Consider the following 121,896-nt stretch of genomic DNA (forward strand, 5'->3'; position numbering starts at 1 on the left):
CTTGTCCCTTTCCAAACAATCCCTCTTAAACTGGGAAATTTAACAAAAACAGGCTTGTTCAGTTGCAAGTCTGTAAGCCAACTAAAACTGAAACTGAAGGACAGCAGTAAGAGAAGAATTGGGGTCTGGAAGGCAAAGGCCTAATTAGCTGTGGTGTGTCAGAAGATCTGATAACAAATACAAAGCAGAACAGTTTTTAGATTATCTGCATCCACAGGGAAGACTCCTGTTGCTTCTTAACCAAGCAGGAGGGTAATAAACCTCTTGCTGTGCTGGTTCATTAGGACTGGAATGCATCGTGACTTTGGTAAAAAAAAAAGCAGCTCTGACACTTTTAACTGATGAGGGTTTTTTTAATGAGACTAGCTGGCCTGACTTGCAAATGTTTGATAGTCGTGTGTAGGGTTGAGTCAAGGTTGCTTCATAATTGTAATGATATTGCAGAGCAAATGCAGGCAAAGTTATGTGAAACCAGTTGAATGTGGTTTAAGTTACTGTGGAGTCATGGTTACAGACTATGTCTAATGAATATGGAAATTGGCTCATTCAGAGATAAAAGGGTGTTAAAAAACGGGTCCTTGGAGATCCTTCTCAGGCTTGTGTTTTGACACTTCTTTTTCACCTTGTGCCTGCTGCGTCAGGCTTCTCCAAACGTGGAGCTTGTTTGAATTCCAAGTTCTTAGTACTGGTTTTAATTTTAGTAATAGAGTTCATTCGGATTTTGTCTGTTTTCTGCTGTGTTAAAACACAACTATGTGAAACCAGCAGTTTTTTAGTGGATGAATGTAATGAAAACTATCAACGTTTACAACATCTAACGTTTACATCCAACAGACCAGAAACTTCAGTAAACATTCAGGATCCTGCTCATCATTATCTTGACAGTGAGTCTTCTGAGGTAAAACAGGCCAAGAGAAAACCCCAAAGAAGCTGGTGTCCACAAACTGTAGGCTTTAAATGACAGTAACAAATTTACTTATTTAAGGCCCCTTGGAGTTTTTCCTTGTTTTGTCCAATTCAGGAGTTCAGTTTCTCAATTTGTACAGTCAAGTCTTCCTAAATAAATAAAAAGCAGAGGGAGGAATTACTCCATCTATACCCTGGCATTGCACTGAAGCTCAGGATCACTGGGTGCAGTAACTTGTTTTGATGAACCAGGAAGAATTTCTAGAAAGGCTGAAATTTCCCACCTCTGTGTTCTGCAGTGGATACCACCAGCCCTGGAGCCACCCCATCAACATTTGCACCATCTCCTGTGCCGCCAGCAGGAAAAGCTGATGATGACCTTTATTTTTGCTCAGATTCCACGGTCAGAGCTTACAGGAGATGCAATGTGAATTCTGTGTTCAGTTTTGGGCCCCTCACTACAAGAAAGATATTGAGGTGCTGGAGAACAGAAAAAATTAGGAAAAATTCATTCACGGAAAGGGTTGTCAGACATTGGAACAGGCTGTCTGGGGAAGTGGTTGAATCACCATCTCTGGAGGTGTTTAAAAGACCCATAGATGAGGTGCTTAGGGACATGGTTTAGTCAAAGTGTTAGCTTAATGGTTAGATTCGATGATTTTAAGGGTCTCTTCCAACCACAATGATGCTATGATTCTGTGAATGCTGTCCCATCTTGACTCACTTGCTCCAGGAGAAGAGGCAGAGAGTATCTTTGGCAGGAGAGGAGGGCGTCCCTATGGTGGGACAGAGGACAGGTGCCAAACAACCCATCAACACAGCACCCTGAGAGTGTGTCACTGCCACACTACCTGCCCTTAGGTGTCCTGAACGACTTCTAACAAAATTATCACTTGTGGAAAATTACCTTTATGCTGAAGTGTGTTCAGGCCGGAAGAGCTGAGGTGCCCTGTCTGAAAGGCAGCAAGAACGTTGTTTCAGGGGGTGGATCAGAGGAACTCACACCGGTCAGGCAGTGCCCCTGGAGCAGCCCTGTATCCCCCTCTGTGCATCCTGCCGTTCCCGTGGGGAGAGGAGCCCTCACTCTCCAAACCTTGATGCAGCAGAAGTGCACATTTGAAGTGTTTATTTGGGGAACAAAAGCTTCCTTATACCTTGACAGCGGGGCTGCCTTCAAAGCCCCCGTTCAAACAGAGCTGTGTTTATTGAATTCCTCTGCGCTGAGTATACACATGCCTGAGATTTTAATTCTTTCGTAACTGTGAGACACTTCGTCACATTTCTATCTGAGGCATCAGGATGGGAATTCTTAGATATTTGTGTGAAATTTTGGTCTGTTTAGATTAAGACTGGGCAAAAATCAGGTATGTGGGACTTAAGAGGTTCCTCAGGCAGAGAGGCTTGGGAGAAGGGAAATCTCCTCTCCCCAGTGGCTTTTTTTGTGACAAAGTGTGTCATGAAATCTCAGACACAGAATAAAAAGCCCACATATTGCTTTTGATAACTACTCACCCTCAGGCTTTCCGAACAGATGGGAGCACTAAACACCAAAATTCTTCAGCTTACAAACTGGCAAAGGGCCCGGCAGTGCTGCTAACAGAAGGAGTTGTACGAGCTCTTCATTATTTACAAATTGAAATTCTTCTGGAAAGAATTACTGTAATATGTAGGACATGATCCCAGGGTTTTGGCAAAATGTATGAGTAACATGAGCTATTGATCCTAGGAATTAAATTAGATCTTGGAATGTTAAAGTGTGATGTTGTCTAATATACGGGGAACTTTACCTCTAATGGAAAGTTGTTTACACCTGTTGTGAGTGCTTTAGTTAATACATGAAAGTTGGTTTTTCCACAAGGGAATAGGCTGGCCATTCCTCTCAAACGGTGCCTGTGGAAATCAGGTGAGCAATTCTGTGCTAGAAGTGTGGTTATAATACCACTGCCACAGGACCAAAGTGCTTCATCTACTTTAGCTCCTATTTTTTGTCAAATGTAAGCTTTTGGTCCCAAATTGTGGAAACTGCTTGCAAACAATTCCAAACTTAGAAAGCTGTTTATTAAAAGAATATTTTAAGAGGTGGTTTCTTCTAGGTGCTATCAGGACAGTTTAATTTTAAGGATTCAACTATACCATATCAAGTTAGACGTGCAAAACTATTACTGCCTTTGTAGCACATAATCAAGCAGAGGTTTGAAGTACTGGAAGTAAAACAGTAGGAACAGAGGGCTCAGCTATGCAGAGTTGTTTCTGTAATTTCTGAACACGAAGGAGCTCTGGGTTCTGAGGCCAGTGGGAGCTGGGAGCCGCTGGCTCAGGCAGCCGTGAGGCAGTGAGGAGATCTGTTGGGAAGGGAGCAGGAAGCGTCATGCAGACGTTTCCTGCTTCCCAAGGAGTTTCTGCCAACACGTTTCATCTCTAATTCAGGAAGGGGGGATGCCATCTGGTGCATTGGCTTTGAAGGGAATACACCCGCTCTCTATATTGCAGGTGGCAGCTCCCATGGGGGAGGGCATGAATTCAGTGAGCAGTAGTTCCCTGCTTGCCAGATAATGTCCCACCCCATGGGGTACCCATCAGTCAGAGGTGGATGCGTATCTCTCTGAAATACCTTCCTTATTAAACTTTCACTGGCACTCCTATTGTTTCCTTTAAATGCTTTGGTGTTGACATGTTGTTTTGTTGAAAAATTCCTGTCCGGCTCTGCTCAGTCTCCCATCCTTCAATAAGCTGTCAGCGCTCCTTGATTTGCCAGGCTTATGGCAGTCACATAACAAGGAAACTTGCAATATGAATCAGTGACATATAAGTGTCTCCCAGAGATTACAAGTGATGGAAATCCCAGTTATTGGTTATTATTGGACCAGTGGGAACTTAGGGCTGGGAAAGAGATCATCTTACCAGTCTCACTGTAGTAAACAGAGCCCCTTCTTTGTTCCCCTGAAGCCACTAATTGCAATGGCAGTTACATTCAGGCCCCAGTTTTGAGACCATCCACATGGAGTAAGGGAGACCGTCTGAAGCTTTTGGATTATACTGCAGGCTTGAACTTTTGCTGGTTTTGAGTCATAACAAGATCTCCAGAAGGCTGTCAGACAATGCGTTTCAGGAATATCCAAACCAGCCAAGAAGCCGTCGCACTGATTTTTTGCAAGAATTGTGCAAGCTTCAGCTGAAGGCTGCTGTTGCTGTGCCCTGCTTAGAAACCTAATAGCGGGAAGGAGGCTCAGGCACTGTATCTTTGAATCGCAGCAAAGGCAGAGTATTTGTTCCATGGATTTGCAATTTTACTCATTCAGATCTTTCAAAAAATGCACAGTCGAGTTTGACCAATGGTCTAGCTAGAAAACTCTGAAGGACAAAAACAGTTGTCTTTATTTAACACAAGGTTCTATGGTCTACCTACAGCTATCTGCTGGCAGGTCCTGCAGCAGTTGAGTTGTGTTACTCCTTTCTCCCCCATTCTTCTGCTGTATTCTTCATTAGCATAATTCTTTAAGTAAATATTGTTCTTTCCCAACATTGTGAATGCAATTGTCAGTCACCTGCCAAGTGGCCTAGCAACTTGAGCCCACATCGCAAGACCTGCAAAAACTAAAGGCACTTGCCCTGCCTGCCCTCATACCTACTGTAAGCAGGCAGGTGAGAAATGATGCAGACATCTTCATTAAGGAAAAGGGGACACGGTTATCAGTCTGGGAAAACACACCACCATTACATTTGGAAACAGGGTCGAGTGCCTGCTCTTTTTTTCCAGCAATTGCTAGTGCCCTCCCAGCTCCTACCCTAGCTGCCAGAGAAATGGTACCTTGCACCAGGGGCAAGACAATGTGGAGCCCTGGAGCTGTCACAACAGCTTCAAAAAGCACTGCTTGACCCAACATCTGAGCTCTTGGGGGCCATCTGTTCTCTCAGGACACAAGTTCACAGACAGAAATAGTTACTGCACATAGTGTTAGTGAACCTGTGAGTAGCTCATGCAAATAAAACCCCGTTGCAGCACCTGTCTAGGCAAAAAAAAAAGAGTTTTAAGATGATGATTAGACTTGCCAGAGCAACGTGAATTTGTTTAGAAGTGGACCTGGGTGTTTTGGAAGGTGTTTTCCTCCTGGTGGGGTGTGGATACCAAACTGCTTCATGTTTTCTGAAAAGATACAACAGCCATGGACTGCTGAAATCCAATAGCAAAGAGAATCCAGGAGCTGAGTTGCCACGGAATAGGGCAGCACTATGTATATGCCTACATACACGTGCGCATTCACGCACACATCAGACAGGAGACTGACAGAGCTTTCTCTGAACGATTTCAGTAGCGTGTTTTGATTTCTACAGTCTGACACATTCCAACCATTTAATGAGAATCCGGGGATTTTTATTGAGCTCACATTTAGGGAACTGAGCAGACTGTTTTCTGGTGGGAACATCAGTCCTGTACCTTGCACGGAAATGGTATAAAGTTACTTTTAATGTCTTTTATTTACTTTTTTTTTTTTTTTTTTTTTTACATCCAGGATCTTGCAGAATACAGGGAAGTGAAACAAGGTGATATATAACTAGCAGAAAAATATGAGACTCTTTTCAAAGGCTTGACATTGAAACGCGTGCCTGAAACTCAGGGTTCCATGAGCTAATATCAGACAAGTGAAAGCAACTGGCTATGAATAGAGGCAAATTTCTGTTTAAGATATGAAATCCACTCTGCAATCAACAGCAGCTCTGTGTAGTTATTTGGGAGATTCTCACCATACTGCACTATCACAAATTGATTTCATGCAGAGGATCAGTGAAATTATATCTGATTTGGCCAGATGCCACCAGCATTCGAGAAGTTATGACTTCCAGGAAAAAGTTGTGATGTCCAGGATGAGGACGTGGGCTCTATCACCTGCAAAACCATGAACTGTAAATCAGTGGCTCCCAATAGTTTTGTAAGAAAGCCTCGCTAGAGAAAACTGGTAACATTATATACCTGTGCCCCTCTTCCCCCATATCCTGCCCCTTTTACTCCTGCTGCTTGTCCCCGATGCTACTGCTACCACCACTCCCTTCTTCTTCTCTGATCACCAAACTACATCCCACTACATCCTTCTCTCCCTGCCTTTTGTCTTTGCCTCTCAGAGGAGACCCAGGTGAGTGCTCTGTCAGTGGTTTTCAGCTGGCATCTGCCCAATTGTTGTTGGAGAGATGACTTGACAGCATCACATTTTCTCCCTCTAACTGAAGATGCTGAAAAATGCTGATGGGCTTTGCAGTAAGTGGTTGCATATGCTGAGATGTATGCTTTTCCCATGTCAGAAAATATGCATTTTCCTAACCACTGAGGACTGCAAGTAAGTGTTTTCAGGTCTGAATATATCATTAGACTGCTGTGATTGTATTGCATTTACATCTAGCAGTTCCCAACAGAACAGAGATTGCTAAAATAGTAAGGATAATGTGAGAAACCAGGTTTTTTAATAATCTGCCGTTGATTAAAAAATACCTAAAGCAGCACTTTTGTAATGATGATGGAGGAGACATTTGAAGTTTGAAATAGGATTAATTGATCATCTTGTTTCACTAACACTTTTAATGAGTTTGTATAAGAGCAGAGACGCATAGATTATTTCAGCAGCTTCATCTCAAATCATGTAATAAGAATCAGGTTTTTGACTGTCTGCAACCATATGACATTTATGAAATACCTCTTAAATTTCTCTTTTATGTCCTTTGATTATTAATTCTGCTCACCTTTCACTTGTGCACTTTAATAAAAAGCCATTCTTCTGTGAAGGAACATCCTGACTGCAGCTGAACTGAAGCCCATTGGCAACTGTGAGAAAAGTGTTATTGTATGAACCTTTGGACAACAGGAAGCCCCACGAAAACTAATGTCACAGGCTGAGTTAGAACAAGGCGTGCTGGTAAAATTACGAACTCATATTTGCTGGAGAAAATGGTTTTGTCAACTGAATTGGTAGCGGCACCCAGTGGCTAAAATATAGACTGCAAATTTTACAGGCCCAAAGATGTCCCAACTCGAATGTACTCGTGTCCACAAGGCAAAAAGCTTTTGCTAAGCTCAGGGAGATCCTAGCAGAGGGAAACTGTTTCCAGCCTCTCTCATGAGTAGTGAAAGAGTAAGGCATGAGGTATCTAATTACCCTTGGAATATGCCCTTTTTCACCGAAACAGCTAAATATACCTATTTTCCTAACATTATATTTGTGTGCAACTGCTGCAGTTGCCATGGGAGAGTTATATAACAATTTGTGGGAAGGGAAGGGAAGGGATGTGATCCACGTAATTGCAAATAGGAAGCAAAATATCTGCAGTGAGCCCCTGGATATATATAGTCTATGCTATAAAACATACTACTCCTGCCCTTTAACATTGTATATATTTCTATTTATACATGTACATACATGTTATATATAATTATGTGTGCATGTGCTCACATGCACATGGAGCATTTTGTGGGAAAACAAGTAGGGGGACACAGAGTATCAGCACTAATAGTCCACTATTTGCTGGTCCATGTCATTCACTATTTAAAAGCTGATATCAACCTGTGCAGTATCAACACTTAACATCAACTTCCCTATGAGGACAGGCTGAGAAAGTTGGGGTTATTCAGCCTGGAGAAGAGAAGGCTCTGGGGAGACCTTATCGCAGCTTTTCAGTGCTTAAAAGGGGCCTGTAAGAAAGATGGGGACAGACCTTTTTCCTGTTGTGACAGGACAAGGGGTAGTGGTTTGAAATTAAAGGAGGGGAGATTCAGGCTGGACATGAGGAAGAAATTTTTTACAATGGGGGTGGTGAAACACTGGCACAGGTTGCCCAGAGAGGCGGTAGATGCCACATCCTTGGAGACATTCCAGGCCAGGATGGACAGGGCTCTGAGCAACCTGATCTAGTTGAAGACGTTCCTTCTCATTGCAGGGGGTTTAGACTAGATGAGCTTTGAACGTCCTTTCCAACCTAAACTATTCTATGATTCCATGATTCATGAATCAGTGTTTGTAGAGCAAACACCAGGGCTGAAACACTGGCCTCCTGAATGCACCTGTACCCCACAGGCATGAGGGCAACTGATGCTCCAACTCCCCTGCAGCCTTCTTCCCCCTGGTCCAGGTAACAGGGGCAGCAGAGCTGCAACGGCACAGGTTGGGACATGTGCTAACTGGAGATGTGTTAAGCATCCCTAAGTGTGTGTAGGAAGGCTATGCTGCCGAATTTTCCCTGCTGCTGGCAAAACTCTCAGGATTTCCAAGGGTTTTTCACTGCACAGCCTTGGGCCTTTGGACTGATCCTGGGACTCTTCCAGGACACTCAGGGCTGAGCCCTGGGGTGGACCTCAGGGTGTTTGTCTTTAGTGGGGCACCTACTCTGACAGTAGCAGCCAGAAACATCTTGCTATAATGAGAAATGTACTTCTAAATACTCAGTGAAAGCTCTTAGTGCACCACACAGAAGTAAAGCAACATTTTCAAGGCAGTGTAAGATCACTACTAGTATGAAAACCACCAACGCTCTTTTCACGTGATATAAGGAATGCAGGCAGTGTGAGGTGCAGGTAGTTGCAAATATATGGCCACCCATGGTAGTTAAGAGGAATAACTTGATATCTGGAAAGCTGGGAAGGAGCAGCAAAAAAGTATCACGCACTGTTTAAAAATGGGTGAAGATGGCTGATGCAGAGAGACAGTGAGAGTGAGCACTCAGGGAGAGCTTACTACAGCCCAGACCTCGCCTGCCAGCTTGTGGTTGTAAGTACAGATCACCACTGCCCTTGCAAAGCCATCTGTGAAGCTTAAGGGGAAGTTGCCAAGTACACTCACCATAAAGAGCTTTAAAAACACATACCAGGAGGTGTCATGTTGCTCTGTCCCTTGTGCACCAAGATAAATGCCTGGAGGGACAGCTTCCAAACTGCTTTCTGTTCTAGTTGTTCTTCCCAGTTGTAAGTCTTCCTCCTACCACACCAGACTTTAAGCACAGGAGAGCAACTCACCTGAGGCTCAACTAGTTACAGATGTGATCTTCACCTTGAGAGAATATCCTGTCATACAGACACTTCTAAGTGGGACGTGTTGGAGTTAGGAAGAAGCAACCAGCTCAAAACATCCCCATCTCTAACTCCCACCTCTCTTCCAGGGTTTCCTCTACCCACAACAGAAGCAAATTTATCTCAGCCACCCACCTTCCAGGCTGGACCATGAGCTTGATGTAGAGAATCACAGAATCATTTAGGTTGGAAGACACCCTCGAGATCATTGAGTCCAATCATAACCTAACCCTAGCATTAAGCCAAGTCGCTAAGAACTTCATCTATACATATTTTAAACACCTCCAGGAATGGTGACTCAACCACTTTCCTGGGCAGCCTGTTCCAATGCCTGATAAGCCTTCCTGTGAGGAATATTTTCCCTAATATCCAATCTAAACCTCCCTTGGTGCAACTTGAGGGCATTTCTTCTCATCCTATCACTTGCTACTTGGGAGGAGAGACCAACACCCTCCATGCTACAACCTCCTTTCAGGTAGTTGTAGACAGCGATAAGGTCTCCCCTCAGCCTCCTTTTCTCCAGGCTAAACAATCCCAGTTCTCTCAGCCACTACTCATAAGACTTGTGCTCCAGACCCTTCACCACCTTCATTGCCCTTCTCTTGTACTGAGACTTTCTCCATTTTCACTCTCCAGCTGCTCAGCAGGCAGCTCAGACAGCAGAATGGGACAGAAAACCTTTAGTTAGTTTCCTAACTTCAGTTATAGTTTTCTAAATAGCCAGAGAAGACGTGATTCAGCCTAACCGTTCAGGCTCTGTCTGTATGGTTAATGAAGCACAGGAATAGCTCGTCTTAGGAGGCCAAGAACTCTCCACCACTGATGGCTCTCACAAATAAGAGAGAAAAAACTCTACTGAGAATTATTTACTTGTACCTTCTCTTCCATTATGAAAGACAGGGTGGACTAGAGGACTTCTTATGGTACTATTCAGCCCTATTTTCTATGGTTTATAGTTGTGGCTGAAATGTTTAGTCTTGAGATCTTTGACTGATGTGAAGGGACTTTCTACACAGATTGCAATCTTAACAAAAAAAAGGACAAAATCCCCCTCCGGTACTCCAAGAACAGTGATACTTCTTTGTAGCAAATATAAAGTTTTATTCTGTCTTAAGTCCATTAAATGCACAAAAATACTTTGCTGATTAGTTGCGGTCAATTTAAAAAGCACTGACTAATACATTACATAGAATTTGTGTTGCATTTAAAATTGTACTTAAAAGAGGATCCACATCCCTTTTTTCATGCTTCAGTAATTGCTGTCTTTCACATCTGAGATAATTCTTCTATCTTTGATAAATATGTATTAGTGAGATATTTTCTCATCAGTTTTCCCAGGCAATTCTTTGAAAATGTTCTGCCTACAAAATCTTGACCTTATTTTGCCTTACTCACACTTAGTGGCCTCTGCAGCTGTCACACTATGAAGGACCCTCCCTTTTCTCACAGTGGTAATGGGGACATCAGCATCCCCAGGTGGACTTGTGAGAGCTTCTTCCTAATTCCTGTAAAATGTAGGATGTTCCAATAGGATGAGACAGTGAGAATCCCTTTTCCCACTCCCCTCCCAACCACAAAACAGTTTGAAGGAGGAGAAGGAATGATAAACACAGGGGAATGATAGAGAACAAGAGACAGAAACAAATGCCATCCTGTCATCATACAGAATGTGACTGGCCTGAGTTTGGAATGAAGATATGAAACATGAATGTATAACACATCTTCCCCATCTCATCTCTGTACACACACATGCATCTCTCTCTTTCAGTTATTCATTATCCATGTCTGCCCAGGCTCAGTTATTGTCATCAAGATAGAGTCAGGAACATTAATTGCTAATTTGGTGGGACACTGTGGAACCACCCAGGAAAGACCAACTCTGCCTGTCATTCCTGACCAAGGTCTGCATTCTTGACTACTGTCCAGCAATCAGCCCTTTGAGACTTCACTTTCCTGACCTTTCCTTATGTCAAATCTGAACCCTAGTCACAGTTTTTTCCTGTCATGCAATCAACCGCAGATAAGGGGAACAAACGGTTTCCTTTCCTGTTGCATAGTTGAAAATCATCATAACCCTTCTCAGCTTAACCTCTTCTCTTTTCGTCTGGAGAAAAGCACATTCAGAACAATTCTAATTCATCCAATCTTGTCTATAAAGGTTCATTCTGGTTTTTGTTGCTTTGCACTGGTTCTCCTCCTCCTTGAAGGCTGATGCCCTAAACCTGAGACAACACATCAGCTGCAGCCTTGCCACTGCTGAGTAGAGCAGAAAGATTGCTTCATACTCTTGCAGGCAATATTTCTGCTTATACAGAAGTTTCATCTCCAAGTGATTTTGCACAAAAGCGTGATGCTGCTGACTCATATTCCAGCTCGTGGTAGGACACCCCATGGATCCTTTTCTGTAAAACTGTGGGTTACCCTGTTTGTCCCAATCTTGTCCCTGTGACACAGGTTGTTTCAGTTACATGTGGAACGTTTTACTTTCAAGGAACTTGCCTCATCTTTCTAGCCGTGGGGTTTACAGCCAAACAAATTATGTGGGCTTTTCTTTTCCTTTATTGAATTTCATTCTATTTTCCCCCTAGGCTACTTCTCCAATTTGTAAAGATCATTATGAATTATAATCCTGTCCTCCAAAATGTTTGAAGCTCCTCCCAGACTGGTGGCTGCCAACACTCATTGAAAACAATGACCCCAGGAGACTTTTGAACACAGCTGTTAAATGTTGACTTTTTGCTGAGCTGCATCACCTATGGGTCAGTTTTGGAAAGTATTTTCCTTAGCCTGGATTAAGAGACTCTAAGTACCTTGAAATTGGAAAGAATTTATTTACTGCTACTCTTCCAAAGGAAGAGACATCTGGGCCGGCAAATTACGTTAATCCAGACCAGTCCTGCAAAGATTCTATTTCTTGCGGCTCTTCTGTATGTAGAAAGCAAGCTTCTTGTTTTGCTCTTCGAGTCACTGTCTGGCCTCCACATATTTCTCTAATCTAATTCTTGAACTGTCTTTTTGAATCCAGGTCTAACCACATATGTGTCTATTCATTTTTATGTTTTTTAAGACAATGATTCAACATGTTGAATGTTCACAGAAATTCTTAACAAAGTGCACGTACAGAAAACTAGTTTTCACCAGAGTAAATTTTAGATAGGATAAGCTCTTGGCTTCTAGGTCATTATCACACACTTCATACTACCACAGTGTGGCATTTCTTTCAATGTGTATTTTTGTCATAGTGTCATGTTACCTGGAGTATTATGTGGATGGAAGGTCTCACAGAAGATTATTTGGTGAATTAATGAATATAGAGATGATCTAAAATGATAAATATATAGAGAATATGGAGATACAGAAAATACCATAATCTTTCAGGCATTGCTTTTGCAGAGAAACAAATTGTGGCTTTTTTTTACCTTTTAATTCAGACTGAATATTCTCCTCTGTTTCAGATCCTCCTTTGGGATAGGCTGCTATTGCTTCATTGACCACAACAGACTTGTGACATTTTATACCAGCTGAGGATCAGCCTCTGTTATACTTCAGCAAAAATATTAAAACCAATATACTGTTCACAAAAGACAGCAACTGTATTCGGTATCCTTTCATGTAGATTAAGTCATGCATGGTTTTAAAGCATGGTATGCTTCAGTAATTTAAGCTAAATTTCAGTTTCAGACTGTACGGTAAACATTCATTTTCATATAACCGGTGTCATTATAATACCTAGAGGGTTATTTGAATAGGAGATCTTCTAATAGATTATGTGGTGAGTTACTGAAGTTACATGATATGGGGAACATAAAGGAACCTGGATGCATTTGTGCATGATGAGAAAAGCCATAGGTATTCATAACAAGGAAGGTGAATAGACTCTCGATTGCAAAAAGTGGCAACCATGAGAAGACTGGAGACAGGCTTTCCAAATGCTATTCCACACTGATGTACTGGGGATACAACCATCAGCTATCAAGCCCTTCTGGATAAATTTTATTGATGAGTCATCAGAGACAATGACAATTCAATCAGCTCCTTCTCAGAATGAACAGAGTGAAGGGAAATATTAGGGAAAAAAAAAGAAACTATTTCAAGAAAATTCATATAAAATTAAGCGGTTTGTCCCTGTTTCCTTCAGAGACAGCACTGTTCAACGGCATTCAGGAAAAGGCAAGCTTGTGCATTTAGTACATGGCACTAATTAAAAGCACGATTGTTGTAATTACAGTATTTAATTCCGCTGCTCTCTGGTGGCAAAGGTAGTGTATATCTTGGGTCTTTCTATTAGCTCAGAGTGGGAACACTGAGGAGATAATTTGGCAAAAACTATCTTTGTAGCCTCTGGACACAAACCTGAAAGTTCTCTCGGTTAATTTAATTAGCTTAATTAATTTAGCTAACTTAATTAATCAGACTTTCATTAAAACCAATGAAAAAACAAAGTACCGCTTTTGTGTTGATAACGTGTTTTTTCTAAAATGTTCATTAAAAGATTGTTGATACCCAGACAACTTTGAAAAATATTCTCTAAAGAAACTGGAGATTTTTTTATGTGCCAAGCTTGTCTTTCACTCTGCTTTCTTCTTGATTCCTCTTAGATAACTGTAGAAGGAAAAAAAAATGTATCAGTTTGCAGATCGCAGCCTGCAGGCACTGAATATCCTGCAGCACTGGGCTGGCTCGTCTGCCTCTAACGTCCTGTTTCCATACAGAAGTCTCTTCAGCACAAACAAAAAGAGGGAAGTGAGACGAAAAACACGAAAAACAATTGCCAGAATGATGAATAAGGAGTTAAACTTGGGTCAGTGTTAACCTTTCCTTGAAGACTTATTCGTAGAAACCCACCATGGAGTCAGGGAGGAAAGGTCAAGCACCAGCAGTGAGAGATCGAGACTGATCTGAACACCAGAATAGTTTTCAGGTTACCTTCCAAGTGGAATTAACATCTTTCATTGCCTTCCTACGTGCAGCTAATTGCAAAGTTATTTTTTCCTGATAAGTCATTCATTTTGCAGCATAATTGCATAGATCTTTAACTTTGGGAAACAAAAGTTATTTTTCTTTCCCTTACCAACAGTATTGCAAAAGATGAAGGTCAGTATCCAAGGAGAAGCAGATACATAAATAGGTGCTCAGTTACATTATCTCTTAAACAAACATGCATTTGGAAAAATGCATTTTGTTTTCTTTTCCAAAGTCAGCTTCAATTCCATGCATCTCTCTGTTTTAACCTATTTAGCACCAGTGTGTTTTTTACATCTTTACTTACAAAACAACAATCCAAGGTGCTCTTCTGCAGACATGATGGACTTTTCTATAACACAGGTAAGTATTTTCATTTTTTGAACTGGGTATGTGGAGACATGTACTCTGGATAATGACTGGATGCTGCAGTTGGTGCTCCAGATGGGATCTCTCCCACAGTTAGGTTGTAGGATGGTGAGACTGTAGAATGGTTGGACTGTAGGATGGTAGGACTGTAGAATGGCAGGACTGTAGGATGGTGGGACTGTAGGATGGTAGGCCTTCCACGCTGAAGGAGGAAAGGCACTTAGAGGGAACTGGAATTTCTGGAGCTTGAGAGATTAGGGAGGATCCTTTTCCCAAACTGCCCTGGCAAAGCAGTTTTGGTATGCTGTCCTCTGTTAGTCCCCACAATGGAAAGTAAAGGACACAACACCGAAGTTACAGTGGTGAAGGGTGGACTTGGACTGTTATTTGAGTTTAGATGCAGCTGATGTGAGTGGGCAAAAGTGGTACCTCATATTGTGACTGTCAGGATTAGTGGAAGAGTACTTGAATGCTTCGGAAACTATATATAATTATTCCTTTGTATATAATAGCCTTTGGCATCTTTTTCTTAAAGTTAAAAAATACTCCCATCTATCTGGTGCAGTGGCATATATCTGTAACCTGATTCAATTCCTGAGTGGTATCTCTGGCTTTGTCCAGGTTAAAAACCACAACCAAAAGCCAGAGTTATAAATAAAAATGAGTGTGTTTATAAACATCTGCAGTGGGATTGCACAAAACTAGCAGCATTTTGGGAAACTAGAGAAAAGGATGGTGGAAATAAATAGTACCTGATCCATTCAGAACCTACTCTAACCTCAGAGCATTTCAAAACATGACAATACCATGACAGCTCTTGCACCAGGTCTGTAATTAAAGTTGAGAATACTATTCTTTAAGGCAGTCATTCATTTTGCTTGTCCCTGAGGAAGATTACAGCACCTTATTTCCCAATTTTGAGCACTTGTTTGTTGGTTTTGTTAGTCTGTTTCGGTTGGTTGGTTTTGTTTGTTTGGTGGTTGTTGTTGTTTTTTCCATTCTGTTTGAGTATTGTAAGTTTAGTTTGAAGGTTCTTATTAATGGAACAACACAGGCTTTTCAAATTCTACTAAATGAAAATGTATTGAATTCAGGTGCATAAAGCTCTATTTTAAAAAAGCTCTTGCTAGACTTATATATTAAAAATAGCTTCTAAATCCATCAAATTTGTTATGTTTGTTAGAAACAAATAGGGTGAGGAAAAAACTGAATAAGGGAAGAGTGCCAGAGATGAGAAAACATTGAGGATTTAGGTAGATGGTCACTCTGCAAATGTCTGAGGTAATGGAAGATGGTACTGTGGTGTTTTTGTGTTGAGATGCTCTTAATGACAGTTGATGAGTCTTTAATAAAAAGGTGAATTAAGAAACACTTGAGGCATCTCTGAGAGGGACTTACGCATCTCACTCAGCCTCAGTTCACATCAACAAGACATGAACAGAGACATACCCAGGCTCTTGGGGGGTCAGCCACTATTTCCTTTACCACTTCTTGGCTCATAACCTCCGCTTGAACTTATCATTTCTCAGATCTACCAGCAGAAAAACCTGCATGAGCTCTCCTACAGCTGTCTCATTCAAATCAGATGAGCTGGTTTAAGCAACTTTAATAGCAAACATGCTGACCCAATAGATTTCATTTGAAATGGTTTAGTAAGCCCTTGGATGAGTATCTCCTCTGCAGCTGTAAAGATGTAAAAGTGAGCCCTGCCAGGGGAAAAATGAGGAGGAGTTTAGGACAGGTTCTTGATTGTTTTCCTTTTCTATTGGCACAGATAGTTGCAGCAGGTTAAATTTGTCCTTATTTTACTCATGGCATATTTGTCTACTACTGCAGAACAGACTTGATACAGACATTTCTGGTTTGTATTTTGGCTCATACTGGAAGGGCCACATCACACAGTATTTGCTCTTTTCTCATTTGATCAAAATCGGTCTTACTTTGCCAACTGAAGACACAGCCAGGTCAAAAGCCTGGGTCACTTTTAAAAGCATCGAGTAACACCAGGCATCACTCTTCCCAGCCATTTTGACATCAGAATGAAGCACTGGAAGGAGCCTTCTGGGTCATAAATATCTGCAGGTTTCTGTGTCATATATCCCCATCACAAAGTCATGAAGTTCTGCTCTAAAAGCATTGCTACTCCCTGTACTCACTGTTCCTCATAAAAATACTTTCTAGAGCTACAGTATGACAGTTGGGACCCATCCCTAAATTTCTAACCCTGCTTAGTTGGAGGCTGCCTTTGGTTGTAGCATACTGGTCCCATGAAGGGAAGAATTAACCAGAATCCAGAGCACTCTGCTTGGTCAGAGATGTCCAGGCGTTGTGTATAGCTCCAGCATTTCATCCTGCTGGGCAAATGCCTCAGGCTCCAGTGGGACTCCAGCAAATCAATGTTTTCCCAGAAGCCCATGGACATGTCACAGGTGGCTACAGCTGACACCACCACACACAGATCCCCAGGGAATTTTAGCAGCATAGGCCTCACTGACTGTTATCAGCCTTCTCTCTGGATTTATCTACACTCTGCTCTCTCTTATCTAAAAAGACATAGTTCCCTTCCCCTCACCTGCCTTACCTCTTTTCTCATCCTCCATGGCTCAACCTCTTTCCCTCAGTAACCTTCAGCACTAGCCTCCCAGTCTCTCCGCACTCCCTCTTGTCACACTCTCAAAGCTTTTCTTGTGCTCAAGCCCTGGCACCTTTTATCCCAACAGGGTTTTTTTTTGTCTGCACAGACAGCACCAGACAACTGAAACAATGTGTAGACCTGATGAGGATGGAGGGACCTACCATGCTTTTGACACACCTTTGTGCCTTCCTTATTCTGCGTTGCCCTGGATGTTGGCAAGATACACTGATACACTAAACCCATTTCCAGGTGACTAGGGGCAAAGCTCTCTGTCCAGAAGTCCTTGTGTGCTGGATGCTCTTTGTGCACATCCAAACAGCAGATGCAAACACGTCAGCAAATACAAGTTTTAGGTATATTATCATGCTTTGGCCAGTACCATCCAGCTGCATCATTCTGCTTCAGCATGGTACAGGCCAGACAGTACCACCCATGAACCCTACCTGTTGTGCAGGGAAAAAAAAAAAAAAAGACAGATATTGTTCAGCTCTTATTCCTTGTAGTTAATTCATGGAGATATTATTTTGCTGGATGCCATGGTACAACATTTTATAATAAATAAAACAAAAAGAAAATACATCATAGGTAAAACACAGCTGTTTATATGTATCATCTCTGGAAGTTAAGCTGAGGATTAAAAAAATATTAATTTAATTTAGGATGTTACATGTACTGCATATGTGCCTCCCTGTAATCCTGTAATTTTATTTGCCATGCATATAATGTCTTTGCTGGTGTGCATTCCTGGATCTTCCTTGAAAGGTAAGTCATTTTACCTCTCTCATCAAGAGAGGAGACAAAGATGGGGTCCAGAGAGGGATTTGTCTTTTCCAGTGTTATATAGGAAGGTTCTGACACAGATCACCTGGAGCCCAGGTTCCCTGCTTGTGTTTCCAATATAAAGCCAATCTTTTCAGTGTCACTTTAATTTAGATTACGAACATTTTTCAATGTAGAGAAAATCAAACTATATTTTTCCTATGTGTATACTCCTTAGTTTATTTTCTGTAACATCGCTACTGTATGTCAAAACTATTGCCTTTGAAAAAAAATGAAACATAATGTGACTGAAAAACATGTTGTTTAGATACATAACAGTGTTTTCCCAATTTCTTATCCAGAATTTTATAGCATTTAAAATGGAGATGGGATTAAAACCTTTTTTTTTTCCCTTTGTTTCTTTCTTCCTCTTCTTTCCCTCTCCCTCCCACAATACAGAATTAGTATCTCAGAATATTTTAATATAGGCAAGAATGTGACTAGTACATTCACTAATTCAGGTCAATGTCCTCTACCTTCAATTGTATTATTTGCAGACCTTTCACAGTTAATTGCTCATTTTTTGCAATAGCGACTGGAATTTCCTCTCGAGGGTCACAAAGGCGCCTGTTCTTGAATCTGCCATTTCCTCTTTGTGAAGACCACCAAAAAAAGTGCAGAAGGGTCAGTAACTTTTAGATTAAATGATGCATAGAAACAAAACTGAAAAGCAGAACTAAAACCCAAATCTGCCTACTCAGTTTCAATATTCAAATGCACTTACTCTGCCAGGAAGGGAATCCTTCTCAGCAAAGCCTTTTGAAAATGTGCCCAGCATTTCCTTTTTATTTTGTCAACATTTAGTTACAGTGCAAAACTGACTTAACTATACAATGAGAAAAGCAGTTATTTCAAGTATTATATTGAGGATAAAATGCATGTTAACATTAATGCTACCTATTACTACTTTGTAAACGCAAAGTTATTTACTTGAGAAAAAAACATTTCAGAACCAAGCTAAGGGAACCACATGCATTAAATAAATCAAATCAAAGGAAAATACCAAAGTTAAGCTAAATAAATTCAACATAAAAAATAAATTTCATTTACTGAGGAATACTTTGTCAGATTCTCTGTGAAGTTATAAATTCAGAGAAATTTAGCATGTAGATGAGAAAGAAGGAGGAGGGAAGCAGGCAGATGAACTGTAGTGGGAAAGCAATCATAAGTTAATTGGGAATCTGCTCGGCCTAACATTGATGAAGATCTAAATGAGAGCTCTTTAAATTGTACATGGAGAGCCAAGTCCTGGTGTGATTCATGTTCTAACTTCAGATCTCGTACACTCCGTTGAAATATATAAAGCTTGCTCAGGATAGCAGAGGAAGCTCGGTTTGGTTCCCTGACTTTTTTAGATATTTTGGTCGGAGTGCTAGAGTAAGGCAGCAATACTTTGTAAAGTCTTATGTTAACAGGCAGACTCCCTTTTTTGCCCTTCCTTCAGTGCCTGAGAAATAAAATATAGTGCAACAATAGGGTGAAAACATCAACTATGGAACAGACAGACAAGAAAATACAGCAAGATGATTTGCCATTGTCTGCTTGTTTTTTATAAAAGTATCATCAAATAGTTTGGGTTGGAAGGGACCTTTGAAGATCATCTAGTTTCAACATGAACTGATGTTCCTGTTGGAATCAGTTCAGTCATTAACTGATTGCACTGTTTTCTGGTCTGCTGTATTAACAACAAATATTATACTCTACAGCATTACAAAATAAACCTGTAGCTTTGCTTTCTATTTCCATAACATCAGTAGAAGATCAACTCTTCCAGTATCCTGATGGGTATCTCTGGAAGAATGGGTTGAAGATGGAAGCTCCTGTTTACTTCAGGGGCTTTGAAAGGAATCAAGAGTGCTTTGCCGCTTCAAGAACTGGGCCACTCATGAGCAAAACTTCATGCACTAATTCTCAGTGCAAAGCTGCTTCAGTGGCTCTTGGAAGTGTATACAAAATTAAACGTTGTAAGATGAGGCTCTGATCTGAGCTACTGCTTCCCTGGGAAGAGGGAGGAAAGAACAGAAACAGAAAAGTGATGCAGGCAGAGTAGAGTCTGCAGAATTGACCTCCAGTGTCTGTCCCTGGGTCAGGTGGTGTGCAGTCTCCCATCCCATCCCATCCCATCCCACCCCATCCCATTGGGGTAGTACTCGCTACCTCACACAATAAGACTGTTTTCTTGTGACAGCAGCTGTAGGAAGTCCAGACTTTCTAGGTCCTAGAATAAGCAAAATCTGAAACAGAACACTGCTGGCTTGGCAGTCAGAGGAGTCCGCAGCCTCAGGAGCCGTCACTGTTGTCTAAGACTAGAATAAGCCTGGCCTCACCTATTTAACAAAGTCAGTTGTTTGGTGAAGTACATGTGGCTTATTTTAACCATAAACCTGAGAAATGGGCCATTTGGTCAGTCCTGAATGACAACAAATGCATAGCTTGGTGATTTTGCAAAGGGAGGGATGTCTGCAGGACACCTACTGCTGGATGTACTCTGTGGCCAGCACAAAAAACGTCTTGCTGACAGGAGATTGGTGTGCTTTCCCAGCTAGCCTCATAGGTTGTGAGCAAGTCACAGATCCCTGAGAGCTTTGCATTTGCGCTGAAAAGCAGCTAGAAGGCAAGGTAGCGTGTAATGTACTCTAGCATGACACATTCAGCCTCATTTGCAAAGCATTTTTGTCCACAATCTATTTTGGTGATATTGGCATAAGGATTTACTTTGCTTACATGTTGACTAGAAGCTCAGTCCTGCATGGGGAGCTTCTGGCAGTGTTTGTTAGTGGGCAGAGCACCTCTTCGCATCTGGCGAGAAGAAAAATTGCGCAATGATTCTGTCCCACATCCTCTGCTACATTTTGCAGATTTTGAACACATTTTGGAGTCACTGCACAAGAGATAAACAGAGGAGTTGTGGACGGCTCCAAATTTTACGGTAATTTTTGTCCTAGATGTTGATTGCTGCAAGATGGTCAAATATTTTTGCTGACCAGAGCAACATCAATTCTTGCACAATAACTGCTGCTGGGTAGAGTAATGGGGAAAGATAATAAAAAATTGTAATTACATTGTACTTCCTACTTGAAAATGTTGCGCTTGACTCATTTATACAGAGGCTACTCTTGTTCTAGCTTTTACAGTTTCACTTATTCCTGCTGTAAAGGTACTCTGAGATAAAAGCAGCTGGCCTCCCAGTTTGGATAATTATGTCTTCTCAGTAAGACTGGCAATGGGCCCTGTGCCCATCCTCACCCGGAACTGCCAGAGACACCCAAGAGAGAACACTAAAATGTATCTTTGCTACCTTTTTTAAACCCGTTTTTCATCTACAGTTCAGCAAAATTATAATTTACCGTTAGCTGAGCATGCAGCCTATGTTTCTCATTTTGTTGAGCCTGTACCAGCCGTGATCCACTGGGAAATTAAGAGAACTGATTGTGCCAATCAACACAACCCGTGCTGCCCCAGAGAAGGTGTTGGAAGAGTGTCCATCTCACAGCAGCACAGCTGGCGAGCTCAGGGCTTTTTGTCCACCCTGCCGAACTCGGGAGAAAGCCTGAAGCCTTTGTTCTGCCTCAGGCAAGACCGTGAAGATTTCTAACTAATCTGACACCTCAGTCTTCCCGCTCAACGGTGACAGCGACAGGACTGGGCTACCGGGGTGCTGTTTAGCAGGACGACCGTGCGGCGTGTTTCCAACCTGGCAACGTGCAGAGCCGGTGCCCAGCAGAGTCGGCCCCTGCGCCCACCGCCAGCATCCAACCTCCTGCCCCCGCTCACCGCCTGCACCCCCAGCATCCAACCTCCTGTCCCCGCTCACCGCCTGCACCCCCAGCCGCGCTGCCTCCCTCCCCAGCCCGCTGCCCGCACGGTGCCCGCCGCGGAGCTTGGGGCGAGCAGAGAGCGAAGCGGAGCGCGGTGTGCGGGAGCCGCCCTGCCCCGGAGGGGTCCCCGTGAGGGACCGGGGGCTGGCCGCCACCGGGGGAGGCGCGGAGGGTGCCGCTAGCCCCGGCGGGCGGCCAGGCGGGTCTCGCCCCTCTCCGCGTCCCGCCCCCAGCCGCGACCTCCCGCAGCCCAGCGGCCGAGGTGGGCTCCCGCGGCGCCGCCGCTCCCCCCGTCCACGGCGAGGCGGGCCGGCGGGGCCGGGGGGCGGAGGGGGCGCGGCGGCGCACGGCGGCGAGGTGGCTCGGCAGCCCTCCCGGAGGAGCCCGGCCCACCTCTCCCGTACAGGCACCCCCTCCTCCCCGCCCCGAAAGAGGAACTCCCCGCCCGCGCACAGCCCGGCCGCGGCGGAGGGAGAAGCGGCGGCGGCAGCGGCAGCGCCCGGCCCCTCCGCGCAGCATGGCGCAGCAGCGCCCGCCGCCCGCCGCCGCCTGAGGCGCCCCGCGGCGCCGAGCCGAGCCCGCGCCCATGGCGGCACCGCCGCCCGCCCTCAGCTGGGCGCTGCCCCTGCTGGCGGCGCTGGCGGGCGCCGGCGGCCCCCAGAGCTTCGAGCTGCCGGGAGCCCACATCGACAACATCGAGGTGAGCGGCGGCGGCGTGCTGGTGGCGGGCGGCAGCTGCCTCTACGAGCTGCGGCCCGAGCTGCGACCCCGCCGCCGCGTGGTGCCGGCGGCCGCGGGGCAGGGCTGCGGGGAGCCCCCCGGCATGCGGAGCAACCTGCTGCTGCCCTACGAGGAGGCCGGCGGGAAGGGCGTCCTGCTGGCCGGCTGGACCCAGAAGGACGGCACCTGCCAGGTGTGGGAGCAGCCGGCCTACCGGCAGCGCCTGAATCGCAGCGAGGTGGTCAGCTGCCTGCCCGACGGTTCCACCGCCGGTGTTGTCTTCCAGCTGGCCGGCGCCTGGTACCTGGCTGTGGCGGCCACCTACTCGGCTGGCGCCTATGGGATCCATCAGGGCTGCGAGCCCTCCCAGTCCGACGAGGCCACTGTCATCACGGTGCGCAGCATTGGCAACCTGGAGTCCAAAGAGGAGCTGGGCATCATCAAGCGCAAGGAGGAACCTTTGCACTTTGTTGACGCGCTCCAGTGGGGAGACCACCTCTTCTTTCCCTACTACAGGTTGAAGGTCAGGTTGGGCAACGATACGGAGCCACCGAGCATGGCTGTCCTGCGCCAGCTGCATCCCTCAGAGGGTGGCCTTACTTTGCAAGGGCACGTGTATTTGGACTGCGGGTGCAGGAGCCTCATCGTTTCTTCCAGCCTTGTTCGCCAGGGCGATCAGGGCTGGTGGGTGGGTGTTTTCAACCACAGCCACAGTGCCAGGGCCTGGAATGCCACCGCTGTCTGCATCTTTGGGATGGAGGAGATGAAGGAGCAAGCCTGTGCGTCCACACACTTCATCATGAATGGGAAGAGCTGTGTAAGTCTGGGCATCATTTTGCTAAGTTTTCTTTCTGCACACCGTTGTTGACACTGTTGTTGGTGTGGCTGGTGTTGCTGTGCATGACCCACGGGGTGTCCCTGACCTGGAGGCGTGTGAAGTTCGTGTAGAATTTCAGGGCCATGCCAGGCTTTGCGCATCAGCCCTGGCTCCATCAACCCTAATGATTGCCCCAGCACTTTGTTTCTGAAAATCTGATCCCTTACCAGATTCTGGAGTATCCTTACCATCTTCATCTCAGGAAAGATATGTTTGTGGGAACACCTGAGGGCATCTTGGATCAGACCTGAGTCTCAGGCTCCTCACTCAATGCATCCTTTTCTGTCAAGGTTTAGTCGTACTTCATTGTGTTTTCCATACAGCCTAGATAAAGCATCTCCTACCATATTCTGTGCATTCACATCTCATGTCATTGCAGCTACAAAAAAAAGCCCATCAGATTGACTCCTATGCACTGGGCTGTGTGTGTAGTTAGCCCCTTTGCTCACTAGTTATTTATGGTTGCTTGCTCAGTGGTAGGTGTTTCCCAAACCTCCCAGGATTGGCCTCGATCAGGAGGGCTCCCAGCCACCCCCCCAAACCCTTGTGCACAGCAGACAGCAATAGGCAGTGTGTCTGTTGTTGCGGTGGTTACATTTTCACAGGCAATGGTATCCCATGGAGATCCCCTGGTCACCTACTTCTCTAACACTCTCTCTTCAGATCCTTCCTCCTTTTGAGTGTGAGCTGTACACATGGAGGGCAGGGTGGGCAAAGCCACTGACTTTGCTGTGGCCATGGTAGATAGTAAAGAAAGGAACTAAATTGAAATGAAATTCAAGAAGCTAAAGATGTAATTCGGGAGAAGAAGATGCTTCTGCAAGGCCTATCCATGCCTTTAAGTCACAAAAGGAACAATTTTGCTACAGCTTCGAAAAGACTTCTAAGTGACTTAAAGGCGTTGGATACTGAGAAGTATCAGGGACAACTGCTGGGGATCAAGCAAACCATCATAAAGCAAGCCCCGGCCTTTTGTAGCTCCCTCACCATTCATGGACTTTTCAGCTTAACCCCTCAGTCCTCGCTGTGTTATGATGGGAGTTGGTTGGAAATTCCTTGAAAGAAGTGCAGTAGATTTACTGTCGCTTCTTGACTTCCGATATCTAGCCCATAGCAGAGTGCAGTGCTGAGATCCTTCCGAATACAACTACCAGGGGGCACATGTGATTCAGCCTGCTCCTCTCCCTACTGACTATTGCCAGTGTTAGAGCACGAAGTTATGAATGAGAACCCCATATGTGGGTGACAAAACTGTGCTGAAGTAAATACTGAAACTCTCGCAACAGAGCTGGAGCCAATCCTTTGATTTCCAGTGCCAGTTTATAGCTTATTGCGTGATTTCTGTGCTCTCAGAAGGCAAAATTGCTGAATGAATTTGAAGCCTCATCCTCATCTCCGAATACATATTTGTGAGTTGGATTCCTTGTTCCTAATTATTCATGAAGTTTCTTTGCAAGGTGCTTTCTGAGCTTGCAAAGCAGAAAAAACCCCACAGCTCCCTGGACAGCGGATCATTTATAAACACTTTCCAAAGCCCCACACTAGAAATTCCAGAAAAGTCTCATGGATTTCATAGGGTAACATAATGCAGGTAAGGTGAGACAGGTATTTCTGTCTGACCATTGTTCTTCTCAGTTTCCTATCCCCATTACCTCCCAGTGCCTGGATATGAAAAATCAATGATTCACTTATTTAAGGATTGGTCTGATTCAGATCTGACTCTGTGACTGCAAATTTACTTTCGTATCCTGAAAGGCATTTGCCTTTGGGAAATGTAGATTATATTTGGGTACAATGCTGAAGAATTCCAACTTTAAAAATTATTAAAAGGATTGTTTGCTTAACATTATGTCCCTAACCATGGTGATGTTATTAATCATGATATTTTGGCACAACAATATGTACAGTTTTCCACTGACAGGAAAGTGGCATTTTAATATTTTGTGAGATAGCAGGACATCTGGGTGTTGTGTAATAATATGACCTGTAACATCACATGGCTGATTATGCTCAATTTTTAAGCTAATTATATGTGCTTATGATGTATAAACATAGAAATAAATACATGTAGTTCAGCTTTAATGTGTTTTTTTATACTACAGAAGGTTAGACTAGGCTATTGCAGAGTAAGTTCGGAGATGACAGGCCCATATGCTGCTGCTTCTGGGTTGTGTTAGTCCAGATCCTTCTCCTGTCTCTCACCAAATCATGGGAGTCCCTGCAAACATGGAACATGCTGCTTTTGCGCTCGGAAGTGCACAGGCTTCAGAACTGGCAGGAAGATGATGCACAGCGCGTCCATCAGAATGCAGCTTGTAGGAGAAGTGTGTGCAGTAGCTGGCGATGGCTCTGGCCAAAATGTAGCACCTTGGCAGAACAGAGCTATCATGGGTAACTTGTAGTACAATGTGTAGGAATGACAGCAAGCAACAGAACTTAAGGTGAGCTTTGAAGATGAATCTTTTAAAGACAGTGTTGGTACCGAGCCAGTGAATGTGTCACAGTGTTATGGTTGCCTGGAGTGCAGGGCCTGTATAGTATCTGTGGTGATTTGTGGTGGGTGGACCATGCAGAATGTCAGTCTGACATTTGTGTTGCAGATACTGTGTGTTGTAGCGTGCGGTGGGTCTTAAGGCTTCTTTGCTGGGTACACTTGAATTCTGGAGCTCAGGTGTGATGAGGTACATGGATCATGGACATGGACTGTCAGTTTGTGTAGGAGTTGAAAGTATTTTTTTTCACTGCACAAATACAATTTGTAGTTTGAGTATATATTAGGGAGCAGCGGCAGTTTGTTTTCCTTCTGATCTTGTAATTCTTCAGATTTCAGTAATTATTCTGGTTGCCTTTAGGCAAGACATCCACTTACCTGTCTGCACTCACACAGCTGCTTGTATTTGCAGTACGTTGGCACCGTGCTTCCCAATAGTTCACTGCGCAAGGGACCTGGCCTGAGGTATTTGTGGTCCTGAATTCCCTGCTGTGCTCCTCCTGCATGTTCTACTCTAAACTCATTCCTGTAAGGTACTGAGCTTTCTGGCCCTAACCCAGCAAAGCACTTAAGGGCATATTTAACATTAGGTATATAAGTAGTTCCATCATCTTCATGCCCATGCTTTTAAAATTAAGCATGAACTGGAGCACTTCAGTGCATTGTAACCAAATTGCTCTGCATCCTGTGGAAACTCATTGTAGGTGTGTAATCTCTTTAGCCTCGCATTGCTACTTAGGCCAAAGTAGACATTTGCATTAGTTTTTAATTTTGGCTTTGAGTCTGATGTTGAAAATTAGTAATTTTTAAGATCTTTGCTTACCAACTTTAAAGTATGTGACTGCTACAAATTCTGGGGAATTGCTCCTTATGAGAACTAGCTAATTCTGGGTTTGTTTTGTGCAGTAGTGTGCACAAAGCATTTTATCCTAGTTGGATCTGTTTATTTTGGACAGAGATGATACTGGATTCCCAGAGACCTGACTGAGCACTAGCAAACATTTTTGGTGCATCACAATTTTGAAATCGAACCTCCTTAGCCAGTGCATAGGAGGAATGCTGGAATTTGTCACAAATTTGCTCCCAGAGCCAGTGAACTTGAAGAAAGGCTTTTTTTCTGTTGTTCCATGGTGGAATGGGAGCTTCTATAATCTCAGATCTCTCACAGAGATCCCAGGATCTTGTGGATCACAGCCAAGCAGATGAGTAGGAGAAGTGCTCAAATTAGAGAACATGAACAGGAGAGAGTTGTAGGATGTTACCAAACCACAACGACATATCTGGAAATTAGTTTTGCCATTAAAAAAATGTGCATAGGAAGGAAAGGATTCTGCAGTTTTTCAGATATATAGGTATATACCTGTAAGACAAAGAAAAGTTGCTGTAGTTTATATTAAAGTGTTTATTTTATGATGTGCAAAGGCTAAGTAGCTGTGATAGTTACTAAATTATAAACTGTTTCAGTTGGATTTTCATCTGCTCTTTAATGCAAGTAAAGATATATAACAGTCTGTTCTTTGAATTTTTGCTTTTTTCAGTGGGTGATAAATATGTGGGTTGGTATATGCCCCTTGATTTGTCAAGCATAATTTGGAATGCTAGGACAAATCTTAGCTGGTATAGCTCTACTGAAATGAGATTTTGAAGTCAACAGAGTCACATCAGTTTCATCATGGCTATTAATTTGCAGGAATGACATTTGAATTTGTGTGGTAACTCATTCCAAAATGATTCATGGCCTTTTATTTAAGGAAAGAATTACAGACTTCTAAATATCATTTGATATCAAAATTGATCCCGTAATTAATGTTCTAGTAGTAAAGTCATCTCCGGTGTGCTACCAGACTGCTAGTATTTAATCTGATGTTTGATAGATTTCTAGAGTGGATATTTCTGGAGTGAACATTTCTGTCCGGTTACTCAGAGTTTTCAGTTCATCCCTGTTTGGTGTGGGAGGTGAGCCATGGGCGACTTGTAAACTCTCACACTGCCTGGAAGAAGAAGAGTTAGTTTTAGTCATCTGGCTTCACTAGGTTTTCTTAGTGGAAATTTTTGAGAGCCTGTGGGCTTTTGAACAGTGGATTCACTCTCTTGGGATCACAAAGTCATTCATATTGGAAGGAACCTCAGAAGAGCTCACCAGTCCAGTCCCCCTGCTCACAGCAAGGTCAGCTCTGAGATCAGACAAGGTTACTCTGGACTTTGTCCTGTCAGATCTTGAAACCAGCAGGGATGGAGACTCCAAAACCTCTCTGGACAACTTGACCTAATTGTCCTCATAGGTATGTTCTTTAATCTCTTGTCTACTAGAAACTCACCCTGTTTCAGCTGTATCGTTATCTCTTGTCCTGCATATGCCTCAGTCAAGAGCCTGGCTTCCTTTCTCTGGTCCTTCTGAAATGGTCAGGCATGATATACCCCTGGTGAATCCATGCTGGCTTTTCCCAGTCACTTGCTGCTTCTTCTTCTTGTGCCCAGAAATGGTTTCCAATAGGATTTGCTCCATGATTTTCCCAGAGAAAATGTGAGACTGATCAAAGTGTAGTTCCTCGGGTCGTCTTTGTCTTTTTTTGAAGATGGGTGCAGTATTTGCCTTTATTCTGTTTGGAGACTTCACATGATCTCCAAAACTTTTGAAATGTGTGAGAATGGCCTTGCAGTGTCATCAGACAGTGTCTCAGCATCTTCCTGCAGATCCCATCTGCCCCACCCATGGACTTCTACAAGCTGAGATTTCTTAAGAGATCCCTGGCTTAATCCTTTTCCAGTACTGATTGTTTCTCTCCTCCTTGAGCTCTGTAGGTACAAAGGACTGCATGACCTTGCCAGTCAAGTCCAGAGCCTTGTCTGCATCCACTGGCAGTAAATGACCTGACCTGTTCAGCAGCTGCTGCACATTTTCATTGTTTATTCCTTTATTGCTCATGTGGTGGTAGAAGTTTTTCTTGTTGCCCGTAATATCCCTTGCCAGTTTCAAAACCAGGTGAGCTTGGGCTTTCCTAACACCAAACCCTACCTGTCCAGGGAGTTATTCCTTAGTCACTTGTTCCTGCTTCCACCTCCTTTATACATTTTTTCTGCATTGTAGTTCTATCATGACTTCCCTGCTTAGCTAGAGGCCATCTCCTGATAAGTCTGCTTGTTTTCCTGAGTTTTGTGTTTGAAGGAGGTTGTCCTGAAAGACCTGGTGGCTTTCCTGACCTCCATTTCCTTTCAAAGCTGCCTCTCAGGGGATCCCACTAACCAGTTCCCTGAGCAAGCTGAAGCCTGTTCTCCAGCTCTGTACACTGCTGGTTTTTTTCCTCACCGCCCTCAGGATTCTAAACCCAAGTTATTTCATAGTTACTACAGTGAAGGCTGCCATTGATTATCACATCTCCAGTCAGTTCTTCCTTGTTTGTGAGTAGCAAATCTGGAAGACCATCACCCTTCACTGACTTCATAGGATTGACAAAATCTGGGGTTCTATCTCCTTCACTTCACTCCCAGAGGTCTGTAGTCCTGATCTGCACTAGGGAGTGCCTGTGGTGTCTACAGGGATATGCAACAATGGGTAACAGTCCAATGTATGGAAAATCATTGGCAGTGTCTCTGCAATGTGGTGGATTTGAGCCCCTAAAAAAGAAAACCAAAACCAAACAAAGAACTTCTCTTGCTTTCTGCTGATCTTCTGTTCAAGCACAGTTGGTTTCAAAACCTTCCTTAATGGAGCCTGTTCTTCCTCACTGGTTATTAGGACACTTTATCAATTCTGCGAACTCAGATCTGAAAGGCCGAGGAGAAGGAGCATTTCTGCTGCTGTACAGTCACAAATTTCTAGCCTCCCACTATTTCAGGAGTCTCAGCCAACCCCTTGCTCAAGCAAAGCCTCTGGCTGTGGCTCTTGCCTTGTGTCATGAGGCTCAGGATCTTGCCTCTGCAAGGTCTCTGTGAAGACCCCTCTCATTTCCTGCTCATCCTCCCTGATTTTTTGCAGTCTGCTCACCTGGGATGGTTTGTCCCTCCAGCATTACTGTGCAGTACACAAATTAAAAGACCTCATGGAAATAAAATTTTGGAACAGTTCATCTCCTCATTCCTTATCCTTAAAAATGTTTTGCTGCATGCACCTGTATTTAAGTTTGTTACCCTCTGATATAATCAAAATTGATGCAGGAGGTTGAAAGGTGATGAAGTTAAGAAACAATGAGGTCTCAGAAGTTTTTTTTCTAGGAAAAACATCTATGTATTGTTCCAGTGTTGACTATTGCTATATGCTGCTTGCAAGTTTTGTGTCCTTATGTATAGCTGCATCTGTTCATTCACTCTGAATGCTCAGACATTTTACATTTTGGCCAGCTGCAATATGTTGAGTGCTGTGTGAGCTAAAAATGCTGTCCATCTCTCTGAGACGTGTGATATAAAATAATCAGGAGTAAATCAAGACAGAAAGTAGAAGTGTGAATATGGTTGCTGCAGCTGAAATCATACAGAGATAAATCTGAAACTGAGATGCAACACAGAAAATGAGTATAAATACCTTTCACACCAATAACCAAACAGCATAGGGGGGTGAACTTAAAAGCAAAATGCCAATTAATTCAGGAGATCTTTAGGCTTACCTGTGCAAGTGAAGATTTTGGGGGACTGTGGAATAGAACAGAGGGTCAGACTGAATAGTTAAAAAAAGAATGGTCTTCTAGAGCAATATTGTCTTTTCTTTTGCTTCTCTTATTTTTGTATGAGCCTGAAAATGTTACAAGCTAGACATATAGATGATTGTGGAGACGGGTGACTCTTCAAGTATAAAGGAAGTTTAAACTATAAATACTATAAAGGGTGGATTTAGCTGTGAAAGAAAAAGCTTGGGAAGGCCCTACAGTGCTGTAACCCCATTAGTCACAGTGGAAGAGGTAAAAGGGCTTGTTAAAAAAATAAATGCACATGGAAAAGGGCTGACAGAAGGGTGAAAGCAGCAGCTGCACCCTGGAGGGAATGGGCAAGCTGGAGAAATAGGTTGCAAAAGAGAGAAGGCAATTTTTGTTGCGACTGCCCACCATCTAAATTTCCCCTCTTCATATCTGTATTAGCTCAATGTCACATCGACCCTCCCTCTAGCAAGCAGAGAGAGGGGAGGAGGCTTATACATGTGTCAGTACTGGTTCTTCAGTCACATGAGGAGGATGCACTGATAAGACACTAGTTACTTTACTAGTATGTGGGTCAAAATAAAATCTGGCAGCAAAGCTTTACAGAGACTGGATGAGTCCTCCCTTCTTCTGTGATCTTGTTGTACAGAGTCTGCAAGGAACCTAAGGGTGGTTTGTTTTCCTTGCACTACTATAAAGTGCACTGCAGAAAAAAGCAAAACAAATCAAAGTCTTAATTCTGGTGGAAATGAAATCTTCGCCTCCTCAGTCCTTAACCTGAGTGAAGGCTCATTGTGTGCACCAGTGCTGTTAGCTTCTGATCAAATGAAAAAATGAGTTAACTTTTTCTACCTTGAAGTGTTTGCAATCCTCTATATCTAAAACAGAGCTCCATGGTACTGGAGTCTCATGCCTAAATGGGTTTTACTGAAGTTCTGTGTCAATACACGACAGTTCCTGTGTCTTCTTCCTGCTGCAAGAAAAAAAACCCAAACTTTAAATAAGAAATTTAATCAAGTCTTCTTTTACTCCAAGTGGCTGTTGTTGCAAGCTAATTAAAATAATTCAGGTGACTGAAAAAGATTTTAATTGACTTAGGATTGCCGTTCTCATAAAAAAAAAAAAAAAAATCTTTATGGAAAGACGTTTTGGGGTTAAGCCAGCATCCTAGCATGCAAGAGTTGAATTCAGCTGTTACTGTGTTATGGTTTCGCTTCATAACTTTGAGAAATGCCTTCACCTTTCTGCAAAATGTCAGTTTTAATGGTCCATTCTCACACTTTGACTTGTGCATTAAAGCAAAATAGTTCCTTGCACTCACAGGGTTCCAGTGGGTTTAGGAATCCGTCCTTGAAGCTGAGATGCAGAGCTTCTTAAGCTGAGCTGCAGGGTTTGTTCCCAAGGATGTGGTCCTACCTGAGCTCTTCCCCCACCTCCCTGTGCCTGCTGCTCCTTTGTGCCAACACTGACATCTGTGCAGCCACATGTTCATGTGATGAGGAGAATGACTCAAATTAAAATTTAGGTAGGTAGGTGGATTTACAGACCATTTTCTAGGCACATGATTTCCTTAACCAAGCTCACTTGAAAGCATTATACTAATAGAAGGGAAGGGGAGGTAGAACTTGGCTGCGGTTGGACCTATTTGGAGAGCAGGTGAGATCACACCTTTGGCAGCATCTGCCATGGAGGTTTGACTTAAAGCAATGACAGGACTGCAAAACGGAGGTGCTGCTTGCTAGGGAGAGATCTGGGCTTGTGGGGAGTGTAGGGCAGCGGCCATCTCTCACCTTGTGAATGACCTGGTTCTCTCATATCAGGGCTTCCTTTCTGCACCTGATCATCTACAGTCGGAGTTATTTGGTTTTGTTTTTACTTCCACAAGATACAGGGATTTCCTGCATGATGTTTTCTTTTGTGAGCTGCTGACACGTGTTTGTCGCTTAACTTCCTCCAGCTTGCATGGAGAATTGTAGGTGACATCTTGATTATAAAGTTCACACAGGTACATTTATGTTCTCCCTGACATGAACTTTATGCTGCTTTATCGCGTTTTTATCTCGTTTAGTATGCAAGTCTCAACTTCCTTTAGTGTAAAGCAGGAAACCAGAAAGGGGAGGATGAAGCTCCGCATTTTCTGACATATAAACACACAAAAAAAGTCTGTGTGTCTGAAGTGCCTCCTTTCTCCAGAATATTTGCATGCTTCTAAAAGGGGTGGCTGAATGTATCTGTAGCCCTTGTGGTAGGTGCAGCCAGGTGATGGCAAATCATGGCTTCGTTAGGAAGACTTGGAAATTCACAATAAGCCCAAGGCATTATGTTCCAAAAATGAGAGATTCTTCTGCAAAGTAACATGCTGCTGTTAGGCCAAGTCCATGTCCTACGGAGGTCGGTGATTTAACTGCAGTAGATGAAATCTCTATCACAGACGTGACCAGTTGCCACGTATAAAAAAGCAGCAGTCACATGTTTCATGTGCGATTTCCAATGATGTAGTTCTCTGAAATTATGTCAGAATTAAAATGTTACCCAAAGTGTTGTCTAAAGCTGGGATCTCTGTGAAATTCCTCTCTTTCTTAACTTTTTGCTGTAGAGGTGAATGATTTTGTAATAGCTTTCTCTTATATCTGATTTTCAGGAGGCACGATCAATCAAGAAGTTACCTACCTTGATTCACTCTGGATTAGTGGCTGTTTATGGCACAGTTGTTATGAATCAGATAGTTCTCTTTTTGGGAACAGACGATGGACAATTACTGAAGGTAAGCTGAGTGCGGCAGTTCTTCCCTTCTCCATCTGCTGCTGCTGCTGTGTTTAAGTGGGTAAATGTTTCCTTGTTTACACACTGTATTATAAACAGATAAAATACCCTGAATCTCTGCTTGTTGTTTGTTTGTTTGTGAAGTAACTGCCATATTGTTACTTGGAGAGCAAGATAACTTTCAAAAGCAATTATATATCCTACTTAAAATTCATGGAAACATTTCGTTAAACTGCTGATGCCCACAGTGTCAGTTTATGGACTGTGTAGCTCTCAGTTGCTCTGTCTTTTGTTTCCTTCCTTGCTTTGATTTTTCCAGTAGAAATATTAAATATTGTTAGGTTTTGGGAACAAGGAAAGGGAACATATTTCCTTGTTTGTTAGCCTATCTGTGTGATGTGAATAGCTGTCCGTTAGAGAGAAAAGTCAAGATTCATTTTGCCTTAGCTTCTGAATAGGTGACCTATGTTAGTTTAAATCAATCACCTAGAAGTAGAAGTCGTCTTATCTCATTATCAAACTTTTCAACCGTACAGTCAAATGTCTTTTATGCTTTAATTTTTTTCTGGGCTTTGCAAGAATGTGCATTTCCTGTCTACACTGCAAAGGATGACTCTCATTTTTTGTTTTTATTAAGGAGGCAGTTGGAGAGGAATATATTAGAGAGCTTGAAGAGCATTTGCCCATTTGACCTCACCCTGCTTTTGATAATGAAATATGAAATCAAAGTTTTCCCGTGTCTCCTTAGCACAGTGGAGATTGTGAACATATCTCCCTTGTTTAATCATATTTATGGAAAACCTTATATCAATGTTGGCATGCTTATTAACTTGCAAAATAAAGTTGCTGTTACTTCGAGTTCTCTTGAATTCTGTGAGAAGGGTGGTGGAAAACTGTAGAGTTGGGCAAGGTTAGAAAAAAAATACCACCTCCGATGTATACTCACAGAAGCCACATGTCCTGAAGACATTAATCAGTAACTTGTGTAGGTTCCTTTTTACATTATGCATGTCTGTCTGTTTTCTGAAGGCTAATACTTTCTTTTCCATTCATAGGAGTACTTAACACATTATGACTTTGGGATACAGGCATCTCTTCCACATTCACTTTCTGTGTCAATCAGGAGCATAGTTGGTGGGAGGGACATTTCATACACTAAACCAGAGCCAGATTCAGTGCAAAATGTCTCTGGCATGGATTCTGTTGAAATTCTCTTCTGGTGGCCTTTTACTCCTTCTTCCTGCAGTTTAAGAGCCACTTCAATAGGTGAATTGAATCAGGGCACAGTAAACCATCTCAGAAGCTCTGATGTAGCTGAAATTAGGCTTTTGTTTAAAATACTAACTGATAAATAGAAGGACTTGTGACTAATTTATTTTCATGTGTTTTAGGCTATTCTTAATGAGGATATGGAATCTAATTGCCCAGAGGTTTTATACGAAATTAAGGAAGAAACCCCCATTTTCCCCAAACTTCGACTTGATCCAGTAGATAATAACTACATCTATCTGTCCTCTGCCAATAAGGTAAGCACAATATTATATAAAATAATACATTCAAATAAACTACCGCTTTAAGGATTTCTGGTACTTTATAAGTTACGCATCAGTTTGGGTCAGAGTTAGACCTTAAATATCCAAATTGCAGTTGCTAGCTTTACATCTAGTATCTGGTTATGTTATCTAAGTTTGGGCTGCACTTCTGCAGAGCTTGGAAGAGCCTCCAGTGTCATGGTGCTGCCCATTGTTGATACACCCTTAAACCCATGCTTATTTGATGTCATTCTGTCGAGAGAGTCTTTGTTTCTCTTTTTCCTGGAGGCATCATGCAGAATCAATCTTGGAGGTAGCAATCAAAGCATGTAAACTCTTTGGACATGGAGTTTCTCTGAATTAGCAACCGAGTATTGACATGTCAGGGTTTGCTAGTCAGTTATGTAGTTTCTCATATGGAGAAATCTCATAATTTGAGAGATGGGTTTGAAATCTTAGTTCTGCTGAAATCAATGGTAAAATTCTCATCGTCTTCAGTTAGGCATAGACTTTGAAAGAAAAAGCAACAAACAAACAAACAAACCAGAAGCATGATCAGAAGTGATTAATGTGCATACATAGTGAAGCCAAGGCATTCAGCGATCCCTGGAAGCTCCTGCATGTGAGCAAACGCATCAGAGCTGCATCTCATGCAGGAGCCAGTGCAGTTAGTTGTTGGAGCACATTCTGCAGCAGGGTACTGAGCAGCAGCTCCACAAATTCAGCTCAGCAGTGGGGAAGATGACAGGGAAAACATAAGGACTAACTGTCCATCTTAGCTGGACAGGATTTCACCCAGCACTTGATTACCTTCACTTGGCATAAAATTGCTTTTCAAGCAGCGAACATAATGTTTTAGCCTGCTGGCTGAAGGAGTGGGTAAGTTGGTAGGAGAACTCCTGGCTGATACAAACCATCTATCACAAATGCAGGAGGGATCAATATTTCGTTCAAAAGCATGTGTAGATATTCAAAGTAAAGACTTGGATTTTCTTTAGCTTTGGTAAAAAGCAGGTTGTAATAGAGGAAAAACAGCTTTTGGGAATAAATGCCTTTCTCTAATCATCTCTTGGAGCTTAAATAAGGCTTCTACACTGTCTTTTTTAACTTGCTAGTAGTCTAGGCTGTTGGCTGGTTTCTGAATTGAGTCTCTCACACACCTTCAGAGAAATTGAATTTTACAAGATATGGCTGAAAAAAAACAGTAAACCGTAAATATAGTTCTGCAGAACGCCATGGATCTTTGTTTCTGTGCACAAAATATAACAACTTTTAATTCTTGCAGGTTTGTAAAAAATGGTTTGAATTAGGAATATTTTTCTTACTAATATAATTAATTAACGTTGTTATTAATAACATTATTTGTATTCAGTATTTGTAATCAGCTTTCTCTTTTTCTTTTTCCTTTCCTTTTCTGAAAATGGCTGGCTAGGATATTCGAGCTGAATGTACAAGTATAGCTACATACAGTATAGCCACAATTATCTACATTTACGTATTGAAATAGCATTTTCATGCATGCTACGTAGTTGCATGTGTTTGTTCTAGTGTGCACATGCAGTTACCTGACATGGTGATGCAAACACAGATGCATTTTGTTTTGCGCATGCATTTTTGGATGCACCTTCATCAATCATTTAAAAATCTCAGTTGTGATGAGAGGAAAATGATGTTCTGCTAAGCAGAACATTATTTGTAAAATATACCTCCTTTCTATTGTTATCTATAATTCACTATGCTGATTAGTTTTTCCTGCATTACTCTGTCCATGCTGGCCTTGTCATTGTCAGAGGAGTTTCATCATCTGATGACAAAATACAGCGTGTGTAAAATAGGCTGCATTTTTCTATCCAAAGGTCTTCTGGCAGAGGGGAGTCTATAAGGAAACTTTCCTGACGTTATCGTGCTTGGTTGCAGTCAGGTTTTTAATGGTAACCCTTAATTTCTCTGTTTATGGAGGCTGTTTTAATTCAGTGTGTGATTGCGTTCTTTGGTTTCAGGTAAGAAGAATACCAGTTGCAAATTGTGGTAGATATGTTTCTCAGAAAGAATGCTTATCTGCAAAGGATCCTTACTGTGGGTGGTGTTCTTCAAATCAAAGGTAATTTTTTGTATTTTAGATTTTCATATAAAAGCAATGCATTATTAGTCAGTGTACATTTTGTCTGTCTACTGTATTTTTATGGAATCAGATAGCCATAAATGTGAGACACTTTATTGTCATGTGAAAGGGAGCTCTGCACCTTTTGAAGAATACGTTAACCCTCAAATTTTTGGTATCTACCCATAAAATCTATGTTGGGTTAAAAAGGGTAAATTAATTTGGTTTTATAACAGATGTTTTTGCTTTCCAAACTGATTGAAAGATAAAATTATGTAGTCATATTTGAAGCATCTTGATAGCCAGGAGCATCTTGCATGTGAGAACAGGAAAGTGTGTTCAATTGTCTTCAGTATTCCTAGCTCCTTGCTTTGGAACCGCTGCCTTTCGTTTAAGTCAGAGGATAATTTATTTCTAAACACTTCATCCTCACGTTTGATTCATTAGCTTTGCTGCTTTGTTTGAGGCAGGCCTGGATGGGAGAAATGTCTGGGTCGTCAAGCCTAGTCTTGGCAATTGCAAGCAAACACATCATGTAAACCTACTCATAAACTAATCAAGGACTATCCTAAATTTAGATAGGCTTCTTGTCCTCCCTGCTTTGGTTGTGTGGCTGTCTGAATGTCTTGTTGTTCTGCTGGTTAAGATCTGCCTGCTCATTTTCTTCACATGTGTATTCATGGACAGGTTATACTCATTTGTTCTGGTGCTCACGCCACCTTGGCTTTCATAGGTTTTCCTCCTCCCTCGCACTTATCTCCCCAATGTTTTTGTGAAAGCAGTCTCGATTTTTCACTTTCATTTTGCTGTGCTAAAACAGCCAACATCACTGAGATCCTCTCACATAAGACTCACCTTTCTTAACTCCACTCCGATAGCAGTTTTGTGAAGTTTATGCATCCTTTTAAAATAAGGATGACCGGGACTGTCACAGTATTCCAAAGAGATTTCAGCTGTGCCTTACTCAGTGGTGTTTAATCAGTCTATCCAGGAAGCAACTCACTGTGTTCTGGGATCACAAATGTCTTTTTCATGACTGCATCATGTTGATGGGCCACAATCATCCATGATCAAATAATGCCCCCAGGTCCTTCTCTTCCTTTGTTTTCTTTCCAACTGATGAGTTTCCAGTCTATAGCACATATGGGTTGTGAGATTTCTGTTGCTTTAGATACATGTTCTTGTACTTTATGCTTTGAAATGTCATCCCATTTCATGGTTATCCAAGTTTTCCTGTGTGATGTTCTCATCCTCCTGTAAATGATAACGTTCCCAACTTTGTACCATCAGCAGATGTTGACTGTATAAACCTTCTTTTGTGCCAGTTCATCAGTGCTTAAAATATTACACAAAAGTGGTTATAAGATTGATTTTTTGAGGAATTCTGCTAGTAACCTTCTTTTAGAAGATTAATACTACCCATTTTGGTTTGTTCAATGTTAATGTGATTTTACTGAAGACCTGCTACTTTGTGTTTGCAAAGGTAGTTGTTAGAAGAGAGCAGGTGTTTATTCTGTAATGTGTTTTCTTCAAACTCTCTTTTTCTACTTTGTTAGAAACTGTATGTGTTACAATGCTAAGCTTTTCAGGCTTTTAGTTACCTTATGAAGAGTTTGCGAATAACAGTTATTAGTCAGTAACTCCTGTGTTTGTGAGGGGAATCACCAAAAGTTTCCATTCAACTGAAACAGAAACAATTTACACTTTTGGAGAAAAAATGAATTACTCTAATATGAATCCTTTTCAACACCCACATCATTTTTCACTGGTAAGCACTTAGCATCATCAAATATGTGGTTTTGAGAAAAAAAGAGCTCTGAGTGAATCTTTAGAAAAAGAGTAAGACGCGTTTTTAACCAGTATTTTAATCAAAGTACATACATGTCCACTAAAGCAATATATTCCATAATTATTTTGAGAACTTGGAAATAAATTTTATATTAAATATGCACTCCATTTTAAAAATAAAAATTACCAGCAGCACTTCATTTTAAAGACAGTGTGAACTCAAATCCAGTAATTTGGCGAAAAAATCCGCACATCTTATTGCAAGTGAAAACAAAGTGAAAAAAACATTTCTGCTGTTCCTATTTCTGCTCTTTCTCTGTAGTGACAAATATGTACATTTTCCTTCTCACAATCATTCAAAACGAGCAGTCATAGCAGTGTGTGATTTCTCTTAATGTTCATAGATTTTCTGTAAATTAATCAGATTTACCTGAAGTACGTTGAAGTTATTCCAATACAAGGCACTGATGTTTTACATGTATTTTCCATATGGAAATAACACACTATGTCTTACTTGTCTGACATGACCAGATTTAACTTGAATTTGGTCAGTGTTTGTGACACCTGTTGACTTCATTTAGGGGTTGGTACCTTGGAAAAGGAAGCCCAAACTTAATCTGAAACCATGTTCTCGTTCCATGAAGGAATCAGTATGCTTTAGCAAGGCAGAGAGGGCAAACACAGTATGATTTGTAGTTAATACAAGATTAGTGAAGCAGAGACTTAGGTAAATATGAATGAGCCAGTATGCATAGGCATCGTGTTATTATAATGAAATAAGAGGAACTTCATTCCAATTATGAAGAGGACTCTTTAGCAGTATAAAGAACTAGCTTGCTGTGAAAGATTAAAAATATCTTGACTCTGCTTTTCTCTGTACACGTATCTATGCATGTCTGAAATGCGATCCTAGGGTTTATACCTTATACCTTCATACTTGTATAGGGTCCAGTCCAGCTTTCCAAGAAAACCAGGCTCCAGAAACTTTCAGCTACTTCTGCAGCGTTGATAATTTTGCTTTCTTAGTAGTTGACTGAGTCTGTATGTCAATTTTCAGAACCACGTGGTTCACAAATAATATTTATCTGTTGTATTCATTCCAATGTGCTTACAAACATTATCAATTGTCTAAAAATAGAGCTATAACAAAACAATCTCATCTTTATGTGAGTGGAATTCCTGTTACTCTTGGCCTGTGCAGGGCAGTTGTGAGAATTTATGCTGATGTTCTACTCCGCCTTTGAGACTGTTTCCTAGAAAATGACCATTCTCCATGGCACATTGTTTGAGTGTTAAAGGTCAGCCTTTAGAGCAACAAAAGATACATTTTTCCTGGCATGAAGACAAGCGCAACCCTGGCTCCTGGGTGACATTACTTTTTTTGCTATTATACTCTTAGATTTTTTGGTGTAGATGAGGGAAACAAGTTCATTGCTTGTGTTCCTCAGGCACCTTAAGAAGACTAATAACTCTGACCTAGCAAAGTTTTAAATATTCAGCCTTATAAGCAGTTTTCTTTTTTAATATTTTAATTTTGGTGTCACTGAAATGCATATGCTCATTTAGTGCCAAGTATATGTTGCCTTGCATCTTCAGCATTATGATCCTCAGCCTGTCAGAAACCATAGGATCTCTCTCTCCTATACGTCATTGCCAGGGAAGAGTTATCTACCTATACATATCTGAGCATCTGGTTTATCCACATCTATTGATAACAGATCCCATCCTCTGTGGTTCTAAAACTGTGGTGCTAATGGACCTTGATGTTCCCAGTAACATGAGGAGAGATATAAATGAGTCTGAAATGTGACCTAGTTAAGACAGTTTGAAATATGTGAGGCATAATCTCAATTTCTTAAATATAGCTATGATCTGCATGTATTCACATGCAAAGCCCCACCAGGTTCTTGTGCAGCAGGAACTCAATTTCCTGAGTCAGACCACAAAGGAAGTGACCTTGCGCTTAACTGCATTCCAGTTGCCAGCGTCTTGGTCTACAAGGAAGAGGATTTTATGGTTTCTATAGTTTGTGGGGTTATTTGAGGCATTTTGGAGAGCAGCGGCTATTTTTCTTGAAAGTCATTCTTGTTTTATTCCTCTGGAGAGAAAACAGGTTGTTTGTACAGTGAACCCCTCATAGAAAAGCCTATGCTTTGCAAGTATGTACTCATTTCTAGTTTTTAGCAAAAGAATAATTCATAGAATCATAGAACAGTTTGGGTTGGAAGGGGCCTTCGAAGCTCATCCAGTCCAACCCCCTGCAATGAGCAGGGACATCTTCAACTAGATCAGGTTGCTCAGAGCCCCGTCCAGCCTGGCCTGGAATGTCTGCAGGGATGGGGCATCTACCACCTCTCTGGGCAACCTGTGCCAGAGTTTCACCATCCTTATTGTAAGAAATTTCTTCCTCATGTCTAGTTCATTAAGACAGATGTCACTGATGACATCATTGAAGCTATACATGCTTCTACATTTGGTAAAATAGTAATATGTTAAAACAATATCAAATGTTACATTTGTTTATAAATATTCAATTTTAATACTAAAATATTAAGATATGTGCAGTTAGCACTTGTCTTTAATTGATAGCTATGTGAAATTACTTGGAGTTAGTGTATGGATTTTTTATTAACTGTTCACAGCAGGCAGTATTGTAAGGATTCACTTTTCAAACTCGGTGATTATCTAATTTATATGCCTGCATTCTCTTTTTCTTATCGTGCTTTTAATACATGTAATCTTTGTAGTACTTACATATACCAGTGTTTCCTCGTTCTTCCTTAACATTCTGTTGTGTAGTTTCTGTTTCCTACAGTTTGGCATCTGTAACTTTTTTTGTTTGCTTTGTGCCATCCTGCTTCTCAGGTGAATTTTATTCTTGGAGGCAGAGAAATTTATTTTGAACTACCTTTTCAAACCTGGTACTTTTAACAAAGTGCACTGACATAAAAGGGAAAGATTACCATTCACAGCAGTTGATGACAGAGTTGATTAGGAAGGAGGATGCATCTCATCAACTAGACGCATCCATAGCATAGCTCTGCATCTGAACTTCACCCCTGTCTCCTCTTATACTCTTTGGAGAGAATGAGCAGCTTCTATAGTGTGATTCAGTTCATTTTTGTATGAATGTATAAAACAGGTTAGGTGAATTGCACCCTGAAAGAGCGTAAGTCTCCCTATTGAGTGTAGAGGGAACTGGGTGGTGAGAGTGGTCAGATCTAGAGTTGTACTGTGGATTAGTCAAGTTGGGGGTTATGAATTCCTTCCCAGGGTACTAAGTCCACTGTTACTGGCCAAGCATCTAATATTTGCTTGAATCCCATTGACTTAATCAGGACCCTAGAGCATACATCAATGCACTGTAATTTATTTTGATAAGCAGAAGAATTTGCTGATTGTTTTCCTGAAGCTTTTTGCAGTTGTAACCATATTCCTGTAAAAAATCAATAGTGTTCCTGTAAAAAATCAATAACATTAAATAAGTTGAAGTACAGTGTCTGAAGTCAAAGCCATGATAAGGAGGCTAGTATAATTTTATGTGTATTTTTAGGTGCACTTTAAAAGAAAATTGTACAGGGTCGAACAGGACAAAGGGTTGGTATGACATTTCACATGCACCTGATAAAGATCTGAAAATCCTACTACGTTTCCCTGCCAAAAATCAGGTATGTACACCCAGTTTTATATACATTTGTTTATTGTGACTTTAAATGTGTCATTTTGTTGCTTACTGCAGCTCCCCTTCTTTGTCACCACATTCCATATATTAATCCCTCTTATTTCAGCAATTGGCAAAGGTATGGGAAATCCCATTAAGCTGAATGTGTCAATCAGATAGACATTCACTTCCTCTCCTATAAAATGTATCCTGAAGCTACACTTTGTGATGTTGATTCAAAAGTTCATTATGCTGACAAAGGCAACGTTTCCATTATATCATTTGATCAACTATTTTAATATTTCCAGTGATTATGTATCAAGTGCATTATGTAAGTTCTGAGCTTTGTGACAAGTTGCAAAAATTCACTGGGACGCAAATGCTAACACAAATGCATCTTTAAGTGTTTAATATTAGTATTTACTCAGTATCTGTTCGCAGCTCACACAGCCATACTGAGTATTTGATTATCAAGTATTGTGACTGGCCACTTAATCTGCATGCGATTGTTTCTGGTTTCCTGATTGAATGCACTAATGTAATCATATTTGTAAAGCACTCTCAGCCAGAAACAAAGGATAATTCATTACAAGACAAATTCTGTTTCATAATTAAGTGCACTTTGGTAATGGATGCAAACGTTGACTTTCTATGAGGATTTGTACATTCTTACTCAAATGTTTCTAAGAGACTATAACAGCAACATTCTTGTTTTAAAATTCCAAATTATTGCAGATTACTCCCCTAACATACCTTACAGATCCATGTAATTTCTGGAAGTAAGCAATGCTGTATTTTTCAGGACTCTTTCTGTATTGCCTCTTCAGTTGGGAGACACGCTGTCCTTTGAGAGGCTACCTAGCTAATCATCTGTTTCCACTACAAAATTTTAATTTTGTACATCTCATAGTTCATAGTTTTATGTAAAAACAAGGTGTCAGCAAGTGTTCTAAGAAATCTGTTGTATTATTGTTTTTATTGCTTTGCAGGTTGCCGTGGCTGCAAGCGTAAACAAAATCATTACTTCCTGTGTGATCAAAATTGTAGAACCTGTTGAAATATTTTATGAAAATGTAGTGCTGAAAAACTCATCCTGTTTCTGCAATCTAACCACTCCAGTGATAACTGATAATGGTATGTTTTTCTATTACATGTATTTAATCCTTATGCACTGTCCTTTATTACTGAGGAGGACTGAACATAAATACAGGCCTAATGAGTGTGAGAGTAGGTATGGCTTTTTATTAGATGTCATTGAAAAGAAAGCTCGTGTTTTGTCAAATGATTTGAGTATACTCACGCTATTCTTGATAATTAAAGATTTGTTAAGATGGAATCCTTTCTAGAAGTAATAAAGCATGTTAACCTATGGCTAGAAGCAGCTTCCTCAGTTCAGCCTGTAGCAGTGCAGTGTTTTAGCATTAGGGGTATGTTTACATGGTGCCACTAATCACTGTCTAAGGAAACTTCAGATAGCTGCAATGACAATCAGGTTGGCTGGAGCTGTGGAAGCAGTGTTGGTCCAGTGCTCTGCTTTGACAAATTAACTCATCTTAACCCTTCTCTCATCTGCAAACAGAATTTGTTTTTGCAAGAAACTGCACTAGCATAAATAAGAGGAGAATCTGACTACAAATCTCTGTTCAATAAATAATCTTAACATTCAATTAACTGTTTCAACCTAACTTAGGCACTTGTGAGAAAGGGATTGTCCCATGTAGAGGGTTAGCAGAAAAATACGTGGTTCTGGGGCCATTTGACTGATACATCTTTTTTACTTGATTTCATTTATCTTTCTGAATTGTTCGTTGAATCCTTTTGCAATGGTTCTTATACTGCTTTGTTCACCAGTAGTTCTCAGAATTAGAGGCAGGAACCATTTGTATTGGACGCATGATGCATGTGATCTGTTTTGAGCATCTTATGGGCAACGACAAGTTTTAGAATGAGGTGGTAAATTACTGAATGTCTAGACTTTTGAGCTGTTCTCTAGGCTTTTGTCTCAGCGGTCAGATGATACTCCTGCACAGTAGAGTCTTATTTGACTAATAGGAGGAAAATCTCCCCGTTGCATTCCTTCAAGGTTCTGCATAGAAGCACAAAGCTTTTTTATTATAATACAGGTGTTGACCTTGACCCTTTTTAAAGTTGCTTATGTTAGAATACAAAAGAGAGTTTTAATCTAAACTGAGGGACAAAGATAGCAAGCTCAAGGATACTATGTGCTCTTAAGTGACTTGAAGAGGAAACAGAAAATTCAGATAAGTTCCTGCCTTTATCTTTTCCTAGATAATATAGCCCAAAAGACATGTAATAGTCTGCATGAATCTGATTCTCTTATTATGATTTTGTGTAGAAAGATGAATGAAATGTTAACCAGAACTTACAATGACCTGTTTTTCTGAAGAGCTCAATACTGCAAAGAGCTCTCTCAGGTACCCTTGCCCCTGAAGGAGGGTCCTTGAAATATTGGGATCTTGGGAGCTCATCCTATGGCCTTTGTATGGTAAAAGGTCCTCTGGCATCACACAAGCATTGTGTCAAGTTCCTGTCCAATATTAATTTGGGAATCAGGAAGAAAAGACTTTGTCCCTAGCAGGTGACAGCTAGGGTGATATCCAAGAGTACTCTGGTTTATTAAGTAGTCTTTAGTAAACACTATTAGTGGATTTTGAAGAGGGACAAATGCATTAGAGAAGAAGAAAATGTCCTTTATTGACCCAGTCCTGAAAGCCATGTTTTCTTGTAAATATGGAGTACATTGTTTTGATTCTTTGTCTTCTCGGACTAAGGCTTTCTCTTACTCCATTAGCAGGTTTTCAGAATATAGTGTTACAGAAGCCAGCTTACCTTGCCTGTCCTTTGTGCCAATGAGCCCTTTGACAGTGTTAACCAGAAGGCTGTGAGCTTAGCTACTGCCTGCCAGTGTTACTGCCACTCACATGCTCCTATGAGCTGAGATATATTAGTGGATAATGCAAGCGTGGAAGTTATATTGACTGTTTATGGTACCTTGTCTAAAGTGACCTCAGTCTTGCAAGAAGATGCGCTTGCAAAAACTCCCTCAGGTCTCATTTCTAGAAAAAAAACATCTTGAAAATACCTGCTACTCAGTACAGTCTGATGCATTTTGAAAGGTCAGCCCAAGCCACACAGAAAATAATAGGTTCCATTAATTTCACCACAGATAAAATCAGGAAACCATATTGGACAGTGATGTTTTTAAAGTATTTATACAAACTTCAAAGATAAGACAAACTCTACCAGAGATAGATAAGTTACTTTTACTTACTACCGCTAGTGAAGTACTATTTTTCAGTAGCTCATGGCTTGAGACCCTTCTCATATAATGACTTGGGCAAGTGTTTTAGGTAATTTTGTGCCCAACATGTCAGATTTCTGCAGATACATAGATTTCTGGAGATGCAAACAGGTGCTTGATGAGGGATTTCAGAATGTCTGTGTGTGCTTATCCACAACTTCAAGCATTAAAATACCTTTAAAAATCAGACACTTTGCTACCCATGTAGTAAGATATTTAAGCGTATGACCAGTCTCAAGGGCTGTTTCTAGCAAGCAGAGCAGGTGACCTTTGCAGTGAGCACACAAGTGCCACACTGACATGTTGCATCAGGGGAAGCTGAGATTGGATATTAGGAAAAAATTCTTCACAGAAAGGGTTGTCAGGCATTGGAACAGGCTGCCCAGGGAAGTGGTGGAATCACCATCCCTGAAGGTGTATAAAAGTCATTTAGATGAGTTTCTTAGGGACATGGTTTAGTACTAGAGTTAGATTCGGTTATGGCTGGACTCAGTGATCCTGAGGGTCTCTTCCAATTGAAATGATTCTGTGATTCTATATAGCCAAAGCTGGTTTTCATCTGAACAAAACAGCCTGTGACAAAGCTTTCTGTACCTTTGCAAGGTAGGTGTACATTTTATCTGTGTTACTTTCCTGGATTAAAAAGCCACCTAGTTCTTAGCATAGAGAAGCCAGAGAAGTCTGCACACATGGATTTCATTTGATCTCAGGCAGTCATTCATTTTGCTGATGTACACATCTGCAGGCACACAGATGAAAAGGACCATGGCCTAAGTGGCGTATATCTAACTTTGCTTTTCTATGTGGTATTCTGCTCATGGGAGAAGATACTCTTTCATTCCACAGCTGCCAGTGAATTGTTGGTATAGTAATTGCTAGCTGAAATAATGGCAAATTGACTCATGCAATCATAAAAGATTTAAATAGGATGAAAATTACTACTGCATAGATTACAAAAGAAGAGTCTGAAACCAAGTCTCAGACAGAAAGAGAGACAAGTATGGTATGTTGGGGCCTCTCGTACTAGAACAGTGTGTTGTGTTAGAAGCCTGAATTTGGGGCCTGGCTTTGCTACAGTATACAATTGTGTGCTCTTCAGGAGATGATGTTATATCCCCACTCCATGGTAGCATTTCCTTATCTGTATCCTGACAGTAACATTGCTTTTGTATGCCATGCAGTGGTAGCATCAGCTTAATTAATGAGTGTGTATAAAGTCTTGGAATAAATCAGCTGAATGGTGCTATGGAAGGACCAAATCTAGTTATTTTTATCAGTCAAAAGTGTGAGTGAATGTGTGTATGAGAAGTTGCGTACCATCCAGAGACCAGCTAGAGAGGACCTACAAGAAGGCTGGAGAGGGACTTTTTACAGGGGCATGTAGTGATAGGACAAGGGGTAATGGCTTTAAACTGAAAGGTGGTAGATTTAAATTAGATAAATGGAAGAAATTCTCCATAATGAGGGTGATGAGACACTGGAACATATTGCCCAGAGAAGCTGTGGATGCCCCATCCCTGGGAGTGTTCAAACCCAGGCTGGATGGGGCTTTGAGCAACCTGGTCTAGTGGAAGGTGTCCCTGCCCATGGCAGGGGATTGAAACTAGATGATCTTTGGAGGTCCATTCTAACCCACGTGATTCTGTGACGATGATGATGATGAAGGCGCATGAGCTTTCATCTCAGTTGGTTTTTTTTCAGTTATTTCTTGTAATATCCAGCATATGTCTAACAACCATGTTTTTACAGATTGTCTGGTTCTTGAAGCATCGCTGTCCTCAAGCTCTTGGAATATGACACAAACAGTTCAGTTGAAAAAGTAAGACCCTGGTTCCTATTGAAATCTAATGAGGAGTTCATGTGTGTGTGCGGGGAGGGGCACTGAAGTGTCATCATTTCTAAAATTTATTTATTAAGGAAATAGATTTTACTAATGGTAGTCAAATCCCTTTCCTTGGTCAATTTCCTCCTTTCCCCCCCTCCTTTTTTTTTTTTTTTACTGTCCTTAGAAAGCTACTTCTTCTGATAACCCTTTTATTTAATGGGACCCTGGCAGCCAGCTGTAGGAGAGTCATTACAATGACTGAATTTATGACAAGTGCCTGAAGTGATAATAGAGGATGTCACAATGGCATTAAAATCCTTTTTGTCCTTGTGGAAAAGGTAGGCCCCTGGTACTCAGGATAAGACCTAGATCAGAGGAGTCAAGGGATTCTGTGAAAGTCACTTTATGGAGCTTTTTTTTTAATTGAGCTGGATGCAATTTAAATGTGGTCCATGGATAGCGTGAATACAATGAAGCCAGAAAGTAGCATCTAATCTGCTAATAGGAATAATGAATACCTATTGTTCTGTCCACATTATTTTTCAGAGCCATGCTCTTTGTTGAGAGTTATCAGTAGAAAGCATTTGTGCCTAGTACCTGGCCTAACCCTTTATGATATGTAGTTGTTAAAACTTAGATCTGGCTAACATACGCTGTAGGTAAATACAGTATTCCTGTGTCTTCCCTATACAAAGAAGCTAATTCATAGGCACCTGAGTTCAAATTGAACTCTTGGGATTTGGGAAGCGGCACATCAACCTCCATGTCCCTGGAGCAACATGAGGGAGCAACTGTCTTTCTCTCAATCAGAGCATTTCTCAGCATGAATGGAGAGGGCCTGTGCTGCTCTTGGCTCTCCTCCATGCTGACTGATGCATTGCAAAGCAAGATAGGGACAAACTAGTTCCCAACAGGCATATTTTTTGGTAGCGGAAGGCAATGGCAAATTAGCAATACTTGCTAGCACTACACACACAGAACAGAAGTTCAGGCAAGCTGTGAAAGAATCAGTAATGGCTTTCTGCCCTTTTCTGGTTAAAAAGCACTGTCTGGCCACTTATGTGCTGGAGAAAAGTCCAGCAAAATGAAACACAGAGTGTTCCATCTGCTTCATGCTTTTTGGAAATTTATGGCTCTCAGCATCTCAGCACAGATTGTATTTCATACTGAATTTGTCCTCAGAATAAGCACAACACAACAATAGGCTTGGAGAGTAAATGCAGGTTATGTGTTTTTCACTTTTCATTACTTGATTGTCAGGTTGTTCTCTTGGGTTTGTGCTTTTTTCTGTCACTTGAAATTTCACATTCAAGTCTGAATCTAGATTGAGATCCGGTGTCTTACAAAAACTCTGTTTTCTGTGTTACCAGCTGCTCACGCTGTATACACAAGGGTGAGTGTGCCAGATGTAAATGGACGCGTGTCTCTCCTGCCACCACCTGCCAGGTGAAGTTTGTTGGGGAGGGCTGGAATCCCCTGTGATGCCTTCTCCTTGTGTTTTTTAACATCTGAACTGCAGTCTGTCTCTTCTTTGTCCTGACATGGAGAAATGCTGATTTTTTTCAGGATAGTTGCAATGCGGCTGCTCCGAATGGGATCACCACTGCACAGAAGACAGAGGTTAGTTAGCATTTTAAGATCGGCATTATTTGGGTTCTGTGAGTTGGGGGAGAAATTTAGGTAAAATGAGAGGACTTTGCAGGAATAATAGAGATATGGATGGGGAGGCAGTCAATTGGTTACACAGAAAGTCAATGCAGAACTTGGATGGATACAATTTTTTTTAGTGTTTTGTTAATGCTTAAAGATACCAACAGAGTTTTGCATTTCAGATCCAGGCATGGAGACAGTGAACACTGTAATACTCATGTGCCTACCTCTAGATGCAGATTTTACTGATTTTTGCTCTAAATGCCAAATACTGTGTTTAGGCACTCTGCAGGAGCCACCATGCTGAGGACTCAGATGTATAAGCTGTCCAACAACAACAACAAAAGGAGAACATCTCAGACTTAATCTCTTATCTAAACCTAAATGCATGTTTGAATTTTGCTTTGACAAACAACTTTGTGAAACTAGGTTTTAGAGTCTCAAACCTCTTTCTCACTTTATGCAGCCAGATCACAAGTTCTCCTGAAACATGGCTGCGAGGGGAGCAGAAGCAGGGGCAGGATGTGCCACCCTGTTTCTGCATAACAGACAAGTGACTAGAAGATGCATCCAGGAACTAAAATACCTGAATGTTAGTAAATCCTTGGTTCACACTTGCAGAAAAAATTTCCTTCCAGGCTATAGACAAAACTGGAGGTGGAGCTACTCTCCATCCATCCTGCTCCAGCTGGATCGCTGGAAAGGAAGCAGTGTCACTCATGCCAAAGAGCCTTCTGAATCTGGCTGTTGAGTTCTCTATTGAAATCATATAGACTGTATGTGACCATAGAGTCTATACAATTTGCCCTTTAACCATGAGGTTGTCCCTTCATTCTTTATGGTGCTAAAGTTATTTCATCTTTTCATAAAACTGAGTGATTTTGGCATCAGTGGTTGCTTATGACATGCAGGTGTTAGGAAAGAAATGAGTAGTGGAGAGAAATTTGACTGATGAGTAAGTACTTAGAGATTTGCTGCCTACAGTTTTTGGTTTCTGCTTTTCTGTGAGTGATAACACAGTTGGTATAAATAGCGACTGTATTCTTATCTCTAAATGTTTCTTAGAACTACCCAAACTTTTACCTGTGAAAACAAGAGTTACCTCTTAAATTCAGCTGTTCAGCTGAGGTTTCTCAAACTTAATCACAAAATCCATTTTGTTTTTCACAGAGATGAGTGGGTTTGTAATACTTCTGAGCATTAATATTCTGGATTTGGTTTGTGTATAAAGCATTAACGGCTGGTGAAAGAACAGAGGAAATTCTTTGCTCTGCCTCCAAGTGCATTAATTTGACATTGGTAAATAGTTGGAATTGCCTGGGAGATGGCTTTCTTCCACACGCCTTATCGTGGAAAGACAGTGATGGACAAGGCAGTGAAAGCACTAGAGGCAGTCCAAAGGCAGATGTTTATTTAAAAGTGATTGATCCATTCAGGGGGCTTGAAATTGCATTTGAAATCCTGCTCCCCTTTGACTGTTCGTGCTTTAAGAACTTATTGGAGGACTGAGAAAGAGGATTTGTGTTTTCCCACAACCCCAGCCGAGCATTTAGATTAATACACTTTTTTTTTTTTTCCAGTGGCAGCCCCAGCCCTCCTCCCGACTCCAGCTGCTGGTTTCCATCCACGCGCCTTCCCCCTTCCTTGCGCCAGAGCAGCAGTTTTAGCAGTTTTGCCAGTGCGCTTGGCTGGGGAACTGATGGGGCTGGAAACAACCCCTGTCTTTCGGCAGGTTGTTTTTCATCTGGGCCAGTTCTCCTATCCAGTTCTTTGCATGGCCTCAGGGCCCTGTGCTAGCGCTACAGGAGAGGCTGTGCTGGAGCAGGGACGAGCTCCCCAGGGGTGGCAGAGGCTGCTGAACCTGGGCCACTGCCAGGTATCTGGGTGCGATCTGCAGCCATGCTAACCACACCTCCGAGGATGTGGCTGCCACTGTTGATGCAGCCCCAGGGAAGCCTTGGGCTGCTGATGGGGCTGGGGGCTACAGCTCAGAAATGTGGAGCTCTATTGAAGTTGACAGGGCTGTGCTGATTTACATTACTTGCGGACCTGGCGCAAGCTTGCTGTGTGTCTCTGCATGTTTACGCTGCTTTCATCGCATGCCTCACAACTAGTGATTTTTATAAATATCCTACTGCCTCTCTGCTGTCTCCTTTCCCTCTTGCTGCCGGGCATCTCTCCCCCCGCCATGCAGTGACTGGAAGGTCAGCAGCTCTCTGGCGCTGGGGAAATAAGCACCACAGACCCCAGCGAAGATGCTTGGTCCCTCCTGCATTCCGTGAGGAAATTCACAGGTTTTTTTGCTGCTGAGGAAGGTGTCAGGGAGCATGGTGGTCAGGCTGGGAAGCAGACTCGGGAGCTTGCCTCAGAGCTGCGAGTGACTGCTCTGGCACCATGAGTCCAAGGCAGGAAGGCATGATTTCAGGGAAGGCTGAAACTTTCAGAATAAACCATTCTTACCACTGTTTCTTCTTGGTGTAAGAAAAGAAAAAAGGCTAGCTAAGCTAAGGCACAAGTCCTAAGCACCACAGCGCGCTACAGTGTGGTGCCACAGCCCTGGGGCATCTCCATCTGTTTGTCTGATACTGTGCTATTCCTGTGCTTCACAGCTCCCTGCTGGTTACCAGTGAGAGCCCTGAAGGAGTATTTTACTCCTTTCTGTAGTATTTGGCCTCTGGATTTGTGAGAGGACATTGACTGTCCTTGGTGTACTGAAGGCTGGTCAGAAACAGAGAGACAGGACACAGGTGGAGAAAAGCAGTGGTGCTTCGTTGGGTTTAATTTCTCAGATTTCTGCTTCAGTTGTGTTCTGCTTGCATACTAACGGTTAAACTAATCCCCATGTCAGGGTGGAGTGAATTTCTCTCCTCAGGCTGTTGTCAGGGGTTTCCTTTGCCCTCCTCCATTATCCATACCAGAGGTCATCTTGGAGGCCCTTTTGCAAGCCCTCTGGCCCCAGCCTTTGCACTCCCAAGACACAAGTTGTGGCTTTCCATCAGTTGTGACAGGTCTCACATTTTCTCCAGAGCATTCTGGCATTCAGCGGGCTGTGGTAGCATGTGGGGACAAATGTGCCAGGGATCTTTCTGAAATGGGCAAATACTGTGTTTGTAGTGGATGGAGATGCGACCCCAGTGGTCCCCCCAGGCTGCCAGACCCAATGTTTGGTGCTACTCTGGGTGCATGAAAAGATACATGGAGAGAAAAACCCTGTGGGAAGGACTTTTTTTTCACAGTGAGGGTGGTGAAACACTGGCACAGGTTGCCCAGAGAGGTGGTAGATGCCCCATCCCTGCAGACATTCAAGGCCAGGCTGGACGGGGCTCTGAGCAACCTGATCCAGTTGAAGATGTCCCTGCTCATTGCAGGGGGTTGGACTAGATGACCTTTGAAGTTCTCTTCCAACCCAAACTATTCTATGATTTTATGATTCTATAACTTTCTAAGAGATTTTGCAGCAGTGCCCTTCTCAGAGTTGGGAAGGCTGAACTGCTCAGTGGATGCGTCCACAGGTGAACAGCAGAAATCAGGATACGCACAATACTCTAAAAACACACATTAAGCTTTTTTATAGGCAGTCTAAAAGCAAGCTAGAAATTGTTTGCCTGAGAAGGTCCCAAACAGTTTGTGGTTTCACATGAGTATTTTCCTGGTTTTTTGAATGTTTTCAGTTTGTTGTCTGAAAGATACACAGAGAGGAAACTGTCTTTGTGATTGTAAAACTGGAGAAGCAACAAAACTGGTTAAACATGAGATGCTGTCAAATGCATCGAGTAAATACACAAGGGAAAAATCTCTCTTCTTGCTTGGTAGTGTTGGTGAGTTAGAGTAAGTAAATATAGAGATACACAAAGAAAAGCACAGTTTAAAAATTGGCCACGTTTCTGCAAGACTGACAGCATCAGAGCAAATTAGGATTATTCTTAAATGCTGGAAAATAGATTTATAAACTACTTCACGTCAAAATGGGATGCTAAAAAATCCCCACAGTTGTGTTGTATCTTTAGCTCTATGTATGACTTTGAAAAGACTTTCTAGCAAAGCTAATTCTGGGACTGTTTCTCAACTTTTCGTTCTAGGATTTGACCCTGCTTCCCCTTCTCAGGTCACAAGAGATGCCTTCATTTGTTTCTCTGATCTCTTGTAGTGACAGCACCATAGGGTTTCTCTGGCATTGTTGCATAGTTCTTCAAGGGTCACACAAAATGTATCATTTCAAGCTGTGTTTTTATGATACTTACCTTCCAGTGTGTCAGATTGTGATTCTTTTGGGCAACTTTGTTACAAGATAAACCGAAATATGAAACACGTAGGTAAAATAGCTTGTAAAGAAGTTGTGATTGACAGTACTTCACAGGATCAAGCTTAAAAAGGCTTGTAATTAATAAGAAAAATGTATCCCAGTGCCCTAAAACCCGCATTCCTAAGTGGCGGTTGTTTTTGCAGCTGTTGTTTAACTGCCTAGCCTTTTTATAACCAGATTTTGTTTTGCTTTGTTTCCTAATAGCATATCAGCATTCATTCCATTGAACCTTTGTGGATTTCCACATTAGGCAAAAGTGAAATAACAGTCAAAGGAGAAAACTTCACACGTGCATCAGGCATAAAATTGATACTGACTGGAATCACTGGCTGTAAACCAGACATGTGAGTTAAGCTCTGAAAAATAATATCATTTACTTTGCATGGTGAAAATTATGCCTGTTTTGCTGTAGCACTAGAGTTTTGTGAACAGTTGTTATGGGCCTCTCCTCAGCAGAGGGGCGATGCTCTGCGCTCCTTTAGTTACACTTCTACTTTAAACTGCCAAAGGATGGAAATGAATTTGGTGCCTGGGTGCAATACAAGGGATAGGTGGGTAGGTGGGCAGCTCTTAGTATTAGTTAGGACAGTTCTGTACCTGTGGTCCTCTGTGTCTTGCAGCAGGCAACAAGAAGTTAGGTCACAGGAAACCTCAACTTTGTTTGGCTCTCATCTGCTTCAAAATATCCCCCATATATTCTACAATTCTGCTTGTGAAAGCACAGACACCATGCCAGGGAAGGGAATCTCTCATGCAACAGCATGTGCTTTTTTCTGTTGATGATTGCACAGTGTAACCCTCTAGATAATTAGGCTATCTTATTCTGAATCAGTCGTTTTCAGGTGCAGCTGCAATGGCTGTCTGTGATTAACAAGCCCATATTACATAGCTAGCACTTGAAAAAGTAGACATATGGTACAGTTCAATTTTTAGTTCGACCATTAATTACTTGGGGACCACAGAAAACAAAAGAAGAGAAGGGTGGAGAGAAGGAAAGGAGAGAGAGAAAGTACATGGAGACAGAGAGGAAGGAGAGAAAGGGAGAGAGGGGGCAAAGAGAGAAGGACAGAAAAAAACAGAAGAAAAGGAAACCAAAGATTCTCATTCTTGACTAGCTAATGTGTTGGTAACACAGAAAAACACACAGCAAAGCACACAGTTTACACAGCAAAATCACACATTGCATTAGCCTCATCCCAAGGCCATAAGAGCAATATCTGTACCATCTTCTGTGATTGTTATGACACATGGCAACTTGATTCAACAGATGCCCTACTTTGTGTTTTCAACTCCCTGCTCACTCTTTCCACTTCCATCTAGCAGCTTAAAAAGAAACTCATTCCTCTTTTCTCCTCATCCTTTGCTTTAGGTTATAGGCTTCATGTAGTAACACCAATGAGTGGTATAGTGGCATAGGTGTGTGTTTCAGCATCTGACTGTTTTCTTTCTCCTCTAGCATTAAAGTTAGAAACGTGCTAAATGATACGCAAATGACATTTGCTCTCCCACCAACACGTAAAGAGGCCAAAAGTATTTGTATACAGGCTGACGGAAAAAAGTGTTCGCCACCAATGACCCTGCATTACGTTTCACTGCCATCATGTTTTAGAATCACACCAAATACCTCCTGGATCAGGTAAATTTGTCTTTCTGTACTTTTAATGTATTTATTAAAATGTAGTCCCATTGAGCTGATATGAGCCTCCTTCCTTGGCCAGACTGCAGCTGCTCTAAACTTGGATGACTGCTGTAACCTGTTGTGGAGGATTAATTTATGACAGTGAAATTGATTTGACATTTAATGTGCAGATAGGGTCATGATAGCTGCAAGATGGGTTCTATGTTCTGCAGGATTCAGTAAACTCCTTCCTGCCCACCCCAGGTCTACTTGGTAGAAGTCAAAAATAGTCTCTTTATACTGAAGCTGAATCAAAATATGGGTAGCATGCATAAATTCAAACTCCATTTAACTTTGCTCTCTTGATAGTAATATATCCTTCACCTCTGAAACAGTATAAAGTATGAGTGAATTGGAAATGAAGTGAAAATAATCACCGTGGCAGTGATGTGCACTGACTTGCTTTAGGACTGGGTTTCTTAAAGCCAAAAGGGCCCTTTTCCAGCCTCTGCTGTGTTCCATGGAAGATTCAGCTCCGGCCGAAACTTACAGGGTGGTTTTAAGATATTCTCAGACACAGCTTTCCAACTGTCCCTCTGCCTGCACAGTTTTTACCCACTTTCACATTCTTAATCTGCTATCTTGGTGTCAAGCACTGACAAGCGTGGATTTGAGGTAATAAGTTGGGCTGGCAGCTGCAGCAGCTGAGCAGCCAGGACGCACACTCTCATCTCCAGGTGAGGGGCAGCTCAGGCAGCTGGAAATTAATAATACCTTAAGCCACTCCAACTGTGTGAGGCAGAGATTGCGAGGCAGAGCCCTCAGACACAAGCACCATTGTGTGTGCCGAGACAGATGGTCTGAACGCTCCCAAGAATGTTTCCCGTGAGGTGCCTGGCACGATTGGTTCGTCCTGAAGAAGGCGAGAATTAAGCACAGGCAGGACTGCTCCGGGGCAGAAAAATACCATGATGCTCTTTCTTCAAGACAGAATCTTAAATCACAATCTAGTTCTTCAGCTGCATGAATAGAAAACAAGGTGGAGAGTCCCTGAAAAGGAGTATGCATGTGTATGGTGACAAGTCATTTGGTTTTGTGGCAGCAAAAGCATTTACTGTTACATTATGAGGAAAGAATGGAACTTCACTGTACAGCTCAGATCATCTTGTCCTGCAGTTTGACTTTATTACATTGGCTGCTACCAAGGCAAAATGCACATGAGTAGTTTATTCACGGCTGAAGCCTTAATGCAGGACTTATCTGTGGGAAAACAGATAATATTAACCTCCCTTCCCGTACCCCTCCTCCCCGCTTTGTTTTTTCAGTGGTGGTCGCAAAATTACTACGATTGGTAGAAATTTTAATGTGGTGGACAGTGTGATTATTTCAGATGACCAGAGATCAAACCTCACCGTAAGTCTTAATCTCCTTTACAATATCAAACAGTGATCTCTTAAGGGATTAGGTTTTATTCCTAAGGTTTCAGGAGGATCTCAATGTTTTTCAAATACTTACAGGCATGCGTCAGTCACCCTACTGAAATAAATATGACCACTTGTGGGATTACAGTTGCACACATTCTCAGTACAGGATCGTGGATACGTATAAGCTGCTCTCCCACATAATTCCATGAGCCTTTTTTCTGTGCTATAGAGACTTGCTCCAAATTAATCCTTTTTGAACTTCCCTGGCCTCCATACACGGGTCTGTTGGAGGAGGGGATGATGTATTTCTCTCTGTCTTTGTGTTGAGAACACAAATGGTGCCACTGCCCCAGCAAAGGGCAGGAGACTGGAGCTGATATTGAGTCAAAACCCCTCCTCTGTGGCTCTGAGTTGGTGAGCTTGCAGCACAAAGACCAGAAAGGAGCAGCACCACCCCACGGAGTAACACACAGGGTGACTGCAGCAACCTCTCTCTATCAGGAGTTAAGCTGGGGAGAGCCAATGCCATGGGGTGCGGGAGAGTTTGTCCTGCTCTTCTCTTGTCACCTGCACTGAGGGGAAGGAAGGAGAAATCACTGTCACTATTCCTGTCTCGCTGCAGGAAATAGCTACCTTAGCAGCGTGCAATCAGCCTTAAAGCAGCGTGCAGAGTGTGTGATAAATGTGCTTAGAGGTAAATGCAGGCTCGTCACAGAAACTTTCCCAGGTGCTCTGCTTGCAGCCCTGATCACAGAGAGAGGTTTAGCAGGTATCTGTGTGAAGTCAGGAAGACGTTAAAATGCTTCTGAGTGCCTCTGTTTGTAATTGTACCCACTGTTGAGTGCTTAATGATTGTTACAGCTTTGCCGTTGCATTTCTAGGTCTCTAGGTGTCCTGGAAATGGGTCTGAATATCATTACTTAACACCAAGCCTGAGCCATGCAACAGAGGGTAAAGTTGTTGATATGATGTTAAAAGTGGAAACTACCTTTATACCATGTGTCAAATTACACTATCACCCTGACCCAGTGTTCATTAACTACCAGCTGCACACAGAGCTGGATCCTGATCTGGAATTAAAAATATATGTAAGTTTGAAAGTAATACATTATCATTCCTTATTTAAAATAGTCATTGGGGATCATTTTATTTCTTACAGTATTTAGTGACTGTTTATTATCTTAAATTTTTTCCCTCTAGAAAGAAAACGACAACTTGAATATTTCTAAAACGGAGGTAGAGGTTTATCTGTCATATATGAATGGTGCACAGACCAAAAAGATATTGTTCAGTGTCCAAAACATCACCAAAAAAACAGACCGTAGCACCATACTGTGCAAATTCAAAAGGGATGGAACAGAGAAGATTGACTTTTCCACAGTGAAAGTTTTTGTAAGTAGCGTTCCCTTTTGTTGCAATTTAACAATGCTTGAATGTTTATGCAAAACTAATAAAATGTAGCATTAGTGCTCTGGTCGTTAATACTCTTTTTAGAGGGAGGAACTGGATGCATTTTGTGTTCTCCTGGTACTTGGTAGGCCGGTTACATTCTTTGCACCTAAACCTGTCTGCCTAGCTTAAGCACGAGGAGCAGGATTGTGTCATCCCAATTCACTTTACCCCACTAAAGTAGATAAAGATCTTGAACAGTGTATGGGTATCACCACTGAGACAGAAGAGAAGGCATTTCTGGATGAAAAAGGGGGTGAAATTCAGTGTGCACCAGAATGCTATGAAGGAGGCCAGAATGCTGTGAGCATATGGCACAAAGCCAGCCCCAAATATAAGAACATTAGCATGGATATCAAAACTAAATGGCAGCTTAAGATATTTGCTCCATGAATAAGATGAAGATACGAATTTTTTAAAAAGCGATCATCACCATTCATGAGGAACAAAACTGATGCCAGACTCTTACTGCAGTGTATGGTGGTTTAAAACCAAAATAACTCTATTGACTTCAAGGCATATGGCTCATAGTAAAGATTAACGAAGCTATTCTCAATTTCATATCGCTGTTAACTGATCCCCCATCTGTGGATCCTGCCATCTAAGCCAGTTATGGCATGGAAAAGCCTTTCTGAGATTCGTATTGCATTTAAATATTAACGTTGCCTTGCAACATCACATGCTCATCCTGCAAGCTTCATAGGAGTGACTGTCATAGAAAGGTCACCACTTTGCTAATGTAAATCAAATGCAATAGTTATAATGTAACATTTTGCTTCTGGTACCTTGAAAACTACTTTTTCCAACATGAAGACAAATGTAAAAGCAGGAAATTATCACGTGTTTTCCGTCTTACACAGAAATCATCACAGAAGAAGTAGGGCCACTCTGAAGAAAGGATAAGCTGGGTGTAAAAGATAGGTATGGCCCAAGAATAAACATAACTCTTGCTTTAGTTTTCAGGAAGAAAGAGTATAGTGAGTGTGGGGTCAATAACAGGATGGTCAGTCTGAATGGAGGTATCAAAGCAGAAAATGCCATTCTTGTGACAGAAACAAGATTCAGATAGACCAACGGGCTCAGGACAGCTGGAACAGGATCATCCCCATCACAGCACTGAGAAAAAAACTGCCACATTATATTGTAGGCTTAGTAGGAAAGGTTTTAAATAAAACTGTAGAGTCAGGAGAGGTGCTGTATGACTGGAGAGTGGCAAATATAAAACTAGTATTTAAAAGGAAAAAAAAAGGGCAACTAGGCAAATGGAGGCTTGCTGATTTAATCCTAGCTCTGTGTAAAGCTTTGGAATAAATTTTGAATGAGGGACTCATGAAAGACCTGGAGGTAAATGGAAAATGGGATAATTTTCAACTCCTTTTTAATAAAAGCAGATTATGCCAGATATCTTTATTTAGGTAGATGAGTGATTGCCTCAACAAGAAAAGCAGCAGATCACATGTACCTAGAAGTCATTCACTAAACTACTTAACGTGCTGATTATGAAAATACTAGGGCTTAGAAAAACTCAATGCTGTGTATGGGGAGCTGACTCTGAGCAATGTTGATTTTAATATAGATATTATTGAGTATCGCTGGTGACTTGAGCACAAAAATCAGGGACACACTAATCATGTTTGCTGGTGACATGAAACTCAGAAGCATTACCAGTCCAGAGGAGGTTTTATAATGTCATGCAAGAAGAATGAAATTAATTTAGGAATAGGAATTGGGTGAATTTAGGTGTGTCTTATTTAGTCCATAATTCATAAACAAGAAAGAGATAAATACGTAAAGGAAATAGATGGTACCACTGAATGGGAAGTTTGTGATGAAGATTGAAGGTAATATAAATATGAGCAGAAAATTAAATGAATGCTTTGTCTCCGTTTTCAATAAGCAGGGATGAGTAACAGAAATTTCTGCTTTAGGAATGCTTTGGTTGGATATAACAAGTGGAGAAAGGCAGGTGAATTAGTCATGGGATGATTAATATATTTAGCCACCAATGCATTTCAGCCTTGGAAAAGTCAAATGGGATCCTAGGAAGGCTGATACTGAACATACTTTGTGTAGAAACTGTGAAAACATGTAAATGACTGAGGAAAAAAATTACGTTTGATGGAGGAAATATGTCTGCTTAGTCTTCTGTTCTTTGCAGCCTCAGAAATAGAAAAGCTGTGTCCTTCTAGCACTATGGGGTTTCTTTGCCTGCTCGTGTCCATGTCACCACAATGCGACTGTCCAGTTGGCAGTCCTCAGCTGCCCTGGCCACTCACCTCCTGTGAGAAGCCATGGACTGAACTCACCACATCTCTGTCTTCCCTGCTGTAACCAAAAATCATTTCAACCCAACTCTCCTTTTCAATTATCTCAGGCTCATTTCTATCTCTCGCACTTGGTGGTATTCTTTTTCTGTATCAAAGTGTATTTTTACTTCTAGTCTGTTTATAGGCTTAGCTACCCTTTATTTATGTGTTTTCATAGTCCTCTTTGAGATCCTCCTTTGTGAAATTTCTTCCGCCATAATTAGCACTGGTGAATGCCTCAGTTTTGCATCTGGCAGTCTTCAGCACTTTCATGTATTCCTAGGAATTAATGTCTGTCCTGCCTTTGACAAGCCCTGTGGCTGTTGAGGAATGTTGTACATAGGATCATAGAATCGTTTTGTTTGGAAGCAACCCTCAGGATCATTGAGTCCAGCGATAACCTAACTCTGGCACTAAACCATGTCCCTAAGAACCTCGTCTAAATGCCTTTTAAACCCTTCCAGGGGTGGTGACTCCACCACTTCCCTGTTCCAACACCTTTCTGTGAAGAAGTTTTTCCGCATATCCAATCTAAACCTCCCCTGGCACAACTTGAAGCCATTTCCTCTCATCCTATCACTTACAAATTGGGAGAAGAGACCAACACCCTCCATGCTACAACCTCCTTTCAGGTAGTTGTAGAGAGCGATCAGGTCTCCCCTCAGCGTCCTTCTCTCCAGGCTGAACAGCCCCCGTTCCCTCAGCCGCACATGTATTGTGTGTTGTATTGGTTCTTAAGTAGACCTTCAGGAACACCCTACATCCTGCATAAAGAGGTTGAAACTTCTGCAAAGAAATAGGGAAGAGGGCTGGGTGTCTATCAGAAATGTCACTTCCCTCGTTATCAGCTTGAGTATTACTTTTATGCTCAGCAGTGTAACACTGTGAGGGCAAAGGAATGTTTTTAACTATCAACATGTGCCTTCCTCAGTTCAAAATGCCAGAAGGTTTAGCAACAATTCTGAAGTGCATGTGGAGAACCAAAGTCCTTCATGTGCCTCAAATCCGTATTTTTTTAATACATTAAATGTCATTTTAAGCACTGATATAATACCTGTCTTCTGTTAACACAGACATCATTTTTCTTCAGGTCAAATTAGGAAACTTTGAGCATGAAGTCAAACCAACATCATCACACATATATTTATACGTTCTTATTTTGCTACCTATCATAGTGGGTGTCATTATAGGTAAGTACAATAATGTGTTTTCAGTTTTTGATTTGCTGAAGGGTATAATCATGACACAAAACCACATACACACACACATACAGGTTTGGCACTGTCACAAATGGTTTTCCCCTGTTCCCAGTAAGAGTGGACAAAGTTAACTCTGGTCTCGTTCTTTTGTTAGTTTGGGTTTCTTTTTAAAAAGTACATTACCTTTACAGGAACCATATCTCGTGCGTTTGCTCTGTCTAAATAAGCTTTAGAGAAATTAACAATTTGGAAATGGATTTCCTGTTCAAATGGACGGTTTTTCCTGTTTAATCAGTGCTACTTTAAGTAGGTTGCTGGTAGTTGAAGTGAGTTTTAGATTCTGTGTCTCAGTGTACAGGTTGTACATAGCAGAGGGTGTTGTACTTTCAAATAAAGTTGGATTGACAGTTCTAAGACCTTGTTACAAGGAACGGTTTTTATTAAACATGTGTGTTTAAATCCAGATAAGTGGGGCTCATGGGTACTAGCACACTGACAACAGTAGAAACAGTAATCCGCCTGGAGAGTACAAGTGTATATTAATCTTTCCGTTTCTTAAAATAATTTTAAAATATGACTTGTATAGGAGTTGTCTGTTCTGCTGTTTCTGTACTCAGAATATTTTTATTTTTTTTTGTCTTTTTAGTGGCATTTGCAGTTACTGGATACAAATCCAAAGAGTTAACTCGTAAACAGAGTCAGCAACTTGAACTGCTGGAATATGAGATTCGGAAAGAAATACGCGAGGGTAGGTCTAAAGAGCTTTGTAGAGCTTAAGTACAGTACAATTTCTGAACTGAAACTGTCAAGAAGCTCACATTATATAAACATTTTAATTTTATAGCTGTTAGAATATTTTTGTTTCGTGTCAGAGTTCCCCTTTAATGTTTGTGTGCACTGCGGTAGCAGATAGCACTGAGCTAATAGGACTGCATGTAATATTTCCTTCAACAGAACTGAAAAAGAATAAAGGATTGGTACTTTCCCACTTGTAAGAGTTTCAGCTAGAAAAACAACTCTCTGAAAACTGTTTTTTGAGGAACATCTACTGGGGCCAAATTATGTGAAGATGATGTTGTGTCAACTAAACTAACTCTCTGGGTGGGGAGGGGGGTTCTTTTTCAGGATTTGCTGAACTGCAGATGGATGAGTTAGACGTGGTGGATAGTTTTGGAACTGTTCCCTTCCTTGACTACAAACACTTTGCTCTTAGAACTTTCTTTCCGGAGGTAAATATTTACAAATCCTTCAGTTGTCAGCCCTGCCTAATAATGAAAAAGCTAGGACGATCAGGATTGGATAACTAAAGTGAATACTACATAGTAATTGCACATTGTTTTCACAAGAAACTTTTCTTACATCAAGAATTATGAAAGAACACTTAAGACTATACATCTCTATATTTAACCAAGCCTAACTGCTGTAGATAAAGCACCATTGTTGAATTTTCAAGGGTTGTGTGTGCATCCATTCCTTTTTTTTGCCCAGCCTCACTAAGCCTTTCAGGCCATACTAACTAAGCTATAATTTATCCATTGCTTTTTTTGTTCTCATGCCTTCACTTTCCATGCTATAGCTAATTAAAGTAACAGGCTAGCTGACATTGTGACACTTGCTAATTAGACTTGTGGGATGAGGAAATGGCTCTAAGGTCGTGCAGAATTTTTTCTTCAAGCTGCTGACAGAAATAATAAGACCTTGATTGAAAGGAGTGCAGGTCAAATGCTTAAAAATTACATAAGTACTTAAGTGTTGTCCATTTTAGAGGTGGATGTTTTCGTTGTTCTTTGGAGCAGTTTGTGCCACTGCATCGGAGGACCAAAGAGGCCTTCTCTGGAATATTTTACTTCTCTTGCTATTTTTTTACGTGTATGGCACATTATGGTGCTGATAAGTGCCTTTGCCACAGCTTTCAAAATCATATCATCATGTTAACCAGTGCTTACTGGCATTTACTAATTGGCAGAGGCTCCGATCTAAACTGGTGATATTCTGCTGTGTAACTGATACGACCAATCAATAGAAACCCTTGGTTAGTGCTGTGCTGTTGTAGGTTATAGCTGGTATCTATGTGAATTATCTACTAGTCTTCACGTGTTACTCATCAGTGCTGCGGCCTGGTCCTGCAGTCTGATCTGCACGCTACTTCACTTTATCGCCCTGTGTGATCCCACCGACAGCTCATTGCGATGAACATGTGATATTGCAGAATCAGGGCCTTTTTTTTGTACAATGCCTAATACCTGATGCTAAGGCAGAATAATATTTAACAACTACATACAAATAATATTTGTACTCTTTGGGTCCAGTTCTCACATCAAAGGAAACTGGGGATATCTCTTCCAGTCCTGCTGTGGTGCCCCCAGTCTAACTTGTATGGGGTCACTAAGAGGTTTGAAGAAAATGGACTAAGGAAACCTGATTTGCTGCATCTCTTTCCTTTCAGTTTGTTTTGTTGCCAGGCATATTAGCATTAAAATAATGTTTTTATTTTTAGGAACATATATTTTCCTAGTGATAGTCCCTGGTCAAAACAGTAACAATCTGTAGAAGCTGTCTGGGTGGAAATGCTTTGCTCTATGCAAATAAAAAGGAAAGAAAAACAGGCACAAAGCCTGCCACTGTTGCATTATATGAGGTCAGAAAGGGAAGGGCTCCTGTTTTACCTTGGTGAGTCTCATGCCACTGTGCATCCTGGAAATTATTCCAATTAGATTTTGTCTCGCTTTGAAATACTGATACCACAAAGGTAAACTTGCCACTATTATCTCTCTACAGACAATGGCATCAGGCAAGTTATTTAGCATATTGTCTACCAATTTTTCCTGCTGAATACTTACTGTTTACATTGTGGTAGTGTCCATACATACCGTGTGCTGTATGAATGTGGTAGAAGTGCAGTGCTCTAGTAAATGAATATTACACATTAACAGAAAATGTGATGGGATAGTAGATTGCAACCGTGTGTCAGAAGGGCTGACAGAAGGGTCGAAGTGACAGGCCACCACTTCCCTCACTAACCTCCTGTGTTTGAATGATGTCCGTATTGTACCCTTTCTGTTTTCCAGTGTGTTTGATGGACTTTGTCTCATCGAAGCTGTTTAAACACGAACGGCAAAACTGTTGACTGAGCATCTTCTGTAGTCAGTGCAGAGACAGGCAGCTCGAGAAAGTGATTCCTCCTAGTTGCTTGTGACATCTGTCTCAGAATGGGATGAGTTGCTTGAAGAGGGAGTCAGATACCTAAAATTAAGAGTGTTGGACCCCATCTTCATTTTGAGCTTCCTGCTGCTTCAATTTTCTATATTTAATCTGGCTTGCTGGCTTTTGTTTTGTGCTTAATGCTTGTAGGTGTTAAATGGATATTGCATCTATTCTTAAAATATTCCTTGTTCAGAAGCGTTTTTAACCTTTACTGTGGTTCTGGCTGTTTCTACTTGGGGGGCAAGGTGGGAGTGGGTTGCGAGGGGGTCCCCAGCACAACAAAGGCATGGATCTGTTGGAGAGGGTCCAGAGGAGGCCACAAAAATGGTCAGAGGGCTGGAATACCTCCCATATGAAGAAAACCTGAGGAAGTTGGGGTTGTTCAGCTGAAGAAGTCTCCAGGGAGACCTTATTGCAGCTATTCAGTATATAGGAGGCTTATAAGAAAGATGGAAAGAGACTTTTTACCAGGACCTGTAGTGACAGGATGAGGGGCAATGGTTTTAAACTGAAAGAGGATAGATTTAGATTGGATATAAGGAAGAAATTCTTTACAATGAGGTTGGTGAGACACTGGACCAGGCTGCCCGGAGAAGCTGTGGATGCCCCATCCCTGGAGGTGTTCAAGGTCAGGCTGGATGGGGCTTTAATCAACATGATGTACTGAAAGATGTCCCTGCCCATGGCAGGGGGTTGCCCTAGATGATCTTTGACGATCTCTTCTGACTCAAACTCTTCTTCGATTGTATGATCCTATAAGGAAAGTAGGGGCTGCCAGTATCACAGATAAAGCAGATGACAGTTAATATTACTAGTGTGAATTTGTTGCTCAAGTGTGCTGCTTTGGGAACATGCAGCTGTGTTGGGACTTTACAGGCTATAAGAGTCAGACAACAGGCATTGGCAAAGCATTTGACAACTGGGGGCTTCCTTTTCTTGTGAGAGCTTTTGCTCAGAATGGGTGTATGGTGGCACCTGTGCCTCTCTGCAGTCTGACAGCGTGGCCCTCCTGGAGAGTTCATCAGTGAACATTCATAATGTGCCTTGAAATGAATGGAGGCAGATGAACTCAAGTGTCACTGTGTTACAGACACCACCTATACCAAGGGCTATCATTGCTGTCCAGGAAGGATGCAGCCTGCAGCACCCATTGCACACCAGCACGTTTGCAGACGAGGGTGATAAACAGCTTTTCCTGCACAGTGGGAGTTGACTGCTATGCTAGTGCAGCTCAGCAGCACAGAGTGACACACACAGCAACACCGAAGTCAATACCAGGTCATCTTTGAGAGCTCACATTTCAGTGAACCTTGGCAGTACCTCTGCAGAAGTTATTGTGCAGAGCAGGGATGTCAAACTCATTTTCACCAGGGGCCACATCAGCCTTGTGGTTGCCTTCAAAGGCCCAAATGTAATTTTAGGTCTGTGTAAATGTAGGAGTAGTTACTGCTATAGAAACTAGAGTTTCTATATTGCAGCCACATTAGAAGCCAGCATTTCCATTGTTTTATTTCAAGTTGTATGCCATCAGGAATATGCTTGGCATGTTTAACATATGTGTTAGAAACTTTTGGTATATGTGAGAATGATAAATATCACCTGTCTTATATTTTAGTCAGGAGGCTTTGCATCCATCTTCAGTGAAGACATGCCACAGGTAAGTTGACATAGTGCGATATGCCTTAATTAATAAGTATTATTTCAAGAGTGAGTGTATCCCTTGTCTTAGTGTTGTTCTAGAGCTCATCAGATTGCATTTTTTATATGTTCCCTTTCTCTCATGAGGAAGGTTACATGAATCTATGTATAAAAACAATTTGATACGTAGGATGCTTTTACCTAATATATATTATGACTTATTTAAATGAAATAAACAGAATCTAGTAATGGGAAATGACAGGCAAACTTAACTATTGGCATTACTATGTGCGTATGACAGAAAATGTATGCTCTGCATGTGTGTATTCTGTGTTGTACACAAACACAAATGCATCTTCAGTAAAATCCTGAGACCCATGAAGTAAATGCGATATTCCCACTGATTTGAATGAGGCCAGGATCTTACTCCATGTGTCGCTTACCATTTTTCTGACCATCAAGAATTTGTCATAGCCAAACTACAGTTTGCTTATTTTTGTTTAACTATTCCAGAGCAGAGACCAAACGAGCAAGGATGAAAGCTTCAACATGTTGCATGCTTTAATTTGTAACAAGAACTTTCTTGTTACTCTCATTCACACCCTTGAAAAGCAGAAAAATTTCTCTGTGAAAGACAGGTATAGTATGATTATGCTTATCATCTTCAAGACAAAGAATTAGCAAGAAAAAACAACATGCATTGTTACGCAAATGTAATTTCTTCTTCTTGCAAAACAAGCTTGCATGATTCCAGAGCGTTTTCCCATCTTCTCCATCTGCACACACTCAGGAAGAAAAAACATTGCCATTAAAACAAGCCATTAAAGATAAATCAGAATGTTTGTACATGTAAACACAGAGGCAAAGGAGCAGGAGAACTCACTTCAAAACTGTAAACACTTCCTGCAGTTAGATCAACAGCTCTGCAGTTTAGAAACGTTCTGTCACTGCAGCAGGTGTTGTTCTGCAGAATTAAATTTAGAGACACAAATTTTGTGTTTAAAAAATAATCACAAGAGCAGATGGACTTGCATTTTTTATGTTTTCGTAGACATCAGTGGACAGTTTCTGAGCCTGAAGAGGGAAAACTTAGGATATGAACTGCACTAAAGTGTGTTTCATTTATTAAAGATGACTGGGAAGAGAAATTCTAAATATTATAGCATTCTTTTTTTTTTTTTTTTTAAACAGGTGCTTGTTTGCATCCTTCTTGACTATTGCACTACAAACTAAGCTAGTTTATCTAACCCATATTTTGGAAGTGTTGACAAAGGACCTGATGGAGCAGTCAAGCAATGTACAGCCTAAGCTCCTGCTCAGACGAACTGAATCTGTGGTGGAAAAATTGCTGACAAACTGGATGTCTGTCTGCCTTTCTGGATTTCTCCGGGTACATGTACATTTTTTACTACATAAGATAAGCAAATAATTTTTTAAACTGATTTATTCCATGAGAATTGTTAGAGGAATCAGTTTAAAGCTTTCAGTCTAACTTTTAACATTATTAATATGCACACGTGATTCAAGGGGATGTAGGGAAAGAATACGTCTGTAAGCAATTATCATGTCATTTATTTGGCTGAGGTTTGGTTATTGTTGCAACCCTAGCATATCCTTTTCTCATGTCAGACATCATTTCATCTCCATGGGATGAACTGTGATCATAATAGAAGACTGACATGTGTGAAAATGCAGTTGTACCTTTCTGTGCAAGCTGTTGGAAAGCTACCACCTGATGGAGATTTAAGGAATACTGTCTTTTGGAAAAGTGACCTTTTCAAAAATTTTAACCTCCAAACAACATTGCAGATTTCAAGAACTAAATAACCTCAAGTGGAAACAAAATAAGCGTTTTTTCTTTCATTTTGGTGTTTGTTTATTTTAGCCCACTTGGTAGCACTTCATTCTTGGTTTCAGCCCTTGGTTATGCTTCCTGTCTCTCTTACGAGCGTGATGGTATCACACTGTTGGTATCACTCATATCAGCCCTTGCACTTGCCATTAATACAACAGCAGAATTGACTTGAGGCTCAGCAGCTCTCACCGATTTCCTGAAACCCCAGGAGAGAGCCAAGGAACTGTCAGAGATCTGTTCTCGGAACACCAGCCGTCTTTACAGAGCCGTGCTGGTGAGATGCCAGGCTGTAGGAATGGTGTCACATGCAAACAAAGATCCATCCTTCCTTGCTCAGGTGCTCGCCTGAAGCCTGGGGTTCAGGCAGGAGAGGAAAGCCCCAGTTTTGTTCCCTCTTTACACTTATATACCAGTCTACATTGTACCACCTTGCTCACAGAATCACAGAATGTTAGGGATTGGAAGGGACCTCAAAAGATCATCCAGTCCAATCCCCCTGCTGGAGCAGGAACACCTAGATGAGGTTACACAGGAATGTGTTCAGGCGGGTTTTGAATGTCTCCAGAGAAGGAGACTGCACAACCGCCCTGGGCAGCCTGTTCCAGTGCTCTGTTACCCTCACTGAGAAGTAGTTTCTTCTCAAATTTAAGTGGAACCTCTTGTGTTCCAGTTTGAACCCATTACCCCTTGTCCTACCGTTGGTTGTCACCGAGAAGAGCCTGGCTCCATCCTCATGACACTCAGCCTTTATATATTTGTAAACATTAATAAGGTCACCCCTCAGTCTCCTCTTCTCCAACCTAAAGAGACCCAGCTCCCTCAGCCTTTTCTCATACAGGAGATGCTCCTCTCCCTAAATCCCTTGCTCCCAAGGCTGTTTTTCAGGGACAAGAAAGGGAGCCGCCAATTCAAGAGAAAACTAGTTGTTAGCTTGTTTTCTCACTAGACTGAAAAGGAAGAAATAGCTGAAATATGAGTGAGAACACATGCACGTCTCATTCCCCACCCGCTCTTTGGTGGAACTAGGAAGCGTCTGCCAGGTGGAGTCAGAGCAGCTTGTCTGTAGCGTGCTCGTGCACAGCAAGGGGCTGTGAGCCATCTCTCCACACGCTCCAGCTGTCCCTTGCTATTTGCATGAGACTTTCACACCATAAAGCAGAGGATGGAGGTTAAACAAATAACTACATAAATCTGCTCAGAGGGATTTGCTTTTCTAATTGCAAGATAATAAGTTAGTTAAAAGGAAACAACTCAATTTGTTACACTTGCTTTTTTTTTTTTTCCTGGTTATTAATGCCTGTTTAGTGATTACCAAAATAACACGTTCCTTGTGTTTCTTTCATGTCCTAGGAGACAATTGGTGAACCTTTCTATTTGCTAGTGACAACCCTCAATCAGAGGATAAACAAAGGACCCGTTGACGCGATAACTTGCAAAGCCCTGTACACACTTAATGAAGACTGGCTGCTGTGGCAAGTGTCGGAATTCAAAACAGTGGTATGTTTGCTAGCTTGTGTTCCCTCCAAGCATGGGCAGCTAAATTAAGGCTCTTAGACAGTAGGGTGATAGTTAAGTACCCAGATAATAAAATTGTTATTGCTGACAAAGTTTTGAAACACAGTGGGATTTAACTAGCTGGTGTTTCACCAATATACATTTCACAAATAGCACTCACTCCTTGCTTCACAGCGTGCCTTAATCACCAAAGGTTAGATTTAATGAAGTCTCGGGGTATTAAAATTCCTTCTGATTTTAAAGCGTACTACAAAAATATAAACATGCTTAGAATGTAAACTAAATTACACTTTTCCAATGAATGGTAGAATGGAATGCAGAGGTTTTATTTTTCTGTTGTGTTTACTTGTGGCTAATCTTCAGGCAGCAATACTTTGCTGTGGGTTTCCATGTTATTAGCCCCAAATTAGATCCAAATTAGCAAGGTTACAGTGTGCATTTTAATTAGTTACTTGATTAAAAACAAGGTATCTGGGAAGGCAAGCCAAATTTCTGAACTTTACCATATATTTCTTGCCTTTCTCAAAGGAACTATGCAGTACTTCCTATTTTACAGTTGCACCCAGAAATCTTTGAAAGCTGGAATTCCCTTACTGGTTGTCATAAGGGAACGGACAGCAAGGATTGTTGTACTTTGGAACATATAGAAATTGTGACTTTTTGAGTAGGAGGTCTGAAAGATTTTTCAGGAAAAACAGAGCACTTTTTTTTTTTCCCCCAGAATTTCCAAATGATTTTGAGTCTTAGAACTTAAAAATCTGCTTTTCAAGTAATTTCTGTAGCTTCCTGGCTTCTTAACTCCTGACTTCCTATCAGAGTTACCAGACATACTTGGGAGTATGAATAGTGGACTTCAGAGCTTGGGAGCAGAAATTGCCAGGGCAGCAACCACCACGGCAGGGACACCGAAAGTGCTGGTGGCTTTAGAGGAGAATTTGGGCCTTTTCAGAGTCCGTTTCCCAAGCCTCAGGTAGCACTGGATCTTCCAGGTCTGCCTGTCTTCCATTTTTGCAGCAAGAACATGGAGGTCCTCAGATGCCACATACTGGAGACAGACTACATGACCCTGGAAATTTTGGCTGGTCAGCTGTCTGTTGAACTTAGCTCACTGGGTCACGTAGGGAGCTCACTGAAATGACCACCTTTCTGTGAAACATTTCTGAATTGCCATTTTCTGCTGCAAGCTCTTAGACTGACACACTTATAGTAAAATCTTCTTAGAGCTGTATACAAAGGTGTTACTGGAAGTTTCATTTGAAGGTACTTCAAGCTAAATTACCCAAGTGTGGATTTGGAAAGGAGGTTTGTGACTAAAAATTAAACGCATAATACCATATCTTTGGTTTCCTTCTTTGTGTGCTGCGTTCTGGCATGCATTTGGGATCCATGGTAAGTTTAAATCTTGCTATATATAGCCATAGGATAAAAAACCCAGTAGTTACGCAGAGCAACAATTTTCAAGCAAGCTCAATATGCCTGTTACTAGTAGACTGCGCAGGAACATCTGGTCATGTGGAACTGATTGACTTCTCTTATTTATAGCGCAAATTCAAATTGAAAGCACCTTGTGGGGGGCGGATAGCTGACTCTGAAACTGCTGAACACTGTCTTAAATACTTTTCCTAATGCTACATCTGTACATGCAGTTGCTGATAGGATCTGGTGGGCAGCCTGCAGTGGAGAGAGGGGAAGTGGTCTGCAGCCTAGGTACCAGTGAGGAAGGCTCTCAGCCCATGGATGAGGAAGCGAGAGATCAGATAGCCTTTCTCAAATGTTCTTTGCGGCCTCTGTACTTTGTATTCCTGCTTTTAAATAGGAGATAATGATACTGTTATAGGGTTAATAAGTCAGCTTTCCCTGCTAAGATCCAGCAGTTTATTTGACTTAGTTGAGACATGGCTGGAGAGAGGATTCTGCCATAGATTACTGAGATGTATCCCAAAGACTCTAGCTCTGGCTAGACAGGGAAAACCAGTTTTGTTTGGTGTTTTGTCTAAAGCTTAGGCTGGCAACTCAAACTGCACTGTGAAAGTGGGCTGGAGAAGCAGGCCAGCTGTGCACGTTTTCTCTTCAAGAGCAGCATTTAACAGGATGCTAAAGTGGAAGGAGTCAGCGTTTCTTCTCTCACTAACACCACATACATTGCAGTAACATGCAGGACTTGTGACAGACCAAGAACCAAGTATTTTCTCCTTTCTTTGGAAGAAAATTTCTGCCTAGAGGATTGCAGGTTTTGTTTTCTAAATGGAATCAATTCTGAGCTGAGTTTGCAAATGCATTTACACATTTACTTACTGTAGTTAACGTTCTGAATCTTGCGGTATTTTGGTGGTATTTTATTTTGCTGCTTTCCACAGCCCCACACTAGCAGCACATTAAAGCTTACCTGTCCAGAGAAAAGTATAAAACCACAACCAAATTAAGGGTGGTGGAGAGATAATGAAGCACATCTGCAGACACTCAATGTCCAGGTTTTTTTAAGGTATGCAGGCACTTGAAGACATGGGGATGTATCTGGTAGGGAGCCCAACTCTCAAATCAGGGCACAAATAAGAGTTTAGGCACTCTGCATGTGAATGTCTTCTTTCAGGATTGGGACTTCAGTTCCAAACCAATAAAAGCAGGATGCAGACAGGCTCCTAAAAATCAGGGGGAGCTCTACAGGTCTTGTAAACACACCACTATGCAGATAAACTCTTGGGGCAGGAGAAGGAAGAATCCCTGAGCATAGAGAAAGAAGGAAGGACCAGAGATGTTTTCTAAAATTGAGGTCATTTGTAACAAGAAAAAAGAGAACTAAGAAACATGTTGATTTTGAAGTGTATTAGAGCTGTCCCTTGGCTGGGCTCTGTGCCTTTTTTCAAAAGGCCACCAGCCTTGGGACCAGCCAACCCCCTGCTGTTATCTCTCTCTGCTGGAAAGGGTCAGATGTTGAACAGAGATGAGCTGCTGAAGGGAATGCTGAAGCAGAAGAATTGAAGGAAATACGCTTCTAAAAGCACTGGTCCAGTGTGAGGTGAGGAGCTGTGTAGTTTCACGCTGTGCTTATATTTGAGTATTGAGGAATAAAACTGCTTGAAAGAGACTTGGATGTATTGTGGAGCCTTCTTGCAGGCTGAGGAATGCTCCCAGACAGACAGGCAGCTGCATCTCTTGGTGAGTAATTTGCTCGATGACTGATGAAGAAGCGTGGTGCACAGCTGAGTGGTGGCATTTCACTGAAGTGTTTCATTTTAAATAGAAAAGCTACACAAGGCGAGCGTGGTGTGGGAGAAGTTCTCAGTGGAATATCTCCTGTGGAAAACCAGGGGAGATTTCTTCGTGTTGGAGAGTTGGTGCTCAGGCATTTAAGAGCTACAGACTTCTTTTGAATAGTCACTGCTTATTTTTAAAAAAGGTTTCGGGGCTGTTGAATTCTTTCCTGAAATGAGTTTGCATTTTTAGATGGGAAGAAATGATCTAAGTCACCTGTTCAGCCAACAGCCTTTTATTGAAAGTGAAGCAAAGCCACGTGGTGGAAGGTTGTTTAGCATTCAACTGCTTTCCGAGTTAAAAGGAGGGTGTTAGAAGTGGGAGGGCTGCAAGAGGGTAAAGCAGATACAGGGAACCCAGTTTCCTAATAAGACACCACGGCTGTGGTATTATTAGGCGCGCTTTGTGAGAGATAAGGAAACTATTAAAAGCATGTGATATATGGGGATTTTTGTCAGCAGAAAAGGCCACAACAGCCCTCACTGGGAAGCGAGCAGTGCAAATGTTGGCTGCAGGAGAGTCTTCTGAATTAGATGCAGATTGAGTACTGTGCTGTAGCATCGAGAGTACAACCCTTGCTTTGAGTAGTGCCCTAAAATTAATGGCTGTAACATTTTCTGTGCCAATTTGTTAGCTGCTCTATAACCTCTTCATGAGTAGCTGCTCTGGCTGCTACAGAAGGATCATACAATCAATCTGATTTTTCCTGTTTATTATATTTCATAGTCTGGGAGATGGGAGTAGGTTTAAAGCAATTCTGTTGTGCTGTATGTCATGGCAAGGTCTCCTTTACATAAATTTTCTAACTTTTACCAATCAAAATTTTTACTTGTTTTTTCGGTCTGTCTGACAAATGGAAATATGCTTTGTTCAGATGCATAGCTGAATAGAGAACAGGGTAATGAATAAAAGTCCTTGAATATCCCAGATTATTTTTTTTTACTTCTAAGAAAATACAGCATTATCACATTTCTTTATTAAACCACATCTCATTATCTGCTATGGTTACTAATAGCTTTCATTGTTTAAAATTCATTTGCAAGAAAACTACAAGTCTGAAAAAACATCTGTAAACATTGTCTTCAAATGACGTTCTTTCTGTCACTGCATGGGTGAAAAGATGTTTTTAAAATTTGTTCCTTTTAGCTAGGTTCCAAGCTAGCTCCTGCACAAGTAGTTGCAGGCACTTGCCATGATCTCCTTCAGTAACCTTTAACTATTCTTGCAACCTGTGTTAAGCCTTTGCTGAAAAGCGCTGTGCTTTGTGTTGCTAACCGCTAATTTCTAGTGCCTGAAGTCTCAACTCTAGATATTACTAGGTTGAACTGCATGTCCTGTAATTTCTTCCTGAGTCTTTTCCTAAGTTAACTTGTATTTTGGTTTCCTTTGCAAAGCGAGAGAGCTTAGAAAAGGGCCTGATGATGTTTCCTCACAACTTCCATGTTGTCCTACTGCGATTTCTCTTATATGTTTTCTGACCTTCAGAGCTGATCATAAAAGTACTTTCATAATTTTACAGTCATTTCTGATGCTTTTTCCAGTTCTACACTCTGTGTCTAAATGCAGTGATTGTGGTTGTCTGTTTCTGATTAATGATTTATAAAGCCAGAGATTCTGCTGTCAGACAGGTTGAATCTGATTTATGAAAATTTCAGAGGGAAAACTTAATAATAATTGGGTTTCCTAGCTCCCCATCAATTGCCTCAGCACTTAATTTCTGCAGGAAATTGTATCAACAAAACTATCTGTCTCTCTTGGTTTAGAGACTTGTATGTCTTTCAGTATTTCTTCCCGTCTGATCACTTCTTTGAGTCCTAAAGTGTTGTTATTATCCTCACATTGTGGATACTTTTGATTAAGGAGCCCAAAAATTACTTGTATTCCACCTGCATAAAGGACTACTACTCTCTTTTTACAATCCTGTTATCTGACAATGAGTTGAGCAGGGATGGGAGGACTCTTGCACACTAATGACTGAAGAGGCTGCACATTTATGTGCAATCTGTGTGAGAGCATGTGCTGGAAAAGGGAATCTTGCAGGGAAAAAGGCAATTTCTCTTGGCAGTCTGAAAGGAAGAGGAAATTAAGGAGAAGCAGGAACATGAATATTGCCGTGTAGGAATAATGTTAGGAGGAAAGGATCAGCTAAAGGATCCAAAGATGTAAAGGCAAATCAACATCAGTTAAAGTGTGAGTAGCTACTCCAGAAAGACCAGTTCAAAGACTAGAAGAAACACTTTGATTAAAATGAGTTTTCCAAAGACAAAATACAGTTAATCCCTGTCCACATTTTTATCCTACAAGACCATGACCTCAGGGCAGTCAAAGCCAAGGACGGGACTGCTGTCTGTTCAGTTGGTCTGTGGGCCTAACCAAGCATGACTCCCCTCATTCCTGTGCCAATATATTTTTTACTAATTTTCCACATGAAATCCCAGCCTGAGGCATGGCATCCAGTCTGCTTCTCCTTCTAAAGGCACTGTTCCCCCATCTCCTCCTCTTCCATGCCGTCTGTCCTTTCCATGGACTCATTTTCCTCACAATTAAACATCTCTCTGTCGTGATTTAATTACTTCAGTTACATCCTCGTCTTTGTTAAATCCTGATCTTCATGGGTTTGCAATCCTGTTTTTAAAACTCCTTTTGCTTCTGTAGAAACTGTAAAGTTAATTTATATCTCATTTGACTACTTCTTTTCATGACCCATGTGTCATAATTTCCACTCTTGCTGGGTAATAAAGCAGAAAATAGCATACTACAACTATTAATAACTACCCATTTTTGTAAGAAGAGAGAAAAGTTGTCCCTGCAGCAACCTGGACAGAAGTTCTTTCCTTCACATGACAGCAGGGGAAAAAAAAAAAAGAAATTAGTTGCTTTTTCTTTTAATGGTCAGTCCTTGACTGAGTCACACCCGCAGGCCTCCCATTTCAGTCAAAAGATAAGTATTATACCAGGTATGTCCAACAGCCAGAATGGTTCGAGTACGTAGATTTTCCTGTGCCACTTGCAGTCAACTGCCGGCACCTACAACCCTTGTTTTAATTCTGTCCCAAGACATCCCCAGCAGAACATCTGTATCTATGTAGCTGAACAGTGATGTCTCTGCATGGAGCCGACTGTGGCACTGTAAATGATTGCTGTTTCCTCTTTGCACTGGCAATTCTGTGCTCATCCCTTTTTCCCTGCCTCTTGGCAGCTGATCTGCCTGACCTGACCAGAAAAATGACCTGATCAAAGATGGAGATGGTCACCCAGTCCCATCGAACTCTCCCTGCTGCCTGTGCTCGCCTCAGGAGCAACCTGGCACATGGGTGTTTGACCTGCAGTGATAACTAATAGAATAGGTCACACTTTTCTGGGTAGATCTGGACCGCTTTGGGTTCTGTCTGCTGCCAACATGGTTTCCCTTTCCGCTGCTTCTGCAGTAGCCCTGTCTCTGCTGCCTCTAGAGACGTGGCTGTGTGCAGACAGGCACTGGTGTCTCCACGGGAGGTGTATTTTTTTGTGTGGTACCAGGTACTCAGCATAATCTGCCTGTGCAAATATGCATTTTAACACTGCTTCCTATCCACTCAAAATCAATCATGCTTACCATGACGACTTACTTAGCAACCTTATCAGATCTCTGGTTGCTTATGGTTTTGCTTTTAAGGTATTCATTTTAAATAAAAGATCTGCTTTTTTTTAGAACATGCATTGTAATTTTTGCTGGTCTCCTGTCTTTTTCTTTTCAGTAATTCACTGAAATAGATTTGCACAAAAGCAGAATACAAAATACGCTTTTGGAAATTCATAGCTATACATCTTTGACTCTTTGGACATGAGGAATTCTAAATACTTCATTGTGTAATTCCTTCAAATAATCTTTATTTGAAATAGCTTTAATAATAAATATGCTGAAAATCTCTCAGGTTTGCTGTCAGGAGTTTGTAGGTTTCCTGTGCCAGTTGTTCCCTGTAAGTCAGAATAATGTGTTTCTTTCCCCAGACTCTGAATGTTATCTTCGAAAAAATTTCAGAAAATGAGAGTGGAGATGCCTGTCAAACTATCCCAGTTAATGTTCTGGACTGTGACACCATAGGCCAAGCCAAGGAGAAGAGTCTTCAAGCTTTCCTTAATAAGAATGGTTTTCTCTATGGTCTTCAGCTGGATGAAATTGGTCTTGGTAAGGAAGTGTCACTGGAGTGTTATATTTTCATGGAGTTCACTGGTCTGTCTGTGGAGTTTTCTTGTTAGGAATTACTGCCTTTGGCTTTGAAATTTTTTTGCATGTAGGCAGAACGTAGCTTTTGTAAGGAATTTCTCTGGAAACACTAGGTCATTTATGCTACCAGTTAGAACATTGAAACTACATCTGCTTCGCTTCTGTAAGAACTGCAGCATGCAGTTAACAAATGCATGTTATTTGTCAAATATGTATAATTTATATGTTCCTCTTCTGGGTTAAGTAAGGTGGCCCATCCACTGAAGTACAAACAGTTGATAAATTTGGTCAGTGGATAAGATGACACATCATGATTACCAAGTACTTTAGCACTTACCTACTATCCCTCCTACCACCCTTCCTTCCAACAGGCCTGTGTTCCCCTTGATCACAAGAACCCACAAATGCCATTTATTTACAGTCAGATTAGGTTTGTGTGATAGCGCACGTGTGACTCACAAAGATATGTACAATATCTACAGATGTAAATAAGGCGGCTGCAGCAGATGGATTGAGCCACCTTTTCTTGTTGGGTTTTCAGAATCCCAAGGTCAGATGAAAGCCTGTAGTTGCCACCATACCCCTTCCCATGTGCTCCAATAGGAAATCTAACAAACTCTACATTGCTGGGATTTGTCACCTCCCAGACTTGCTCCCTAACGTGTTGGATCTTCTCACCTTCTCAGATGCTATGTTGGCAAGTGATGGTAATTTACTTTCATATCAGATGTTTGTATCCAGCACCAGTGCCTGATAACCCTTCACAAATACTGTTTCACTCTTACACAGCTCATTTTAGTGATCTCTTAGAAGTGACTTGTGAAACCTGTCTTATAGTCTCAACGTGGCCATAACACCAGGGCACACTTGTGTGACAGAACAGCCAGATTAGGTGAAAGCACCTCCAGAAATTCCTCCTTGACCAACACCAAGTGAAGGACCGAGAGCCTGCAGTAGAGGAGGCCACCCCAAAAAATGAATCCATAGTCTGGGATTGCAAAGCCACTCTCATGTGGCCTAGCACAGGGATGGAGAGAAATGGCTCAGCTGGGAGCCACTGGTCCAAAATTAATTAATTTGGCAGTGTTTTCCTTTAAAAACGTCACACAGTGAGAATGCCACTGGGATGTCATTCATCGTTTTCTGTTGTCATACTGCAGAACTTGTGTCAGAGGAGCAGCAAAGAGAATTGTTGGATATTGATGGTTCCTCAGAGGTGATGGAGGATGGGATCAGGAAGCTAAATACCATCGGTCATTACGAGGTAAGCACAGAAGCCGTACCAATGAATCGAGAAGCAGCTTCTCCCCCACTCCCAAGTGCAAGAGCTGTCTGCACAGAAGTATCTTGATTGATCAAAATCTTGAAGAGATAGCTGAGCATCATCAACAGAAGGAAAGAAATGTGTGACACACAACTTTCTTGCCAATGAGTCATATGTTTTGTGTTACTTTTCAAAGGTCTACTGGTTGCAGGCTTGCTTGGTTCAAGCATATCAGGTAAACTGTCACTTCTGTTGAGCATTTCAGTTAAAACAGCATCTGATGTGAACGTCGCCATGAGCTTTTTCTATAATATTCTCTACTGATTATTTTTTGTTGCACGATGAGCAATTGTTTACCCCTTCCCACTTCATATTTTGATTGTCTGAATAGACGTTAATGATACTTGTGAAAGCCCAGTGAAAGTCAGAATAAAAAGGACTGAGGAGTTTGCTCTCTCTTCTCTTGAGATCCCCTGTGTCAGTCTTCTTCACCTTTTTCTCTGTTTCTTTTTCCATCTACTGTTGCCACTTGTACAGTAAGTTTTCCTCTCCACTTCCAATTGCACCTGTAAAACTGTGATAATCTGTCCATCATGGCAACAACACACAAGGCTGCAGCAGGTGGTGGAGCCCTTCTGGGTGTAGCACATTACAAAAGCACAGCAAGCAGCATTGCCTGTCTAAGGAGTTTCCAGTGACACCAGTCAAAATAGAGGCTGGGGTAAAATGTGCAGAGATTAATGGGTTCAGGTGATACGGTAGCTCACATTTTTGTGCTTACAGATAGACTTTGGAAATGAGGTTAGTAAGCTAAGTGTTTGTAGTGAGCTTTTCTTCATGCCTCATTGAATTTGGAAGTCTGGCTTTTAACACAATAATTGATTTTTATATATTTAGGAGTTTTGCTGATGAGCGTAGGTCTGTGCCGTGCACCGCAGCATGAGGAACCTGAGAAACCTGCGCCAGCCCTGAGCATGTTGCTGTCTGCATGAGCAAGAACAGTGCCATCCTCAGCGAGGAACATGCGCTCCCAGCAGGGCTCTTTGTAGCTTGGCCAGAACACAAGGCTCCTCAGATCTGGAGCGAGCTCATTTGGAGTCGCTTTACAGATTTCTGTAGGTGTTTGTCGCTCTCCTTGCCTCTTGGGGAGGCAGAAGTGAACCCAGATGTCCTGAGTCACCATCCAGTGTCTTAAATACATCTTTTCCTGTGCCTCTCTTGAATCTTGTCTATAGCTTAGCATGGGACTTCCCTCCACTTGTAAAGTTTTTGTACAGATTAGGAGATTGTAGTGCTACAGTCAGAGTCTGTGCAGCAAAGGTCAATGTAGATTTGAATCTGATTTGATATTTGAACTTCTGTCTCACGAGATCCTACCTGCCCTCTTTTCTGCAAGCAGCTGTTGCAAGGGCTCCCTCATTTTCCCTTACAGCTTTTTGCACTTGCTGAGAACACGGAATACCGTGGCTCACGGGTGCAAATGACTCTGCTCCAGTTGGTCGCTCCTATCCCTGGGTATCTTTGTCCCAGCCCTTGTTTTCGTCTGTGGTTTCTGCAGACACATGCAAGTTAAGTTGGAGGTTCAGTTGTTTTTGCAAAGCTGTAACTACACTAATTATAGCTTAGCAGCTGCCTTATGGAAATTGTGCTGGGTATCTCTGTTATTTAGTTCCATTTTTCTGACACTAGCAAAATAATGTACATTTTAGGCAGAAGGGCAGTGGCATTTAGGCAGTGGCTTAGTGGCAACTATCAGCCGTTAGCATATCTTGTTTATTTTCTTGTATACATATTAATGCAAAGAGGAACATAAAGGTGTCCAGCAAATAAGAAAAAGGAAAATTGCTTTCACAGTGTGAGAGTAGAAATGTTACCTGAAGAATTCCAACTTATATTTCAACAGTGCCTAGAGTTTCGTGGCAAGCCTGAATTTTTCTTTTTGTTCGCCAGCCTGAAATGCTAGAAAGTAACCAGAGTTTTGAAAGTGGGAAGTACCATCAAATCTTTTTGAGATACTGGAGCTTGAGGGCTGTGTTGTAAAGGTACCAGAATCACCAGTCACCCTTGAAAAAGCAGACTTAATTTTTGCACTGATTTTTAAACTGCATGAGGGGAGGATGTTTGCATTTTTGTGTGTTGTTTCTGAAGGGAAAAAAATCCACTGTACACTTATTAGACTTCCATGTGTCTCTGACTTGAGTGTTCCTTTTGCTCTAATTTTTTGCTCCTAGTAGGGTTTTTGATGTGATTATGTATGAGGTCTGCTGTATTGTTTGTATGAGGATAACCACATGCCTGGAAAAGAAAGTTGCTGTTTATCATGATGTCCTGTTTCCCAAGCAAGAAGAGAGCTGGAGAATAGATCTCCAATTTCTCTAACCTGTAACAGCTTCGCAGGTTCCAGGAGCAGGCACAGCCCCAGAGAGTGTGATCTGGGGAGTTCACTGACAAGAACTGGGTTATAGGGAGCACAGGAGGCCTGGAGAATGAGAAGGAGGGACAGAGCCACACTGCTACATCTTCTGTTTTGCAAAGGAGGGGCACCCCATGTTGTGTGGATCTGAACAGATGTCCCCTCTCCCTGTTTGTCCCCCTCAGTAGCGCACCTGACAAAATAAAGATGTTTTGAGGTGCCCATGGGAGCAGCCCACCATGAAAAGTGATTTTAGGCAGCAGGACACAAAAAAAAGGGCTTTTTTAAATTTTTATTGGCTCACGTTGAAAGAAACAGCAAGTATGGCTGCTGCAGCAATGATAAAGAAGGAAAACACATTCCACTTAATGCTAAAAGCATCATTTGTCCCAGAAATAAAACCCGAAGTGGGGGCTCGGATCATGGCTGCAACTGCACCAACTCCTCTGGTTCCCGGAGGGAAGCACGGTTCTGCCTCCGAGCTCTGCCCGTCTCCCTCGGGCCGGGAGCCCAAACGTTTCGGCACTGAGCTGCTCTCCTGCTTCTTGGCAAGGGAGCGGGGGCCACGCATTGTCCCCACTGCTCTGGGAGCGCTGCTTCTGTTTACCTCTCTTCAGGGCCACGAAGGAGGACTCTCTGGGTGTTTGTGTCACCTCAAAAGCTGGTCTTAGAGCACATTCCCACTCGTAGCATGGGTTTTAAGTGCTCTGTGTTATCTGAAAGAGCTCTGAAACGCTGTATGATAAATGGAAACCCTGCAAAAAAACATATTATAAAATAGATTGCACCTACTTTCCAGGAGCAAGTGGAAGTGCAGATTTCTTTGGCGCAAGACACAGCTTTTGATAGAGTATCTTAATGTTTAAACTGGTTTCTCACACCAGGCTGGCTGCCAAGGTTTAAAAAACACTTAAATTATTTTGGCAGAGTTCCCTTCCTAGAACTGGCCAGTTGTTTTTGTAATTATAGAGGGAAGTACACTAGCACTTGGCAAGACCCAACATTTGACAGCAGAGCAGTGGTGTAGTTCTCAGCAGGAGCTGTTTGTGAGTTACTCTTTGACAATAAAACCATGACTTGCCAGTTTCTCTTAAAGATAATAGTTACCATCCTGGCAGCACTATAAATTCAGGGAAGGGGAAGATTTATCCTAGAAATCCCAAGGTAGCTAGATACGTACCTTGACCTTACAGTCCACGGGGTGTAGATATTTTGTTGAGTTTTAAAATAGTTCTTGGGAGCACCAGGCACCCTCAACATAGCCCTTCCAGGCACACCGTGATGGGAATGGAGAGGCTGACACCCTCTGGTGCAGCCACACACCTGAGGACTGAGGAAATGAAACCTGAGGATTTTTTTGAATTCTATACACTTTTGTTGCAGCATGATATGTTTGTTTTTGCTTCCAGATTTCAAATGGAGCCACAATAAAAGTCTTTAAAAAGAAGGCAAATACTCGATCAGGTAACGAACTGCAACCTGTTTAATCTTTTGTGGAGAATGGACTGGGAATGCAGAGAGCTGAGATGTGACAAGCTGCATCTCGGTCTATAGGAGGTCAGAAAAATTGGCACTTGTTTGATGCAGCTGAGCCAAATGAAGAGCCATGTTACCCTGGCTCTGGGCCTCTGTCAGGCACAGTGGGCTTAGGAGAAGGGATGAAGGCTAATGAGAGAAGGACTGAAGGACTTACAGTCCTCAGCAACTGGATGCTTAAGGATACAGCCTCATCAGCAGGACAACAGGGCAGGGAAGCCCGGGTGACACCAAGCGCTGACTGGTGAGACCAAAACAGGGAACATGCCCTGCTCTGCTGCCCAGAGCATCACAGACATAGTGAGGCACCATCCAGAGACAGGCATGACAAAACCCCACAGTTTTGCGATTTTCTTTATTCTCTCGACCATGTTTCTGAAGGCTTTGACTCGGCCATCTCAACAGCAGGTCAGGAATTCAAGGGTGCTTAGCAGGGGTCAGTTCATCTCACCTGCCTCTGTGATGCAGGTTGCTCCAGGCCAGCTGATGCCTCAGGGGACATGGACTTTCTGTAGCCCCTGGGGAGAAACAGACACTCCTCGCGCGTCATTCCCCTCACCGTCAAAGTGGACATCTAAAGTTAGGAGAGATGTGAGAGATGTGTCCTTGAGGTGAAAGTCAGTGGGATGGCATCACACTCTCCCTCAGGAAAAACAGGGATGTCCGTTCTCAGCCATCACTTTCAAGCCTGACCTCAAGCCACCTGCACTGAGCACTCCTATAGACTAAACCAATGAGATCATCTCATCTGCTGTCTGTTGTCCTCCTTTCCGAGGAGCTACGATTTGCTGCCAGCTTACCCCAGCAGCAGATGATGACGCCCTAGCATAGTGGTCTGAGCTGCAGGTTGGCACTGGGGAGGTGAGACGGGACCTGTGCGTTTCTCAGAGGCTTCCCCCACGCTGCAGACAGGAAATTGTGATGCCAAGCTTGCCAATGCTTGCTCGGCATCCTGGCGTCCGCTTTCCTGCTGCACGGCCTGGAGCCCAGCAGAATCCACAAGCTTGTAGCTGTTTCATTAATGCCATGTTTGCTCTCTGCTTTCTGTTGTTTAGATGTGGACTACTCGGATGAACACTGTCATTTGGTGAGTTCAGTCATTACACTGTTCAGTAGATTTAATACTGCGCTGTATTTGTATCTGTGTAATCTCTTTAATCTCTTCACGACAGATTTTACCAGACTCCGAAGCAAACAAAGATGTGAAAGGAGCAGGTCACAAAGGGAAGCAAAAATTCAAAGTGAAAGAAATGTATCTGACAAAGCTTCTGTCAACCAAGGTAAATTGTGAAGGCCTTATTTTGTGGGAGGGCTAATGTTAGGCTTGGCTAATTTGGCACAACAGAAGTAGAAATTAAAGCAGAAATTATGCAGACTTCCTGCATGTATATCAAAGGTTAAATAAAAAGGTTGCTTATAAAAAGCACTGTGCTAACTGGTTTATCACCTTTTGCAAAGACAGACACATTTCAGGTTTTCTAATGCTAGAGTTTTAAAATTGTCTCTAACTCGCCATCTCTATCTCCTCAGTAAGCACAACCTTTTTTCTCGGGTTAAAGAAAAAGGGTAGTTACTGATCTTATACAAAGTGAGTTTTGCCACTGAATCCCACAGAAAGAGAATGATCCTTTTGGGACAGACAGCTTTCAGCCAGCAATCTCCTCACTCTCCACTAGAGTTTTCCCATCATAAAGACAGCATCCAAAGCCTGAGTTTCACAAAATACTGCCCATGAAGTAATCTTTTAGGGTCTCAAAATAAGCATCCAAAATAACTAGATTAATTTTAAAAACAATGTCCTTAGGATTTATAATGTGATTACCTAATTTATAAAATGCGCATTCCTTAGGAATGAGCCCCGCTAACTCCCTCTGGTAATGTCATCTTGTTTCTGACTTACTCAAAGGGGTTATAAAAATCTTTGCAACAGCATATTGCTTAAAATATCAGTGCACAACACCGAGAGCTGTGCGATACAAGAGGCCTGAAGGGATGGTGATTATGGCCCTCTTGCATTTAAAACTCTATCAATCATTATTTAATTAGATTGTTGATAGCATCTGAAGTAATGTAGGACACTATCCAAAGTGTGAGTAAAGGCTGGTCATTTTTCATTAGCTGTGGAAACTAACATAAGCCCTTGAGGAACTGCTGGGGTAAACCAGTAATATCTTACAGTGGGAGACTGAAGTACAAAAAAAAAGATCAGGCTCTTAAGAAACAGTCATTTTAATTTAAAGGGCTTTAAATTAATCATCTCTTTCTCCAAAGTAGGACAGTGCTTTAGCAACAGTGCTGTGATACCCTTCACTGTGGAATGCCACCTGTGATAATGCTGTGCTCTAAAGGAAATTGCATTTCCCACGTGTGTCTCTTTCTCTCTCTCCCCCATGCACACACTCAGACACAACTGCAGAATTTGCCACATGAAATGAACTGGCATCAAGGCCCTGGGTTACACTTAAATCCTCTTTGTTGAGGGAAGATTGGGCTGAACTGAACTTCAGAACAGATGTGAAGAAAAAAAACCTCAAGACTGTTTTGCTTTGTTTGTATACGTGATGATGTCAATGAGTCCGTCAGCAACCAAGCCTTTGATTTTGTGAGCCAAATAGTTTCACTTCTGGATCAGAAATACCCAATTTTCATTTCTTTTCTCTAATATTGGTGTCTTTGTCTGCCACACAAAGCTGTTATCGTAGAATTAGACTGGGCTCCACAGTCACTTGGCTATGAAGAGTTGATGAGAACATGTGATCAACATGGGTCTCAAATGGCACCATGAAGGGCAGTGCCCTAGAAAACTGGTTAAACTTCTTTTGCTCACCTCCCTCTTACTTCCAGTCCCTGTTCCAAATGCTTTTATCAACAGTGCCAACAGTATCCAAAGAGTTGATGTTGTCTTTGTTCAGGAAACTCAACAAGTGATTCTTTCCACCTACGATTTGTCACAAAGTTCATCACGATTCTTCTGTTGATAAAGTGATAGGACATGTGACATTTGAAAGCAGCTCATTATGGTGTATTTGTAGTTTCATTTTTGTTGTTGACTGGCTTGTTTGCCGATAACCTATGGCCTAGATGTTTGCCACAAGCATATTGTAGTTTCTGTGTGTGCTTGCCCTGGGGCACGCTTGGCTCTCTGAGACAACAAATCCTATTAATTTCTTGTGTAACAGTAGCACAGTTCATTTTCTTACTTTTCAGGTTGCAATTCATTCGGTTGTTGAAAAGCTCTTCAGGAGCATTTGGAGTTTACCCAACAATAAAGCACCTGTTGCCATCAAGTACTTTTTTGACTTTCTGGATGCCCAGGCTGAGAGCAAAAAAATTACTGACCCTGATGTGGTCCATATCTGGAAAACCAACAGGTGAGCCCATGTGATGTGTGCAGGGGTGCGTGCTCTCCCTGAAAATGTAGTTGCAAAGCTGGAACAGGTAATTTGTGATGAAAAGAATAAGATTTGGGCATGTCTGGGTGAAGATGTGGTTTGGCTTTGTGTATCCCAGTAATTTAGTATATTGATTGGATACTGATACAAACCACTGTAGCTTCCAGCTCTTCTATATCTGCAGACTGCTTCACACTCAGGAAGGTTGAGACATTATTTGAAGATGCAAGTGTGATTGACTGATGTGTTTGCTTTGTAGCCTTTGTTCAATGATCTCTTTTTTAACATGAATAAGCAGCCCAGAAAAGCACTTGCAGTGCAATTAAACGTCCATGTTAAAGCAGCTGCACAATCTGAGTGCTTAAGTTTAAAGATGTTTTTTCTTCCTCTGTGTAGTCTTCCTCTTCGCTTTTGGGTGAACATACTGAAGAATCCTCAATTTGTCTTTGACATTAAGAAGACTTCACATATAGATGGCTGCTTGTCTGTAATCGCACAAGCTTTCATGGATGCCTTTTCTCTAGCAGAACAGACACTGGGGAAGGTAAATGTTGCCCTTCCAGTCTTTTGCCCAATTTTTTTTCAGCTGTGTAATGATTCAGAGGATGAAGTCCTGGATCTGCTCATGTCAGGGGCAAAACTGTCCGTGGTTTCCTTAAGCTGGGTTTCCATTCCTAGTTGCTGTGTCTCATGAGGCTTTGAAGAATTCATTGGAGTAGACAGATGCAGCTGTTACAATGTCACATTTATACCTAACTGCTCCTTATCTTCTCTGCAATTGGTTTCTGCACAGTGTGGTTACAGAATATGTGGAAGAGGATGGAAATTGTACAATTTTAATGACGTTTTTATAAATTTTTAAACAAAGGTCTTTAAAGTATTAACATTATTTGCTAAGTAGCCCAAATCTTGTTTGCTACATGCCAATGTGCACAAAACACACATAGTAAGCTGCTGCTGGGAGCTGTAGGAATCCTTGAAAGAGCTATTAAGTTTGAAACAGTTCCTTTCATATGTGTTGGTTCCTCCCTTTTTCTATGCTGAAGTATTTGCTGGAGTAACAAGTGCAGCAATCTTACGTTCCAAAGCTCCTTAACAGAGTGTCCAGAACTCTGGGGATCAGAAATACTTAATTTTCCCTGAGGATATTTTCCTTTTATTTGGGCAAAAGCAGGAAGCATTTGTTCAGGCTCATAGTACCCAGAAAAAAACAGGCTAGAGATTTTTTTAGCCTAAAAAAGATTTATGTAAAAATGGAGTAATTTCCTATGTGATCTGAACCAACTGCTTATCTGTTAAAGGTAAATAACAAAGAATATGCCCATTTATCTTAAGTGTGAAGTGTCATGAATTAAAACTAATCACATCAATTACTTGATGGAAAACCTGCAAATGAGCACGGTCTGTTAGGTTTCTATGCTTAGCATTCATCATGAAGTACTGTTGATACAGCAGCTCCCATTAGCCATTTGAAAAAGGGTGATGAAACCTGAAAAAGGTTTGCAATGCAGTAAGCAACTTGGGGCCTTTCAGTACTAAAATATATTTACAACCATAATTTTTAGTCTTCTATCTTAAAACATTTTTTAGCCGCTCAGAAAACAAACATTCAAATCATTTCATCACTCAGTGGAAATGTTGGTGACAAGATATCACATGATTGTGTCATTTGTTCCCCAGAAATTAAACTAGAGCAGTGACAGGAAACTCCCAGCCCCCACTTTTACATGCTGAAAACATGGTTTCCAGGTGGGGCTCGGGCTCCTGCCACAAACATCAGCATTTATTTCCTTGGGAGAGCCTTGAGCTGCCTGGTGGGTCAGTGCTGACTTGGGTTGTTGAAGCCATGGGGGAAAATAAATCCCTTTGGCTGTGGGTGCCTGGGAGCCAGTTCCCCACATGCCTGAACCCCTGAGTGGAAGGAGTACAAACCAAAACGTTTTAGGTGAAGCTCTAGGATCTAAGCAAGGCTCTCTGGCAAGTTTAGCCCAGGGGAACTTCCCACAGCGCTGCTGTGTCCTGCGTGTAAATAGGGTCCCAGCCTCAAGGCCTTTGGTTCGGTTTTCACAATCTGTCAGGTTCTGGGGAGGGGCGAGGAGGAAGTAAGAAAGAAAATTCTGTGTAAGGGACAAGTGTTCATCTAAGGGACAAATGTTCATCGCTGCTCATGCCAAGAGAAAAAATTATATGGCAACTGTCATGAAACACAATGCACTATTACTGAGGTCCCGCGTCTGTTCTTCATCTTTATTTCATAACCTTGGTTCCCTGCATAAAACCGCTGCGAAGAGAAATGAGTCACACAGAGAAGAGACACAATTAGATGCAATTAACTATGTGGAGGTGGAACCATAGGAAATCTGTGCTATGAAAACTGACAAGGCTTCAAATATTTTCTTTTAAGGAAGCACCAACAAATAAACTTCTTTACGCTAAGGACATTCCACTCTACAAGAAGGAGGTGAAAGCGTACTACAAAGCCATCAGGGATCTGCCTCCACTGACCACTTCAGAGGTTGAAGAATTTCTAACTCAGGAATCTATGGTACGTTTGAGAAGTGGGAACTTCCTTTGCTTTCATGGGAAGTTTTTTAAAAAGGAGAACTATCTGACCAAAACCGTTTTCCGTTTCAGAAACACGAAAATGAATTTAATGAGAAAGTGGCCTTGATTGAAATCTACAGATACATAGTGAAATATTACGATGAGGTAAGCATGTCTGCTATTCCTGCTTAGCCCCTTAATGTTAACTTGCCACCTCCGCCTTGAAAGTTGGGCTTGACAAAGCAGCCAAGGGCTGGCCTGGCGTGTTTCTTATGGGTTGCCCACTCCAGAGAGAGCCCGGAGCGATGAGGCCAAGGCTGCTCCTCCTGCTGGGCTGTCACCTATACTGTCACCATTGTATTCCACAGAGACAGTAGCAATAAAATCCTCCCTCTGCAAGTTTTGAGAAAGTTCCTGTGTAGTCTAGGCTTCTTGTTTTACCATGTTTGCAGAGTATCTGCTTTTGCCTGTCACAACTCCTGCACACACACTCTATTTCCCTGGAGATTCAGAAATCAGATTAGACTGTAGCACCAGGGATCTCAATTTAACAGTCAGTACAAACACCTCAGCAGAGCACACTCAGCCTTACAGCAAGAGGTGTCTGCTCCTTTCCCATCACAGCCCTCTTACGCTCTGCTCTAATAGTCTTTCTCTTAAAGAAAAGAAGCTATAGCTTCCAGACCCTGCTCTTGCTAACAAAAGAAACCTTTTCTCAACTGCAAGCGCTTAGTCACAGGCTACCTCTAAGCTGCTTTGTACGAAAATCCCTGCCCTCTGCTTTGCATGATAGGATTCTCCACTCCATTTTGCTCGGCATCCTTAACAGCGGCTGCGTGTGCCTGTGCGGGGAGGCAGATAAGAGCCAGCTGGGGTGTGTTGCCTGAAGGCCTCCTCACCACTTCCAGCAGGTTGTCTGGGTCTCCCAGCAACCAGACCTTTCTCTCTTTCATCCCCAGCAGCAGCACAGCAGCAGCGCTTGCTATAATCATCTGGCTTTCAGTCACCTGTTAGCCAGCTTACCGCTTCTGAGCTCCAGCATCTCAAATTATCTCGGTTCAGCATCGAATCTTTGCCTCTTAAAAGAAGTTCAGGTTGATACCGGGAATAGCACTACACTTGTTAAAATTGTTGACAGAGGAGATTTCAGAATGCTTTCTCATCTTAGTGCCCATTTTCCCTTTTTTGAGGTGAGTCCTGGCTAAACTCACCCCATCCTCAGAAGGAAACGCTCCCTCTGCTCTTCCCCTCTGGCTTTTGACTGGGAACAGCCAAACCTCATTCATTGTTTGCTGAGATCTCAGTCGCTTTGTAGAGTTGCCAGCCAAGAGTTTTCAGACAGCAGTAATGCTCCTTCCTATCACCTGGGCTGGTGCCAAGTGGACCAGTTAGAGGAAGAGAGGTAGTTTATCTCCCTTAGTTCATAGGACAGAGAAAGAGCAATAAAATATCATTCGCATCTCTGCTGTAGGGTTAAACTGGAGTGCTGGCCTTGCCTCACACTTTTCAAGAGATGAACACGTGTTAGATTTGTTTGGGGTTTTTTTGCTTGGCTCTGTCACTCTTTTGTGGAAGTGCTGCAAATCCTGTAATCGTAATGACTGGAAAGCAAAACTACCAAAATAAAGTGTTCAAGTCAGAAAGGAATGTTTACATTTAGGCAGGCATTCAGATGGATTTCTCTGCCAGTAGTTGTTGGAATGCAGAAAAGCAGACTTTGAAAAGCAGCAAGTAAAATAAGCGCTAACAAAATTCTTCTTTTTTTTTTTTTTTTTGCTAATTGTTAACAGATTGTCAGCAAACTCGAGCGAGAGCGGGGGTTTGAAGAAGTCCAGAAACAGCTCCAGCAAGTAAAAGCCTTATTTGATGAAAAGAAAAAATGCAAATGGCTTTGAGCAGAGCACTGACTCACAGCATCACTGTGGGGGATTTTAAGTAAGTGCTACTGCTCCCAAAACTGTTTTGACTGACTATATGTACAGGGTTTGAAACATTTGGACACTCTTCTCCACTCTGACCATTCCAAGTAACAGCTATGTTTGGGAATGATGTACGGGCAGGGTTACGTATTCAAACATGGGCACGTGAAAGCGAAAGTGAGTCTCGTGTTGGCAGGGCCAGCGTTTTTAGGTACTTGAACACACATATCTTTTGGTTCAAAAATACTGCCTAAGTAAGCTTTCTGCTTACTTATAAATAAGTAGGAGATGCACAAAACAAACTGCAAGTTCAGAGTTGCCCATGTGAACTTGTGAGTAGCTTGGCTCTTTTTTTTTAAGAGAGAAAGCTGATGTTTCACCACATCCTTTAAGCAGCCCTGGCAATCTGTGAGGATAAGCTCCGGCTTCAGAATACGGGTCAGCTGCAGTTTCCTTCCTTCCAGACAGATGTACACTGGTTCCTGTTTGTTTGGGAAAAAAAGACAAAAAAAAGCACCAAAGTGACACTTGGGACAACTGTGTTTGGCAGAAGAAGTGGGTCTGAGGTTTGAAGTCCAAATGCGACATGGCAGGACTTCTCGTCCTTAGGTTAGAAATTCCACGTGCAAAGCGAAGCTCACCACTGAGCAGGGGAGGATGTTTTTGGAGACGGGCACCAGACCGGCATCAGTCTGTGTTTACATTTCTACCTTTCCATCCTTGAATAAGCTGTGAAACACTTGGGACCAGCTTCACAGGTGAAACCTGCACTGCATCAGAACACCATTGTGATTTAATGAAGCAGCTGTCGATAGCTGCACAAACCTGCACTCAGGTGCATGATCAGCCTGTGCACCAGTGCTGAGAGTCTTGCCCAGTCTTGCCATCCTCCTGCAAAGGCCTCATAAATCTAAAGCCAGCATTCTATTTTTTTTTTCGTTCCAGGTTGTCCACACAAAGGCTTCATCAAACACCTTGTTAGTTTAATAAAGTGTAAGGAGGGCTGGTGTAATCTCTGAGTGATGCAAACATGAGAGCTGGGCTTGGGGATGGGAAGGGAGTTACTGTCCGCCTTAGTCCTGCCAGGGTGTGTTTTGAGGCTTGCCTGGTTTCAAAGGAAGGTGTCCATTACATTTGCATTGGTGTCTAAAGTTAGCCCAGTTGGCAAGCAGGCTCGTGGCCATGCTGCTGAGACAGGGCTGGCGCAGCAGCTGCTGTGCGAAGCCAGGGAGGAGCAGCCATGGCTCTGGCGCTGCTGCCGCACCAGCACAGCCCTGTCCTCCTCCACAGCGCCGAAAGGTTTGTTGGAAAAAAGCAAACACACACACACACACACAAAAAATAATGTTGCCTACTGGTCTGCCCCCTCCCTACCGTGTGATTGCACAAGTTGTACCTCTTGCATATCAGAGAGGGCAGCCACCAACCCATACTGTGATGGCATTTTTTGTTTGTTTTTAATCCAAGTCTTATACTTGCTGTTAAGTTTACACTTTATACTTGATGGAATGTATGGCTTTGTTCAGGAAACTGCACTACAGTGTTGCAGTACTTTCAGAAGTTCTCGACTGCCTGGCACAATATATTTTGATAAGTTTATAATTTTAACTGGAAAAAAAAAATTGATAAACACCCCAACCCTAAGCTATCTTGCCCTCTGTCCTAAAGGAGTGAACTGTGGCTTGAGAAGCACTTAAGCTTAGAATACCTGTACTTAAGGGCTTAATTTTTAATCATTCTTAATCTAACATTTAAAAGCACCATCAAATAAATTTTAAAAAGCACAGTAATTAATATTAAAGGAGGAGCATGAGCAGATTACTCTTTCCAGCTAGAAAGATGTCTCAGCAGTTCTGTTCCACTTCAGGTGTTTGCTGGCAGCGCAGTCAAATGAACTGTGATAGTTTTGTTCAACAGTAACCTTCTGTACAGGCAGAAAGAAAACTCCCAAGATTTCTGCTTGAAAAAAAGCTGTAAAATATAATCTGTTTGCGTGTGTCTGATCCTGTGAACTTCACTATGTGTGTTTATATGATGAGGAAATGAAAAAAAAATCAGTCCTATTCTGTATTTGTACTACTGCTTGTTTGCTACAATAGCTTTAATGATTCCTAGAGATTACATATGTGTTGAAGCAGGTCCTGTAGCTTTAGCCTACAGCCTGGAATAGGGTTATTGCCTTTTATTCAAGCCTCCTAAACAGTGTCACTCTGTTAGTAAACCATGTGAAGTCATGCTGGGACTTTGTAACCCATCAAGTGGATCTCACGAAGTGATGTGAAGTATAATTAAGTGATTGTGGCTCGTTTTGGTAGGTTTGGGTCAGCACACAGAGCATCGGCACACCTTCTGTATTTGCAATTCACTGTTACTGCTACATGGACAAAAGGAACCACCTCTGACTAAAGCTGTATTACGGCAACCCAACAATTCTAACAGCATTCTCTGAAATGAAAACGAACTTCTCTATTTTCACATGTTTACAGCCAAACTGCTATGACAAACGGCATATTTTCTAACACTAGCTTACAGAGCATTATTTTGCAGTCATCTAGTTTAAAGTCAGATCTTACTAATGTGTAAAGTAATTCCTGTTGTACAGAAGTTAACCTGTTGTTTAAAATGAATGGTTAAAAAAAAGTGCAAATGACAAATACATGTTGGTGTTTGTATGGGTTTATCTAGAATAAAATGCATTTGGAGGTTATTTTGGTTAACTTGTGTACTTTAAAATGGTTACGAGAGCGCGAGCACAGCTTGTAGCAGTGCCGAGGTCATGCAAGGAACAGAGTGTAAGTCACTGACAGGTGACTGGCCAGGGGGTACACCACCACTCTCAGCCCTGTGAGGTGCCAAGGCAGAGCCACACGGGTGAGCGCTGTGTGTCACAAACTGCCGACATCACTCTCAAGTTAGAAAGCACAAAAAGTGGAATAGAAAGAGTTTGGTTGGAAGAGACCTTTAAAGATCAAATCCAACCATTAACCTAGCATTGTTAAGTCCACCACTGAACTGTGGCCCTAAGCAACACATCTATGCATCTTTTAAACCCCTCCAGGGATGGTGACTCCACCACTTCCCTGGGCAGCCTGTTCCAATGCCTGACAACCCTTTCCATGAACAAATTTTTCCTCATATCCAATCTAAACCTCCCCTGGTACAACTTGAGGCCATTTCCTCTCATCCTATCACTTGTTACTTTGGAGAAGAGACCAACACCCTCCATGCTACAACCTCCTTTCAGGTAGTTGTAGAGAGAAAGTAGGATGCAGCCCAGGTGGTGTTGGGGCAGAGAGGACTGGCCCAAAGCCCCACAGCTAGGGAGCAGCAGCAGGGAAGGAGTGGCTGGGGGGGTCCCAGCAGCCTTCCCCTCATGAGAAAAGCAGCAGCCTGAAGATGCAGCACCTGCTCCACCTCCACACAATGCCTGGGAGCCACGCTACAACTTCACGGCTTTAAGGCTCTGAGAGTATGATGATACTTTTACAAAGTTAAAAATGTTAAAAACAAGGATAACCTGATAACTGTTCTTTCAAGAGAGGGTGGTGCAGGGAGAGGAAATCACCTCTTGCTCAAAGAGCCTGAGACAGACCAGGAAAGGGAGCCCACAAACTAGCAGAAACCATCATCCTTCCTCCTGCCGTTACCCTTTTCCTGCCTCCAAAGGCTTCTCCGGTTTGTATAAACCACCCTCCCTGCCCCCACCACCACATAAGGTCCTGCTGAAGACCAGATCTCCAGCATCAAGGACAGAAATACAAGGCTGCCAAGAGTCAGCTCTTGGCAATCATCATGTACTGGAAAACGTTTGTGACCATCACACTTGGCAAAGCTGGCTCAGGCACAGATTGTTACTTTTTCCAAATTAATCCTCCACGAGACAGTAGCAGTGGCTTCTGTTACTTCCAACAGTGATGCTGTTCTTCAGAGAAGTCTCAAAAATTCCCCAAGAAAGAGCAGTGCAATGCTCATCCTTAGGTGCTGTGTTGAAAAATCAAAAATGCAGCCTCTGGAGAGAAAAGCTCAGTGGCAATGTCACCAGATGCAACGGAATTATTGAGTTGTCTGTTACTACAGCCTAGTAACAACACTAAATAAGCTGTTAAAAGAAATCACAATGCATATCTCACTGTCTCATACTTTCACTCTTTTGAAAACAAACAAACAAGAAACACAGGTAAAACCGTTCCTGCACTTCAGGAAAGTTTTCACTATCATGCCAAAAAACTGAATTGATCCTTTACCAGTTTCTGTTACTAAAGTAAAAATGACAGGAAAAAAAATAAATAAACACTTTAATCCTTGAATAAATACATTTATTGTAGTTAAGTAAACAAATTCCTGTAGCAACAAATTCCAACTTAAATTTGCATACTGTGAAGGCAAGCTTATACTTCATCTCTACTACAACATAGTAAAAAAACCCAATTATTGCTTCTTCCTGTTATAAAAATACAAAAGGCACATTGTCAAGGGTAGCAGAAAAAACTTTCAGCACTTTTTGCATTTCATCTTCTCTATCTGCATGGGAACTTCAAAACAACAATCCAAATGTGGATTACAGCATTGTTAAAGAAACAGTCAAAACATCAAAGCAGCAAAACTCCACACCTGATCTAAAGAATTTATCAAAAAAAATTTGGGTTTCATTTTTATTTTAAATATCAGCACAAGCCAAATCTTCATAAATGCTTTTAAAGTCACATGTGATGAGATTATTTCATATATTTTGCCTTTCAAATAATTTTACATCATTTATCTAAAAACATTTCAAAATATAGTTCATCTTGCAATGCTTCTGTGTCAAACCGTTATATCTGATAATTTATGACGGCCTATAAAAAATAAATACAAAACTATGCAGAATATACTTTACACTATTCAGGCACATAAATACATGTTTTTGGCAAAATAGTAAAAGCCTGTGCACAGGCTTTTAATTGAAAGGCTTTAGTTGAAAACTAACAGCATGTGGAGTTTGCAGATTTTATTTGGAGTTCTCGCTTTGTGCATCACGTTCTCCAACCATCTTGGTTCTACCTGAGTCCCTGTATGTGCCCAACGTTACTCGCTCTCTACGTGGTCCCAAATCTTCCAGCTGTTTTCTCTGCGTGTTTTCTAGTTCTTCCAACCGCTTGCGAAGCAGGGAGAGCTCTCTTTGATGCTGTTCCTCCTTGAAATGAAAAAAAAAAAGTGGCTCTATTACATTTTGCACACCTCCAAGGGACCAAAATGAGCAATAATTTCACTTTCTTTACTGATTTTAAAAATAAAAATTGTGAAGTCCCAAATATCCTTATTAAATTTTACTCCTCAGTGTTTTGTGGGTATTGTTCTGACATTCATGACAAACAGCATCAGCAAAACAGATGTGTGCAGGTGTTCCTCCTCTCAGATGAAGCAGCACCTGGACCTGAGGTCTCAGTTACCAAGAATCTGTGCAGCCATCCTGGGCAACCTCAGCCTGAGAAATTTTTCACCCTCAGAAGGTCACCAGAGCAAGTAAAACTTAACCACGCATGAAATCAAGAGCAGCAATACTGCTTTTTGATAATAAAACCATGATGTGCGACCAACACTACGGTATTTCTTGGTCAGAAGATGCCATTTAAAGCCTTTCAGGAGGAGGAAAAAGTACGGAGAACTGGGTTAAAACTGCCTGTTCGCTACATTTTGAGATGTTCCATTTGTCTTTCAAGAACTCCCTCCTATTGTGAAGAAGGGAATATCACTAGAAACACTCCTCAAAGTTTCCTTGTTCTGTTCAAAGATGAAATATTCCTTCCTTAAGACTAAGGTCTGTGTTCCAGTACCATCTTTTGTTGTATTATTTTCCCAACTTGTAATACATCACCACCTGGAGAAGGCCGAAGGACATTTCAGGCCCGGGAGGCAAGGCAGACAATGACATTATACTGACTGGATTGAGCGACGGCATGTTAGGATTCAGAATTAAACTCCGGAATTCATTGTGCCTGCGCTGCAAGTCCTTCAGTCTCTTCTGGATGCGTGTGTGTTCTTCATAGGAAACATTCTGCCTAGAAAAAGTAAGAGATTTCTTATTGCTAAAAACCTTCGTTATCCCAACACAGCAGCGGACCTTTCCATGAGTACTGTGCTGTTTACTGTCACTACGAAGGAACACTGTGTACCAGAGGAACTGGAAGTTGGAAGATCTGTGAATATTCTTTTGCTTACATGTCTGTCTAAAAGTCCCTCTACACATTAAGCTATTGGCTGTATTATACAGATAAGAGTTTACACAGAATAAATTAAGTTTTCAATAGCATTCACAGTAGTGAGCCACATTAAATGATTTGAATCAAGCCCTCCAGAGGTGCTCAATGAAGAGGAAAAAAAACTAAAAGCGTGTCTTTCAACAAGGATAATAAATCTGTTTCTCCTGCAGTTTTAAAGTCTTTTTCTTTCCTGTCTTCCATTTAGTTTTACATACTGTACTTCCAACTCTAACCCTGCTTCACTGCCACCCCTCCTTTTGTACACACTTCCTTCTTTTGAAAGGATTCCTGCAACTGCATCTATCAGATCTTTTTTGCTCATCTCTCCTCAAAGAGACAGCCCTGCAGTTGTCTTATAAACTCTCAGCTACCCATCCTAACTGGACTCCATTCACAGAATTCTAGTGCTGAAAATGCCATTAGATTAAACCAAGTGTCACATATCTTCAAAATCACTGCATATTTGTAAGTCAGATCTTGGGCATATGTCATTTTTTCAAGCTAAGAAAAAGCAAAGTTTATTACCTATTTAGCACCTGATTTTCTTTTTCCAGCTCTTCTAGCTTGGCTTCCAAAAGTTGTAGTTTCTCTTGCATCCTCCTGTGTTTATTATCATTGAGAGTCTTTCTCTGTCAAAGAGACATTTCAAACAGAGCTAAGTAATGGCTTCATAGATTAGGATGGAAAATGACCCAGAGCTGTGACTGAAAGAGGGACAGCTGTCAGTCACTTGTTGGTCAGTGACTTACTGTACCAACAAATACTAACTGTATTGAAGAATTACAAAATTCATTTGTTAAATGACCACTTAAAAATAAGTATAAACATGACCAAAAAAAAAAGTATGCCTTTTTTTGGCTCATTTTGACCTAATTTTTTAATAATCTTAAAAGCCAGTAGCAGGTTTCATAACCTGTATATGTCCAAGGTATAAAATTCCCAACTTATCTTGAGCTTTCATAAACAATTAATCAGCTTTTCCTTTAAAGTTATTTCATAAAAAGCAAACTTAGGAGAAGACAGAAAATTGTAATATTCCATCGAAAAAAAGCAGAACATCATTTGCCTGATGTCCGAAACATCATCCTTACTAATCAAGGAGTCCACCTCTTAAATAACCATATAAACACACACATACAGAGTCTCATAAAAACCTTTGATGGCGTTATAACAAAGTTGTTGGCGCTAATATTCTTTTGCATATCACTAATCTTGAAGAATCTGATATAATTTGTTATTATATATAGTAGACTGGAAATAAACCCTTAATATTAAAACAATTCTGGCTGGCCAAAGCAAAGATGAACTTTTCATAAGCTGGACCATTCATAAAGGAAGAGTCAACATGCCTTTTTTTGAGCAACAGCAGCTCGACATAGCTTGCTCCTCAGCTGGTTGTATTTCTCTTCTTTCTCTGTGATGCACTGAGTAAGCACGTGCTTCTCCTCCAGCCATTCTATACGTTTGTATTCTAAAGTCCTTTGAAAAAAATGAGGTGAGAAGATCAAGAGATTATATAGACAAAGCAGTATGTTGCATTAGTACCTTAGGGCTTTTAATACAGATGCATCTTTTCACAACTCCTACCTTTATATACTTCAAGGATCTGATTTAAACTTGACTGTGATCAAGATTCACCAAAATTGAACCTGTGCATTAATACCATCCTAGGTTGTGTTCAACTATGAGGCAAAGCTTCAAAACTGATTCCAATAAGCTAGTTCATTGCAGGCTGCTTGTTGGCTTGGCGTGTTGCCAAACTGTCCACTGAAAAGTTCTCACTTCAGATCAGGTAATCACACTGGAACACAACCCATAGACACCCATAGACACCCATGCCAAATGTCAGTTGTCAGAAGAACTGACAACTACCTGCTCTGTTTGGAAGATGTAAGAGAAGAGGTTGCCGCTCTGTGCAGTCTACTACACCTTTGTGACAGAGACATACAGGCTTGACTCGTGTGCTCCCAACCAGAACAACCGCCAACACTACAGGAAACTTCACCAATGTGGTTCCTAGACAACATCCCAGCTGAACGCACACCACCACCACCACCAGATGTTATCAGTTCAGGCCCTTGCATGGTTAAAACATACTAAAATAAGGCTGTGTTCTTCAGCAGTGGATAGGAAACCAGCTGGTTTCTCCCTGCCGCCTTTTCTGTTTAGGCTACCTGCATTGTGGGTCAAAGGAGACAAGAACTAACTGCATATTTAACTACAGTACTATTAAAAAAAAATCAAATTGAGAGATTCTTTTTAAAAAAAAAAAAAAAAAAATCGAACGGTGAGATTCTATGCAGCAATTTTTAACAAATGCAATCCAAGGCTTGGTGTTGGTGCATCCATACTACTCCAGTCTTGGGCTCATGCAATTTCCCCACGGGGACTCTGAATGAATCGCCATAAATTTCTCACCAAAAACCTTTTTCCTTCCCCACAGTGCAAGCATGAGAAGTCATCCCCTCTCATATCAGAATCTGGATCCTGGCCCACTTGGTACCCATCCCAGTTCTTTTAGTAGACCCAGTGGGGTTTGTACCTTGCTGTTGACTGTAAATAATTACTACTACCCAGGAACCAAGGCTTTCTCAAAAAGCACTACTTAACAGTAAAAAAAATTCAGCTGAGACAGTGGTTAAAAATGCCACGAGATTTTTTTTTTTTAATGCCACTATTGGTGTTCCTGAAACACTTAACAAGAGCCTGTTTGAGCTGATCTCTGACCTGCATCAGTCTCACAGTTTGCCTTCAGCCCTTTTTCTCATTTCACATTTTCATATCCAAATCTAAGACTGACACAGTCAGGCAGGCAGCTGCTTGGCCTACTTGCGGTTCAACTGGCATTATTTTACTTATCTGAGACTTTTTATCTTCAGCTTTCTTATCTTTTGGCCCTTATTTCACTTCCTCTTTAAGCCAAGTCGCTTTGGTACAACTTAACTCTTGGGAGTTCAAACTCGTAAGAATTACTGAACTGCGGAAGGAGTCCCATCACCTCCAGAGTCAGAAAAAGAATGGAAACATGTCCCAGGGCTCCCCAGGTGACAAGTAGGACAGACCTGGAGGACTTACATGTGGGCTGCAAAGCTGCTTAATTTATGCAGGGTTGGCCTTAGTGCATTTCCCATTACTACATACTTGCACAGCACTCCCTGAGGGTTGCCAAGCTCCTTCAGTGCCTGCCCAAGAAAACCTGCTTCTGACTGGTCTATGGCCCATAAATACATAACTGACATCTTTAACTCACACAAAACTCTGACAATCTCACTCAGAATAACTTCCTAAAGTAAACATCCAAAGTATTTAACATGCTACTGGCAACTGAACATACTCTGCAGTCCTAATGCAATAATTTCTTCAAATGTTAAACTGAAAAGCAACACTTCAATGACAAAACAGCAATTGCAGTATTGATTTGTAGCAAAAGAGAAAATAAAACAAAAAAATGCTACATGCTCTTGGAAGCTTTCTATTTAATCTGTGATGCTGACTTTTTTAAAAACCCGCCACACAATGATCCAGTGCAAGTTAGACAGGTTTTTAGTTATTAGATTAGGAAATACTAAATAGCCATCTCAGACTGACAAATTAATCTTTAAATTTCAGGAAAACATCCATTACTGTATGGGCTCTAAACAAGATTTGGTTGCCTTCAGCATTTTTTAGCATATTTTGATTGTATGTGGTCAAGGTCATGCAAAAAAGGAAAGTGGTGAGTTTTGGTTGGTTGGTTGGTTTTGTTTTGATGAGGGCAGCTAGAAGATATCCAAGAAGCTTTTATTTGCCTCATATCAGCTAAAAGGATATAGCGGGGGAAACGAAAAACAAAAAAAAAATACATACACAAGCTAGGTCCCTGAAAACTTATCAAAGCCTAACACAATGCTTAAGCACTTCTTTCACCCTTAATGCTTAAGCACTCTTAAAAGAAACTCTAGACCCACTTAAACTAAAACAAGTTTGACATTCACTTCAGTATAAATAGGATTGTATAAATATATAAAACATAAAAATATATTTTTATATATTTATAATAATTTTATACTAATAGTTTATTTTACTAATCAAGAATTAATTGTAACAGTCATTTTAAAATATATACACACTGCATAACAGGAGGTATAGCCATATTTTACAATTGTCCAATATTTCCCATTAATTTTTAATTTCTGACTTTACTGAGAATCTACAATCCATACTATGTAATCCACGTGAGAGGAACACAAACAATACAAAGAAAAGTTAGAGTCAAAAGGAAGGAAAAAAAAAATTACTTCTCTGTTTCCAGCTGAGCTTTTTCTGCTTGAGTCCTTGCGTGTTGACATTCTTGTTTCAATCTCTCTATTGTTTCCTTCAGTTTCTGATTAGACTCCAACAAATCATTTTCTGATTGAGAAATTGACGCAAGCTGGACTTGCATGTCGTGAATTTGCTACAAAGGAATGAAATGCTTCCATTTGAGAGGGTATACAAATAATTAAGTAATTTGGAGATAGGTGAGATAGAGCAAAATGCAGACACCAACTGGCTGCATTAGCTTTTCATAGACCTAGCTTATTTATTCCTTTTCTCCTTACTCAACAGCTCCTCCAGAAGCTTTATAGTAAATCACTACTAGACAAAGAAGGTTTTCACTGTAGATTTGTCATATGCAGGGATAGAAGTTGGACTCGATGATCCTTGTGGATCCCTCCCAACTCGGGACATTCTATGATTCTTTGATTCTATGATTCTAGCGTAGTTAAATGAAAACGAAAGGGAGGCAGAAGTCTCCAGTCATTGATGTTAAGAAGTTAAGAAATCCAACATGAAGCCCCAGGCCTGAACTCAACTAGAGTGCCACATGTTGTTTGGTAGCTGAGCTGTGGTGCTACCTTGACTCTTCACTGTCACAACGCACAACCTGTTACAGCCGCAGTTGCTGCATCAACCACATACAGATAGTCCAGTTTTTGATTTCTGGAGGAAAAAAGAAATATTGCCTTGAACTTCAAGTGCCCACAGCTCACAGACTCCTTTGATGCACAGCTATGTTCTTATTTACTAAATAACATCATGGCTGAAGAGGAGTTAAAAGAATTAGGTCTTATTTTCAACACTGCCATCAATTCTGTCTGCAATAGAAATATACCTCTTTACACTAGTTTATTCATTTATGAAACATCTGTTAAGCACTTGAAGAACCTTAGATGAGAGATGCAGTGCAAATACAAGGCATTACCTAGAAACAATTTATAAGTCTCCATGGAAACTGAATCTCCAGTTAAATAGTGCATAACTGTATTCAATATACCGTCTACAAACATTCAGCTTTGAAATCCTTGGTACCCACAAAACACACAATGCAAAAAGCTGTAATTCATTTATAAATGTCCAGGAAAGCATGACTGATTTCTGAACACTTCTCCCTTTAAGTATCTGTTGTATGCACTTTGTCCCTTTGGGAAACAAAGGCCTTAAAAATTCAATCTAATATTCAAACTGCAGGAAAGGTTGTATTTCTCTATAAAACATTACAGTGCAATACGGCCTCACCTGTTTCAGATCAGCACTTTCACGTTTCTTTTCTTCCAACTCCTCCGTCTGAGTAGTTTGCTGTTGAATTTTTAATCTAAAATTGTATAAGACACCCTTATTTTTATCTAATTAAAATAGATCTGTTAGAAGTCAGGACAAATCAGCCTGACAGCAGAATATATTGTATAATTTGAAAGGCTGATAAATATTGAACTAAACAATGATTAAAAATATTTTTTAAATTGATTATAAGAATTCATACAGGAATAAGAAATACACTGATTTGTTTGCTTTTGGAGTATGACTTTTGTTCATTTTATCTTACTGACATTCATACAAATACTATAGTAAAACAACTTCACTGAGACAATAATAGTCAACTCAAAGAGAAATCATATGTAGGGTTGCAGTTGGCCAGTTGCTGATATGGTGCCATTGTGGGAAGAGAACTGGTTCACTCCAATGCTGGGGCTATGCCAGCAGCCAGCATGGACATGATTTTAATATACATGAGTACTGAAAAATTATGTTTTTAAAATGTTCATTAAATTTTTTGAAGTTGAGATGAATTATTTGGTTTTTTTTTGTTTTTTTTTTTTTTTTTACAACAGGATATTTTTAATTCTGCCCTCTTTTTACACAATGCAAAAGATAATTTTGTTTAATTTACCATATGAACAGTAAACTTTTATAGTGACTACTGCAAAGAAGCTAGGTGAGGAAAATGAGAAATTTTTGTTAAGGTCAGAAAAGCCACGCTACCGCAAACGCTGAAGTTCCTTTCTGCTAGATTCTTCTGCCATCTGTACAACACGCAGTTTCTCTTCATATTGATCCTTTTCAGATTGTCTCCCAGTATCTTGTTCCTGTTTCATCTTCTCTAGATCAGCTAATCTGTTCTCGAGTTCTAACCTGAGACATTATTCAACATGTATACAAGAATCATGACAAAATTCCAGAAGCATTTAGTTGCTAAGAATAATATTATTTAAAGTTACTCAAAACACTCTTATTTTAGAAGTTGAGCAGTAAACCAACAAACGTACTTTTCATTCTGTAAGGCTGCAATTTTTTCAAGAACTTCCTCTTTGGCAGCTTGCACTTTACGAATTAGCTCCCGATCTTTTTCTGCTAAAAGCATCTTATGATGTTCCACAGCTGCCTTCAGAACTTCCTTGTCTGACAGCAATCCTGCATTATACATTTTAAAAAGTCATTATTAATATCAATGTGATGAAATCCAGTATTAAAATAACTTTATAAATTGATAAATGAGAGCTAAAAATCACAATTCACATGATAAAGTGAATGAATGAATGAATGGATAACAGCAACATTTCAAAAATTTTTGAAGAGTAACCATTACACTGGAATCTCTGTCTATGAGGGTTTATTATTATATTTTAACATACAAAAGTAATTAAACAGTTGATATTATTTTAAATTTTGATTGTAAAGCAATTTCTGCTAAGCAGTTGTGTCTGGATTAATTAAAAGAAGTGTTGCACAACATCTATGTAAAGGTCAAGCAAGAAAATGTCTTATTTTCTTTTTATGGAAAAGTTGATGGTAAACAGTGACTGGTTGCTAGTGAAGTCATAGTAGCCTGGCTACAACAATTCTTCCATTTTGATCCACTCATACTACCAACTGAGGCAATTCTAAAATGAGGACTCTATACACAGGAACAGAAGATGCAAATTAAAAACTTTTGACCAAGACACCTATGTTCACCAGCAAATAAGCCAATACGCTACAGCAATGACTCCCGGTTATTTAGCTCATTCAGTGATTAAGCTGGATTCCACAGTAAGTTCACGTTAGCTTAAACATTGTCTGTATTAACTTCATATTTTATAGGGTCTGACATTGTTGGCCTTTTCTCTCAAAAAGCCTATTTCAGGTTGCCTCCTGGCTCAGCTGTATTAAGTAGCTTAGACCATCATCTATTTTCTTCAAAGAGCTAGAAATTGTATTTTGTTTCACGTGGCAGCCTTACCCAACTGTTAGCAATTCTGTGGACACAGAATCAGAAAATAAAACCACCGCTGAAGCTCTATAGTACGTTGAAGCTTCAAGCAGAGTGTGAGAGACTCTAGAATTTGGAAATAACAGAAAAAAAAAAAATAACCCTAATAGGAGGTATATGATTTAAAACAGATTGTGCTCAAATTGTATCACAAATTCACTAACTTACACAAATACAAGATTGTTCTGTAGTTGTTCTTCTCAACCAAGGGAAGCAAAACAGTTATTTCAGATACAAAAACAAATTTTCAGATCTATGACCTAGAATGGAAGTGGAAGGTGAAGGTTGCTGGGAAATGTTGGGAGGACAAATAATTTTAATATGCTAACTAGAAGTCACAAAAGTCATTAGAAATTAATTGCATATTTTACCATCCATTTCACTTTGAATCTTGTTTCTCTCTCTTTCTGCCTCATTCTTTGTTTTTGCTGCCTCCAGTTTGACATTTGTTACTTCCAATTTATGAGAATGTTTAACTTCTTCTACCTTTGAAACAGAAAACAAAACAAAACCCAACCAATTAACTAAAATAAATATATACATATTTTCACAGCTTTACTGTATGTTTTTCATGTGATACTTTGCTAACAAGAAAATTTGCCAAATAATTGTGGACTGTGCTTATTTTAAACATACCTTAAATATTTTTTTCTTCCACTGCTTTCCTGAATGTCAATCCAGCATATCCACTCTTTTCAATGGTTATTTTAGAGATATTGTAACACTAAAGCTACTAACATGACCTGATTCCTCAAATCATAATCACTGTTATTCCAGGATTTTATTAACTGCTCAAGTCACACATTGAAGATTATTGAATGAGTTGTCAGTCATCTTGAAATGCAAGTTTTATATATTCCTTGACTAAAAAAATAATAAGATGCTCAAAAACAACTTCTATTCCAGAAACTAGGCTGTCTGCCTATTGGTATGCATTTCATCTTTAACCAGCCGGTTACTACAAGTTACAGTGTAGAAAAGATATTACTCTTTTAAGAAGCCTTGGTGATAAACACACACAAGTGCAGGGTTGCCTGTGAAAACTTGGTTTCTGAGTAAACACTAAACACTCTACAAGGTAATCTCTGAATATCGGTGTATTTCTGAAGAGACTACTCATTGGAAATGTCTTGCTATGATGTTGATCCAATATCGCACATGACCCTCATGCCTCGCTAACTCACACATTAGTATGTCAGTTTACACATGCTTCACTTCTAACTAAAGATCCACCAGAGTCAAGCTAAAACAAAACAGTGATGTGCAAAACCAGGTTATGAATTGCTCCCTCAAGTAATTTCAGTTTGGCAACTACTTACAGTCCCTCCGAACTCCTGGAGTGCCCTATTACTTTCTCAAAAATCCAGGTCTTCATAGTTTTAAAGCGCATTTTAAATCGAATACTTTGCTGCAACTGTGACATACACATCAAATGGCCACATAAAAGCAGAAACTTAAAGAACATCAAATCAAAGACAATTACTGCTTACATGGAAAATTTCTATAGTTTAGGCATTTGTACGCAGTAATTACACGGTCAATGAGAATTAAATATCTAGAGGAAAGCTCTTATAATGAAAATCCAGTCACAATGACAAATGTAATTACAACCTGCTAGCATACACAAGTGGCAAAAGGTTAAGAATGACATAGTAGCTTATTAAGTAACTACACGGTGGATTTGCTTGCTTAAATACTAAGTTGAGAACATTTCAGGGCAACTTGCAAAGATTTAAGGTGGCTTTTTTAAGGCACAAAATCTGGAAGGCAAGTGCATGCACCTGTGTGCAGGAATAAGTTTGACTGGGTGCAGAAGAGGGTGGAGGTTCATATAGAAATGAGTTTCTACTTCCTCCCTTCAAGAAACACCAATGAAGATTTTAATTTTCTGCTTCAGGAGGTGAGCAGAGAATACCAGCTCATAGAAAAAAGTAGAGACTGTAACAATTTCTATATATTCTGATAGATAATTGGTTAAAAATGTTTAACTGAAGTTTCCCCCTCCTATTTATGATTCATGTGAGACAAGTATGACACATTGTATAAAGAGGTTTTAAATACTGGTATAGGTACATCCCGTTCTTACAGTAAATTAGAACTTTTGTGGACTAAAGACCAAACAAAATATTTCACACTCATCAATGTGCACTGTAAAGCCTGTTTTGAATGAAATCTGAGATTGTTAAAGAGCAACTACGGTAGGACTTGCAGGTCTGTTCTTGTATTGTATCTTTCTTGAGGCATATCACAACAATACTAACTGCCATACCCACACAACACAAATGTTAGTGTTATTTTGGAAAGTATATTCAGAACTGCAGGATAGCTGTAAGTCAACAGAGAGCTTAAAATAATTCTGCATTCAACTAGGTATAAAAGACCAAAGTTACTGGTTTCACAGTTAGTTCAGAACTAACTAAAGCCTCCCCAGAAAGTCGTGAAAACACAGGGGATTAAATTTGCTACCAGGAACTGGCAGATGTGATAAAAATTTATTACCCAGTGTTCTCTCCACAAAGGAAGGAATAAGCAACAGCAGAAAGCTAATATTTACCCAAGTAACTGTTTCATTAGGATGAGTATCTTGACTCAAATTCACATGAAACAATGTAAGTCATGGGTATCAAACTCATTTTCACAGGGGGGGGGCCACATCAGCCCTTTCCTTCAAAGGGCCGAATGTAATTTTAGGACTGTATAAATGTAACTACTCCTACATTTATACAGTCCTAAAATTACAATCAGCCCTTCGAAGGCAACAGCGAGGTTGATGTGGCCCTAGGTGAAAATGAGTTTGACACCCCCGATGCAAGTATTCTCAACACTTGATGGTAAACCAGTTTACTAGTGTTTTGGTTTTTCTTGTTTATTCAGATAACTACATATGAAATTACATATCTTTTTTTGATGAGTCACTGCAACCAGATAAAATTCTGAGTCTGGCATCATAGTAATCTAGTTATGCTGAAAAACTAAACATTGGTGTCACTTTTCTCAAGCACTTTTAAGTTTTCCCTAAATTAGAAGCTGCCTGATCTTTTTTTTTCTACGATCCCAAAAAATAATAATTAAAAAAAACATATAAACACAGAACCTCTAAGATCTGGTGCCAACCCAACACCTAAGATACTCAAACAAGTTGCAAGACAATGATCTATGTAAAATGATACAATGCGGTGCTCTACAGAAATGTTTCTGTACAAGCCATGCTGGCATTATCCCAAGAAGAACATTATGCTAAGGCAACTATCCTGATTCTAATATAACCTAAATCTCCTCAGGTGATTCCAATGCAACCTGCTTCCTGTAGATAACACAGCCCCTTTGGAGGATACTTTCCAACATCTCCAGAAGCCATAGCTCCATTTAAAAGAAGAAAAAAAAAAAAAAAAGGTCAATTTAAAGCTCTATTGCACTTTGCACACAATGGAAAAGTAATGCTGGTTTCAATGCAATACGGCTGGCTATTTTCATGAGTACTAAAAACATGACTATAAAGACACCTCTTCAAGCTTTGTTCTGTTTAGAATAAAAAAGACCTAGAAAATGAAATAAAAACAGCATAACCTCTATCTTCATAAATATACTATTAGAGATGATGTTTTTTCCTGTAAATTCTCTTATGCTACATCTTCAAACTGAAACTGGGAAAAAAATCCAAACCTATTTTAAGTCCCAGCAGAAGACATTGCTGCTTTATTCTTTATGCAAAATATAAACAGAAAAACTTAAAGCTAACAGAATATTAAAAATGTATTTGAAATATCATAAAAGCACTTACTTTAGCAGCTAAGGAATTGACCTCTCGTTCATATTTGTGAAGTTTACTAGTTAAAAGAGCATTTTGCTCATGACTCATCCGTAGTTCTTTCTCAAGTCGATCAATCTGTAGGTCAGCAGACTTGTTTTCTGCCTAGAACAAAGGAAGGATTTGTAAGAATTTTGGAGGAGGGTTGTCTCTTGCTATTCACTTGAAAGGTTCAATTGATTTGGGCTTTCAGATATTATTGACCCTTTATATTACATAATAATAAAATATAGAAATATTTGTCTTTGCTTGACAATCTGTTGCAATACAATAATGGTCTTGAATTTTATTCAAATGTCACAACTTTTTTTCTAACACTGCATGCACAGAATCACATTTTCAATCCTATTTCATGAGAGGCAGAGGTAATCTGACTTCGGAGACAGCAGGTATTCCTACCAGTAAATTACTGGGCTGTAAATACAAGTATGACTATAAGTGGTGCTCAAAAAGATGTTATATGTCAGCCTATGCAGTTATACTAACTGAAGAATTAACATCATGGAGAGGAAATTAAATGCAATTACTGGGAGTATTATAGACTCAAGACCCTGAATTTATATTAAGTATCAAAAAGGTAATCTAACCTACGATTTCACCTTCCTTTTTCTGAATTGACCTATTACCAGCAGGACTTTGTTTAAGTTTCCTAAATTAAGAATATTACATCATTTTTCTTGTGATCAGAGCATTTTGTAACAAAGCTATATAGCACTGAAAACATCACAAAGGAAAATGAACCATTTGTATGCTACAACTGTGTGAGAAAGGTGCACGGAAAGTAAGAACTGACAGGAGGACTGAAGACCACAGATGAGGAATACACTGGAAACCTGGGAAACACAAAACAGGCCAGAAATACCAAAGGTACTTTAAGGGAGAGCAACAGCCAAGAACTAAACAATTGCAGTAATGTGTTGGAGAAAGGAGAGACACAAGTAGGTGAGAAGGAAGACAACACACAAGGAGAGGATTAAAGAATAGGGGAGCATCAGATAACATTTTTTAAAAGAAAAATACTGTAGGAGATTATTAACGCTGTCATCAGTTTCTAACTCCACCCAAGTGACAAGTGCTGATATGACCACCTTACTGACTGTGATTGCAAACATCGACTGCACTCGTGTGTTTAGAAAGAAGATCATCCAACAGAATCTCTCAGTTGATCTTTCCACCTTTCCAAAGTTGAATTGGTGGTACATAACTCCCAATTGTACTTACAATTCATTTTTAAATCTGAAATGTACAAATTCAAATGGTGGAGTCATCAGCAAGATTACCAGAAACTTCAGTGACAGTTCTATCAGGCCAAGCGTTATTCTTGCTACACTGTATAAGGAGGCAAAATTAATTTTTTTTAAAAAAAAGAAAAAGAAAAAAGAACCTTACCTCTAGAGATCTTATCATAGCCTCCATCTCAGCTATCTGTCGTACCTGTACTCTTTGAACATTTTCGGCTTGCACAACACAATTGTCTCTTTCTGCTCTTAGCTCTGCTACTTCTGCTTCTAAGCCTTTTAATTTCTGAAACAGTTGTGCCTTTTCTCTAGAGAGTGCCTCCACGCGTTTACTGTCCCTCGTGGGATCAACACTAAGCAGCTGATTACGGAGTTCTTCTTTATCTTTATCCAGTCTTGCAATCTGATAGATGTTAATCAGAAAAAGAAAAGCTTTTACATTGGTTAGGAGTCAGGCAGCAACAAACACAGTAACTGACAACTCAGAAGAGCAGCAGTGCGCATTAAAAATATTAAGAATATACATTCGGGTCTATTTTCTTTCTTTGAGTAGGAAAAATCAGATCCATTTCTCAATGTCTTTTTTTTGCTTTGTTTTCACTGATAAGGCTTGTTCTCAGGGCTCAGATGCTCCTGAGCCCCCTAATAGTCTGTGGGAGTAAAACACCACCCAGAGCATAGGAAGAAAATGTTAGAGATCATTTAATCCACTGGACACACACAAGTCCTTGGAATGGATCCCAGCATTTTGAAGGAGCTCACTGGTACCATCACAAGGCTAAACTTCATCATCTGTCAAAAGTCACTGCAACCAGAGAAGGTCCCTGACGACTGGAAAGAGGCAAGACAGCACACCCAGAGCAAAAAGGTCAAGAAGAATCCAGATAACTACAGGACAGTCAGCTTCACAACAGTGAAGGTTATGTAGCAAATCCTCTTAAAAGCCATTTCTAAACACATGAAAGATGAGGTGATGGGAAGCAGGATTTAACAAGGGCAAATCATGCCTGACCTGCTTCTCTGCTTTCTAGAAAGAGGTGGGCGGCACTGCAGACAAGGAGACAGCAGTGGATCTTGTATAGCTTGATTTTAACAAGGCCTTTGATACAGTCCCCCATAATCTTCTCTCTCACTAAATTGGTGAGATATGGTCTGGAAAAGTAGATGATAAAGTAGGTGGAAAGGTGGCTGGGCTGTCAGGCTCAAAGAGTGATGATCAGAGTCCAAAGCCCAGCTGACTGCCTGTAACTACTGGGGTCTTTCTGAGATCAGTAAAGGGTCCAGTACTGTTGATGTCCTTGTTAGTGATCTGGATGATGGCACTGAGTATACTTTCAGCAAGCTTGTGGTTGACAGCAAAGAGAGGGATATGGTCAATGGGCTGGAAAGCAGAACTGATATTCAGAGGGATCTGGACAGGCTGATGGGAACACCTTCAGCAAGAGCAAGTACAAAGTGACGCGTCTGAGATCGAATAACCTGTGCAACAGTACAGGCTGGAGGCAACGGCCTGTAAAGCAGCTCCATGGAAAAGGATCTGGGGGTCCTAGTGGACAACAAGTTGAACATTAGTCAGCAGAGTACCCTTGCAGCAAAGATCACCACCTGCATCCTGTCAGAAGGATAGCGAGCAGATCCAGGGAAGTGAGCCTTTGTCACCTACTAGTGCTTGTAAAACTGCATCTGAAAAAGAATCATGTGGATTGAGTCCAGTGGATGGCCACCAAGATAGTCAGGGGGTTGCAGAACATGACATAGAAGGACAGCCTGAGAGAACTACACCTCTTCAGCTTGGAGAAGAGAAGACACAGGCGAGACTTTACTCCTCTGTATACATGACAAAAGGATACAGAGAAGATGGATCTCTTCTTGGAGATGGGAAGAGAAACAATGGACAAGCTGGAACATGTGAAATTTCAATTAGATATTAGGAAAAAAAGTTTACCATTAAGATGGTTAAATACCAGAATAGTTTGCTCAGAAAGGCTGTGGAATCCCCACCCTTCCATATGTTCAGGATTTGACTGTACATGGCCCTGACCACCCCGATCTCATTACACTTCAATATTTTAAGCAGGATGTTATGACCCCACAATTCTATCACCACAACAGAACTCAAATCTGCTAGTAACTCCAGACAATCAATATGATTGGGCCCTGTCAGAGAGAACATAAAGCAAACAAACAAACAAACAATCTTTCTGTTACAAGGTAGTATGATAGGTAGAAACGAATGTCAAGCCTCTAACTAACATACTATAAATATCTAGATTCTAGTGTTTCAAAATGAGTTACATAAACCAAATGCAATATTGAGGGTGAAAGAGTGAGAAAGTAAGGTTTGTAAGAATTCTCTTGATAATTCGGAGACTAGTCCAAACTCTGATATACAGCAGTGCTTTTGGAAGTTGCATCAGTGATCTCTATGGAGCAAAGCCAATTTCTGCAGTAAAAGCCCTCCAAATCCCTTTTATGAGATTCAACCACCTATTGCATGACATGCCTAAGTCATCATTTGGGAATTAGGATGTTTTCATAGCCTCCTTGTAATAAATGGCATGGAAGGTTAAAAAAAAGGCTCCAAGAGAGAGAAACAAGATCACATTGCACCCTGGGCTCAAGGTAGTTTCATTCTTCGTAAGTGTGCTAATTAGCTGCAGGACTAGCACAAACCCAGTGAGCCCACAAGAAAGGCAGGCTGTAAAGCAGCATGTGTGTTTAGCTCCAGGAAGGACAACTGTTCTGTTTTTAATGCTTTGCATTTGCAAATTTGGAAAGATTTTGAAAGTGATGATTGCTTTGATTTGTGTCTCATGTTTGGACTAATAGATTAAAATCTGGCATCTTAGGATATACACTCCCAGATAAATACCTAAATGAATATGCAAATTACATATGCAATACTCAGCTATACTGCTGCATATATTTAAAACATAAATAAGCTGGCAATCTATTTAGTTACACTTTTGAAAGTCAAAACCCGAAACAGAAAATTCATTAATGGTTTATGAAAGAGTTCATGCAACTGAAATAAATCTACCCAAGTTTTCAGTATCCTTTTGACCATGACTGTTGTGATCCAACTTAGTTGCAAAATGTACCCCTTGACTGGTATTAACAATATCTTCTGCTGCCTTCTTCTTGTGTTAGTTGCCACATAAGTAATTTAAAATCTAAGTTTATATCAGTTGCTCAGATAACTTATTGATTTCACATTAGCATAACGTTTCAAATTCCACTACAAATGCATTTTAAAAAGCTGTCTGTCATTTATCAAAAGGCAAGTCTCTTCTTACTTATAATAGCACAAATTATATTACGACACATAGCTGAACTAACCTACAGAGACAGCTTTAGGATAAGTCATATAAGTGTTTTGAGAATTAAGAGAACAGAAACAAACACTACATTATGAAACGGTGTCCAACTGACAAACCATCAATATTTCACAACATTACCAACATTTTCACAATGTTCAAGCAGCTTTGTTACCAGATACATTTTAAGTTACTGTAACATTCTACATACCTCAGCCTCATATTTTATTTTCTTCTCTTCTAAAATACATGCGTGTTCTTCCTTTTGATGTTCAAATTCTGATTTCAGAAAAGTATGTTCATAACGAAGTTTGTTATATTCTGTTCTGTATTTTTCCACCTCCTAAGTTAAACAAAATACCCAAAAGCATAAATGAGAGAAGTTTTCAGATTTATTTCCTTCAAATGTCCATGAAATGTCCCTACCATTTCACAAGTTATATTTGATGAACTGAATCCCTCCTACTCCCTCTTTACTGCCTGGGGCAACAGTACCAGATGAACAATGTCACACTTTGCTCCCCTTTCAGTTTTAATTTCCTAAGGTTTTAGGAACAACCATGAAGTCGTGATCACTGCTCTAAATGAAACAATTTCAATACTTACTACTCACATTTTCTAGCTTCCGATAACGTTCTGTCATAGAAGATTCCAATTCCTGTTGTATTTGTGCTTTTAACAGCTCTATTTTTGGAGGACTTATCACCTTAAGACAGAAAAGTATTATAAATAACTAGTCATAATAATTTATTTACCCTGTGATAGGACAAATAGCCAGGAACACAGTATTTCAAATATGATTTTAGGAATCCTGCTTAATTGTCTATGTTTTTCTAAAGAATTTTCAATAGTTACTACAGAAGAAAAAAAAAATGGTACTAGTGAACTAAAAACATCCTGGGAAGACAACAGAAGCATTTAAAATGTCAATATTTACTGGTAGAAGCAACAAATGTCAAGCTGAATTGCCAAGAGATTTATCACCTTCCTGGGGGAGAAGGGAAGGAAAAGTGGTCTCACATAAAAGATAAAGAACTAGCATTTAGCAAACAGCAAGTGAACCAACACCAAAGAATCAAAATGAGCAATTCCAAGCCAATTATTTGTAAAACACATTAGACACATGTTCTCCAACAGATACACAGGTACTGGTTTGAAATGAAACTAAGGCCAGGAAAGATCCACTGCCTTAAGCTCCATGCTGTGTGGTATTTTCTTAAGTTTCCTTGGGTATGGTTAACACAACACTTGGTAGATAGTTCGTTAAAAAAAAAAAAAAAATTCCACAGCTTCTGACATATCCTAATTCATTCTACCTTTCTTCCACTTATCTGTACCCTGAAGTCCCTGGTAACTAATCCTAGTTATGGTACAGAGGCACATCTCCTCCATTATGCATCTGGAATCTTTTGACAGAAGCTGTGTTTGTTTCCTAAGAACATGTCTTGCATTAGTTTAAAGAAACAAGCAGTTATAGAAAGTGTTATCCAAATTGTCTTAAATGTTTGGGTTGGGGGGGGGGGTGTTTGGTTTATTTTTTAAGATAAAGAAAGTTGTCACCACAGACTGAAACAAATATCTATTTTTGCAGTCACTTATCCTAATAGGTTTAGGTATTATAATAAGTTATCCTCCAGGAAAGATGATGCTCCCCATAACAGGAGAGCACACACAGAGACTGAGGGTCTTACTATTAATGTAGCACATAACAACAGGATTTGGAAGATTCAGGTGAACAAGAAAACAGTAATTTCAATCAATAGTCACTTGAGAGAAGAAACATTACTCCTGTTGGGTAGATTTGAAGATATCTGAAATACATCCAAGCTAGGTATACACATGTTACATAAACAGAAATACATGCATGGCCCTATTAAGGGATGACAATTCACATTAAGTCCTGACAGTAAATTATCTCACCTCCATCTTCAGTTTTTCCAGCTCTTGGATTTTACCCCGCAACTCCTCTTGACATTCAGCAAGAAGATACTCATATCTGTCCTGTACAGTCTGCTTTTCAACCAACAACCGTTTCAGTTCATCTTGTGATTTTATATAGTCCTCCTGTAATCTGCAAGATAAAATACATATTTATTTTATATTTACCCTCTAAAATTAGATCTGAAAGCTCCGAACACTTACATGCAGAAGCAAACATACACATACTAAGTTAGAACTAACCTATTAATAACCTCTTCCTGTAACACACTGAAAAGTTATCCCATATTTACAAGCATGAAAAGTATTGCAGAAACATAATCTGCAATGTCTTAAGGTATTTTGAATTTTTCATTTTCTAATATGAACAACACTCGAATTTGTCCTTACATACATAGCTAACACTTACACACACACACAAATCCCTTCCACTGAACATCTAGCTTCACCTTTGAACAGCTCAAATGAAGAAATCTCTTTAAATTAGTGTACCTTAGATTTTCTGCACTTAAAGTTTGAAAGTTTGCTTTGTAGTATTCAGATTGCATTTTCTCATTAATCAGAAGGTTTTGTAGTTCTTGTGCATTAGCCGTATCACCATTTCCACCCATGGGAGGAAGGACACTGCCCAAAGCATCCATTTAATGGCTGTTCACGATGAGCCTGGAGAGAGTAAAAGAAAAATTAGCTTATAACTGATCTACAATGCCATCTGTTTTTCTGCTGACATGCCAGAAGATCAAGTCACCTGAACAAATACAAGGACATGTAATTACCAATCAAGTACATTCACAATTCAAAGATTTCACATGCTGCTTTTGCTTTTAGTACAGAAGAATCCTGGCTCTGCTGTAACTCAGGTTAGAAACCTCTACTGAAAGGGCAACTCTTCTCTGCTCATTCTGCCTGCCCTGAAAAGTAATAGGCCTTCCAGGGGCACAGAATAAACTCAAGCATGAAGATTATTTGATTCAATAAAAATTAAGTACAAACACTTCTATCTGACAGATTACTTGAAATGTTATTTTTACTTATGCTCTGCACCGAGAATCAAACTATGATGCTAGTAATGCCCTAATTATGCTTTTTTAACCAGGGTTCAAGCAGAGGCCACAGACATCAGACACATACAGCTTTTACTACTACTTATCACAGCCACAGTCTGTCACACTATCCCAACAAATTGTAATTCTCAATACACCATTGTTTCAGCTGGAAGAAGAGCAGATAACTCTTACTGGTGAATTGCTTTCCGAAGAAGAGTTAAGGTTTCATGGACAGTGTGAAAGGCACCTGCCCAAAGTTCAGCCCTGAAATATCATTGATACATGTCACTTCCTCGTTTTCAAAGTTAATATGGTGGTTTCTTGTGACCTTTCCAGAAAGAGCTTTGCTAAATGTGACAGTAAGAAAGCTGCTAATTGACAGATGCTGAGAAATGAGGAGATGTATTCATCTGACCATGACTGACAGTTTTAAGGGATCAGAGGGAGAGAGGACGGTAACTGAATTTCACAAAGCTTTGAAACCAACCACTCTGCCATTTTACCTCTTGGCATAACTGAACTGTTGCCCAAGAACCCCATGTTTGCAGTATAGAAAGTGTAATTCCAAGTTACAAAGTAAAACCCAAACAGAAAAAAACATCAAATCTCCATCACTGCAAATACCTCACCTTCTTTACATATGAAATCGAACATATGTTTTCTATCATTCCATTCTTTAAATTTTCCATGCACCTATCTTACACACTTACCATTTGATTTTATAAATCCCTGAACTATAAGCAAGAGGAAAATCTATCTTCCATATAGGAAAATAAACATTGCACGTCAATGCCCATTCCACTAAAAGACACAAGAAAGCCTTACATTTAAGTTTTCTTTCCCATTTTTCCTTCTTCCATCATTAAGATGGGGAAAAGGTCAGAGGAAAATCTATCAGTTACAACACTAGCAGAGGCAAAGCAACAACAGCAATTGTATATTCTGCTTTACCCGAATTTCCTTAAATGATAAGAGAGAAGAAATCAGAATAAAGAACGTTCTTGTCAGTGACTGTCCTATATACACAATTAATTTCAAACATTAATAGCACAAGTTCTGAAAAACATTCTAATCAATACAGTATGTATTTTTCATTCCTGAATTTCATTGGCTGTTGAAAAACAAAGGACAACAGCAATTTCCAAACTCAAAGATATTTTCAGCTGTTAAACCAACAGCTGTATGAACAGAAATGGTCGGTGATTCTAAGGACAACAAACCATGAGAGAGGACAGAAAGTTCTGGTACACAGAGAAAACATAAGGCAGCACATCCAACACCCCAACAAAACACCAACCACCAGGAAATAGTACTTTCTCTGTCTCAGGTCTTTGCTTTCATAAACATATAGAAACACTGAATTAATTATATGAATATTTTAACAGTATATGTTCATAAGCAAATGTATATATGCATTTCATAAGCATAAGTACATATACCATATAGATAGCAAATATAACTATTGAACTTCAAGCTAAAACTCAGAATTAGGAGCATGGGATTTAAAGCTGGGTCTGAATTCTGCAGCTTACTTTAGTAAAAAGTACTACAGGAGTGGCATAACAGATATAAAGTCAAAGACACCAAAAAAACCATGGTGTTTTATGAGAGTATATCAACAAAAAGATAAAGATAAATGGAAATGTAACCTTTTGTACTCTCAATTCCAGGATGTTGCAGGTGGGAAGCATATGCTCTCCTCACAGCTTTTGCTACTATCAAAAAGTGCACAAATTATAAAGCACGACCCCCACCTGGTCATGTATTCATCTGCATGAAGATTTCATGAAGAAAGGAAAAAAAAATTTAGAACAGAGGGGGAAAAAAATGCACCTTACAAAACAATTGTTTCAGACGTCAAAAACGTAAGCAGTACATATTTAAGAAAACAGAACTACTTTGGCTTGCAGGGACATCTAGTGGCAAGTTTCACAATTTGCACTCCTGGTGACAACCGTGAAACAAACTACAATAACACGGAGATTTCATTACTTCGCTAGACCTCCTTCCTTGAAATCGTTAATAGCAACTTGTAATATTTAACCTACTCACATTCCCACAAATAAAAAGCCTTTTTTTCCCCAAATCATAAAATAATTCCTGGAAGTGAACTGTCAATAGTCAACATCATTTAGGGCTACAAATATTTTAAGCATATTAACAACAAGAACTTATTCTGTGCTACTGGTTTACAGTAATTTCTCACAGTCAATGAACAGACTTTAAATAACTTTCAAAATTACACAAGACCACACCCATATTTTTTGAGAAATACTCTAAAGGAACTCTAGCATATCTAAAATTAATTATCCACCCATATATTTGGCAAATTTTATCACGTTGTAGAACTGCAAACTTCTACCAGTTGCCTCGAATTCATACTGCAAAATCTTAACATTATTTTGTGCAGGTAAAGGTATTGGTACAGAGTCTTGAAACCTAGAAAATGCATACTCTACCTAAAATAGCATTATTTATTGTAGACTATCTAGCTAAGTGACATGACTTAATTACATTTCCAAGAATCACCTTTGTTTTGCCTTTGTTCTCCAATTGTTTAGTTTCATACATAGAGAAACATTGCTTAAAGACCTACTTCACATCTCTCTCTTTGCATCTACACATCATGAAAGAGCTTTTCTTCTTTCACAAGATTTTAAGTTCTATTATTTCATCTTTTTGTTTGCTACAAGTACGCAAATGGTGAGAATACTTGTATTTAGAGAAAAATATAAACAGATATATATAATTTCATTTATATTACAATTTTTATTTTTATTGTATGTTGTTTACAACAACAAGGCTTCCTTCTAGCTTACCTGGCATAACCAAGTTACATTATTTCAGCATGTAGTGGTAATTCACCTGGGGGACATACGGAACTCACTCACGGCTCTACTTTCCATAACCCAGTCACACTTAAAACACATAAATTTATCATATTTGCACGTTGTTTTAAATAGTTAGATGACACAATGAATGTAATTTTACAACTATTGATGTCAAAATTAACAGTATTTAGCCTTGTGCCATTTTGTTCCAGCAGTAAAATGCTCAGTAAAATCCGTTGAAAGCCAAACAGCTGTTTCACACAATGTATGGTTTAATCCATTTGCCTGCCAGTTCTGTCAGAACTTGGCCTCTTTATGTGCTCTTTCTTTTCTTTTCTTTTTATTTCTAATTGAATCAGTCAAGGTCTTGTGAAACAATAAGCTATTTGCCTGAAAGAACAAGTGAGACACTCAAAGGAAGTAGCGTCTCATGAAAGTGGCTCTTCAAACACTACCCTGTCTCATCCCTGCCTAAGACTCTACAGTAAGACTAGATAATCAACAAATTAAAAAGAGTAATCCAATGCAAGAGCTCACTGTCACCACAAATGGGAGGTTCCACTCCTCCTTTCTTCATCCCAGTTCCTAGATTTGTCATTCATCAGACACTTCTGTGAACTGATTTAACTCAAGAAGTCAACACACTTAAGCAGAAAACACTCAATAGTTTTTCTGTGAGGTCAGTGAGTCACACTAGCTCATGGAAAAACCCAACAAGCTACATCATCAGTGAAAGCAGGCAGCTGGTACTGCCGAGGAGAATGGAACATAGAGCCAAGTAAACAGCCAGGAGGAGAAGCAAGGCTTTCTCCTTTCAGGAGCAGAGAGCTGTCACATCAGGAGCTCAGATGTTCATGAAATCACAGCCTCACACTAGATACCTAGCTTTCAGACAGTCAAAGTTAAGTGAAACACATCCGACCTTAGATGACTATGCAACACACTCACAGGAGATCAGGCTTCCCATAAATATCAAATGACTATGCTACACACTCACAGGAGATCAGGCTTCCCATAAATATCAAGTGAATAAACAAAACAAAACAAAATTATATTAAATATGATTGCATACCTCTCATTACTTTAACAGTCTATATTCTACTAATCAGCAACTTGCAATAGCCAAAGTAATAATTTTAAATATACATAGGAAAAAAAAATCAAAGAGAAACATTAAAACCTTTATTATAGGAAGTTCCATAATCTGGATACTGCTTAGATATCACTGTAGAGAATCCAGAGAAAATAAACCTTTGCATGCCTAAGTGTAGAAATTTTGGAGAATATCCATATGACTTCTACATCATAGAAGACATCAATCTCATTCAAACTACTATCACTTTCTCCACAACACTGTTTAGAGTACAAATACCAATAACAATTAAGCATCTATTATTTTAGTGTCCATCCTCACACATGGCACACAGTATCACCCTTTCAATTTCTGTCTTATACGAGGGATATGGTTGTTAGATAATAGGTTATATCTTAACTCAGGATTAAAACTTGTGCTTTAGCCACATACGCTACTAATTTAAACTGACAGCAGGTACTGCTCAATTCGATCAGCTGGTAAACCTAGTTCTACTCAAAAGCAACTGGTCTACAGTTTTTCACTGTTTTTTCATTACAAGGACTTTCAAACACATGAGAAATTTTTGTTCCCTAGAGTCTCATTGAAAATTTTACTTGGGCATACAGATGGTTGCCTATAGTCCACAAGCAAAACTCCTCTGAAAAAACACTTTCCTTTCATATTGACTTAAAGACACAAATGTTCAGACAGGGCACAGGTCTCATGTTAGCATACACATCCTACACCTCCCATAGGCAGAAATGTGATTATATTCACCTTATATGTGGACAAAGAGCACGTGAGAGGCAAAGTGAGCCATATAAGTCACCATGACATTTTGACTGTTAATTTTCCAATTAATTATGGATGCAGGAGCTTCGTCAGAGGAGCAACAGTAATACGGATGTCACATATCCAGAAGTGCAGAAAAATAATTACCCTCAAACTGCCCACGGCTGAAGTTCACTGGTGGAAAAGCAAGCAGGTGAACATAAACATCCGAAAGCCTGACTGCGAGTGGGCTCTTCACAGCCCTAAATTAGATAATTCCCAAACCCACCAGCGTACGACCAGCCAGCGGAAGCCGCAACAGGCTGTTGTCACCAGACGGGACACGAGACAGAGGCGATCGCACCGCGGGACGGGCTGCCGACCTCTCCTCGCGGCCTTGCAGCTCTCTGCTTGGCAACTAACGGCCTACGGGAGGAGCGAGCGGGGCCAGAACAAAGGCCGAAGGGCCTCCCAGCGAGGTGAAGCCCCAAGCAGTCCGCCTCCCGGCCTCCCCTCAGCGCTGCATTGCGCTGCCCCTCACAACCCAGCCCCCTTAGCCGCCAACAGCCGCCACCGGTTCGAGCAATTTAAAAATGGCGCCTCACCTCCCGCCAGCGCCTCCACCCGCCGGGACCCCGCGGGGCGCGGAGCATCCTGGGAGCCGAGGCGGGGGGGCGGGGCTAGAGGCGGGTAGTGTTGCCGTGGAAACGGGCTCACGCGGCCGCTGAGCCCCGCGCGCGCGGGGCGGGGCCGGGCGTCAACGGTCGCTCCGCCCGCTGTGTGAGGGGGGGGATCATTGACAGGCTGCCGCGTGGATATAATATCCCTCTGCCTCTTTTTTGGTCATCGTGTAGCAAATTTCAGCTTTTGCAGCAAGTTCACAAAGCGTGTTGCCAATTGTTGCAGTTTTGCTTCATAAGGAGAGAGAAAACCAACGGTCCCCGCAGCACTGGAGGGATGGAAAGCGCAGTCATGCAGGCCACGGTGATTTCTCATGATAGGTATCCAAGTATAATGCTTTCTGTCTGAGGAAAAACGTGAGCATTATGTTTTGTATTCAACGGTAGCAGGTATCGCTTGTCCTGTTGCTAACATCAGGTTGAACACTCGGGTTTGCATAGCCATGTGTGGAGCAAAATATATTCCAGGCGTTCCTGGTAACGACCACTGTTTTCTGACAGAAATTAGCTCATAAGAGCAGTTGAAAAATGCGACCGTGATCTTGTGGTAAAGTTCCTCAGTTTCTCAGTGAAATCTCTTTGAGTAAAGCAGATTGATCATCCAGACCGGTATTGACACTCCCATAATAAGATTAACAATCCTTTAATAAGGATTAAAATTGGCTTCAATTAGTATATTAAAAGGTGGGTATTACTGATAACACACATCTCTATGGGAAAAGGGAAATAAAGCTAAATGTTACATTTTCCAGTAATTTTATACAGATCTGGAGGTTCAATTACAATTACTGTCAGCTCCCCTAGAGGTGGTTGTAAGCTTAGTTAATAGGAAGGTGTCTAAAACACACTACAGTCTGTTCCATAGCATCAATGCCAGGAGTTTAGTACTTCACAAAAAGACTGTGCAGTTTGATTTTGCTGTACAGTTTTATATGTATGTTGTGTGTGTGGTCCACACCTTTGCAATATTAGGAGTGTCAACAGTATTCAGTCTATACCAATGTATATCTATACTGAAATAAATAACATTAAAACAGCTTTAAAGTTCACCTTCCAAAATGAACTGAGATTTAATTTTTAGGCAGATTTTTGATGCAAACAAGGTTTTGATGAAGGTTGTACACAGCCTTACAGTGCAAAAAAAAAAAAAAAAATTTAAAGTATTATGAAGTTGCATACCTGTCTTGTTTCCTGTCTCAAATTTGCTAATTTTTAATTCCTTTTTCGCTATGAGCTCTAAACATCTTAATACTAAGGTCAAGCAGAAATCTTCCTCCCTTGTACAATTTCATTAACTGGAATGGTAGCATAGTCCAGATTATTTATTTGGTTCTATTAATGTCTGTTCACATCAGGATTACACAGTTATAATCTATTGGAAAATAATTAAATTACACGCAAAAAATTAAGTCAAGAATCTAGGTCACTCCGTGTGAGCTCTGCAGGGGACAT

At 40.9% G+C, this 121,896-nt stretch overlaps 2 protein-coding genes and 1 long non-coding RNA gene across 6 annotated transcripts; 2 read left to right on the top strand and 1 right to left on the bottom strand.

The window, feature by feature from the left end:
* Positions 1 to 13,805: 13,805 nt before the first annotated feature.
* On the top strand, positions 13,806 to 17,999 carry LOC139827069 (uncharacterized). The gene is made up of 3 exons (XR_011737259.1): positions 13,806 to 14,047; positions 14,193 to 14,278; positions 17,026 to 17,999. It is a non-coding gene; the product is annotated as an uncharacterized lncRNA (long non-coding RNA).
* A 3,919-nt stretch (positions 18,000 to 21,918) lies between these two features.
* Positions 21,919 to 92,659, top strand: PLXNC1 (plexin C1). The gene is made up of 31 exons (XM_065839188.2): positions 21,919 to 23,093; positions 32,914 to 33,036; positions 34,427 to 34,561; positions 36,568 to 36,668; positions 42,010 to 42,124; positions 43,107 to 43,251; positions 47,189 to 47,258; positions 48,635 to 48,710; positions 48,831 to 48,884; positions 53,422 to 53,561; positions 54,674 to 54,853; positions 56,161 to 56,248; positions 57,141 to 57,347; positions 57,460 to 57,651; positions 61,105 to 61,204; positions 61,860 to 61,961; positions 62,339 to 62,442; positions 66,033 to 66,074; positions 66,569 to 66,693; positions 67,247 to 67,445; positions 69,261 to 69,407; positions 76,668 to 76,845; positions 78,045 to 78,148; positions 81,971 to 82,025; positions 83,153 to 83,184; positions 83,270 to 83,377; positions 85,305 to 85,468; positions 85,886 to 86,033; positions 87,894 to 88,034; positions 88,124 to 88,198; positions 89,824 to 92,659. The coding sequence occupies exons 1-31, from the start codon at positions 22,143 to 22,145 to the stop codon at positions 89,926 to 89,928; spliced, it is 4,506 nt and encodes a 1,501-aa protein (XP_065695260.1). The 5' UTR covers positions 21,919 to 22,142; the 3' UTR covers positions 89,929 to 92,659.
* A 1,587-nt stretch (positions 92,660 to 94,246) lies between these two features.
* CEP83 (centrosomal protein 83) lies at positions 94,247 to 120,445 on the bottom strand. Of its 4 annotated transcripts, XM_071800093.1 has the most exons (17): positions 120,054 to 120,240; positions 119,933 to 119,959; positions 114,534 to 114,704; positions 114,024 to 114,174; positions 112,717 to 112,809; positions 112,315 to 112,446; positions 108,938 to 109,189; positions 107,522 to 107,653; positions 104,112 to 104,226; positions 102,758 to 102,902; positions 102,474 to 102,623; positions 101,730 to 101,805; positions 100,469 to 100,626; positions 97,541 to 97,670; positions 96,717 to 96,820; positions 95,810 to 95,990; positions 94,247 to 95,125 (listed from the first exon to the last, which is right to left on the bottom strand). In XM_071800093.1, the coding sequence occupies exons 3-17, from the start codon at positions 114,680 to 114,682 to the stop codon at positions 94,940 to 94,942; spliced, it is 2,154 nt and encodes a 717-aa protein (XP_071656194.1). In that variant the 5' UTR covers positions 114,683 to 114,704; positions 119,933 to 119,959; positions 120,054 to 120,240; the 3' UTR covers positions 94,247 to 94,939. The 4 variants fall into 4 exon arrangements, with proteins under 4 accessions (XP_071656194.1, XP_071656196.1, XP_065717894.1 ...); XM_071800095.1 differs by lacking the exons at positions 119,933 to 119,959; positions 120,054 to 120,240 and adding an exon at positions 120,370 to 120,445 and having other exon boundaries at positions 95,873 to 95,990; XM_065861822.2 differs by lacking the exons at positions 119,933 to 119,959; positions 120,054 to 120,240 and adding an exon at positions 120,370 to 120,445.
* Between the last annotated feature and the right edge of the window lie 1,451 nt (positions 120,446 to 121,896).

Source organism: Patagioenas fasciata, chromosome 1 (assembly GCF_037038585.1).
Source record: "Patagioenas fasciata isolate bPatFas1 chromosome 1, bPatFas1.hap1, whole genome shotgun sequence".
Classification (NCBI taxonomy): Eukaryota; Metazoa; Chordata; class Aves; order Columbiformes; family Columbidae; genus Patagioenas; species Patagioenas fasciata.

Excerpts from the sequence above, each read along its gene's own strand:
- PLXNC1 (XM_065839188.2), top strand. The coding sequence starts at position 22,143 with ATGGCGGCACCGCCGCCCGCCCTCAGCTGGGCGCTGCCCCTGCTGGCG. Across the intron at positions 61,205-61,859 it reads CATAGTGGGTGTCATTATAG|TGGCATTTGCAGTTACTGGA; the intron begins GTAAGTACAATA and ends TTGTCTTTTTAG. Across the intron at positions 88,035-88,123 it reads TTCTAACTCAGGAATCTATG|AAACACGAAAATGAATTTAA; the intron begins GTACGTTTGAGA and ends TTTCCGTTTCAG.
- CEP83 (XM_065861822.2), bottom strand. The coding sequence starts at position 114,682 with ATGGATGCTTTGGGCAGTGTCCTTCCTCCCATGGGTGGAAATGGTGAT. Across the intron at positions 96,821-97,540 it reads CTGCTGTTGCTCAAAAAAAG|AGAAAGACTCTCAATGATAA; the intron begins GCATGTTGACTC and ends TCTCTTTGACAG. Across the intron at positions 95,991-96,716 it reads GAAAATCAGGTGCTAAATAG|GCAGAATGTTTCCTATGAAG; the intron begins GTAATAAACTTT and ends TACTTTTTCTAG.